The 143,214-nt window shown below is 37.7% G+C and overlaps 12 protein-coding genes and 2 non-coding genes across 16 annotated transcripts in view; 4 read left to right on the plus strand and 10 right to left on the minus strand.

Moving 5' to 3' along the window:
- Nucleotides 1–284: 284 nt before the first annotated feature.
- Nucleotides 285–10,886, plus strand: LOC145784436 (transmembrane protein 184B-like). Its single transcript, XM_082596248.1, has 9 exons — nt 285–411; nt 1,849–1,953; nt 2,524–2,692; nt 3,088–3,181; nt 3,485–3,560; nt 4,053–4,144; nt 4,386–4,555; nt 4,874–5,074; nt 9,864–10,886. The coding sequence occupies exons 1-9, from the start codon at nt 379–381 to the stop codon at nt 10,304–10,306; spliced, it is 1,383 nt and encodes a 460-aa protein (XP_082452374.1). The 5' UTR covers nt 285–378; the 3' UTR covers nt 10,307–10,886.
- Nucleotides 9,233–9,314, minus strand: Trnal-aag (transfer RNA leucine (anticodon AAG)). Its single transcript has one exon. It is a non-coding gene; the product is annotated as a tRNA-Leu (tRNA).
- A 2,769-nt stretch (nt 10,887–13,655) lies between the features above and the next one.
- On the minus strand, nt 13,656–17,187 carry LOC145784524 (uncharacterized). Its single transcript, XM_082596361.1, has 2 exons — nt 16,811–17,187; nt 13,656–16,093 (listed from the first exon to the last, which is right to left on the minus strand). Exons 1-2 carry the CDS (start codon nt 17,094–17,096, stop codon nt 14,505–14,507), a joined length of 1,875 nt encoding a protein of 624 aa, XP_082452487.1. The 5' UTR covers nt 17,097–17,187; the 3' UTR covers nt 13,656–14,504.
- A 7,350-nt stretch (nt 17,188–24,537) lies between these two features.
- Nucleotides 24,538–27,236, minus strand: LOC145784771 (uncharacterized). Its single transcript, XM_082596620.1, has 2 exons — nt 27,186–27,236; nt 24,538–25,579 (listed from the first exon to the last, which is right to left on the minus strand). Exons 1-2 carry the CDS (start codon nt 27,216–27,218, stop codon nt 24,965–24,967), a joined length of 648 nt encoding a protein of 215 aa, XP_082452746.1. The 5' UTR covers nt 27,219–27,236; the 3' UTR covers nt 24,538–24,964.
- A 5,745-nt stretch (nt 27,237–32,981) lies between these two features.
- LOC145784572 (U3 small nucleolar RNA-associated protein 6 homolog) lies at nt 32,982–40,835 on the minus strand. The gene is made up of 7 exons (XM_082596419.1): nt 40,710–40,835; nt 40,215–40,408; nt 39,653–39,776; nt 35,864–36,084; nt 35,397–35,647; nt 34,426–35,099; nt 32,982–33,380 (listed from the first exon to the last, which is right to left on the minus strand). Exons 1-7 carry the CDS (start codon nt 40,794–40,796, stop codon nt 33,060–33,062), a joined length of 1,872 nt encoding a protein of 623 aa, XP_082452545.1. The 5' UTR covers nt 40,797–40,835; the 3' UTR covers nt 32,982–33,059.
- Nucleotides 40,836–49,674: 8,839 nt separating this feature from the next.
- Nucleotides 49,675–50,295, minus strand: LOC145783976 (DNA replication complex GINS protein PSF3-like). Its single transcript, XM_082595737.1, has one exon. It carries the CDS (start codon nt 50,293–50,295, stop codon nt 49,675–49,677), a length of 621 nt encoding a protein of 206 aa, XP_082451863.1.
- Nucleotides 50,296–60,444: 10,149 nt separating this feature from the next.
- LOC145784613 (uncharacterized protein C20orf96-like) lies at nt 60,445–68,136 on the plus strand. Of its 3 annotated transcripts, none has more exons than XM_082596474.1 (9): nt 60,445–60,612; nt 60,987–61,104; nt 63,688–63,841; nt 64,146–64,363; nt 64,555–64,643; nt 64,997–65,092; nt 66,692–66,883; nt 67,350–67,471; nt 67,979–68,136. In XM_082596474.1, the coding sequence occupies exons 1-9, from the start codon at nt 60,484–60,486 to the stop codon at nt 68,037–68,039; spliced, it is 1,179 nt and encodes a 392-aa protein (XP_082452600.1). In that variant the 5' UTR covers nt 60,445–60,483; the 3' UTR covers nt 68,040–68,136. The 3 variants fall into 3 exon arrangements, with proteins under 3 accessions (XP_082452600.1, XP_082452601.1, XP_082452602.1); XM_082596475.1 differs by having other exon boundaries at nt 64,582–64,643; XM_082596476.1 differs by lacking the exons at nt 60,445–60,612; nt 60,987–61,104 and adding exons at nt 62,032–62,154; nt 62,617–62,756.
- A 2,144-nt stretch (nt 68,137–70,280) lies between these two features.
- Nucleotides 70,281–89,133, minus strand: LOC145783977 (uncharacterized). The gene is made up of 17 exons (XM_082595738.1): nt 89,095–89,133; nt 88,351–88,442; nt 87,552–87,678; nt 84,366–84,519; nt 83,311–84,155; nt 82,178–82,316; nt 81,701–81,757; nt 81,301–81,466; nt 80,764–80,912; nt 78,949–79,073; nt 78,370–78,541; nt 76,530–76,658; nt 75,940–76,067; nt 75,407–75,577; nt 74,658–74,910; nt 70,797–71,984; nt 70,281–70,480 (listed from the first exon to the last, which is right to left on the minus strand). Exons 1-16 carry the CDS (start codon nt 89,131–89,133, stop codon nt 71,047–71,049), a joined length of 3,684 nt encoding a protein of 1,227 aa, XP_082451864.1. The 3' UTR covers nt 70,281–70,480; nt 70,797–71,046.
- Nucleotides 89,134–100,066: 10,933 nt separating this feature from the next.
- On the plus strand, nt 100,067–104,812 carry LOC145784102 (BRISC and BRCA1-A complex member 1-like). The gene is made up of 5 exons (XM_082595855.1): nt 100,067–100,507; nt 102,000–102,185; nt 103,085–103,342; nt 103,819–103,905; nt 104,063–104,812. The coding sequence occupies exons 1-5, from the start codon at nt 100,145–100,147 to the stop codon at nt 104,240–104,242; spliced, it is 1,074 nt and encodes a 357-aa protein (XP_082451981.1). The 5' UTR covers nt 100,067–100,144; the 3' UTR covers nt 104,243–104,812.
- A 281-nt stretch (nt 104,813–105,093) lies between these two features.
- On the minus strand, nt 105,094–111,559 carry LOC145784101 (uncharacterized). Its single transcript, XM_082595854.1, has 10 exons — nt 111,426–111,559; nt 110,177–110,263; nt 109,878–109,951; nt 109,486–109,629; nt 107,747–107,964; nt 107,275–107,443; nt 106,937–106,991; nt 106,750–106,813; nt 106,222–106,336; nt 105,094–105,353 (listed from the first exon to the last, which is right to left on the minus strand). The coding sequence occupies exons 1-10, from the start codon at nt 111,523–111,525 to the stop codon at nt 105,222–105,224; spliced, it is 1,158 nt and encodes a 385-aa protein (XP_082451980.1). The 5' UTR covers nt 111,526–111,559; the 3' UTR covers nt 105,094–105,221.
- On the minus strand, nt 111,557–114,381 carry LOC145784100 (pre-mRNA-processing factor 19-like). The gene has a single exon (XM_082595851.1). The coding sequence runs from the start codon at nt 114,334–114,336 to the stop codon at nt 112,831–112,833; it is 1,506 nt and encodes a 501-aa protein (XP_082451977.1). The 5' UTR covers nt 114,337–114,381; the 3' UTR covers nt 111,557–112,830.
- Nucleotides 114,382–119,183: 4,802 nt separating this feature from the next.
- Nucleotides 119,184–119,310, plus strand: LOC145784935 (U6atac minor spliceosomal RNA). Its single transcript, XR_014291096.1, has one exon. It is a non-coding gene; the product is annotated as a U6atac minor spliceosomal RNA (small nuclear RNA).
- A 494-nt stretch (nt 119,311–119,804) lies between these two features.
- On the minus strand, nt 119,805–135,079 carry LOC145784581 (BTB/POZ domain-containing protein 7-like). The gene is made up of 16 exons (XM_082596429.1): nt 134,973–135,079; nt 134,446–134,575; nt 131,664–131,870; nt 130,728–131,054; nt 129,529–129,614; nt 128,828–128,962; nt 128,114–128,204; nt 127,646–127,762; nt 126,222–126,360; nt 124,825–124,958; nt 124,284–124,434; nt 123,647–123,822; nt 122,639–122,818; nt 122,102–122,366; nt 121,577–121,760; nt 119,805–121,084 (listed from the first exon to the last, which is right to left on the minus strand). The coding sequence occupies exons 1-16, from the start codon at nt 135,077–135,079 to the stop codon at nt 120,049–120,051; spliced, it is 3,465 nt and encodes a 1,154-aa protein (XP_082452555.1). The 3' UTR covers nt 119,805–120,048.
- Nucleotides 135,080–140,248: 5,169 nt separating this feature from the next.
- LOC145784261 (fermitin family homolog 2-like) overlaps nt 140,249–143,214 on the minus strand; it is an 18,368-nt gene continuing 15,402 nt past the window's right edge. Inside the window, exon 17 of the mRNA XM_082596049.1 lies at nt 140,249–143,214. This exon is cut by the window's right edge and continues 198 nt beyond it. The gene's annotated coding sequence lies outside the window, so the exon portion shown is untranslated.

Genomic DNA, 143,214 nt, shown 5'->3' on the forward strand with positions numbered 1-143,214 from the left:
CCCTACAGGGATTTTGCTCTCAGTCATGTTAGACCAGTTTCAGAATACATGCAAGCTTTACGTATTATCCCAGGTTTCGGAATGTGTACTTCTAGTTTAAATTTTAGAAATTGTACGATATGCTGTCTAGCTATGTAAAGTTTATGTACATTGTTTTTACATGAATTAGATCAATTTCTTTTTTGAATACTATTGTAAATAAACAATGTTATAGAAATTTACTTTTTCAATATTTAGCAATGTATAATACCAGAGATCTACCAGTAGGTTTCATGTTACAGTAACTGAATTGCTTTGAAAAGTTATAACTTGAATTAATTGTTATCAACTAGCATGATTTAGCTTCCATACAGCTGCAAAGTGAAATAGTTGTCAATCATGGTTTTTGATGATGAAGTAACATTAGCTAAGGTATGTGGTTATACTTTTTACTTACATTTGCCATAAAACTTGTTATTCAAAATTACAATTTAATGGTTTTTATTGTAATTTTGCTGATATCATTGTTCATTGCTGATATCAACAACAGACAAACAAAACAAGCAACTTATAGTGGGTTTAACATGTTTTATTACAAAGAGATATAACATAGCAATTAAAAAAATCAACTCAAATGTTTTCGACACATATGTGTCTGCTCATCAGGAATTATTTAAACCTGCAATATACATAAAACAAATCTGACTTTTCGACACATACGTGTCTGCTCATCAGGAATTATTTAAACCTGCAATATACATAAAACAAATCTGACTTTTCGACATGTAAATGTCAAAAACGTTTGAGTTGATTTTTTTTAATTTTGTTATATATATCTCATTGTAATAAAACATATTATTACACCCACTAAAGCTACTTTGTTTTGTTTGTCAAGGGTTCAACAAAGCAAACTCTCTACCAAAGATATATCAACAACACTTGTGGAACTTTTACACATTTGATAGCATATGCTATTAATGCCTCACTCCTAATGTTTATATAGTGATTGGAATCACCACAATAAATGATAAACTGTCTTGAACACATGAGTTTTTAAACTTTATAAATCCTAATTTAATTATTTCAACTGCTTTTGCTGTGTATTGATGTATTAAATTTAGTTTAAAATTGCTGCAGGTTAAAAATTGGCAAAATACCGGTACTGAAACTTTTATCAACTACAATGACTATAGTTATCATGCATGGTAGCTGATGACACTAAAATAGTTTCGTCATTTGAGCATGCAGCTTACTATTTTTCTTTTGCTGGCTCTTCAACAACAAAAGAAAGCTGGCATTAATAGTCTTTTAATCGGTCAATTTCTGATAATTCAACTTACATGTGCAATAGTACAAAGTGTGCGAGCAAAGTTCCATTGGACCTTGGTTTGACACAGTGATTGAAGATACAAATAATACTCATGTGGCCTTTAGCGAATCTTTTGTTGTGAATGTGACCTGAACCATTTTTGACCTGTTCAGGCCTGTTTTCTCTCATATCCTCTTCAAGCAAATGATGTACTGTATTTGCAGCAAAATCAGGTTTTTGGCATGCATTCTGGGTCATTTTTTTCTCGCTAAATTAGTATTGTATCTCATTCTGCCAAGTGCCAACCTTTCTCTTTATCTATGTTTATCATAAAAAGTCACCTTCGGAATATCAACTGCAATGCATTTACCGTATGGTACTGTAATATTAGCCATTGCATGTAATGCATTATCATCATCATTAACCAGTCATACCCACTACTTGCACATGGATTCCTCAGATTCTTTCATACTCTTCTATATCCTTTGCTGCTTTCATTCTAATGTTACCAATGTGTTCATTGTGTTCTATGTTTACTAATTTTAACATTTGTATCTTAGAATCTTACAAGAGTTCCCCCTTCACCAGTGTTTATGCAAACTCTTACTTGTCAGGCTATCTCTGGATTATTCACATGGGCTGCTATTATTGTATCATGTCATCATGTAAGCATTACATAGTCAGCTTTACCTTTTATCGATCAATACTGTACAGCACTCATATATATAGGAAATTTTCAGCTACAGTTGAAGCCTCATTACTTAGGCTATATGTCATAACTCGTAGCGTACTATATATATGCGGCATGTATTCATAGCATACTATAAGTATGTGGAGTGTATTGTATATTTGAAGCTTTTGTAATGTCACTAATATTCATAGTCATACTGTCAAGGCATAATGGATTGACCTATTCATACATTGAATGACACCATAATCCCAAGTAACAGCCAATGTTTGTCATATGCTGTAATTGGAGAATAAATTTTATGGGAACAGCCTTGAAAATTCAATCACAACTGACGTCATAAATTTTTGTCATTTTTTGTATTGTTTTGTGTCAGAATTGTTATAAATAACAAGCGCTTCTTACAGAATAATAGTTATAAAACAATCCTAAACATAGTTTTATCTTCATCTGTAGATGTTTACGCATGTGCTTGCTTAGCGAAAAATAGACCCACGTTGGCTATTGAACTATGAATACTATGACAATTAATATATTTTTTATTTAGATATATAAGCATCTCAAGTTTTACACAGTCCCGGCAGAACAACGATGGATTGTTCGAATTTTGTTTTTTGTTCCAATTTACGGTCTGGACTCTTGGATCAGTCTCATGCTGTTTGACAACCCCAATGAACTATATATCTATGTGGATACAATCAGAAACTGTTATGAAGGTTTGTTATCTTTGTATACCAGACCCAGACAACAAAATCCGTCATTGTCACATTGATTCAACATCTGCAGACGTTGAATCAATGTAGAAATGACGGATTTTTCGAATGTTAGTACAACGCAAAGTTAGTACAACCCACACATAAATGACTAAAAAGTAAACAACACTCTTGTTGCAAATAGCTCTGTCAAGATTATACGGCTGACGTTGGGGTAATTCATTGATTGATCAGCTTAATTCTGATTTCTGAACTTAAAGTGAAGAGCAGGACATTGTTTTAACATTAACACAAATAATAATTTTTAATCTTCAGATTTAATCAATTACCTACTTGCTACCATGTGGGTGATCACCCATAGAACCATTGTTCTACATTGACAGTTTTAATTTTTCTAGCATTTGTTGTCTACAACTTCCTCAGTCTCTGCTATGAAGGCTATCTGGGAGGTGAAAGTGCTATCATGGCTGTGATAAGAGGAAAACCATTCAGGTAATCTAGTTATTTATTGCTTAACATCACTTCCGCATATTTCACTTTAGAGTATTGTTGGAATGTATCGGTTAGACTGTTTCATGATGATATGTACCGGTAGCTAATTTATATATTAAACAAAAAATATTGTATTTATGAAAATAAAACTGAACGTCGAATCACTCCGGTTGTCCTATGTCCAAAAGAGGTTATTCTAATAAAAACGCTTCATATCATTCAAAACCACTTTAGTTTTTGACATAGATTTATAATATCATAAATTTCTTGTATCAGTTTCATGAAATCTCTTCTTATTTTCAGAACAAGCTGGGTAACTTGTACTTGCTGTCTTAGCAGAAAAACGTATTCAATTGGTACTCTGCGTTTTTGCAAACAGGTACTGCGTTATGACTAGATTTTAATATTACTTCATGAGTAATATAAATCATTGTAAGCTGGCTAAAAAATTCTGTGTTGCTTTCGATAAACCCCTTGCCTATTGACACAAGGTTTATATGTTTTTATAGTCTCATAGCTTTTTTTTCAACGATCAACTGTCTTCTAACTCCTGTATAGTTTCGGTTATTTTGCCGCCACATTCACGCCGTGCACTCGTTACTAAATTACCCGACTACGGTCTCCTATATTCCGTATTATTGCTGCTTTCCACTGTCATCATTATTTTCAAAGTTTTTGAAACAACCTGACCTAGAATCAAACCCAGTACATACCACCTGAAAGCGGTGATAGGCGACATCAGTTTACTACTGAACTGACTTTGGCTTTCACCATGCAGGGCATTATCAGATCTTACATATATGCGGAGAATGTTTGCACCCAATGGCTATCACACCATTGGCAAATGTCAACCTATCTTTCTTATTCACAGGCTACTCTTCAGTTTTGTATAATCAAGCCGCCATTAGCCATCATCACCCTCATCTTGCAGTCCTATGGTTTATATAAAGACGGTGACTTCAGGTATCATGCAGCCAGCGCGTAATAATTTTCAGTTTTGTTTTCTTTGAACTGAATTTGCCAACGATTTAAGCCAGTTAGGGTTTATTTTCGATTGTTAACAGCTCTTTCAAGCGTTGTATTAAGTGATGTGTTCTGTCATGTTGCTCTGAATTAACCTTCACTTTGCATTGAAAAGAATATACGCAATGGAGTATTTGATTAGCTGTACCCGTTCGATTTTATATCTATCTTCTCCTTGCAGTGTAAGCAGTGGCTATTTGTACATCACCATCATCTACAACATTTCCGTCAGTTTCGCATTGTTCGCACTCGCCCTGTTTTACTATGCAACTCAAGATATTCTCAGACCATATGACCCGGTGCTGAAGTTCGTCATTGTCAAGTCCGTTATTTTCCTGTCCTTCTGGCAAGGTAGGATGAGAGAATTCTGACCAAATACATCAAGGTTTTGTTCAAGCTTTGGCTGCATTTAAGATTATTATAGCTTGAAGTTAGACGAAGGTTCAAACGAACGAACGAAACTGAAACACTTTCAAAAAATGTCAACTCAAGAAAGGTGATACAATAACTTCTTAGACTTAATCGTTCCTGATTTACATTTTGTCTCTTCCCAGACAGCAAATCAATCGTTTTTTGCGCTGATTCAACGTAAAAAAGATTGATAATGACATGCTGCAATGACAGTAGTGCGCATGCTGAAACGTTTCATTTCCCTTTGTATAATTAAAGGTGTTCTGCTGAGTGTCTTCGAAGCGGCGGGAATCATCACACCTGTCAGCGTGGGTGGTTCTTCTAATGACATGCTCAACGTTGTCACTGTTGCGGCTGGCATACAAAACTTCATCATATGCATCGAAATGTTCTTTGCCGCTGTGTGCTTACGTTATGCTTTTCCATATCGAATTTACAAAGACAAGCAGGCTGTCAGAGGTAAATTTCTAATGCTTTAAAACGAATTCTGTATGTTAGTGTCTTCTTGCGTTACACTATTGATATAATCGCATAGCTTACAGCCAATTCGTGCACATCATGGCTGGTTTGAGAAACTATGTTTTTCAATAAAATTTCCACTTTCTTTTTTTAAAGGATGACTTGACTAGCCTACTCAATAAGCGTGCATTTGGCGATTCAAAAATTACCAGAAAGCGTCAAATTGTGTTCGGTTTGGGCATTTGAGTCATTGTGGTACTTACCATATATGTCAATGTCAGTTATACAAGCTTTGGTTGTGCGCAATATAACTTCAATTTTTTTTTGGTTTTCGTTTTTAATTCATTGCTTAGAACTGTGAAAAAGTTGATTTTCAGTAGGGGTTATCAATACAGTAGCTATGGTTGCTAGTTATCCTAGGATTTTAAATTGTCTTCTTGAACCAGCATCTGGTTAATTTGTGCACTATGCTGAAGGAACGCTACGGTTTTAGACATGCCAGACTACATAAGCCCTGGGGCGGTACACTTGCAAGGAGCAACGGGTGCCTGTTGCCCTCTTAAAGGTCTTACGTGACGGGTGACTGGGTGTTTTCATGATGTAATCTTTGTTTTACGAGTCAAGGAGCAGTGACCTGAAAATGAATTATATATGTTGTAACTCCAGCGATAAAGCTATTCCTTCTTCTTTCAACCGCATCCATCTTGTAGGTGATTAGGGCAAGTTTTGCAACTTGTTACAACTTTCCACGGCTTTCTGAATACTCAGAATTTATGCAGTACGATAGTATTAGCTGTTAGTAAAATTTTTATATTGCAACTTTTTACATGCATTTTTTTACTACAAGTTTTATCAATTATTGCGCAAAATTTAAAAAAAAATGTGGTGTAAAAACTTGTATAAAGTATTTTATATCACCGATACAGACTGGATCATCACCTAAAAGCAATTGTAGAAATGTCCCTACCAAACATCGGTCCAAAACTGTTATATATATATGTCAAAAAAATTGTTAAACTGCCAAGCAACTTTATGCACTGTGAAGTGTGAAATGAAGGTTTAAACATGCTAGACATAGACAACCTGTTATCAAAATATCACCATTTTTCTTCATGTAATGTTTGAAAACATTTAGTATATATTTTATAAATAAAATTTCTTGAGTGTATTTCTGTCGTTACTTGAAAGCTACTCGTTGTTTGCATTTCCTATTGATTTTACACGATAAGTTTATGATATACTACTCACAAGCACAAATACACTTCTGGATCAGTAATCGCAAACTTCTTTATCCACCCATGTTCAACAGTTTTCAGTAGAATTTGTCCACACACAACGGTGTTTGGTGACAATGCCCTTTTAGGCTTTTGGTCACTATGAGCAAGTCTTTTTTGTCTGGTTAAGGAATTCATCGTTGTGGTTAGGTTTATAATTGACTTCTTTCATTTTTCTATTTTGTTGGAAACACATTACTTTAAACTTAAAGTTTGATCAAGCGGCCAATTCAGATCCCAGACAGCAAAGTCCGTTTTTGTTATTTAACGTCTGCCGACGTTAAATCAATGTAAAACTAAGTTGTTGGGATATGGCCTTTACCCTAGCCTTTCGTGTCAAGACATGGTGTCAAGAAACAGACGCATTGTTGTATTCGTCAATTCCTGCTTTTCTTGTTACCGTCACAACAAATTCGTCCCGTTTGTCCCGAGGCTAACTATTTCTGATTCGCGTCATAACCATTGACTGACTTGCTCACGAACTAGCACAGGCCTGTCTCTTTATTTGCTGGCAATTTCAAAACAATAACAGTCTCAAAGCATGAATCGCTCATGTTAACTTTCATTGATTTATCGAATTTCTCACTTGTGTGGCAACCTCTGTTGCCGGTACGTTGAGTTATTTGCTCAGTCATTACAATTGGCTTCACAAAACCAGCTTGTCTGATTTTCGACCGGTTTTTAATGTGATTTAATGAGCGATGAAACCAAAATATGTTTTGCCTCGATTCTATTCAGAAGAAGGTCAACGTTGCTGTTCTAACACTTTTGTGTTTGCAACGTGTCGTATTCTTGCATAACAACATGGCTGCGAGAGAAATAATTTAGCTTCGCTGTTACTGTAAACAGATGATTGACAACGAAGCCATTGGTTTGCAAAAAAAAATCAAACAACGCAGAAACCAGAACGTGCTTTGAAAAGATGTCTGTGAAACTCGATTGCCCGTAGCTTCCTTTATTCGCTGTGTTGCAGAGAGGACTTCCGCCAGTGCCATCTCTCGCCGGCTCAAAGATACTGTCAACCCCACTGACGTCGTACACGATGCTATTCACAATTTCTTGCCTTTTTATCAGAATTATACTCATCTTAAGTATGAAAGTTGAGCCTGTTACAAGTTTATTCCAGCATGCGCTTGTACGATTGGTTGTCGTTAATTGGTTGTGGTTGCAATGATTGCTCAGGAGAATTTTGAAAAATTGAAGTTGTTTGATTCACTTCCAAATTCGTCATGGCTTGAATCCAAAGTAAACTGCCTTGTACGTTGCAGAAAAACAATTCTTGCTGCATAAACAAGACAAGTTTATAGACAAACCTCGAGTAAATTGGTAATTTGGTGACTGGGGTATGAAGCACGAACAGGTTTCAATAACTTGGCTTTAATGGAGCAATATGCATCATACAATGACTTTCAAGACGAAACTCGGCACGTGTCCTTAACAGTTGAAAGATTGTATGATGGTGCTGGTCTGACAGCCAGGCACTGTAGGGCAGGCGTCATCGATGGTGTCAAAATGTGGCACAAAACAGTCAGTGGTATATCAGATAAGTACTACGACTGTCAAATGCAGTGTGTCAGTGCTTGATTACACTACCAACAGCGAAGTTCTTTCAGTGTTGGGTTGGCACATAGATTTAGAGCAGCTCAGTACTTTCGGTGCAATACTACATCATTCAGAATTCACAATGCAGTGAGTGCTATGTCATTTTGTATGATACAAGCTCCATGAATAGTAAATAACTTCAATGCCAAGAACTAACAAGAAGCTTTGCCAGCAATGAGATACACCCCAAGTATTTTTTCTCAACGACAAAGCTATTCTCGATTGTCTTGGTCGGAATGGCCCGTTTCGGTGAGTCCGATCTCTTAACGGGGGATTTTTTCATTTTTTTTTTTAATTATCGGGTACCGTAGCCTAATTATCATTGCCGTTTTAGGGTTTGGGGTTAGGGTTAGAGGTTAGGAACTCACCGAATCGGACTCACCGAATAGTAGCAGACCCTGTCTTGGTACATCAACACTTCGGGCAGTAACATACCTAAACGCGTGGAATTAATTAACTCTCAAGGCATGATAACCGCTGTCGTCTTACGCACGTACGTGTTGGAGTTGTTAATATTTGTTTTTGTGATTGAAGAATGATCTGTTGTGAAATTTGCTTTTTGCATGCTTGACCATATATGGTGCATACATCAGAATGAATCTCAAGTAACAATCAAAAATGTTCATCGTCTGCATTTGGCGGAGAGACGAAGTACATTGCTTTTGTTTTCAATTTTCATTGCTTGACCGAATGCATTGTGGCATCATTTCATCTTGAAAGTCGCCGCCGATCCTAAGCAAATAGATTTGGTTGAATCATCCTACTAGAGTTGCGGTGGTTTTATATTTAAAGTTTACAACAATCGCTAACAATTATAGCAACTCCAAGATTTTTCTATTTGGTGGATAATCAAGAAGATTTTGTTTTGAATTGAAGGGTTGTTCAAAAGCTTGCGCTGCAAAGTGAAGTGTATCAATGGGCTCAGCGCTGATTACTGGTGTTTCCTTTGTTTATGTGATGTGGGAACCTGATTCCATATAATCATATCATTGATGCTTTCTTAATTGCTTTTAAATTGATCTATTAATAACTATGTATCGATCGCTGAAAGGATTTATTTCCTTCCATTTCATAATGATACACAGTTGTGATTTGTATGATATATTCGATTCTTTATTTTTATTCAAGCCAGAAGTTTCACGTCCACAGGTAAAGTGATCCATAATGAAACGTGATTTCCTTGCAACTGTTTTCATTAGAGTTTTTGTTGATGTGCTATATATGCAGTTTCATGAAAATCATACTCTATAGAAAAGTGTTCTATTTGAAAAAAAACAAATCATGGCAGCGGTGGGATTCGAACCCACGCCATCGAAATGACTGGTGCCTTAAACCAGCGCCTTAGACCGCTCGGCCACGCTACCGATGAATATGCATTCGGTTCCGTCTACAGTAGTGCGATCTAGTTTTGTTATTTATTGAACAATGCTTGTTGGAGACATTGTGTATTTAGTGACATTGCACAAACTTTTCTCTGTGACTGGTGATTTGAATCAGAAATGAACAACGCTGTCTTAATACGCGAAGATATTATGTACGGTGTGTCAAATGTTTATCTAAAGAAGCTGATAATTCGATGACCGAACATTTCGGATTTTCTTAAATACTTCAAACGTTAAAAAATCAATTTGTTTCTTTGTATTGTAGTTTGTGTGGGTTTTATCACATTCGCTTGAATATTAATGAAGCCCGTTTTGTGTTTGAACGTATCACAAGGTTAAAGTTGATTTGTGATATTTTGATAATTTTTTACCTAATCCTTTTAGATATTAGCAGTAAAAATTCCCGTAACAATGAGGTTTTTATTCTACATTCGACATTTAGAGGTTATTTATTTTACGCTGTCCATTGTTCTACTCCTAACATATGTTTTACTTACTTTTGCTAAATAACTCTGATACTTGTTTTACCAGGTGAAGGTTACACGATGGCGAGCATATCAAGTTCGTTTCGTGAGACTATAAACCCACGGGACGTACTCCAAGACGCAATACATAACTTTTCCAACAAATACAAAGACTACATTCAACACAGTGGCAGTGATCGGCCCGAGCAAACCGGTCACGACCAGTCAAAAGCGCTTTCCAACGAGTATTTTGACGACGACGACTTAACCGACAACGAATATCCAGATGAAAGTGGAGTCGGTTACCCGCAGCCCAGTCACGGCAAGAACTTGCTCAATGGTCCTGCACCTTCCTCTGCTTTCTACACCACACCAAGTAGAACTCCGAAGCGAGCTAGTGCTATCCGGATCACTCAGGCTGGCGCTAGTAGTTCAGCGTCCACTTATTTACTGCATGATTCAAAAAAAGGTGAAAAAATGAATTTGCTCCATTCCGATGACGAAGTGTAATATTTCTTTGCGCCTTTTGTTCGTTTATTGCAGTTTTTAAAATCGCTATTCTGACGGTAATTCACGTTTGATAAACATTGATGAAATTCAATCTATGTAGCAACAAAGAATTTACATTATGTTCACCCATGTATGTATATTTTGATGCCGAAGCTTGTTTATATTTTTGCCTGGTAGGTTGTTTGCAAAACGATACATTAAGTTTTCTAGGGTATTATTTCTCGAAGCTAATGACACCGAGCATACAATGGTACCAGCTGGTTGCAAGCTTTTTATTCTTCATATTTCGTTATACTCGTAATGGTCCCTGTAGGAATAGTACACAGTTCATTGGTACGTAGGAATAGTCAAGTCAGAGCGCTAAACAGTTTTAGAGTTGCCATTCGATTTTTAGGTACCTGCTACATATTATTCTTAGACAACTGAAGTTAAAATAATTTTATGCATATTTGTTTCGATTTTTTTTTCACGATTCGAGTAATCTCTACCCAGACAGCAAATCTGTCATTTTTTACTTTGATTTAACGTCTGCAGACGTTGAAGCGGTACCCGGACATTTTGCCGAAAGACATTTTGCTGAATGGACATTTTGCCGAAACTCCTTTTTGTGTTATATGTATCGATATTCTCCACAGTGTGTTTTAGTCTATCGTTCACAACCTTAGTCCTTTCGGCAATTTGTCCATCGGCAATTTGTCCATCGGCAAAATGTCTTACGGCAAAATGTCCTTTTGGCAAAATGTCTTTCGGCAAAATGTCTTTCGGCAAAATGTCCTTTCGGCAAAATGTTCGTGCACGCGTTGAATCCATGTAAAAAACGACTGATTTGCTGTCTGGGTAATGTGTACTGCATAGACCGGAGCATCACCACTGCAATGTTCTGCTGAACTATCTGAAAAAATGCTCACGCTCAATCTGATATGTTACAATGTCTAACTTTTATCAATGCAAAACTCCTGTTCTGTGATGAATGGTTTATGTTTTTCGAATACCAAATTATGAAGTGGTCATCCTTGCACCACTGGATCATGCACAAGCATTATTTTTTACAGGTTAAACTTTGTACGTCTATGCAACGTTGTCAGATTGTAAACAAAAGTGCTGTTTCTAGTGATTAAACATTTAAACAACCATCCCCACCAAAAAAGATCGCTGTATCGTCCCACCTTTTCTGACATTGTAGGCTTTCCACCATAGAATGTGTTCGTTTTTGTTTAATAACGAAATTACTTGTTTTCCGCAGTCTTTTAATAGCAGCTAACTGTAAGATGAAAGTATTGAACTTTTTGCGTTTTCCGAATGATTTCTTTTTGCCCTTTTTTGAGGCAGCGCTACTGATGCATACCACAAGACAAAGCTTTTTTTTTGTTTTTGGTTTCAACGGTTTTTTTTTCAACTATATATCTCCACTTTTGGAAGATCCCAGCCAGCAAAAAAAAAAAAAACAGCCAGCAAAATCCACCATTTTCACATTAATTGAACGTCTGCAGACGTAGTATAACACTTAGCTGTCAAAAGTTTGAAACTTATGTTTAACTTCATCGTCTTGACGTAATCGTTGTGTCAACCCCGTGGAAGTTTAGCACCGAGAGAGGAAATTTTTTTCCATCAATAGTTTAGTATGCAATGTTCGATCGCACGGTTCCCTGTGATAGACAACAAGACACAGTCATTCGACATGTATGCCTTTGGGGTCGTTCAAATATTATGAGACTCCCAGACAGAAAATCAGTCGTTTTTTTACATTGATTCAATGTCTGAAGAGGTTAAATCAATGCTGCAAAAATGACGGGTTTTGTTGTCATATTATTGTTATGTTGTTTTGATATTATCTAGGTTGACGACTAAGCTCATGTGGGTGAGGATGAATAAAATTAAGAAATGGCGCCATGTGGTGTTAGAATAGCCCCTTGCTCTTGTTACTCCTTTTTAATAAGATGTTGATGTTTTTGTATTGAACGCCTGGTAAGTATGTAGTTAGTGCAATGTTAATTTTTAAATCTTGATTTCATAATTTCTGTGCTGCACACAACTTACTTAATTGATCCGCAATGCTCCAAGACCGACAGGATTGGTTTGAGACACAACTTGATTCTTTTAGGTTTGTAATTTAGAATTATCAAGTTTGCTTAAAACTGAAACAGTTGTCCTGCTCATATTGACATCAGTGTGGCGTCAAAGCGATACCATATTCGAGAAACTTCCGTGCTTGTTCAGTTTTGTATCAGTTTTTGCTGCGCCTTATAGCGAATAGAAACTGTTTAATTTTGTTCCGCTTCAAGCGCTATGGCGCACATTGATCGTCTTTCAGCCAATGCTTGTATGGATGTTTGACGGCTCGCTTCGTGCAATCATCTTGAAGCGCTAACTTTTTCACATGTGCCTTCTATCGATTTTAGCATCAATATCTCAGAGAGCAGAATCCGTCAGGTTTCCATTAATCCAACGTCTGAAGACGTTGAATCCATATACAAATGACGGATTTTACCCAAGTTATTAAATCCGTGGTCGTGTTTTATTGCATTTCAATGGAAGTAACACACCAGCCAAACGTTTTTATTTTACCTTTTTTTTTGTCGTATCCAGGCTTGCACCTAGTGGTTGAAGATTTAGAGTGGACGGGAAGGCAAGGAAGCCAATCTTCGTGTCCACCTTCAGGCATGCCTTTAAGTGTCCTGCCAGAAACACAGCTGCATGCTCTTGAGCGGTGTCGAACCGGCGCCCTTTCGATTGCCGTTCCAGAGCCCTCACCACTCGGCTATGCAGCCGACATTTTTACCTTTATTTGACATAAACTCAATCTTGATATCAGTTCCTAGAAATCAGCCGAATGCACCAGCGCTTAATTTATCGCATTAAAAGCTTTAATTTGAACTCGTTTCATTATCATGTTCTTTTGTTTATGTTGATCATTGACTTCTCTGTTGGCTTATCTACACGGTGTTGTGAAATAAATGGTAGGTGCGTTTTATATGTGACTGTCGTTATGAGGTTCACCTATGAAGATGCGACAGCGCAACAAAGGTGACGAACTTGTATTGAAGATTCAGGCACTGCTATAGCACCGTCTTCATTTATAGAACACGTTTGGGTTAGCCTACCAACAGACAGTTGTAGTGGAGCTCATTTCCAACTGATATGTTAAAATCTTGATATCACGAAATCCAAGAACTAAATCTTAAAGCGTCGGAAAAGTTTCTATTTTTGATGCTAATAAGAAAAGAGAAATTTTCTTTTCTCTTCCTTTGCATTAAAATGTATACAGCTTACCTTACGTCTAACAGGTCTACGCTTAGTCAGTTAGAAGGACATTTCTGAGTTCTGTCAAACCAATGCATGCTGGTTGAGCACAGAGATTTTTTTAAACAGTTCTCCAAAAGTGAATAAAAAAATAACAATAACCTCTCCTCAAGTACATGTAGCTCCACCCTCCACACAAAGCGGAATTTGTATGACTTTTGACTCTTTTTATTTCTTTAAAAAATAATGTCTAAAAAGACATTATTAAAAGTAACTGCGGACAGTGGCCATTGTTACCCCTTCATTGTCTTTGAATCTTAATTCTTCAAAATTTAGCAGTTTTACGACAATAGCTACGCAACGGAAAGGTTCTGCGTATCATACAAGGCAGCATAACAATAACTCAGGCCAATTACAGCGTTTCATATAAAGATACATGAAGTAACATTATGAAGAAAAGACGATGAAGCAGAAAAAATATAAATGCTGGGAATCAAAATACAATACAAACGTAATTTTTTTCAACAAGTAAGTAGAGTACTAGACAAAGCATTGGTTGCTACCGTCTGCGGCATTGCGGTTACGCAAAACATTGCTACAAAAATACAGTGCACCATTTGATGTTGTATTCACTCGATGGCAAAGTGTAGCCTAATGAGTGCGTGAAAGAGTTAGGCATGCTTTGTAAAATCCGCAGTTTCTTATGCTGGTGAGAGCCAATTCCGTAGCATTCCTTCTTATGCCAAGAAAATCTGTAGGACTGTAGCTGAGAGTGGTAGCCCATTTATGTTATAAGCATCTTGTGGGTGTTGCACCATCTGCATTGCTTTAAAATCGGCCTACAAATGCCAAAGTATTGTATACTCATTTTCATTTGATATGGCGGGAAACATTTTAAGCTATACAGTAGGTAAAGTTTTAACAACGAGTGTACTGTACACACTATACAGTTGCATCGCTACATTATGCATTTGGTATTGTTGGGCTGGTGAAGTTTGGCACTGTAACCGCTTTTAGCCATTGCGACACGTAGTCCGAACATAGCTTCATCAATTTTTCGTCGCGTTTCTGCGTAAATATTGCGAAACCGAGCTCGATAAGTTTCCGCCGTTTCTCGAAAACGTCTCATCAGTTCCTCGGCTTCTTCACGATCTTTCCGCTTTTGCGACTTGTTTGCCCTTCGTGGCCACGTACCATGGTAAAAGGCTTGATCTTGATTCTCACCGTTTAATGGAGCAACTCGATCTAATGCACCAACAGGTGCATGCTGATCATCTTTCCATGCAATGGTTCTCTTTGCGGGAACCGGATCGGAATTTAGTTGAAGTGACGACTCGAAATGCACAAGTGAAGTAGCGTCAGTAGTGTCAATGTCCACTTGCTTCATATCACCCTCAACGGATAGTCGGCCTTCTTTGGTAACTGTGTTGCTTAGTTCTTGATCATGGCCCGGCAGCAGGTGTTTCGTTTCGTTTTCGATCCATTCGCTACCCTCTTCTATTGACCTTTCACCTTCGGAGGCAACACTCAAGTTGATTTTGGAGTCGCGAATGCTTTCGACGCTGAGTACTGACGTGCTCTCTTCCTCAAATGCATTTACCGAAGATAGCACCGATGATTTTTCTATTGAAGCGCTTGAAGATCTAGAGCTGCTGTCATAGTTGTGATCCATTTCAAACGAATTCCGGTAACAAGATTGCAATGGTGTCGGTATGCATGGATGGGTTTCTTTAGACGACACCGAAGACTTGTTATCATAGGTCGTGTTGTTTGCTTCTTCTGCATGCAAATCAAAGTCTATTTCCGCATCAACTGTTGCGATCGATTCTGTTTTTTCGCCAAATGAACAAAACCCGGTGTCTACCATGGACGAAGATTCCGAATCAAAATCGGTGTTTTCATTCGAACAGGTTTCAACTTTTTCCATAACATAAATAGGGTTTTCAAGTTCAGCATTTTCAAAATCGCTAGTTTCTTCAACATTCAGAGGTTCGTCAAGTGCAACCACTTCTTTACTTTTAAGATTACCAGTAATTTGCACAGGTTTGAAGTGAGTCTCTTTATGTAAACTTTGAAATGGAGCTGTATTGACTCCTGGCTTGGTTAAATTACTTGCCTCTACTGCTTGTTTTTCCTTTCGGAAAGGCCTAACATAATATAATTTCTCCATCGCATGCTCTTTATTAGCACTTTTCTGTGAAGTGTCAGCTTCTTTGACATCAGGAGGAGAAGTATTAAAGGTAGAAATTTCAGCGTCTTCTGAGTCTAATGCTTCTTCGAATATCAGACTCGGTACGCCATCTCGATTCTCAGGAATAACTGTTTCGTTAACTTCTATGTCATGGTCAGAAGTGCTGCTTGAATTAGAACGCGAGCCGATGCTTTGATGTTGTGGAAGATTCACTACTCGAAATGGCTTGTAAAATGGGGTCGGAAGAAGTACTTCTGAAAGAGGGCGTTGCCGTTTTGCATTTTCTCTCGCAAAGTTTGAACTTGGCAGACTTTCTGATGATTTCTTTCGAAATTTAACTTCAGTGAATTCTTTAGCTGAAAATGTATAAAGATAAAAATTTTGCTATGAGTATAATGTTTATTAACCACAAAAATAGCACTAACAAAACGTGATGAGATCTGTAACCTTTACTTTTCTTAAACTAGTGAAATTGACACTTAACTATTCCCTTCGATAACACTGCAAGTTGGTTTTATGAGTACCGTACCCTGCCAAACATTTAGGCCATAAGCAGAATTAAGGTTGAAATCTAGACAAATTTAATTGCAGCATTGTAATTGTTGATTTGTATCCAAAAGCTGTAATTTTGTCGCTTGAAACCCCGGAAAATTAATATGCAAAATAGGCTACAAAACTTTTATTGCAAAGATTAGAATATTAGGTTATTTTCAATATTGATTAAGGCCGAACATATTTTCTCGCTCTGGACAATTTTTTCCATAAAATTGAAAATCCTCTGCATAGCTAAAAGATGACACTCTGATAGTCTGGTTGTAGATTTGTTTTTATGTCAGTATTACAGCAAATAAACATGTCCACATTTAAATTATCACCTTTTAACTTGAAATTTAAGCATAACCAACACGACAAAAAATAAAATAAACGATGGCTTTTGTTTTACACGTTTTATAATTCCCATATATTTAACTTGTCTTTTCATTGCAAAAGCAGTTTACAAAAGTAATCAACACATTTTAATCAACAAAATACAATCAAAGTTTGTCCAAACTTTACCTATGTTCGCAGCTTACCTTTAGTTTCTGTTCCCTTTTTTTCTGTTGCTGCAGTTTCCGCTACTTCATTTTTTGTCGTCATTGCATCAGTCTCAGTGATTCGCTGCAAACCTGTCGTATCACTGAAAGTTTCAGTTGTATACTTTCTTGGGGCCTGAACGCCTTGGAATACTTTCAAGTTTGACTGAAATTCGCTCCACGATTTAGGTCTTGAAAAGTACGTTGTTCCACCCATGGAACTATCTTTCTTGGATTCAGCATTTTCGTTTGTCTTTTTTCTCCGTAAGACAACAGTTCTGTCCATATTTTCTTACACAAAGAGAAATCTGTTTTAAATTATGATAGCTATAAATTTAGCTTGTCAGCATTAATCTAATGCAGCCTATCTCACTATGGCTATATCTGGAAATGTAATACAAGTTATAAGTTGATCATTAATTTTCTGTTCCAACTTTTCTCTTTCAACTGGCATAGCCTACGCCCAGTAAGCAGTTGAGGAATTTTCATTTCACGCTGTTGCTCTTGGCATGCACTTCACATACAACGAAGCGATCAAAAGTACACAGATCAGCTCATCAGCAATGAGTTGTGTTGATGTTTGCGTCGATCACACATTTTAATCTTTAATTTATTGACCACAAAACTACAACCAGAGATGATGACTGTTAGAACGTGATTGACTTGTCTAAAAAACACCCTAAGAGCTTAACTGAGCGTTCGAAAAAAACTACTAAGCCACCAGCATTTTGTGTAAAAAAGAGGCAGGTGTCACTGGTGTACCAACATTGCAATCATACCATGTAATTCATTTTAAATTATTGTACAGTACAACCAAAACTATACAACTTTTAACCAAAAAAAGTAACGTTGTTTCCACTAACTCCATTATCTGATTTCTGATAGGTCCCATTAATGCCACATTCATAGTTTGAGGCAAAGGATAAACAGATGCAACGCCCGACCAGCCGACCTCACACGACAATTTTGAGACTCCAAGTTTCGCACCTTAATAATTTAACAAAGCTCGTTTCTCTGCCAATGTGTATGACTCACTTGAATACCTGTTCGAGTTCCATCGTTTTATTAATTTTTGAATTGAAATTGATTTGACTTCTGGAATCTAAATATCCCTTTAGTATTTTGTGCCTACGCCACTGGCCTGTGTTGCTTCTTGCGCAAGTAATAAAGATAAGTTGAGGTAGTGATGTGTTCTTACGTTTCATATGACGCAAAAATTGTAAAACAAAGTCAACAGTGGTTAAAAAAAAACTGAGCAGTGATAATGAAGCGACAATGAATAGAGATCGTCGCAATGACAAAGTTTTTCTTTTTATTCTTTGCACTGAACTTTCACGAAATATTCTTCTCACAATTTCAAAAAAGTATTCTTTACGAAACGGATGAATCCCAGATAGCAGATTTGTCTTTTACTTACAGTACATTGAATCAACATCTGCCGATTTAAATGTAAAACCAAAGTGAAAAGATTGGTTTACTAGCAGAGGGTGGACCGTGGTTGATTAGCCTAAACATTTGCATAAATGATTGCAAGTTTACGAACAACAAACGTTGAAATTTTTTGATAATTTCAGAAGTTCTTATGCGAATTGATTTGGTTAGTTCTGGCTGTTGGCAACGTTTTCACTCCAGAAGATGAAATGCTTTATTCAGTCCATTCCAGGCACATTCTTTCATCAGGTGAATAAACAAAGTTCTCTCGAAGTTTTAATAAGACTACGGTATTGATTTACAAAATAGACGGATTAAATATAGCTAAGTAAAGCGATCACCAATACTTGAGAGGTCAATTAGAATTCAAACTTCAAGGTGAAAATTTTCTGCAATGGCATAACAATAAAATAACGTGTTTGATTTCTTTTGATGTTGAAACGGCGTTGCGTTTACAAATTGGGCAATTAGCGAAAGCTTTCGAGTATAAAACCATAAAATTTCCCAGCAGGTTGTGCGACTTAAGCTATACTTTGAAAGGTAATAAAAATGTCAAAGCTATACACGGCTTAAACTTGAACACTAATACCATATTATCATTTGAGCAATCAGTCATTAATCGATTTGAGCATAACTTTTTAGCCTGTAGCGTAGCTGCAAGCAGTCTGAATTCTCGTTTCGATTTTAATCAATGATGTTTTTCTGTTATCATATTTCACGCCAACAAAATATTACACAGACTTCAATAAGTAGGATAGTAGAGCAAGTGAGAAGTAACATTTAAGTAAAAACGAAACTATAAAGCAACCCAGCAAGCAAGCTTTCATGCATGGGGAAACAAAGCACACTCGGCTTTTCTCGGTTACAGCATTCCAGAGAAATCAGTCGACCACATCATTCTGATCTACACAATAACATCCCTACATGGCGATAGACGTTTCTCTTTGCTTGCACGAAGAGTTTTTCTGTCACCAGTTGAGCGACGATGGCACAAATTAGTGGCATCAATGCAACAAAACTGCATTTGCTATTATCAAACATTAAGTTGTAACGTCAAGAACATTTGTGCAGTGATAAAGCAATGCCAACCACTGTCAGAACAAAAACAGCGACGTTTACAAAGGCCATTTGTAAAAATGGCGGAATCTAAATTATGTCGAATTGTCGAGCCACTCCGTTATTGTTGTTTTTAAGAGGCGTATAAAGTCAAGTTGCAAAGCATGTCGGACTGCCTGCAATTACTGTACCAAGAAAGAAAAAAATTGTCGTTTTAGCGTAGGTAAAATGATATTGAAATTCTGACGTTAAAATAATGCAAAAACGGCAATTTTGTATACTGAGTATTACGCGTGAAAGGTTGATTTATTGTCAAACGTGAAAATGATAGGTTGCTATCACCAAAGCTTTGGAACAAAACAATTTTTTAGAATGTGTTCCAGCTGCTCACATCACTGAGCTACGAACAAACCAGTCCAGCCCTAGACAGCAAAGCAAACATTTTTTTCATTATTCAACGTTCGCAGACGTTTAATCAATGCAAAAACAATTGATTCGCGTCTGGGTCATTGATTTAGACATAAAAAATTATCCTAAAAAAACAGCAATTGTCCTAAACCGCTTTTGAATCATTTTACATCAACTGACAGCCATTCAACGTCATTTTTCAAAGTCCAAATCGCTGCTATTTTCAAGTCACAGCATGCATAGTTTGTTGCCGCTGCAGTCAATCGGGTTTGAAGCAGATGTAAGCAACTTTCGCGTACGTTTGCAAAATTGCAAGCAATACAAACAAAAATATTTATGCTATCAGACAAGCACAGCCAAAATTGTCCTAACAACTTGTGTCTAACATTTCGTTCATAATCATCAACGCACATGTATTTTTGCATTAATTTGTTGTTAATGTCGTATTAGTTTTAATCTTATATTAAGATTAAAACAGTGCTATAACATTGTCCGAAAGGATTTACAAAACAAAAACATTTTGAAACATTGAATTCGAAACCAATCTAAAGCAAATATTTTTACGTCAAAACGAAATGTTTCAATCAAACAGTCTCATTCCAAGAATAAGATGCTTTAACAAGATTTTGCTCATAAAAAAACCTGTGTTTGAACTTTTGAAGCACCAACCAAAACCACTGCAAAGTGACTATCATTCTCATGTGGCAATGCCAACACCTCACGCTATGGCTGCTCTATTCTTGTTTAAACAAACTAACTTTATGCGGCTGCAATTTTGCTCTGTGAAGGAGTACAACAATGGCTGGTAGTCGTAAAGCTCCTATTTTACAGCTACCGACCTATCGTTTTCGCAATGCTAAAATCCCATCACATCTTAGTTGCATAATGCAATTTTTCATTGGTTCTGAGTCAGGCCTAACGTTCACAACAGAAGTTATTATACTACTTCTATCTGCATTCTGCACTGAAGAAAGTTGATTGTCCACCGACTGCTCGCTCTTTTGACATCTGTAATTTGATAATTGGAAAGAGACTACAACAATAAATAGTCATCAATAGAAATTTCATTGCTTTAAATGACCTTTCCAGACCTCTACGTTTTCGCTTTATTTTATTTAATTGCAGTAGCCTAGTTAACTGTAAATAGAAATGAACTCAATTTCGAATTGAAACAAAGTTACTCGTGCCTTGATTTGTATTACTTGATAATTAAATCTAGGTAGCAGAGTTGCCTATAACCTACTATGCCCACCAAGATTCGAAAGAATGTAGCTTACACTCACGACACCACAGAACAGAGCCTACTGACTACTGTTCTGTCTACTGAAGGAAAAGAAACAAGCTTTGAACTGTGTCAAACCTTCTGGTCAAACTATCTACATCGACAACTTTAGCGTCTCAATTGCTTGAACTACGATAACTCACTGCTTGATGGTTTGCTACAGTCTATTCTTGATATTGTCAAACCAAGACAATTTTATAGTTGTCTAAAACTCATTTGTGGTCCGTTTTTCATGGAAACACCAACAAATGTTGAGAACGAAGACACTTTGCGGTTTTCGTTTCCATCCTCCACTGACGCGTATCAATCTGTTTATTGTTCAATGCTCAGCCCTGCATGGTAGAAGGCACCTAAACAGAACTAGCTACCAAAGTCGGCGGTGCAGAAATCTCTTAACATAATATAACCCATGGTGATATAACCTCCGTCTTTGAATGCGTGAGGTGTGTCTGGATATCTTCTTTTTCATTTGTTGCGTAAGTGGAGTCTTAAAAAAGTTTGAGAGCTATCCCACAGCATATTAGGCTATATTCAAATAAATAACGTTTTTGTGAGATCGACTTTTATAATTACAAGCTGTCCTGTACTTTTTCATTTGTAACGAAAAGATATAGCAGCCTACTAAGCCTTTTCACAGAAAACCTATCAACTTGCACTGATGTAAAAAGTTAGACCTTACAAACACGATGATTAAGTAATAAAAACGTCAATCGAGTTGTTTTATATGTGACCGTTTGATACCCCTTAGGCATTCTACGACTCAAAGGAAGATGTGTGAAATAACTGTCTATGAAAAGCGTTGAATGATTTATGTCGTTTGTCACTGCTACAAATTAACCTTTTGTATTAATTTCGGTGAAAAAATTTCCCATTGTCAACACTTTTGTATATGATAATATTTGTTACTGACAAATTCAAACATATTGTTTGTTGGATTTCCGTTTGTGAAAATACCTACCTTGTTTTAAACCCAAAATTGTGCCTTTTATTTCAAATTAATGTGGTCCCAAGAAAGCGTTGTTTCGTAGCACCAATAGTAGGCTCTGAAACATTAGAAGTTTGGGCGTGTTGTTTGTGTTGCGAGATCCTGCTGTGGATTATTTTTATGAACTCGCTCAGTCAATCCGGTTAAACTGAGTCTTTTTGTGGTACAGTCAGATCTGCAAACAGACCGTGAGCAATCAGTCCCATGAATCAGTTTACAGAAGCATGGTGTAATTTCAGAAAATACTAATATAAATTAAAAACACAAGTTTAGTTTTATTACCATCAACATAATTAATGATTTTCGCAGAAGGAAAACAATTTCAGGGTGTTAGCAAGTTTCAGCAAATAATTATCATTTTTCTAACGTTGTTTTGTTTGAAAAAAAGATTTCAGAATAAGCTGTAACCTTGATGCTCAAACAGCGGCGCATCATTCCAAAAAGCCACAGTTGACCGCAAGCTTTTATCAAATTGATGAAAAAAGCAAGTGGGTAAGCCTGTAAAGCTCTACACGTCATCTGAAAAGAAACTGCGGAAGCGGATCACAATGTCGTCAGTTAAGTAAAATAAAAAACACAAGATTCACGGCAAAACGGTCCACAACACCATCTGTCTGGACTAAATATATTTGCCATTTGGTCAACTTTTTTATGGAAAAAGCGCCGCTCTAAGCATTGATTTTTCTTTAGCAATATTTACCCTAGTCGTAATCAGCCATTTTCAGGTCAGATTTGCGACATTTGGTTGGTTTTGGTACGTAAGCTAGTCAATATTTTAATCTTTAGTAAATTTACTCCTCTATAGATGAAATCTCCCCTGGTTGAGAACTCTTGCTGCTTAATAAAAGCTTGAAAATCTTGGTTTTGTGATGATAAGCAATAATTAGTCTACAAGGCAAATATAGCATATCATGCTAGTTTTTTTTAAATTGCAAACGAAAATTACTTTCTGGATGTTTGCTTCTCTGTAGACGGAACCGTCGTGTGACAAGTAGCCTAAGTTGTGTAGCAGCCTCAGTGTCACAAGTTAGGCAACCCGAAAATACCCTGGATTTTGCAAACCTATAGGCTATCTCCAAGCTTGCCACAAAGCGGCTATAAATTGTTAGAATACAAGTTCATTTTGCTTCAAAGTTTATAAGTTAACTCAGCTATTATTGCACTTTGCAGCAAGCAATGAGAAGTTTTGTTTGGAACCACAATATATTTCGAAGCTGAAAAACGAAAGACGATCTCAGAACCCACGTGTTTGCTTTTGAAATTATTTTCACACTCAGAAAACTTTATACGCCTGTTGCATGACCTGAAAAGAAGTGACGAGCAAAACTTGTTTGCAGACGATTGTTGAACACGAACAATGGCATTTTTTAGATTTTAAGTAAATTAAATCTCTCTTTAAGGTAAATAAATAAATAAATAAATAGTAAAATACTCCAAAAAATAGTCTGATAAGATAAAGGTAATCGTGTCGTGTTCAAAGCGCTCTTCTTTCAAAGCGCTCTTCTTTGAATGAAATAGCCCTGATCAGCGCATACGTCTCAATGCGAACATAAGCCTCACCAAAGCATATGCTGGATTTCCAACTTTATTGTATACAAATCGGCCACATTTTTTAAAGAATCGCAGGCTAAGGGAACGTTCAAATATTACGTAACGCTTTTTTTCCGAATTTTCGACCCCCCTCCCCCCCCCCTTCCCCTATGTAACGCCAACGTAACGCTTTTTTCAATCTCCCCTCCCCCATGTAACGCTTTTTCACTACGAATTCAGCACAAAAAACTACCATTCCGTACTCGAAAGCGTTACGTAACGTTTTGCTTGAGCCCCCTCCCCCCCGATGTGACGCTAACGTAACGCTGTGCATAAACCCCCCCTCCCCCTCGAAGGCGTTACGTAATATTTGAACGTTCCCTAATGCCTTTGGTAGATTTTTTTAAGATGTTACGTTATTTTGCGTAGACTTGGTGCATAGTTTTTAAATGCATAACTTATGGATCGTACGTGCTTCAAAAGTTATGCACCTTTTGGTGTATTTCATTTCAACTCAACTTGTTCAGTTTGTGCTTTTCAGTCCGGACTGTCGTTACATAGTGCATAGTCAGATTTATCTTACAATTTTCATTTTATGTATATTGAAGATTTAAGTAATGCCTGATGAAGACACACGTGCGTGTCGAATACGTTTGAGTTGATTTTTTTTTAAATTATGTTATATCTCTGTGTAATACAACATCCGGGACCAACATGTTAATAAAGTTGCTTCGTTTTGTTTGTCTATGGTTTAATAAAGCAAACTCTCTCTACCAAAGCTTTCTCAAAAGCAATAGGTTACTAATTTTTACGGGGAAGGATGATGATTGGACGATCGTTGGTAACGTTGGAAGGGTAGGTCGTTGGAAGGGTAGAGGACCCACTCACCGAAGCTTTATATCTACTAAGCGAAAAAATCTGCACCACGTCAGTATGTGGAAAATTCGTTCAACAGGATTTGGCTCCAATTAGCGGCTAGATCCAGTATCCGTAGATACTACAAGCGGGGACAGCTGTATGAACAAATCACTCTGGAATTTTTTTATATTTGCACATACTCAACAATATTCAGCGGGCTAGCAAAAAATCGAACATTGGTAATTCGAAAATGCATAGTTTACTTGCAATTCGTGCAGCAGAGAACTTTTATGAATACATATTTCACTTATAGCTTAGACAGGGATTTGTAAACAATATACCTAATGAGAGTATAAGTTGTTATAACGCTACCATTCAATCACATCATTATAATAACTTATTGCACAAAACATAGGCATAGCCTATTACAAATCATAAAATATTTACCAATCGTTGTTATAAAATGTCATCAAATATACGCAGTTAAAAAATAAAGCAGGTTTAAAGTAGCCTATATGTTTCAGTTAAGAATTCTATAGCAAGACGGTCGATTCGCATTTAGTCATAGATTTGCTTTACTGTTAAGCAACAAGCATTTGCTGTGTTAATAATTTTTCAATTGGACACTAGATATGGGAGGAATTCTCAACGCAGCTTTCAGAGTTTGCTCAGCAAAGATTCCAGAAAATTCACGTTGATAAAGAAAGTTTGGACTCCCCCAAAATACAGAGCTAGTCGGAGGTTGTACAAAGATTGGATAACTGATGTGAGGAGGAGGTCCTTGTATTTTGTATCGCTGAAATCCATCCAAGCATTGGCTTTCCGGATATCTTAAGATATTTTTCTCAAAATCTAGTGTGTTAGTGTCGTGCAGACGAAGGTAGTTGCCCTGCATTGGTGGAGGTTTTAACATAAGCGGACGCAGAGGGAACCTCATTAAGTGTAAATTGGCTGGAAGAGGAGGCGGAGGAACAGATACGTTAGTTCCCGGTGGAATAATCAAATGAGCCGGAAGGTGATTTAATAGCTTCAGCTTTTCAGATAACGTTGGGGTCCATTGCGGTGCTGCATTGGTTGGATTCTTTTGCTTTTCATCCATATTCTCAGTCGAGCAATCGAAAGGTGAGTTCTTAGAATTTCGGTTCCTCCTAGCTTTACGTTTCTCTCTCATATACGAATACGAATGCTTTGGGGGATGAGAACGTTGTTTTTCGACAAGCTAAAAAAAAAGAAATAATTTTTTTTTAATCCAGAAGACGGTTAAGATGCTGTGCCCATTACACAGGTCACAATGATTGTGTGTTAGCAAATTTATTGGTTACAATGTTTCAAAGTGTGGCTTTTCAAGTCTTTAAAAGAAAATATGATGCCCAGGCTGCCATACAAACATTAGACTGCAACTATATTTAGATAAATGTTAAAATAAAAATGGTTTTGTTTTTACATTTTTAGATCTCCGAAAACGTTTAGCATTTTCAAATTCATTTTGTTGCATAGTAGCCTCCGGCAAATATCTACTCTAAAGCGATTCATTTTAAACAGCTGCCAGCAGTAGACATTTTAACAGAAACACAATTTAGACTTTCTTCAAATTGTAACAACATCTAAGGTCTCTGCTTATTGAAACGAGCACCTGAGTCAACTGAAATCGAAACACATATTCGTGCCAGCCGCAACGACTGCATCAAGCTAGCAAACAAAACATCTTTGCAGCTAATTGGACGGGTCATAAATGCAAATGAAATACCACCAGACTCCGTTCGACACTTGTCCCATCAGCCTGACCCTACCCAGACAGGTGTAGGAGTGATTCAACCGTTTTCGTATGGGCGTCAAGCTTTTCCGCTTAACCATGTAGCGATGGGAGTGTATTTTTTCTTTCTGTGAATGGTGTTGAAAAACAGACCGCAGATCAGATAATCAACGATTGCACTATCTTCAATCCACCTAACGGAGTGGAGGATCTGCGTGGATTGTATGATGAAACGAAAGACTAACTGCAGCCTACCAGTGTAGACCAGGACATCGTGAACCCCGAGTGGTAAAAGAATAGACTCTCTGCTCTAAAATTTGAAACAAAGAAGAAAAAGGAAATAGTCCTATTCTGCTAAACTAAGAATGCACACTGTTTACAGCAAGCTGTTTGACTTGGACGAACACAATTGAAACGTTATTTTCTCTAGTTTTGCTTGCTGAGAATATCTATAAGTTTCATATGAATGCAATATTTCGGATTTTAATTGAAATTTTATTTTTTTGAAATTGGAATGACAAGCTAACTTCCAAAACTTTAAACATCCAACTTCAAAAATTCAATTTTAATTCGATTGCAAAGCGTACATCCTAAACAGGAAGCTTTATGCTAATAGAAAAAAATCTGTATAAAAAAAAGATCAAAAAAATTTGTCAAAACTTCTGAGAGTTAGCCTCACCTGCTTCGACACTTTTTGCATTTTAATTTTTATATATTTTTTTTCGCTTTTTTTACAATTTTTGTTTTTACGAAACTATTGGGTCAGCCAAAACTTTTTGAGATCCGCCACTGAACAGCAGTAGGTAATAATTAATTATTTGCAATTAGACTCCTTAAATTTTTAAGGTGATTAGGTCTATTATTATTTAAGTGTTTAGTGATTATGATTACTCAAAAGTTTAAAGCAATAACAATCTAAGCATCTGTTGTTTTTTGGATTAATAGAGTTTCGTTAATTCATCTGTAACGTAAGCTGCAGCACACAAAAACGAAGTCCACATTTAGACTGTAACCCAGCTAAAAAATAATTTACTTTTAGCCTGGTTGAAATGGTGCATAGCCTACTGCTTACTTTCGTTGCATCGGATAACCCAAGGTCTTCCATAACAAAAGTGGTGTTTTTATTTCTGAAAGATTTTCCATAAAATTGTATAAGTTTTACTGCAAAGTGACCTTGCGTGTTTCATCACAATGTGCATTGTATCATTACGTCATTTTAATACCAAACTGGGTAAAAACAGTGCTTTCCGAATAAATGGAGGTTTCAAGCAGGAGGTTTCAATCATTCCTGTGCCAAATTTGTAAAAACTTTTGTTGAAATAAGCGTAAGAAATTCTGTAGCCACTGAGCAAATAGCATGGGTGAAAAACATACAAGCAAAAATGTAAAGGTACTCCCCTCCCGTAAACCAGTGCTCTTCATCCTTTTTCCTTATGGTGCACCTTTAAAATTTTTGTGACAAACTCATGCACCCTATTTATTTAAAAGGTAAACCGAAGTGAATCGCGGTATGAAAATCGTCTTGCAAAGAGACTACGCTATACGAAACACGCGAACAAAATTGAGGAAGTTATATTTAATAACTTATTTGTTGTTGCATATTATAAACCAAGAACTCAAACCAAGAAATGCCCTCCCTTTCAATTGCTTCCCTCATCAATGCATGTGATTGAATTTCTTTTTAGAGATTTAATTTCACACTTATATAAAAATACTTACGCATAAAGACGTTGTTGGCACCATAGGCGTAGCCAGGGGGGGGCGAACGGGGCCATGGCCCCCCCCAAATTTTCAAAGTTTGGATTCCGAAGTTGAACCCTTTGTTGAAAATATAATATAATTTGTGTAAATTTATATTGTTTTCCAAGACATCTGGCTATTATTAACACCCCCCAGGACTTGTTTTAGACACACAGAAAGACACCAATAAATTTTGCAAATCGTAAATCGCGCAAAGTTTATGCGATTTACGCTTCTTTTAACTAATCTGTGGAAGCAATTTCAGAATCGCTTACTCTGTAGGGTTTTTGTGTAGCTGAGTTTTTTGTGTTCTCTAATTTTAGCCGCAGTTTTTGCCCGTTTGTGTGTAGATAAGAGCTACCTTTAATAAGTTAATAGCTGTTTATCTGCTAATAAGTTTCATACAAATATTACCCTGAAAGTGTTTCCAGAAAGCGTTATAATCCATTATTTAACCCTTTCCTTCCCGAATTATTTTCCCGTGGCGGGAAAATTTTTCTAAAGCTCACATGGGGGTAGTAATGACTTAAAAAAAAAAAAAATAAAAAATTTTTTTTTTGTTTGTTTATTTTATTTTGTGTTGCCGAACGGCAACGCTGGGAAGGAAAGGTTTAAGTGTAATTTTGCAAAAATTTTCCGGGGGAGCATGCCCCCGGACCTCCCTAAAATACGCGTGTCTTCGGCACGCTCTAACCCCCACCAGCTTTAGTGCTTCCCTTGCTTAACCCACCAGGATGCGCCACTGCACATCAGGTGGCGATGTCTTAAATCAAACATTTTGTCGTTCTCTTCAATTCATCAAATATTTGGCCCCCCTCAAAAAATTTTTCTGGCTACGCCACTGGTTGGCACTCTGTATTCTAGCGCGTTTGAAAGTACACTTGATAGATAGTCAGTGTATAGTGTCTCTTTAAATACTGCCATCATGCCAAAATCTGACCGGAGATCAGTCAAACCTTCGAGTTCTGTAGTAGGCCAAACTTATCATGAACAAAAGATTGTAATAAAAGAAATCATTTTTAGTAAGATAATTTTCGTACCTGACGCGTTTATGACGCAAAATAAAATGATATTCAAAAGTAGATATTAGGCCTACGTGTGACATTCCGTTCACCATTTAGTTTCCACAATTTTCTTGCAAAAACTTAGGGCATCAATAACTGAGAGCAGTTGATCTTAAAAATTCATGTTCTTTTATGTTGCGCATGTGTTAATTTTAAGGTTCACTCTCTCCCCGCTCTGCCATTACGGTATTAAAGTTTCTTGTTGTTTGATAGCCTAACGTTAATTTTATAGTTTCAAAAGTTGCCCGCGATAGTTTTTGTTTGGAAATTGAATTTTATTTTGCATGTTTGGTTGGTTACAGCAACATGGTTCTGTGTTTTGCCATGTTAGACAGGTAGTCACTACCTGACCTAGCCCCAGGGCCGGATTTAGCTGATGGGGGCCCGGGGCACTTTTAGATCGGGGCGCCCCCGTGCAAAAAAATTTTTCGCGCCGTAGGCGCGAAAACCCACCTCTACGTGACTACGTCTACAGTAACATTAGTCCAGTACTGCACAGCATTTTTCAGAACTTCAAAGGCTGAAAGAAAGAAAATATAACACAAAATCACATTTTTTTCCACGCAGGGGGCCCTTCAAAATTCGGGGGGCCCGGGGCACCTGCAACCTCTGCCCCTCTTAAATCCGGGCCTGCCTAGCCCCCTGAACAAGTCAGTCGTGTCTGATTGATGAAACGTCGGAATAAGCAGATTACATCTCATACGTCTTGTGATAGTTCAGCTTAGTTTGCACCAAAAGAACGTATAGGCAGGGATGGAGGAACCACGTGGGCCTGGGCCCACCTACTTTATTTTCGAGGTGAGCCTGGCCCACCCACTTTTGAAAACCAAATTTCTTTTAAAAGGTGGCGAAAATGGCAAATCAGAGATGGAGTTCCAAAAAAAAAGGTCTTCACTCATCTGATACACACTAGTTTGATTATCTTTGATAGCTCAATGATGAAATCCAATCTTCAAACTTTTCTGTTGAGTCCATTATTGATGTGCAGCACGTGTGGGTGTGGTTGCGTGTGACTGGTGGAGCAATCTATCAATCAATACCGTATAATTATTCTTTATGGTTAAAACAGTGATAATTATGGTTAGAACAGTATAATTATGGTTAGAACAGTGATATCATTACATATGCACGATTGCACGTGCTGTATAATGCTGCATATTATTACTCCCATGTGGGATTATAACTGTGTGTGTGTTGTTGCCTTTTTATTTGTGTGTAGCCTACGTCGCCACATTTTGTACAGCGCTATGGAGCAATTCAACAATTTTGTAAATTTTTTGACCAAATCCGGCCCAAAATGGAAAATTTTGCCTGTTGGCACGAAAGGCAATTGTGAAAACGCAATGTGTAAACCAGGGGTCGGCAACCTTTTTCTAACAGCGGGCCAAAGCCAAACTTTACAGGGTCTTGGCTGGCCGTAGCCATCAATTTTGATAGATCCAGAGGCATGATTTCAAGGCGTTGACGTAGCCTAATGCCTTCAGAATATCGGCTATAGTAATATCCTTGACGGGAATCAGCTGAACAAATTCTTAAACATCAAAAATCTTAGTTTATTGCACGCACAAATGCTGCCAGCTCAGCTGCAGGCTTATCTGTCGTGTTTGTGCTCTCATCTATTGCCATTGCGAAGAACTGTATATATACAATAACTTTTTGCTAGATGTATACGTTCTCCGATATCTCTTTTTTTCGTCGAATTACAGTTCCTGTTGAAAGACTTAGGCCTATATCTGAAAAGTAGTTTTTTTTTTCTCTGGACATATGTTTTCAATAACATCCATCTTACACCTTTTCCCAAATTCTCCTGGTGTAAACGATTTAAAATATTAGAAATGCAACAATGTTATGGAAGGTCTGGGGGACGAAGCCCCCCAGAAGTTGGATTGACTTTGATTGCTGCGCCTCTGGGCCCACCTACTTTTAAAATGGTTCCTCCATCCCTGCGTATAGGTCTATCAGGTTATTAGATTAATCAGGTTGGTGCATTTTTTATTGTTCCGTATCCGCCCCGATAGCTCAATTGGTTAGCGCGTTACTTCTAGAATGAAGTAGCTTCAAGATCGTGCGGCGCTGGTTCGACTCTCGGGGTGTGCGCTTGAGCAACGCACGTTAAGGACTGCTCTCCATTCAGCGGCATCTAATGGATGGTTTGAAACTTCACTCTGTCAACCTCGATGACCGGGCCTGCGTCAGTGATTCAAAGCCTCTACAAGTATGCGAAACTGCCAGGATTAAGCTCTGCAAGAAGCTTTCCCAGTCCGAGGATAAAGATTCAATCAATTGTTGGTCACAACCATCTATCCAAGTGGCGTAGCCAAGAGGGGGGAGGTTTGGGGGTTACAACCCCCCCTTTGGCACGCGTGGGACGTCACGATATTGAGACTGGTGCTTTCAGTCTAAAACAAATTGCCTAATTTTAAACAAAACTGCATTAAAAGAGCGAGTTTTGCCAATACCAAACATCTCAGCCAGGAATTAGCAACAAGAAAACATAGAGACTTAGCTTTATTTCCGAAAAATGCCGAAGAAAACATAATCTTATCCTTTTGCTATGCCACCAGACAGCACCATTTTACAGGAATATTCATACCCACATTTTTGTTGAAAATGCTCTCAGAATGCACCAAATTTAAAGTAATTTTTCAAAATTTTCTGGTGGAGGCCCCCCAGACCCCCCGCCGCTTGGTTGGCAAAACCCCCCCCCTTTCAAAATTACTAGCTACGCTACTGTCGGAAAACTTTGCTTTACCAATCAGGGTTACTGGCCCTGCGTCAAAGCCTTGCTGTTCATAATCATGAGAGAAACCAAGGGCTATAGCCTAATCGAAAGGGTGGCCATTCTGCCATTAACGGTATGCCTTGTGTCTTATAAAAGACAACGGCAACATGCTCTTGAGCGGTGACCCGGTGCCCTTTCGAGCCAGGGCTCTCTCCACTCGGCTGTACAGCAGGTTCTTAAAAACAGAAACAACTGTAAAAATCACTATGTTTTGGTCCTTGTAGACTGGATCACGGATCGAACTTGAATGCTGAGAATCAGAAGCGAATGAACGGATGAAAGAAGATAGCGATGTAAAGCTTAATTTTGTTTTATTGATGACATTTCTTGCAAATTACTTACTAACTTGCTGTTTTGTTCTACCTTAGTTCGATTTCTGTCGTCTGTTGTATCGCATCTGTGATCGCAGTGTTATGTATGTTATCGCAATAGGCTCAAATAAAACATGATTTCTGTGTGGGTTTTACTATTAAGCCTACGTTGAACAATTTCGATATTTGTATAAAAAAATGTTGAATATAATTAAGCAAGGCCGCTTGTTATTTTTATTCAACAACTCATTTTGTAAGAGTTTTGCACGTTCAGTTCTTGTTGTTTGAATCATACGATGTCGCTTTCTTTACCTCCGGATATGTTGTTTGTCGACACCTTATAAATGTAGCCTATAGCTAACTGTACAATGTACATGCTCAGTGATAGTTTTGACATTTGAAAGCATTATACATGTATTCTGTAATTCGGTATGACCGTGATGCAAAATAAATGCATTCATCACACTATGTTTTACTTTGCCTAATTACTTAGGTAATTTTTGTTTCCTCACTTGCTGCACTTCCGATATTAACTTTCTTCTTTCTAACTGGAGTTCCTGAATCTCTCCTCCAAGATCTTATCTCCATTCCTTTGGTTTCTTATTTCGTTTCGAAACGAAATATCATTTTTTCACAAACTTAAATATCAATTTATAAACCCAGTGACATTTAGTCTTTGACTTTTCGCCGCTATCTCGTGCTTCGTTTTCACTTCCAGCACGTAACAAAATTTTACTCATTGGATTTCAAAACGAACCTTTTACAAGAAAAAACTTACAAGACAAAGCAACAGAAAGGAAATTTGAGTAAAAAAAAACAACAAAATATGTTCCTTTCCAACCGCCTTGCTTGCACAGCTAAACCAGCTTATAAAAAGTTGCCCTTTTCCATTGTTTCAACTTCGCCTACTAGAAAAGGAACCTTTAGCGAGCTGAAAAACTCCTTTCCCATTAAAAGTGAACTCGGTTCTTGTATCAAATTTAATCACGAAACCTTCGCAGTACAGCAGCATGATCAAATAAGCTAAAAAAATGATTAAAGGCCGTAGTTCACTGTTCAAGAGCATTATTGCAACCCAGTAAAGTGAACCCAGAGATAAACCGTTCAACGAGGGACGGCTGAAGGCTTTTCTTGGCTCTCCAGTATATTTTTCCGACATCCGTTACTTTTTTGTTACCGAATTCTTGACAATACTGAATGTATTTTAACCACAGATCAGGTGATGACGCGCCGTGAGCGCGTAAGGTAAGCTCAAAACATTCCTCCACAGCGCCATCTGGCGTGAGACGGGATGCTCGAACAAGGTCAAGCATACTTTGATATTGCTCCAACGGTGGCGTGCGAACTGCACAGATTTCTTTTAAAAACACCTGCAACAAATGCGACATGTTCAATTCACACACTTCAAGTCTCCATTGTCCAACTCAGGCACAGAAAGAAAGTAGTGAAGTTAAAACGAAATAGCATTAGCAACGCTTCATTGATCAAAGCAATACATATTATTGTCCTAAAACTCCTGTACCCAGCCAGGGAGTAAAAGAGTAGATAGACAATGGAATTTTTAGTTGCAAAGCTGAGATAGCAATAATATGTAGAAACGATAGGTATTTGTTAAAGTATTGGTAGTGCACGTTTCAACGTGAGTGTGATACCCTAGACAGCAAATCAGTCGTTTTTTACAGTGATTCAACATCTGGATTTTGGGTTCATTGTTATTGGCACTCGAGGCTTTTTAAACCTTCTCGTGAAGACGAAAGTAGATGAGTTGGATCGTACTCGCTTTGTATTTAATGCTGTATCTTAAGTTCAGTTTCTTAAAAATGAAAAAAGTTGAATGACGAGTTAGGAAACTAGGCCTAATAAGAATTGGTAGGTCCGTGTTTAGTTTGACAAATGACTCAAAGCAATGATGGCAAACGCATATGAATGATAACAAAAAATTCTACTTTTCTCGTTCCACGCTCAATACTTTTTAAAATTCTCCCAGTCCTAACTGAAATGTCGCGTACAGTACAGTATTCGTACTGAATCTGCGGCTGGATATCCTACATCAGGGTCTGCTACTATTCGATGAGTCCGATTCGGTGAGTTTCGAACCTCTAACACCTAACCCTAAAACGGCAATGATAATTAGGCTACGGTACCCGATAATTCAAAAAAAAAATTGAAAAAATCACCGAATAGGGATCGGGCTCACCGAAACGAGCCATTCCACCTACATCAAGTAGCTTCACGTTACTTTGTTTCAGCCAATCATATCAACACTTTGCGAAAGCGCGGCCAATGAATTATCATTTTTTGCAATACCAGTTCAAACACATTAGAATTGCATAGATACAGCTTAAGAGAATCCTAAAAATTGCTCAATTACAAAATAGTAAGAAGACAACCAGGCACTGCACAGCTGTAACATACCTGAAAGGCTGTGAGGACTCCTAAAGAAACGGCTATCCATTTCAAGTAAAGGTTTATCATGGGGCTTGTGACTTCACTGCTGCAATCAGCGGAAATTAGCATGGCGATATTTTTGGCTAACTCAAGATCATCATTGGTTATTGCGTATTTCATCCACACCACCCAAAACTGTTTCTGTTGGGCAACCGTCATCGACTTGGTGTGTTTTGATGTGTCGTGAAAAAGTTTGTTGATTTCTGCAGGACTCGTTCGAGTCTCTTCTTCTACGCAGAGTTGAATGCAAAGGTCGATCCTCATCAAAAGAAGATTTGGTTCCAGACGGCAGCTGCAGACCTCGTTGAGAATTTCGTAAGATTTCACCACGAGGCCATTTTTTAATAAATACTGAATAAGCTTTGGATAACTTTCGATTGATATCTTCTTCTCCGAATGTGCATTAATTATTATACTGATCGCTTTCTGTAATCTGCTTTGGGAAAGTTTTTCGTCCGAAGCGCCGAGGACCTGGCTGGCTTGATTGTCCTTACCGCAGAGTGACAGCGCACAAGCAATGTACTCCCCCCACATGTCTTCACTGTTCACATCCTCAATTGCTTTGTCAAACGCTTCCCAACATTTCGAGTCGCAATACATTTTCTGCAACTCTTCGTTTTTCGCTTTGTAAGTCATTTTGCCTGTTGAACAAAATGAAGTTAAAAATATACGAAACAGACCGATTTTGTGAAGTATTTGGGGAGTGAGGTTCAGTATTTCTAAGCTGAATTGGCAAGTCAAACTACTAGATATGAAAGATTTAAAAGACCATCAAACTATCAGTTACAGTGTAAAGAGTTGACAATAACTCACTTTGTAATGTGAGAAACTGAAAGTGGTTGAGGTTTTAACCAAAAGTTTCAAAAATAAACACACAAAATTTAGAACAAAATTACGGTTTCTTATAAACGAATCATATATATGACTTGTGCTAGTACCGTAATTGGGATTAAGATGAAGCTGTGCGATAGCTGAACGGGCTGTTGGGTCACTGGGGTGAGTTTTCTCCAGATCAGCTTGAATTTCTTTAATAATGTCAGCAGCAAAAGACGACGTGCCAAGAAAGCATGTTGCGATGTTCAAAAACTTTGCATGAAAGCGAGCGTCGCTCGGAAGGGTCTTGATGGCGTTTCGGTAAACAATACGAACCGCGTCTCCGTTGATCAGCTTTCCCTCTGCGCCTTCGGTGCTGCGAATATAGGGTTTTAGAAATCTTTCACTTGCTTAGCTTTACTTCATGTCTTGCGACAAACTTTTAACAAAATCAATATCTCACCAAAATTTTTATCACAACTACCTATGTATCATATCGCAAAACTGGTTTTTACAATATGAGCTCAAGTGATCTTTGGTAGTAGGTTTTGTAAAAGGTTCAAGATTGATGAAACTTAAAACTCAAACCTACTCTTCAAGGACAGTATCTGACGGCATGAGCAACTTCATACGCCTTCGCAGCTTCTCAGCAAAGATTAGCTCAGCTCGAAAGAACTCCAGCCAAAGCTTCTTCTCCTCGCCATGTAGCTTTATAGCTTTCATAAACAACAATCTACTTTTTTCCATAGAATTGCAGCATTCAAGTTCCCACTTGGCGGCGAGGATCCACATTTGAGGCTTATGTCCATGAATCTAAATACAGTCGGAGAATGTCCAAAGTTACACACAAAAGTCTGCAATAACGTCAGGGTTGATCGGTTTAAACCGGGGCGGTTTAAACTGCCCGGTTAAAACCTGGTTTAAACCGGGCAGTTTTGACCACCTATTACTGGTCAAAACCCCTTTAGTGTATGAATCAAGTTGATTTTCAATTGAAATTGGTTAGCGCGTCACTTCTGGAAAGAAGAAGCTTCAAGATCAAGCGGCACTGGTTCGACTCTCGGGGTGTGCGCTTGAGCAACGCACGTTAAGGACTGCTCTCCACTCCATTCAGCGGCATCTAATGGATGGAATAGTTCCCCGGCAACAAGACTTCAACAATCGGAAACTTCACTCTGTCAATCTCGGTGACCAGGCCTGCGTCAGTGATTCAAAGCCTCTACAAGTATGTGAAACTGCCAGAATTAAGCTCTGCAAGAAGCTTTCCCAGTCCGAGGATAAAAATTCAATCAATCAATCAAATATTACCCTCCATGTTTAGTAATGACGTTTAACTATATTTTGTTTTGATCAACAATAACCTAAATGCTGGATTTGGAACAAAAAATATTCAACTTCTCTGTTTATTTTTGATATTTCAATCAGTTGGTTACCGTATTTTACGGACCATAAAGCGCATCCGATTATAAGGCGCACTGTCAATAAATTGCTTTGATTAGTTTTTTGTTCAGACATAAGACGCACAGGGCTATAGAATGCAACGTATTTTAAGGAGTATGGGTTACCATATAAAGCTCATTAAACAAAAATGCGTTATAAATGTAAGCAAGTCACAATAGTACAATGAGCAAAAGAAAAAATGGGCCTAGTGAATATCACAGTTTCTAGTTGCTTTTATCGTAGTTTATTGTGTAAGACGGTGGTTTATTTATATAACAATAGTATCGCAGGTCTCGAAATTCGTTTTTGTTGACGGCGGACAAACGTGTCCGGTCTGAGCAGCTATCTCGGCGGACAAATTAAGTCTTACGGCGGACACACCAGTTTTAACGTCGATCGTCATACTTAATCCCTTTATCTTGATAAGTCTTCGCCATTTGAGAACCATAGCTACGGTTTAGGCATTTTAAAATTTCAGCGAAGTCACTCTGAAAGGCTTTCATCAGACCAACGACGTGCGCTTGACGCCGTGTAGCTACTAAATATGATGATGATGATAATATGATGATTGTTAAAAATTTAAATTCTATGGACTTTTTGTGTCTGATGCAAAAAAATAATCCGCCGCATAACTGATTAACTTCCACCGAACGAGGTCGTGTGGCTTCTTGCGTCACAATGCTCTGGGCACGAGTCGGAAAACTTCTACACTAACGCGTAACGCTACTATTTTCTGATGTGCAAAGTTTCACTAGGCTTTTTTCTTTAGGTTTATTTTTGCGTGTCATGTGAGCGAAAGTGACGAAAAGAATAAACAAAACATTAGAAAAAGTACAATTATTTTTCCCCTCTCCGTGATGCGGTCGCCTCTCCAAAATAGTATCAGTATTCCACGAGACCACGGCAGGCTCGGAGTTATAATCAGCGCAGTCAAGGCCATTCAAACATATGCGCATGATTAGAGCTTCAATAACATCGATCTTCAAAGACGTGCGCCAATCTCCACGAGATCACTGCTTGTCGTTAAGATACGTGATACCGAGATATATTCCGTGTCTTTTCTCCAGACCGGCTAGTTGAGGGAAAAGCGTAAATGCGAGCTCTTCTTTAGCGATAAAATATGCGATTTCAAACAACCTCTTAATTTTGATGTTTTTTTTGTCACTCATATTGTCGATGGCCTTGATGACCGGAAATTGATGGCTTGGGGTAAACGATGTGTTGTGATCTTTGACAGAGCTAATCCTTAGATTCGTTGTTCCTTTAATATATGCGTCTATCACCACTAAAATTCCTAGTAGTAGATTCATCGCCCTCATTCTCACTTTCAGAAATTTCCCTGGGCCTCTTCATTCTTACTGTAATACCAAAACTTAAGTTTTGCGGCATCTTGCTGTAGTAGCCTATACTCTTATAATCTAACTTTGTAACCAACCTTGCCTTATCAATATTACTCGGAGATCAAAGCCAGACATTGTGACATAAGACTTGAACTAAGTTGCGCGTGATTAGTGTAAAAGTACCGGTACTCCCATCAATTCTTAGCTAAGAATTCACCTCTGTTACGCTGATTCAATGTCATCAATCGTTGAAGCAACGTAAAATTCGAAAGTTTTTCTGCTTGAATGGAAGCTAAGAGATACAGTATTAACTTTTTCTAGATGCGCGCTCGGAAAGCGATAATTTCGCATTCCCAGCGCAAATTATATTCTTGCAACAGTTGTTCGTGCTATGCAATGACGATTTGTATCGCCAGTTTCTGCGATATTTCTCGGCGGACAAATATGACCGATCTAGAGGGTACTTCCCGCGGACATCACATGCTGTGACGGCGGACATGTCCGCCGTGAATTTCGAGGCCTGGTATCGGTACTGGTTTTGAGTGTAGGCAATAAAGCACTACTTAATCCATACATTAGGCGCACCGGCTTATAAGGCGCACAATCAATTTATAAGGAAAAAAAAGGATCTAAATTGCGCCTTATGGTCCGTAAAATACGGGTATTTTAATTATTGAGAAAATTCAAATTCTAAAAATACCTAAGTTTCTGATGAACCAAAAAATGCTTGGTAGAATGATGAGCAATTTGCAAAGCCAACTGAAGTACAAGAATTAATTCCAACAATTTTTTTTATGAAAAACATTTACCATCAAATTTTGCCTGACAGGTCGGTATTGGCGGCCATGAATGAAAGTTCAGGCGGCCATGGCCACCAGCTATTTCGACGCCTGCATATCAAAATGGTCATAACTCACAACTGCTTTTATATTTCCTCAATAGCCCATAGCCCAGGTAGCCGACCTTTCATTACATACAAATATTTTTCTGGGTTTTGACCAGTTTTGACCGGTTTAAACCTAGTTTTCACCGGTTAAAACCAGGTTTAAACCGCTTAGTGGTCAAAACCAGTTTTGACCACTTAGATATCAACCCTGAATAACGTATCCACACGACAACCAGCATTTGAGGGTCTTCCATTTTCCTAGATTGGAATTTTTTTTCAACTACGTGGTTTCAGCAAATAAATTACAACTATAAAATTGCTTTCTTCAGTTAAAATCGTTGTTATAGTTAAAAACGTTTGTGCAATATATGAAGCTTGATTCTTTACGACTTACACTGGTTAGCCTTCCCTTTTGCTCCACCATGTTAAGTTTCTTGTTGGTGGTTGATTGATAACATTTACATTCTTTTTGATAATTTTAAAATTTGCTTGCGATGTTTAGTTGTTTTGCAGTGAAATGGTTCTGTGTTCTACCATGCTAGATAGGTAGTCATTTCCTGATCTAGCTCCCTGAAAAAGTCTAGCTCCTTATTGTAATTTCAACTTATATCAAAACGTGATACAACGTAATTTTGTCACACCAAGTATTGCGAAGAGCTTACAATGTACTGTACTTGGTGACTTTACTGAAGTATGCCACAGATGAGAGACTTACCTGTAAAAATTTAGTGCACAGTTTGCTCAACTGGATCCTTTTACTCCATTTGATGCAAAATGCTGCATGGGACATCCACAACTGCAAATCGGAGGGCCATCGAAATGTCATTTGTTTGAACAACCTAAACAATGTGTGTTTTTTATGTAGCGCTGTATCCATCGCAGATATCTGTTGGTCTAAATATTCGGTGTAGTCATATAAACGAGCGGTCAAGAACGCTATTTGAAAATACTTCAAGTTGAGGTAAAAAAATCCATCATTGTGAGACAGAATTGCACATCACACTTTTAAAGTTTTGTAATATAGCCATATGTTAATGTCATCAAAAATCTTTACAAGGAAGTATGCCAGTATGAATATTTGCATTATAAAAAATCATGTTATTATATCAGCTAAATCTGCAATGTTTCTGATATTAAAGGTTTGATGCGTGCGACACCATAAAGAGATTTAGTGATGTATACTACTTGGCTGTGATTATCATCAAGGAATCAAATCAGTGTGGGTGATACTGCTATTGGCGTCAGCGTCTAAAGTACATCAGCTATGAGTAGTATACCTGTGAATTCTAGATACAATTGAATATTCAATTTCATCTTTCTTGAAGAAGTACTGAATTTTTGTTCTTCGGCTGTGAATCAAAGACAATAGATCAATTTCATATTTAACGTAAGTTAAGAAATCCTGTTTTTGTTTCGTTCTTCGCACAAGCTTGTATTCAAAGTTTGAACGCTTTTTGATAATAGCTTTGATCTGTAAAATAAAAAGAAGTAGATCAAAAACTAGGAAACTTGACAAAATGTCATTATGTAATATATTTCATGAAAATATGAGAATGCGATTAACAGGTTTCATCTATACTGTAGTGTAGGCTTGATTCAGTCTCATTGGCCATTTTGGCAAACGAAGGGCGAACAATCGAACACCATACTGTAGTAACAATGCAGTGGTTTCTTCTACACCTTGAAAACTAAACTATATGAAATAACAATTATAACATGCTATGCAAAAAATTGATTTTTGGACTTGCCACATGCATATTTGCAAAACCTACCTCTTTAGGTGAAAATATTTTAACTCTTTGGAGCTGCTCCAGCTCAGGGAGCATCTCCTCGGTGTGTTTATGAACCAACTCAGCCATTATGTTGCAGACAGGCTAGACACTTAGATATTACTAAGCTAAAAAAGTGACATCAATATAAAAAGCAATGGAACACAACATAGAATGACTTTGACACTAGAGATGTACCGATACCAATATTTTGGCCGATACCGATCCCGATACCGATATCACTTTTTTAGGCCGATACCGATACTGATACCGATATTTTGGCCGATACTTTGGTGTTACAAAAAGAAGCAATTTTGGTATTTGCAAGGAATTATATCAAATGCTAAGTTTTACCTTACTTGCATAAAACTATTAAAAAAAGCTTTCAATTGGCATAATTCATTAAAGATTTAAGAATCCAATCTCAACCGCATTGTTGTGTCATAATAGTAGGTTTTAGTAATGAAAGGCCACCATAATTGAGGATTGGGGTATAAGGGAAGAAACATTACATCATAATTGGGGTTTCTGAAAAAAAAGTGTTTGCGCAAACTCTCCAAATAGGCTAATCATAATTGATAATAAGATGTAAAATGTAAACCAAGTGATTTGTGTAGTCGTACAAAAACTATTCGACAAGTAATGTGCAACTTAAGGGCTCTTGTCGTTTGGTTGAAAAACTTTTGCCAGGCCAAGACTACCCAGGTAGCAAAAACACACAATTCTGCATCGCTCTCACCCCGCCAAACACTCAAAAAACCCGTGCAACTCGGCTGCCCCTAGCAAGCCGGCTCCACCAGTCGGCGATTCAACTTCCACCCTTAGCCGCAACAAACTCACCAAGCCCAAACAATGTCGTGGCAGAATAAGTAGGCCCAAAAAGAAAACAATGGGACCACAAATCTTTTAGGCGGAGCAAGTCTTTTAGGCGCAGACAGTTAGGCGCCGGTCAAATAGGTGCGCACACTGTGGCATCTAGATATTTAGGTGCGGAGCACTGTGGCGCCCGTTCATTTAGGTGCTATTCCTAGTAAAGTCTGCAGATTGTATCAGCTTGGCAGGTAAGGCAATGCTTTTCACACAAAATGTTACCACAGAGTGAGCGCCTATCTGCCCGGCGCCTAACTGTCTGCACCTAAAAGACGTGGACCCAAGATAACAACCTCATTGCGAAGAAAGGAGCGTCCCCCCGGCCACCAGCACAAGGCTGAGCAGTGAGCACTCACCAGCACAGCGAGCTGCCGCGACCCGCCAACCACAACGGTGCAGCTTCCACACTAGCCATTTCAATTCTTGTCGATGTCAATTATTGCTACAAAACGGCTGCCGAGAAACATATAGTTGATTGGATGGTCTAAATGGCTAGCATGGAAGCTACACCGTTATGGCCAGCGAATCGCAACAGCCCGTCGCACCAGTGAGCGCCCAGCCCTGTGCCGACAGCGGGGAAGGACACTCCCCCCCACAATGAGGCCGCCATCCCAGGCGCAACAAGACCACTTATTGATTAGATCAGTGAAGATTCGCAGTCCCACCGACCCCACCCACTCCGCCACGACATTGTTCAAGCCTGGTGAGTCCACCACAACGAAAGGCGGAAACCAAACCATAAACTGACAGAACCAGCCCACCAAAACAACCAAGCCACACTGGTCCTTCAAATGTCCAGCAACGCAAAAACGATGCAAAACTACACATCCCGCCACCTGGGTAGTCTTGGCCTGGTTTTATCCTCTGCTGAAAGTAAAAAAGAAACACAAATGATAAATATTGGAGAAATCGAGTCTCCTTCACAACTTAAGAATCAAACAACGCAAAACTGCTGAAGCAAAACGTTTTGTTTGAATGAAAGAATCACTGTAAGCAAACAATGCTTGAAGTCATGGGAGTGTGAGGTATCAAAAATTTGAACAGGTTGTTATTTTTCTACTTCAATGTGACGTTAGTTACTACTTTAAAAAATCTATTATATATCTTTGCTTCTGCAGAAAATCCGCAGCAAACGCCTTTTTTTTACATGTTTAGTATCGGCCACAGTATCGGCCAAATTTTGCCGATACCGATGCCGATACCGATACTCAAAAAATGGCCGATATCACCGATACCGATGCCGATACCGATATATCGGTACATCTCTATTTGACACTAAATCTTTTTTTAATCAACAACTATCATACTGTTGTTGTTACATCATTATATGTATATAATTATGATTTCAAATCGCAGCAGTTTAAAGGTTGATATATTTTCATAAAGTTCTGCTGTAGAAGATGCAATCACCAGCATACACAACAAACATTATTGTGTCTATTTACACAAAAAGCTGCAGTTTCAAGGGTCAACGTTAGTACAAAATTTGTCGATAATAATGGGCAACTTCAGAAACAACAAGTATAAATCCAAAAATTCATATAAAAAAAATAACTTTTTCCATCATGTTTAATGTTTATAAGCAAGCAAATAAATATCATTTCCAACATTGTGGCCACGTACCAATTTCAAATCAAATATATGTGAGAACAACCACATACTATTAAATCGCAGAGTGAGTTGTTCAATGTTCATGTAATGATGCGAAATGTATGAAGCCCCAGCCAAAATAGAATTACATTGAATTTATGCTATCATATATTCTATTATTCATCTTTGCTATTTTCTAAGTCTAGCTTGTCTATACACCAGCAATCCAGCATATCGTGATGTTTCAAAAACCATTTTTCATTTTTTCAGTCTAGGTTACCATACCATTAAAAAGTACTATATAATTTGAAGAGAACACACAACACATTCATAGATATGAACCAAAGCTGTTTACTCAACTAGATAAAAAGATATTGAACAAAATCTATTATGTAAGAATAGAAGTGAAAGTTTTTCTAGCAAGGTAGGCTAATAGACATAAAAGTGTGTATCTGTAATATTCATCTATAATATAGTATATACCTGAATTAAACAATCATAAGCAACTTTAGCTGTTGGTCATATTTTAGAAGCAGCTATACTTAACAATGAAGTTTCATTGATGGATTTACAAGTTATTCAAGCAAACAAGACAGAAATAGCATACGTATATAAAACTTGATGAGTTGATTTGTGATACAAAACTTGAATGTAGAAAAAAAAAAATGTTAAAGCAGTACTTTTATTCTGACTCTCTTCAGGAGCTTGTCAGAATAAGTCAACCTTAATTTGGTGAGATATTTTAGTTGAAGTAACCAGAATAAAAGAAAGTAAATTTTGACTAATTGAAATTTTAGAAATTGGAATCGACCAAGACGTATAGGGTAAAGTCAGGGATTCATAGTATAGGCATCGCCAACTCGGCTGGATATCTGACAAGCGGAGTGTAAAAGTGTTGCCAGATATTTAAAATTTTTTTAGAAATAATATTATTTTGGCATTTTTAAAGTAGTTGTCGCCCAAAACTTGCCCGTAAATAACTATTTTAAAACTAATCTAAAACAATTTTATTATTCACTTATCAAACTATCATATTTTTTGCAAATTTAACCTATCTTTCAAAGTTTTATTTAAATTTTATACATAAATTCACATTCTTATTGCAAAGTAAAACAACTACAAACTACTTTCTCAATCTTGTGCAACTTTAAACTTCAGTTTAGTTTTAAATGGACAAGCTTTGGGCAACCAATACTCTTTAAAAATGCCAAAAAATTAGTTTTTCTAAAAATTTAAAAAATATCTGGCAACACTTTTACACTCCGCTTGTCAGATATCCAGCCGAGTTGGCAATCCCTATACCAGAGGTCGGCAACCTGCGGCTACGGAGCCACATGCGGCTCTTTCAGCCCTCTGCTCTGGCTCCCGTGACTTTAAACACTGCGAGCTTGGGCAATACAAAAAAATTTTGTTGTAAATTAATAACTGCTCTAGGCTATAGTTTAAACTAGCTTTGTTGAAAATTATGACTTACAAATCCGTTTAGTATGTTTTTTTTCACCAAGATTTAATGCTTTTATCTTGCTAAGGAAAAAACCATTTAGGACTGTTAGGAATAATGGCGGCTCCTCACGGCTTACAATGCATGTATTGTATGCGGACAGATTCTGATTTGCCCGCCCCGTCTGTGAAACGATAAAGAGCATATTGTTACGTGATTTACCGCACAATTAATGTTAGCATTATCTTATACCTGGCAGTGTCACAGTGCAGTTTGTAGTAGCCTGTAGTATTTTGTAAGCAGTTAAAAGTGTCAGATACTCTTTGTTAAATATGTAAATCGCCATTAGTTATTAATCAGTAACTTTGGCAAATTTGCCAAATTATTGCCAGTATACCAGCGTTATCTTTACTAGTAAGCCTAGTTTCCGTAGTCTAGAGCAGCATCTAACTGAAAATCTTTTATTTAGTAAAGAGTTTAGAAACGATATTACAACAAAACAGTATAGTCTTGTATCGATTAATAATTAGCAATGGAAAAGTGTAAGAAGAGAAAAGTTGCAAACGAAAAAAGAATGTTCAACCCCTCATGGACAGATTCATTTGCTTTCATTGCTAGCGAAACTTGCTTGCCGGTATGTTTGTTATGTGATGAGAAATTAGCAAACAACAAAAAATCAAACGTTGAAAGACATTTTCTGAATAAGCACAATGTCTTTGCAGAAAAATATCCTGCTGGAGATCAGCAAAAAAAAAGCAGTTTTAGAACTTCGGCGGAGATCCGATCAAAGCAAAACTTGTTTCAGTAAGTGGATGAACTCATCCAGATCAAGGACTTCTGCTAGTTTTACAGCGGCTCAAGAGATAGCCTGTCATGGAAAGCCATTTACAGATGGAGAATATTTGAAAGAGACATTCATCAAGATATCAGAAAATCTATTCTCAGACTTTAAAGACAAGAATAAAATCATTCAGAAAATCAAAGACATGCCCCTCTCAGCAAAAACTGTCAAAGACAGAACTATAAGAATGGCAGCCAACATCAGTTCTCAACAAATTTCGGATATCAATTCAGCCCCAGGATACTCTATTGCCTGTGATGGTTCAAAAGATGTCAGTAATGTTGAGCAAATATCGCTGTTTTGCAGATACGTAAATTCTACTAGATTTTAAAGGAAGAATTGATTGAAATAATACCACTAAAAGGCCAGACGCGAGAAGAAGACATCTGTGGGGCAGTTTTAGACTGTCTCAAACAAAAGAAATAAACACAACTCACTTGGTTTTGGTCGCTACTGATAGAGCACCAAATATGATAGGAACGCAGAAGGGGTTTGTGAGTTTACTTCAGAAGTCACTGGATAGAAAGCTGTTGACGTTTCACTGTATGTTACATCAGGAGGCATTGTGCGCTCCAACATTTCCCCGGGAGTGCAATGAAATGATGAATCTCGTCATTCGAGTATTAAACAAAATAATTGCACAAGGATTAAACCACCGACAGTTTCGTTCATTATTAGATGAACTTGATAGCACATATCCAGATCTGCGGCTACACAACAATGTCCGATGGCTGTCCCGAGGGGAGGTATATACTGAAAAGATTTGCTGTGAGTTTGGAACACGTAAAAACGTTTTTAAAAATCAAAGGGCTCTCTTTTCCTGAATTGGATCAGCCAGATTGGGTAGAAAAGTTGCATTTCATGGTGGATATGACATCGCACCTCAACACGTTGAACAAAAGCTTGCAAGGAAAAGGTAGCACAACCCTGCAGATGCTGGAGGAGGTTTTGGCTTTTGAGCACAAGATGACAGTGTTTGCCAGAGATTTACAAAGAGGTACACTACTTCACTTTCCCTTTCTAAAAGAGTTCAAAGAAGCACACAAGCCAGGCCTCGAAATTCACGGCGGACACGGCGGACATGTCCGCCGTCACAGCATGTGATGTCCGCGGGAAGTACCCTCTAGATCGGTCATATTTGTCCGCCGAGAAATATCGCAGAAACTAGCGATACAAATCGTCATTACATAGCACGAACAACTGTTGCAAGAATATAATTTGCGCTGGGAATGCGAAATTATCGCATTCCAAGCGCGCATCTAGAAAAAGTTAATACTGTATCTTTTAGCTTCCATTCAAGCAGAAAAACTTTCGAATTTTACGTTGCTTCAACAATTGATGACATTGAATCAGCGTAACAAAGGTGAATTCTTCGCTAAGAATCGATGGGAGTACCGGTACTTCTACACTAATCACGCGCAACTTAGTTCAAGTCTTATGTCACAATGTCTGGCTTTGATCTCCGAGTAATATTGATAAGGCAAGGTTGGTTACAAAGTTAGATTATAAGAGTAGGCTACTACAGCAAGATGCAGCAAAACTTAAGTTTTGGTATTACAGTTAGAAAGAAAAGGCCCAGGGAAAATTCTGAAAGTGAGAATGAGGGCGATAAACCTACTACTAGGAAATTTAGTGGTGATAAACGCATATATTAAAGGAACAACGAATGTAAGGATTAACTTTGTCAAAGATCACAACACATCGTTTACCCCAAGCCATCAATTTCCGCTCATCAAGGCCATCAACAATATGAGTGACAACGAAAAAAATCAAAAGAGGTTGTTTGAAATCGCATATTTCATCGCTAAAGAAGAGCTCGCATTTACGTTTTTCCCTCAACTAGCCGGTCTGGAGAAAAGACACGGAATAGATCTCGGTATCACGTATCTTAACGACAAGCACTGATCTCGTGGAGATTGGCGCACGTCTTTGAAGATCGATGCTATTGAAGCTCTCATCATGCGCATATGTTTGGATGGCCTTGATTGCGCTGATTATAACTGCGAGCCTGCCGTGGTCTCGTGGAATACTGATACTATTTTGAAAAGGCGACCGCATCATGGAGAGGGGAAAAATAATTGTGCTTTTTCTAATGTTTTGTTTATTCTTTTCGTCACTTTCGCTCACATGACACGTAAAAATAAACCTAAAGAAAAAAGCCTATAGTGAAACTTTGCACATCAGAAAATAGTAGCATTACGCGTTAGAGTTTTCCGACTCGTGCCCAGAGCATTGTGACGCAAGAAACCACACGACCTTGTTCGGCGGAAGTTAATCAGTTATGCGGCGTATCAAGCAGCTACACGGCGCTTTGACTCTTCAAGCGCAGGTCGTTGGTCTGATGAAAGCCTTTCAGAGTGACTTCGCTGAAATTTTAAAAAGCCTTCTCAACCGTAGCCATAGTTCTCAAAAATAGAAAGTTTTCGGACTCGTACCCAGAGCATTGTGACGTAAGAAGCCACACGACCTCATTCGGTGGAAGTTAATCAGTTATGCGGCGTATTATTTTGTTATTATTTATTTGCATCAGACACAAAAAGTCCATAGAATTCAAATTTTTAACAATCATCATCATCATATTTAGTAGCTACACGGCGTCAAGTGCACGTTGTTGGTCTGATGAAAGCCTTTCAGAGTAACTTCGCTGAAATTTTAAAAAGCCTAAACCGTAGCTATGGTTCTCAAATGGCGAAGATTTATCAAGATAAAGGGATTAAGTATGACGATCGACGTTAAAACTGGTGTGTCCGCCGTAAGACTTAATTTGTCCGCCGAGATAGCTGCTCAGACCGGACACGTTTGTCCGCCGTCAACAAAAACGAATTTCGAGGCCTGCAAGCTATCATCGATATGCAAACTGTGTTTCAACAACGATTCTGTGATTTTAGGAAGGAAAAAGACACGTTATCCTTCCCTATTACCCCTCTGGAAATCGATCCATTACTGCTGAATATGACTGCATTCACAGCTGTAAGTCAATCTAGTCTTGAACTTGAACTGGCCGACAAGGATGTGTGGGTATCTAAGTTCCGAAGCTTGAGAGCTGACCTTGAAGATCTTGCTCGCCAGAAGGCCACGCTTCGTCACAACCACAAATGGAGTGACCTTGAAAAGCTTCAAAAACCAGACAAGCTCGTGTTCGATACGTGGAATGCCATACCTGACTCTTACATGAACATGAAAAAATATGCATTTGGAGTTCTGTCGATATTTGGATCAACATATTTATGCGAACAAAGTTTTTCGGTCATGAATTACTAAAAAAATGAACAACGCTCACGCATAACAGATGAGAGCTTGCAGTCCCAGATGAAACTCAAAGTGTCATCTTATCAAGCTAATGTAGATGTGCTGTGCAGTGAAATTCAGGAGCAAATATCGCATTAGCTGGATGAAATAAATGATTATTTGAAAATGTATGTTTTTACCTAACCTACTGTGCCCGTAGGTAGCCTACTAAAAAGTGTTGTGTTTAATAGTCAGGCTTTGTTTGATGAAATTCTAGAATATTCGCATGTACAAAGCAAAAATTGAAAGAAATTCTACATGAAGTGTAGGCTATAATTACCTTTGGTTTTAGTGGCCAACTCGACAGTTACATGTTATGGCTCTGAATATGTCTTAATTTGAAGAAACTTGGGAACATTGGCTCTTTTAATGCTAAAGGTTGCCGACCTCTGCCCTATACTATGAATCCCTGGGTAAAGTACATGAACAGTAAAGCAAAGGTAAAGTAGTTTCACCCTATATCTTTGGTTGATGCCAATCAGCCTATGTATGATGTCAAGGTATTTTTGACCAGGGCGGAAACTTGTATACTAACTCCAAAAGTTGGAAAGTATGAAAATTATTAAGCATGTAAAATCAGAGTAAAAAGAAATTTAGAAGATGTGCAGCACCTCTGCATTCCCAAGTGTACCCATACTACAAAAGTGACATTAGAAATAAATGACAACCAATCATAAAACTATTTAATTATTTGAAAGAACTCATATTTATATAAAACAGCTTGTTGATCAATAGTTTTAACATTTGAACAATGTTTTCTAAACACACGCAAAAGGAGTTACTTCTGATGATTATTTTCAAAAATGCTCTTATCAACCGAAAAATGTAAAGACAGGTATTTTTATACAACTTTATGATAGCTCTGATGACTTATCTCAGCTTAAGACTACAGTATATAAAATACATCACAACAACTAAATATAATTGAAATCAAATGATTACACAATAGAATCATGTTTCCTTTTACGGTGCCTTGAAACTAAAGCTGATGTGGAAAGTTTGCGACTCTCCCCAAGCTCCCATTGCTGAAAACTATGTAATGACTTTTGTCCAAGCATAAATAAAGTTTTTTCAACTTCATCTAGGCGCCCTTGCCGTTCAGTGCTGCTGCATTGAAATACATTAGCCGACCAGTCCATGATTAAACAAAATCTTTCACAAAATGTCAAAATTAGACACTTTATCATAGGATGTGATTCATTATGACTCAGTTTCAACAGCTGTTGACCAAACGCATAAAAATATGGTCCCAATTTGTGTAAATCCACGACACTGGCATCAGCTTTTAATATTTCTCGATAAGTTGCTTTGAAAGGTTTTGTATAATCAAAACTAATAAAACGTTTTTGGTTGTGTCCTAAACTCAGTGCCAGCCACAAAGGCAAATCCATTTTTGTTCCAACATCAATGTTCTTTTTGTTGGAACCAGAATCAAGAAACCCGAGTCCTTTCACGGGAACAAGAAATGAGCTTGGTATTTTTTCACTAGACATTATTATATCATCAATGCTAAAATAATTTTGCTCCATTCCACCTCCAGGCGGACTGAAAGTGTTCATATCTAAGTTTAGCTATGAATACACTTTTACACAAACTCAATTCAGCATCGTACAGTAGGCCTACGGTATCTGGGATTATCTAAAAAATGATACATAAAAGAATAGTTTTAATAATAATAATAATAATGTATTCTGGTCCAGTACACATGGTACTACAGAGAAAAACATTAACATACTCGCAAATAACAATTGATAAAAAAATATAAACAATAATATTGCCATGAAATTTTATAATACTGCCATGAAAGTAACAAACATTAATTGTAAAAGCATAACCTAAACCTTTACAAATAAAACCAAAAACAGATTAAATTGTTAAAAGCATTAGATTGGTAGGTGGTAAGTACGTACGATCTACCGTACTACAATGGTGGGCAATTCACATTTGCTGCCGAATGGTTTTTGAAATAACAATACTATGATCTAGACCGGTAATATGATTATCAATCATGTAAATTGTTTTTTTGCTGAATTGGTGTTGTAATTCATTGCGTTTGCAACCCTCATTATCAGGGCCTCATATCTTCAACAAGCAAGCCCAGCAAGGGATTCACACTTCGCAGAGCTCAGCTCGAGCCTCAAGCTGTGAATTAGGAATTCGCTAGAGCGACTCCGGTCGTTTCAATTCAAGTAATTTGCCAGACGCCGCCAAATGCGTAGGCTACCACGCATCACCTCTGGTACAACTATGGTACAACCCGGCTTGATGATTTTTACATCTCTGGATAAGCTATTGATACATTCTAAACCAACAATGCTAAAAGTTTTGTTTTTATTTTTTTATTCTGATTATGATTTTTTAACTAAATTTATCACATAGAACAACCATATCCGACTCGACTAGGTTTGGTGGAGCCCTGTAGAAATTAAAAATATTAATATAAAAACACTGTTTTAGCGATGCATATTTTAAACTTTTGGTTTTGCCACCATCTTTTTCTTTTGTTGGTGTCAATTCGTGTGTTTACTTTATCGTTCTTTTCATTTTCGCGCCAGCAATGAAAAATAAAACTGAAACTGAAAAAACTGCGTTGAAAAGACAAACTTAAGGTTTCTTTTTTGAGAAGGATAGAAGGTTATGCAAATTAAAAAAAACACACGACATAACCGATTCAAATGAACAAGTTCTACATTTTTCTAGAATCTAGACCTTTGGTATGTAGGTCTAGCAGTGGCGTATCCTGGTTGGTTGAGCAAGGGAAGCAACAAAACTCGTGGGGAAATAGAGCGTGCCGAAGGCACGTGTTTTCTAGGGGGGTCCGGGGGCATGCTCCCCCGGAAAATTTTTGCAAAAATTACACTCAAATAATGAATTATACTGCTTTCTGGAAACACTTTTAGGGTAATTTTTGTATGAAATTTATTAGCAGATAAACAGCTATTAACTTATTAAAGGTAGCTCTTACACACGAACGGGCAAAGGGCAAAAATGCGACTATAATTAGAGAACACCAAAAACTCAGCTACAAAGTCAAGTCTAGCTTAGACCTCACATATCCTGTTTTATTCCAAAGTCTATCCAGCCAGAATAACAGTGTAAAGCCAACATTTGGCTCAAACGTTTGCTTACAAGGCCGATATTATAACCATAACAGTGCCTTAGATTTTCTCATTACATAGCTCACTGGCACAACATCCAACAGAGCAGAGTTGCCAAACTATGAAAAAGTCTTAAAGCTAAAATAATACAAAGAAAAGGCCAAAACAAGGAAAATATTAGACAAAAAAGGCCAAATGGATATATTTACCTGTTTCTATCAAAAATAATAAAATTTACATATATATTTTATAACTTGTAGTGGATTTTAATAAATTGTAGCAAAAATAATTCTGAAAGTAGCCCAAAAAATAGCAAGTTAGCCTATAAAAGTAGCGGATAAGTTTTGATCCGCCACATTACGAGTATTAAACAAGTATAGAACATGTATTGAACAATGTTGAATATGGTTTCATCTGGTAAGGTTACAATATTAGAGAAATACTGATTATTATGCATTTTGAAAAGTTATTTTAAAAAAACCGCGAAAAAACTAATTCGCGGGATTTGGCTAATCTGGCAACCCCGCGACTGGAAGCAATTTTTAAATCGCTTCCAGCGATTAGTTAAAAGAAACGTAAATTGCGAAAACTTTGCGCTGGTTTTTTCCTTTCTTTCAAACTTGTTTCTTCTTATTGCAAAAACGAGAGCAACGGATGCAATACGAACCTTCGCTTCCGTTGGCTTCCAACTTTTTTCAAATTAAAACCGAGTTCAAAATCATACGGGGGGGCATGACTTAAAAACCGTTCTAAATCGCATTTAGGTAAAGAAATTACGAAATCGTTTTACTGAAAAATATCAGCTTCTCTTTTTTCAATTTTGACAGGGGAAGCAATGCTTCCCTTGCTTCCATTGAGGATACGCCCCTGAGGTCTAGGATGGCCTGTTGTTGTTGTTGTCACTTGTGATGGTCAAAAATAAAAACAAATTGAACTGAAATCACTCATTTATAATTTTTTTCATTGACAATTGCAATTAAGAGCCAAGTTTGTTTTCGTTAGTCGTATTTTCGTTGGATTGCCTCTTTCGATTTACAATCCTTTGACATATTTCCCTCAGTATTAAAGATTTTATTGAAACAACAAATGCAAAGTTTTTTTTACCGTACCTAAATTAAATTTGACAGTTGATTGTTGGTAACGCCTAGAACAGGGGTGGCCATCCAGTCAGAGACTAGGAGCCTCATTTCTTACTGTGTTAGCCGCAAAGAGCCACATCATACACATTGGCAGTAGCGTAGCCAGGATTTTAGAAAGGGGGGGGGGGTTTGACGGCCGGCGGGCAAAGCCCGACGGCGTCTTTGCCAAAGGCGATACCCAGCGGCGGGGTCTGGGGGGCCTCCACCAGAAAATTTTGAAAAATTACTTTGAATTTGGTGCATTCTGAAAGCATTTTCAACAAAAATGTGGGTATAAATATTCCTGTAAAATGGTGCTGTCTGGTGGCATAGCAAAAGGATAAAATTATGTTTTCTTGGGCATTTTTCGGTAATAAAGCTAAGTCTCTGTAGCGCTAGAGAGCTCTGTCGTCTCTGACGTCACACGTACACGTCACTAGATTTGTCCAGAAGGCTCCGCCTTGAGCGCATAACTGCACGTCTCGGGAATTCAATCCAGTAATCGGGAATGCAACTTCAGTAATCAACTTCACTATGCCGAATTCCTACCTTGGTTCATCGTTATGTAGATTTGCAGTCGTGTTGCGTTGTGTGATCGTATGTAAAACTCGCAATCCCACACTAGAACCTTCTTAAAGAAGTTTAGCTCATGATTCTAAATCAGAGTTATCAGAGTTATCAGAGTTTGTTCAGTTTTGCGATATGAAAAATCAGAGTTGGTTTAATATGGAATCAGTTTGTTGAGTTTTTGTTCAATATGAAAAGTCGTTTCTTTCAATATGAAAATCAGTTGAATGCAATATCTAAAATCAGAACTTAAAACCAGTAACAAGAAATCGGTCTTGGAAATTCTAAAGCAATATATCAGTTTCGTTGTTGCTACTGTTTCTATTTTTTTGGCACTGCCAGGATGACGTTTGGATCAGTTTATTGTTAATAATGTAGCAGCGACAACATTTCGTATCCGGTTGTTGGTGGTGGAGCTTTAATGATTCTGGTGTTTTCCTTTACTTTCTGTGTTGCTGGATCGAAGATTAAAACCTATAAACAATTACGTTGTGAGCAAGCATCGATCTTCTGAGTTTGAATTAGCAACAATAGGCTACAGCAGCGTAGTCGACCTCGTGTCCTATCATTCCTTGCCGACTTCGCCCAGGAATGTTGCCATCCCACTGATGGCTGTGTATGGGTGGATATGCTGAAAGCAGCGTCCGCTACATATTTATGGTGACCGTTTGACTTCTGATGAGACGTTTGCAGCATGAAATGAAACAGGCGAGGCACAAAATGCGTATTACAACACTGACACACGGTGAACAACAAGACGGGGTCGGATCCTCTCCGCACGGCGCGAGCGCTAACAGTTCCTCTGATTCCGGGGAGCGGCTGGTCGGCTCTCGATTGGTTGAAGCAGAGGTCTCGTGCGGCGGACATCCGGCTACGATGATTTCTAATTAACACAAAAAAATGTGGGAAGTTACAATGACAAACACAATCTAATCACTACGGTTATCACTAATCAATCACAGGTGAACACTGACGATGCAGATAATGTTTATGTGCAGTACACGAAGTTTAAGTTGTGAAAATTGATGAAGCATGCCAGAGGGCACAGAGCGCACTCTCTCTACGACACGGAGGGGCAGTCCGGACAACGGCCGTGCGAAGCAGTCGCACAACCTGCCACACACCGCGACGCGAGAGCAAAGCGTCATGACAGCAGGATGGGTATTCTAACCAAACGGGAAGGGGAAAAAACGGACACACGTTTAAATGAAACCGGACCAGGACTGTAGTGCCAGCAGACAAACCAGGGGGAGCGACGAGGCAAGGAGTGCCCAGCCTCACGACAACCTGCAAACATAGGAACTGAAAGATGGATAGACTGAATTCAGCCACTGAATTGTCATCCTCCTGCTCGATGGCTAGTTTGAGTAAGTCAATACCCGGAAGGTCTTCGAATGATCGGCCAAAACGCGATATACATAGTCGCTGAGGAATGAAGCATCTGTAAGCTAAAACGTTAAAAAGACAAAAAACTACGCATATGTGATTGAAACTGCAGGTTGTAAGAATGCTTTTAGCTGATTGGCAAACGATTTCTTAAAAGGCAAGCAAATTCCTAATCAAATTCCTAATCATACTTCAGGAAGCCCGAAGCATACTTGCCAAACTACATGAATTGGTTGACTTACAGAGTAACATTACATAGCCTATATGCAACAGAACGATGATATCAAGGCGGTAACAAGCGTTAAGAAAGGTTGAAAAGACCTAAGGTGAAAACGCAGGGCGCTACATCTCTATGTTTTCTTGTTGCTAATTCCTAAAAAACACAAATACAATATGAATGAAAGAGCCGCATAATACCGGGCAAAGAGCCGCATGCGGCTCGCGAGCCGCGGGTTGGCCAGGCCTGGCCTAGAACATCACACGCCCAGGGCGAAAGAGAAAATTGAATTGAGTCCTGTCTTTGTCATGAGTTACCACGGGGGTGGGGGGAGACAGGTTATACCTGGGACTGGTATATAAGTCCCCCCACCCCCCTTGGTAACCATGACAAAGACAGGACTCAATTCAATTTTCTCTTTCGCCCTGGGCATGTGATGTTCTAGTCTTTTCCTTGATTGTTTGCATAAAGTGAGTTCGCAATTTTATTTCAAATTTATGATTTTCGTTTCGCATGTTTTATGTCATATGGTTCGCATGGTGTGAAATCATTAATTTACAGTAGGCTATTATTATCATGACAACACTATTTGTTCAACACCATTCTTTCGGGTAGCCACTTTAACAAGTCGAACTTCTGCCACTGAAATTGACTACAGTGCAACCGCCAACCAATCAGAACGTGTTATAAGAGGCTACTGTCCAATTGTGACCCTTCTAGCACTCATCCAGAGAGTTAATGCTTGTTTTGAACTTTATTTGGTAATTACAGAAGAAAAAGAGCAATAGCAGTGGTGAGAATCGAACACGCGTCAATGAAATGACTACTTTCTAGCCCGAACCCTAACCCCTAAGCCAACCAGCTGACAAAAAATCCATCACTTAATTTGCTTTCTATGATCTTCTTTTCGCCGTTTTTTACGTCACTTAAACCGTAGCTTATGATTGGTTGGCGGTTTCATTCTAATCAATTTCAGTGGCAGAATTTCGACTTGTTAAAGTGGCTACCATTCTTTCGATCCTTTTATTGCTGCCAATAATATAAAAGCTATATTTTCTGGTACCCGGTACAGTAGTTTTGAAAAGTAAAGGTGGTCCCATAATTGATTCAAGTGTTGGGTATGAGAAGATAAGGTTCTCATTGTACTAAGCCTTCGGCACTAAGGAGAGTAGTGTATCCAGTTTTTTTTTCTCTTGGACGTCTTTCCTGCAGCAATTATGCCCACCCAATTTCTTATACCCTAGATAGAGGTGAATGGTGTTTTCAACAACCGATTTAGCCGGGAGTCGAACAAGGTTTGCATAATTGGATAACCGACGCCTTATCCGTTGCGCCATACCACCGGTGTTTTCAACTGATTAAAAATACTTTATTTCGATCGTATTTTATGCGTAAATATAGAAGCCAACTATGGAATAAATTTTTGTGTTCTAGTAAGATTCATCGTCTTCGAGTGGCGTATTTTATATGGACTTCATCGTCACATCAACATTAGTGAGCTTCAAATCTCTGCTGGTACAACTCCATTTGAGACCTTGATAAGAAAGGCTCTTTTGCCTTGATCAAACGCAGCGAAATCTCAGCTAATAGTTTAATTTCGTCACTCATAAAATCGGATTCTTTTTTAATGTCATCGTTTTATGAACATCACAACCAAACAGTGTAACTCTTATAACCTTATTCTAAATGTGTCTATTTGTTTATACTGGCATAGTTTTTGTCTTATAGTGCGTGTTGCATGCAAGTGAATTTTTTGAATTGTTCTCTTCGCTTCATATGGATTGCATGTTCTGAAATAAACGTTTGATAATAGTACAATTAATGGTATGGAAACACTGCAATTCTCTTGGCAACTGCAAACTATGTTTTGCTGAGTGTGTGCCTAGGTCAAAGCCCAGTACTGTCTATTTGCTTTGTCGCCTTAAACTCCCAAAACTACAGCTTTGTTTCGAAATGAACTGGTAGTATATCTCATTATTCCTTCAATGGCTTTTCATGATTATCATTATCACAGTAAATTTGTTGAAATAAAGCAAGAACTTGACTAACCTGGTAGCCTATTATGTGTTTTGTGATTTAGTACATTTGAATAAATTAGAAAATATCTGTTAAAAGGCCAACAGACACAGGAATGTATGTTTTATGATTTGTATCAAGTCGAGAAAAATAATGGCATAGTTAATTGAAAATGAAATGTATTCTCGATTAGAAGCAGCAGAAAAATAAATCAGAAATAAATGTAGCATATTGAGTTTTCCCGCGCTTTTTCAAAGTGAACAGCAAAGTTTTTGCTCTCCAGGTCTAAATATATAAGTTGGAATCAAGAAAAATTTAGGCCTGGAGAATAGCTAGATTTGTACAACTTGAGAAAGGAATTTAATTGTGGTCATTTTAGTCGAAAAATTAATTTTCAAAATCGATAAAGAACTCGCAGGGAAGGGACAATTCAAAGAAACCTTGATTTAGCCTAGCTAGTAGCTACAGCATAAAGGCCTACCAGTGAATTTGGCAGCCATTTTGTTATTTGCATATTCTGAGTTGGATCGCTCGTAGATAGCCACTTTTATTATTGAATTTTGAAGACAAAGTAAAGAGAAGTCACAAGAAATGTTTTTGGCCTTTTTATATTCCACTCAACCGTAGTCAACCTTCATTTTCACTCAACCAAGTTTAGACCCTACCCAGGCTTGGTGCTGCAATCATCGACTCAAAAGAATGTTGTTTATGGTTAGGCTACCAAATCAAATTTTTAAAGAATTGAATATGGACTGTTCATGTTACAACCTCGTTTTTGTTTAATTTTGTTTTGTTGGCCAAGTTCTGCACAATTTTGAATTTATAGGAATGTAATCAGCTCGGTCTGACTGATTTTATAATTTTTGCCTAATTTTTATATTTTATGACGCAACAATAATATTTTTGAAAATTTGACCTTTCGAGCTGTTCCTTCTCTTGTTTTTTCTATTTTTGTTTCCCCATGTTACAGTAGGCCTAATTGATGTCATTGATGTCTTAATTAGGCTACTTGATCCATTAACTGCAACAGACCACATTTTGTTTTCAAAGCTGCATATGTTTAATTGTGTTGCATTTTAACCTAATTCATTTGTTTTAATACCACCGTTTTAAACTGAAATTAAATGATTAAAGTTTGTCTGAATAAAAAGTAGTACATCAATTACAGATAGGCTAATTAGGCTAATATTCACTAATCACCTTATATTTTATTGCGCTCAATTGTATCTCTGTTTTTTTCTACAAGTCGCGTGGTCACGCTGAACCAGTTTCCTTAATTTTTTATTTTGCCAGGGGGGGGGGTCTTCTGTGACATCACAATTCATTTTTTAACTTGTCTATGAAGACTCAAAATAAAAAGTTCAGGAAAGTTGTAATTTTTTTAATTTCTTTTCAGTTTTATTTTAATTGCTGGCACTAACACGTATTGAACGGCAAACTAACAAAAGGGAAACTGGAAAAATATCTAAACGTAATTTACCGATGCTTGACATTTGTCACATTAAGAACAGGGAAGCATCTGACTGGATGACTGATGGTCTTTCGCTGCTTCCTGTCTGTTGTGGTACCTAGATGACTATGGTGCTATTCTATTCATTTTGTGTATAATTGTACCGTGCTATTGTTGCAACAGACAAAATAAAAGTTCTCTCTCTCTCTCTATTGATAATAGCTCAGTTGTGTAATAGATTGAGTTTTGCTTTCATTGCTTACTTTACAAAGCAGTTACTAACGACCTGTTTTAGTTAACCTGATGCTGCGAGTTCACAGTGGTAGTAGTGGTTTTTGCATTAGATTTCAAAACACAGTTCCTTAGTCACGTGCAATGATAAATGTCATAGTATAATGAATGTCATAGCACACGAGTCGGGAACTGTGTTCCGAAAGCTAATACAAACCGCTACTACCACTTTGAACTTGCAGCATCAGGTTAAAAAAAGTTGTTGGTATCTATATTGTAAAGATAGCTCAGTTGATTAAGCACCTAATTTCCAAAAGAAAAAAAACTGCAAGATCAAGTGGCACTGGTCCGACTCTCGGGGTGTGCCTGTTGAGCAACGTATCTCAAGGATATCTCTCCATTTGTTGACACCGAGTGGATGAAATAACTTACAGGCAACATCATTTCAACTATTGGAAGCTTCACTTTGTCAAGCTGGTTGATTGCCTGTGTCAGTGGTTCAAAGCCTCTACAAGTAGGCTACATGAAACTGTTAGAATTAAGCTATCAAAAAATCTTTCTTAGTTTGGGGATAAACATTCAATCAATGAACCATAATTGTCACAGAATAATAGTTTTCTACAATCCCTGGTTTTCTAGCCTACATTTCTTTAAAATGTGAGCATAGAATTGAAACAGCTAATTATATATACAGTCAAATTGAAAAATTGCTATACTTGGCACATATAATTTGAAAAAATGGACGCACTAGGGCAGTTGCCATTTCATTGATAAAATAAACAACAGCATCTTGTAAATCTGGTAGCCCTGGCCCCTGGTACAAAGAAATCTATTAAAATAATATCAGGTTATTGTATTTATACATGTTTTAGTTTGTTGATGTAGTTAGCCCTGGTAATTACCATAGTAGGCTATAGCAGAGTTAAAACAAGTTTGTGTTTATATAGAGCAGCAGTTCTCAACCCGGACTCTGCAGATCCCCAAGGCTTCCGCAAAGCATTTTCAGGGGTTCCGTGAAAGTTTCTGAATTCGCAGCATGATCGATAATAAATTACGACATTCAAAAATTTATAATTCACAGTTTTGCCATGGCTGTGACTACAACAAAATTTGATTACAAAGAAAAAAGGAAGACATTTTTTTATAAACGTCACAAATGTTGTATTAACTTTCAATACAATTTATAGAAAAAATTTTAAATTATGATATAAATTGCTGACTTTTTGTCCTGTGTGCCAACATATACATAAACATAAGTTTATGTTGTTGTATCGCATCTGTGATCGCAGTGTACTGTATGTTATTGCAATGGGCGCAAATAAAAACACGATTATTATTATATAGGCTTCTTATAGTCTTTACATAACTTTGTCAAGGAACATCTATGTCATCAATCATCATAAGTGTGTCGCTTCAAAACTTATAAAACATTTATTTCTATTAGGAGATGTGATATACTAAAATTTCAGATACAATTCTTTTGAAGGTCCGCCACTGCTTCGAAGGCACTAAATGAGGTTCACCAAAACCAAAAGGTTGAGATTTAAGAACCACTGCTATAGAACATTTTACGAAAAAGACTATGTATATTTTTGTGATTTTTATTTGTGCAGGTAGTAGGTTAGTTTTGTAGCTTGTTGCTGTGTTTTACATATTGAACAATTATGCAAAAATCTGAACCTGTACAAGTAGGTTGGGGAAGGGCAGCAGCGGCTCGATTTGCAAAATCACAGGAAGAAATAAAAGCTGATATTTTAAAAAGTTTAGAAGGAAAACTTTCTATTGAATTTCAGGTAAGTTTATGTTTTTGAGTGGCATAAGATTTTTAACATTCAGTCAAAAAAAGATTGACTTTTAATGAGATTTTGTATTTATACTGGAAGTCTTTAGACCTCGTGTAAATGGAATGTTATACTGATTGAAACTTTCACCGCTATATCAACAGAAGCTATGTTGATGTGGCTAGAAAAATGCAATTTGCTTACTGTTCTGGTGAGTACTGAGCCTCAAACCACAAAAGTTAGTGCTCAATCAACTGCTAAGAATGTTGTTGATAACTGTGTGGCAGAATTGGAGTTAGAATGATGAAGTCTTAGCTAAGAACGGTTTACATATTGGTAGTCATTTGTGGCATGGCCAGTGTAAATCATTATTAATACATTTACAGCAATACTCCGAATGGCAAAGAGTCTCTGTTGAAGAATCTTCTCCATCACAACTAAGCACAAAAACATATTTGAAACCAAAGTCAGCATCAAGTGCAACCAGCAGCAAATCAGAGTCTGGTAAGTTAGTCAAATTATTTGGTGACCCTTCTTGGTAGATTTTTTAGTTTTGTGGAATTTATAAACAAACAATTTACGATTAAATGAAGTATTTTGTACTTTTTTAATGTTTGTTACTATGTTATTCCAATTCTTGCAAACTATGATTCTTGGGCAACAAAAATCTGGAAACTGCATACAGTAGCCTACAATGCACGATAATTCATCTAATCACTTTTATTTGTAACTTATGATTGAAAAATAATCGCAATAAGATGAAGGCATTTATTATGTTTTTTAATTATTTGTTGAATGATGGCAAATAGTGATAATAAAAAAAATGTTCTTTTATTAAGGCATCACATGTGACATGCACTGATGCACCATGTCCATTTTACCTCGTGAACACAAGTGCCATTTTAAAAGCATATAAAGTTTTCAGTCCAGAATTTTTTATTGAAATTATGCATTGTATGCTGTTCAGTTCATCACAACATGTTGCTTTGTTTGGAATGTTTTTTTCCAAACACTGTTTGTTGGATCAAACCATTTAATCCGTATTTTATCCTTTTGGCTGTATAAATTTGGTAAAATTGGAAAAATGTCACTGTAACATGCTGTACAAACGTAATTAACATGATGTTACAGCAGATTGGATCTGACTCCAGCTTGTTCCATACTTCAACTTCAGCAAGAGTAAAGTAATTCTTCAATAAGTTCCTTATTTCAGTAAGACACACATTTGGTGGATGTTTCCTCCAGCAGCAGATGCACTGCATGATACAAACTAACAGCCGCTATTTTGAGACATAACTTATTTAGAAGTAATAATAATTTAAATAAAAGAGATAGTTGCAACGAAAGTGCTTTGAAGCTGTGAATCAATTAAATCATTTGTAAATTTGTTATGCAATTTTTACTTGCAGTTGCAGTACATTTCTGTGAGGCCAAAAAGCTGCATCATTCCAAAGACAGATTGTTTTCAAACGTATACTGCAGTCAAAAAGTTTTGAAATACGAAGAGCTTATGATTGAGCGCAGTCATTAGTGCAGAACCTGAAGTTCACATAAGTATGCCCAGTACAGTTCCGAAAGAGTGCTACAGTTGTTAAAAACAGGGTCACTGGACATCAGCTTTTATTCTTTATACCTTGTAGTGGCCTAGCTCACAGTCACAAGAATTTTAAGATTTGTTGTGTGACATAGATAGCCTATGTATAAGTTATTGCATTTCAGTGAAAATTAATCTTATGCAAGAAGCTAAAGTCTATTCTACTCGAATACAAAGGTTTTGTTAAACAGTATGTACGGTAGGATGAAGTATCTAGTGTTTTATCGCACTTTCTGGTAACTTGTTTATGGAAAGGTATTTTTTTAGAAAAGCTATTTGAAATAGTTTGTAAAAAATCATGACTTGGTTACTTTAATTGTTCTCAGTGTTATTACAGTAACTTTTGTGCAGTCAACTTAGTTTGCATTTCTTTGTTTTTCAAAAGTAATAGAAATTTATTGGAAGGAAGAGTTGTATTTTAGAATTTATAACTGTCCAGTGTCCGGTACCATTTTTGGAACACTCGCCAAACAAGAAAATGTCACAGCAGGCTGTCTGAGCTTAGTAAGAAAAATGTTGTCAGGGGCCTCCTCAAAAAGATCATTCACATTTGTAGAGGAATGTAAGTGGATGGTGTATATAATTGGCAACTTTGTTGTAAAAAGTGTTTACTAGATAGACAGCCAAGTTACAAGTGATTGTGCTTAAATTGTGGGCTAAGATAAGGATTAGTACTATTTACTGTAATTTGATGACAGGCAGCACTAGACCAGGAATCTGCAAGGTTATTGGGTGCTGTCAGTCTTTTCTAAAATATGTATGTACTGTATTGTTCATGTATTAGTACTCGTTTCTCTCTTGTAACACTCATAGTTTTATGCCAGACAAGATTTGCTGACATAGGCTGATATTTTAAAAAATACCAAAAGTTTGCTGTGTCAGCATATCGTTTTTAAAGAATTAAATTTCATTAGAGCATGCTCTTCACTGTTCTTCTGTAACTGCACACACTTCTTTTTTCCTCTTGTAAGTTATTCGCAAATTTTTATTTGTGGGCACTCTACACTTTCGTACGACCAAGGATATGTCACACAGTAGCTGATTAGGCGAAAAAATGGTGCTACTACAGCTTCGTTTCCAAATTGTGATACATAATTTTGGAACCGAATCGCTTACCTGCAAGACAATATTTTTAATTTTGATAGGTCTAAGAGCTGTGTTACTCAGAAAATATCGGAACATTTACACTAATTTGCTGTGGGCTATTAATTTACCTTTTTTGGGTGCATAACCAAGTAGGCTATACTCTAGGTGCGCTGCTGGTGTGGTAGGGATGTAACGAAAATGCATCACGTGTTCTTTGGAAGGAATATTTTTTAGTAATTATGTATGTTACCACTGGATAATGTTCAAAATGATATTGCTTAGTTGTGTTGATTTGCGTTCATTTGAGATATGCTTTTATATAGGTATACAATGCTGTTTTAGTTCTACAGAGTGCATTAAAATTTAATGCTATTCAACAATTGCGTCTTATTGGCACAATTTTTCAGTGGCAACCAGATCTACATGTTCCTCCTTGTGCCTGCATCCTTGGAACAAGAAAGATTCTCCTCCTGACCACACAGCAGAAGCAAAGAAAAATTCAAATATTTTGCTTTTGAAGACCAAAATTGCTGCGAAGAAACGTTCTATAGTTGAATATTTGTAAGTATTTACTTGACCACTCAAGAAACGAAGCTCTCTTCAGTGCAAAATAGACTACAAATGGTTTTAAAAATGCGTTTTTCAATTTTTGTATAGCCAAGAGTGTTCCATACAGATTAACATGTTTTGCGCTTGCAACTTATTATCTAGCCTACTTGTTAAAAAAATGTCCAGATTTTTAGTGAAGGCCGAATTAAGCCGAAAATGCTCGACTCTTCCGATTCTTTCTAACTATATATAAACATGTTGTTATTATTATTGTGTATGATGACAGTTTGATAGTAGCCTATTCTCCCAATTTTAGAAAACTGAAAGCGCAATTGAAAGCAACAAATTTGAACATCAAGGATGAAATCAACGGAACAGAAGGAGAGACTCATCGTTCTGTGACTCAGTTGTTGGAAAGGTTCGAAAAATACAGCACCGCGTCGAAGGTATTATCTCTAAAGCACGTGCACGATGCGAACGCTGCTCACGTGGATTATGAAGAAACAAAGGAGATGATTGAGAAAGATATAGAAAGTAAATTACTCCATTGGTCAATCAATCAATGGTTTATTTGTCAGTAACAGGAACATAGTACATGTTTGAAATAGCTGCTTTACTTGTAATCGTAGATGAAAAAAGTGTCTTAACTTTTTCATGCTTTCAAATAAAAAGTTTATTGGATTGTGTCAATGTTCCGCATTATCTTAAGCATTCTGTATACACAGTGAAACTAATGAGCAATGTCACCGCAGAGTTAGAAGCAGCTCTTCAAGTAGTGAACAGCCGATTGAAAGTCTTCTCAGAAGACTTACAGGTAAATTTATTCGCAAACTCTTGTTTGTCTAATTTCCACACCGCTTCAGCAATACTTTGGCCTATGATGTATGCGAATAAAGTTGTGAAATGTAGTCTTCAACGGTGGATTATTTCAGTAAAACACGGTACTTCTATTTATCCTAAATGGTATTTACGTACACGTGTAGAAATTCAGTTTCAATATATCGCTATGTTTTAAAAATTATTCTATGCCTGACGACCAGCCTCATTTAATGCATGATATCAAAAGTTGTTTTATTGGTAAACTGGTTGTTCAGAGATGCAGTTTGCAGTAGCCTACTGAACAACTTTTTGCCATATGCGTTACAATTTTTCACTCGCTTGTTCCAGATGTTGAGAACGTACAAAGACAAAGAATACCCGGTGAAAGCTTTGAGCATATCAAGGCTTCAATCAGACGTGCAAGACCTCAATGAAGATCAGAAGGTAAGTAGAACAAAATTTGAAGAAAATTACGAAAAAGCATCGCTTAAAAGTTATTTTCAAAATAACGTAGCCGTCCTGTTGCAATGGCTAGAAAAACTGCATGTCCAAAAACGTTCTCTTTTATTCAGAATGTATTAACTTGGAAAAGCATACTGTTGCAACCAACCGACCAGATTTAAGAACTAGCTTCCTACCCCATCTTGATACCATAGTAAGAAGATATGTTAAAGAACCTGATGACCCGATTCTCGATTGAAGGCTTTTGAAGATTAGATTTTTAATTTATAAATTCATAGCCGCTAAACCGTCAATCAGTTGCCAATTTGATGGCTATCGGCGAAGTTTTATCTGGTTTGGTTTTGAATCTTTATCCTCGGACTGACAAAGCCTTGATAGGTTATTCTTGGTAGTTTCGCGTACTTGTAGAGGCTCTTGACGCAGGGCTGGTTGCCGAGTAAGAGTAAAGTTACCAATTGTTGAAGTGTTGTTGCCGGGGAATTATTCCATCCATTATCTGCCGGATTAGATGGATGGTTATTGCTTAGATGCGAAACAAACCTACAAAAAAAGCATGCCGTGTGTATCCAACGAGAATGTTCGAAAGGCTTCAGAAGGCATAGAAGGTGGTCGAGTCGGTACCCGGTCAATTGGTCGAAAGACATTTGGTCGACAGTCATTTGGTCGACAGGACGTTTGGTCGACAGACATTTGGTCGACAAGACATTTGGTCGACAGGACATTTGGTCGACAGGACGTTTGGTCGACAGACATTTGGTCGACAGACATTTGGTCGACAAGACATTTGGTCGACAGGACATTTGGTCGACAGAACGATTCATTTTAGGGTTAACTAACCCTAACCTATCCCTAACCCTAACCTAACCTTAACCCTAACCTAACTCTAACCCAAATGTCCTGTCGACCAAATGTCTTGTCGACCAAATGTCTGTCGACCAAATGTCTTGTCGACCAAATGTCTGTCGACCAAATGTCTTGTCGACCAAATGTCTTGTCGACCAAATGTCCTGTCGACCAAATGTCTGTCGACCAATTGTCTGTCGACCAATTGTCTGTCGACCAAACGTCCTGTCGACCAAATGTCTGTCGACCAATTGACTGTCGACCAAATGTCTTTCGACCAATCGACCGGCCACCGTCGAGTCTGCACTCTCTCATTTAAACAAATATACGAATAACAATGTGTTTTCAACGTTCCGGTTGCTAATTTTCTGTTTAAAATAAAACTCAACGACGGTTTGTGGGCTTAAAAGTTCCGCAATGAACCGGAAGTAGCGAAAACTTCTGGTTCCAACAAGTAAAGCTTAAAAACTAGAAGCTCCGGACTCTAAATTCTGTTTTTTTCACTTCTGTTTTCTGAAGAAAAGTTCCAAATTGAAAATTAAAAGTTCTGAATTAAAAACCAGGTTCCAGGATCAAAGGCATCGGTTCCGGATCGGCTGGAACTAAATCCTTTGAGTTATCTTTACTCAGACAGAAGATACCCACTCGATCAAAATTATTTAAAATTAACAATATTTTCAAGTCGATCTTAATAGAAAACAAAACAACATGATTACATGACGAACCTTTTTGCAACAGAACGAAGAAAATGCACTTGGAAAGATCATTACGGGCGACAGAACACAAATGTCGAACAGTCGCGAAAGCAGGGCACAGGCGCTTGTCTCTGATGCCGCTCAAACTGCATACGAAGACATATCCTCGACAGCTCTAAAGCAAATCGCACAGTGCAACATTGTACTTGCTCACGAGATTGAAATCAACAAACGTGTATGTTGCTTTTGCCTTTACGTGATATCAATTACCATCTTGAAGTTCAAAGCATGTGAACGATTTGGAGAATAGAGTAAGACCTTGTTAATCCGACTTACTTCACGCCGTCCAATAGCTAAATATCGGTTTAGCGAGGTCGTAGGCTGCTTTATTAAAAAGTTTATGGGCGAGGTTGTCTGCTTATTCTAAGGTCAAACGAATTGTATTGGCTTTGTTGACCTACATTTTGTCGTAACAATGTTATTATTTAGATTTATTTCATGCAAGCCTCCACAGAATTCAGTCTTATTATCATTATCAGCATTGAAAGAAACCCGTTTTATCTAATTTATATCGGATAGAGGAAAATTCCTAATGTCAAGGTTCCTATGAACGGAGTCTGACCAGATTTGCCAGCGGATGAGGATATTCGCTTTTGAACAGCAATCCTCATAACTTCTCATCGTCAGCTGTAAATTTTTAGGAGATTTGTACGCTTAAGGAAGAAATCTCGGCACTTTCTGAAGAAGTCGCCCAACTCTCGTCCATGGAAACGACGTGTATGAAGAAGTACGTGTTCCCAGAAGCGTATTTAAAGAAAGTAAAGTGAGTTCATCAATAGGTTACTTTCTTAAAACATTAAGTCAAAATTGTTTGAAGCTATACTGTAGCCTATTTGTACCTGATTTGGTTGTTTTTTTTTCGTCACGACTGGATGTTGTTTTGTATATTTGCTTGTCAACTTGTTTTGTGATTCGTCAGTTTATCGAAAGACATTTTACAGAATAACGGTTCATGGAAAATTACTTTAGTTCCACAATTTCCCGAAACTAGTTCATTTGACTGCTTTGCGGCGATTAACAACAAACATCTTACTGGCATCGTTTATTCCATGAAATTTTCGAAGCATCCTCTCTGATACAGTACCTGTAGGCCTACCCAGGGCCTTCAAGAAAAACTAGGAATGGTCGGGAAACAATACGAAAAAAGGGCACTAGCAAAATAATTTTAAGCAAAAACAATTTATTATGCGTTGCATGTTCGTCTCAATAAACTTAGCCTACTTTTATTGGCGTGAAAGTGAATCAGCAATTCAAAGTACATCTGTTTCAGATGCGACCCGGATGAAGAGGTTGTATTGGACATTCCCATGCAGGAATTTCTTCCCATCTAAAATCCCGCTACACCTGCCCAGTATTTACGCCAGCTAAAGAAATAGCCGCCGATAGCACTGTGTTAGCTCATGCGTTCGTATAATGCCGCAAATAAAATCCTAAACTTTTCTGTTGTTTATCAAACTCAAATAAGCGGCCAGTTTTATTTTCGTCGATTCATCGGACACGTGCTGCAGCAGCTAACATGTCTTGAGTACAACTAAACCCACAGAGGTGGGCATCTGCTACTTTGAAAGTAGCGCACTACCGCCGGTGCCGGATTAACCAAGTGTGGGGCCTGTAGCAGATTGATTTGATGTACAGATGATGACCGGGAAGTAACTGAATATTTTGTAGATTTGATCTACATTCTACAACAACAAAAATAACAAAAGTCTAATGCAATGTTTTATTTGCAAGGAGAAATATCAAATATTTGACATAAGAAAACTGGACTGAAGAAAATTCCAAGTCTGGCTAGTTAGATTGCTGAAAGATGAAGACTTCCGTTTCTTCGTTTTCTCAATGTTGAGAGAAAAAATTTTCTCCGCTTACAGGACAGTAAACGGTAGTTTTCTTATGTCAAATATTACTGGTAATTTCCTTCTTATCAGAAATATCAAACTTCAACAATATCATTCAAAGGTCTTTTCGACGTATTTTGATCTCTGCAAATTTGGCAATTATTTCAGACGAGTTCAGTGACTTCAGAACGTCGTCATTTTCAATATTCAAAAGAGTTAAATAGTGTAGCCGCTCTTGCCCCATCGTGTTTCGCAGATAGTTTTTAATCAACTTCAATTTTGAAAATGATCTCTCTCCAGTAGCCTACAATTAGTTACCATCATACATAGATAAATGCGTAACAAATTGTCAATGTTAGGAAACGTGGTGGTCAATATTGTTTTCTTTAATCAAAGTGAAATAGATAAGTTCAGGAGAGGAGCAATCAATAGCCATGTGCTTTACGAAGTCTGAAAACTGAGATAAATGATCTTTCAATCCGTCTTCCAAATCCTAGGAATATGCTTCTAAAAGTCTGTCAGCACTTTCTTGGATCTGCGCAGATGGGTCATGCAGATTTCGCAAAAAAAACTATAAACCGTGTGTTCAATTGGGTGTATGCCTTGCGACGTTGCTACAGCGCAGATTATAGGCTGTCCAATACTGCAAGATAAACTTCCACCCGGAATCTGTCTTTAGGTGATTGATTTATCTATTGCATCTGGAACTGAACGGCGCCTTCGATTTCGGACAATTCTTCTTGCGCTTGTTGGTCGGTAATCTGGCACTTGAGTCAGTTTCTGCGCCTCAGACTCAAACTTAGAGAATTGTTCTCAGAAAGTTTGTTGGGATCCTGGCAAAGAGGCACACAACGCTGAAGCAATGTTGAAAATTTGTTGCTTTGCTTGAAGAGAGGCTTGAGTTGCCTGGAAGCGATCGAGTAAGTCGACAATTGTTCTCAGAAAGTTTGTTGGGATCCTGGCAAAGAGGCACACAACGCTGAAGCAATGTTGAAAATTTGTTGCTTTGCTTGAAGAGAGGCTTGAGTTGCCTGGAAGCGATCGAGCTGTCGACATTCTGCCTTTTGCTCTTGGTCATTCGCAAGTTTCTCGAGAGCCTCCTTTATAAAAGGAAAACGTTCTTTAATAACCTTAATGGCATTAGCTCTTGCGGACCATCGTGCTGCAGAGTGGCATCTCAAAACATCTAGGACCAGCATCGTGGGTTCGTGGCACTCGATCAAGCAGTTACCTCCAGCGGAAATTACCGGTTTTTAAAGTTTACAATAATTAGGAAGGGACATGACGTTGGGACTAGTAATTTAATCCTACAACTATAATATTCTCCTATGCCATTCCAGTTTGCAAGCCAAAAATTACTTACCAATTATGTTCGACATGTTTTTGTAAAAAAATGCTTTGTTCACCAAGCTCGGGGCCTTGTGAAGCGCGGGGCCCGTAGCAGCTTCTACATCTGCTACTATGTTAATCCGGCGCTGGCTACCGCTACAACATTTCAAAAGAGCGGTGCTACCGCTACACGGACAAAACAAACGCGAGCTAATAGACAAATAAATAGGGCCTGCTGAAACTGCCCACCTGCTGAAAAACAACACATACTCTATTACATTGTTATGACAGACGATTGCAAATGAAGATGACATCAAATATGAAACCTAAATATGTTATAGCCTATATATAGGTGGTGGAGAACTTGAATGGACCTTTTCAACACATATTTGAATGGTGAGACGATAATCCTCACGCGTGTTATATTTAAATCTGCGCAATTCACAAAATGACAACACTGTAAAAGAGATAAATAGAGTTCAGTCGCCTACACCACAATGACAACCGATTCTCGTCATAAAAGTGCAATAAAAAATCTCAAAAAGTATGTACATTGTAGATTAGCATTGAACAATGCTACGCATTCGTTGGAGCCAAATACACGCGACCTGTTTGTTTGTTTGTTTGTTTATCTTTATCCTGCATTGCGGGAAAGCGGACTTGAGCGCTATGCATCGGTGTACGCCTTCCGACATACACCTGACCTACGCTGCAGCCGACAGCAATGTCTGTTTCCGGTTGTCTACTCTACTTATGACTTAAATTTGGTACTACCCATTACTCGAAAATCGATCACTAGGTAGAGGCAATTATCGTAAAGTTTCTTGCCCAGAGAAACAACAGCAAGTGCGAGTGGCTGGAGTCGAACATGCAGGCTCTCGACTGCGAGCCCAACGCGCTAACCACTCGGCCACAGCTGCCGACCTGTACGTTTCGCATGCAATTTAAGCTATGTTAGATGTGTGAGCTCATCACTGATACAATAGGCCTACTACCCTGGCATGTAGGTTGTACACGTGCAGATGCATGGCTAATACGGACACGTCATTATGATCATCGTCAGCGATTACAGTTGCATAAAAACGTAAACTACACTGCAGTAAAAAACTAAAGTAATTTTACAAGTTGTTTGCACGCACTTATGCCTACTAATAAAACAAGTTAAATAAACGCATTAGGTTGGTGGTGAGCTTGATAATTTCTTCGACTCAAAATATTCGGTCAAACTAGCAACGTTTTCTTTCGCCATGCAAGATTTTCTTTTGCTTGGTCTTGTGATTCCCAATGACAAGAAGTCGTCATTGTTGCTAATGTCACTGTAGCCAGTGCTTCCACTAGAATTTGACTTCCTACTTCGCATGGAAGACCTATCTCGACCGCTGCTTCTTATGGTTATTGCTGGAACTCGTGATGTCTTCAACATTTCATCAGGAACTTCTCTTTTTATCGCTTTTTTAGAATCTTGTGAAGGCATGCTTTCTTCTTTGTGCAAGGGTAGCACAGGTGGGTTGTTTGGCATGGAAGTTTCATTTTCAGGTGTTTTCCGAACATTTGTGACTGGGTGGATGTCAACTTCAGATGCGCTTGAAGCTTCGTACTCTTCGTCTTCCTCACTTATGGAGGAATCTGATTCTTTTGTGTCCTCCGGAAGCGGTTGTTGGAGGTTTTTATGGGAATCTTCACATTGGTCATGTCCAACCTCTTCTAGCCCTCTTTCGTGATCACTACTTTCATCAGAGTGTCCGTCTTCTGGAAGATCGTTATCTTGAACGGCGAAGTCTTTATTTCTAGCCTCTTGTGAACCGGTATCTTCAGAAACATTGTTTTTCCCGTCATCTGTTAAACTATCTTGGTGTTGTTCTGAACCTTCTTCATGAAAAGAAGTGTACTCTCCAACTATCAACGTGGGATCTGGGATGACATTTTTTGCGCTTATATCGTCGCTTTTAAGGGTGTTTATTAGTTCGAAGTGTTCTTCTTTGTCGCGGCTGTCATCCGTTTCAGCTTCAGATTTCAAGCAACTAGCATTATTTTCTTCAGAAGTAGGTTTCACATCGTGCGATTCGCTCTCCGCAGAGAATTCAACTTCTTTTTCTGTACTTGTTCCAGATGCTGGAGAATAGAAATATAAGTTTCAGTTAAGAAATGAGTTTTCTCTACATAACATTCTACGTAAGATGTTCTTTACAAACAGTGTATCAGGTCCCCGGAGTAAGCAACAGCTAAATATCATAACCATATAGAAATTTTCTTCCCAAACAATATGTGAGTTTGGCTGAGGGCAGGACGCTTTAAAAAAACATTAGGAAGGTGTTATTTCCTAAGAACATTCAGCTTATTTTCAATTAATGCAAAAATAATTTATCAATGATATTAGGATTAAAACGACTTTCTAATGCCGCAATAACAAAACACATGGAAAGACTTCAACGATATTGTTGTTGTAATCAGCCTCAACCGAAAATGTGTTGTGTTGTAGTCCAAGCCTCCCGCTCATATACCAGCCGTCAATGTGACGACGACACCCCTCGGCACAGTGGTGGCGAGGGCCCCGAGGGGTGATCGGAGCACAAAGTCTTCACATGCGAGTGATGTTTATCGCGATGGTATTAGAAACGTAGCACCTTTTCAACAGAACGAACTGAATCCAAAAAGAACAGAATACTGTAGTAACTGTAACCAAAGTGCCACCACTTCATCACCCGACAAACAGCAAAGGTCGACCGTCAAACAACCACAGAGCTTGATTACAAGTAGCCTAGAGCCCTGGACTGCTTAAAATCTCCGAGCACAACGCGGACCGAATGATGTGATGCGGTGCATTATGAGAAGGTACCGCAATATAACGCAAATGTACGTATACATTTCAATACTATAGCGGAAGAAGGTGAGGCTGATTACAACTATTGTTGCAGCAGACCACAGAACTGTGGGGCCAATGCCCTGGGCCAATGTTACAATATAAACTTTAAAACTTGGGAAGCAAAAGTATAAAACAATTCATTCTAACAACAATCTGACACAAGCACTTGAACGAAACTGCACTCCAAGCTAATTCAACTACAAAGCGAAAAACCAAAGCTCTACACAAAGATACTGCACATACAGCACTGCAAACTTGTTGACAACACAGCACTGATACCAACAGCCGAATATTCAAACTAGTCTTACGGAAATCAATTTATTATAAACTTTAATAGGCCTACACATCCATATGCGGTGTATAACGCACATAAGCAATGCAACAAAATAGCCAATAAAAATTCCTTCAAAATAATTTATCGGCAGAAAGATAGTAGTGGAAGAGCTAAAAGTGTAAGTTTTTCATTTAAATAAGGCTGTCAAAAGCGGTAAGTTAGGCCTACTTGGGCTATACGAAAGAACCAAGTCACAGTTAACCAAAAATCGTTACAGGAAAACGAGTCTGAATCTAAAGTCAACTGATACTGAAAACCAACTGTCGCGTTTGCATCTATTCGTTTCATCATAGTATGTGATAAGTCACTTTGAAGACCTACAATTCAAGAAGGTGCTGGAATTTTTGAGAACTGATCTCAAAAGCTGGAAGAGAACAGAGAAAGAAACGCTAACAGTACCTCTGCTCTCCCGAGGGATTTCAAATACTGCCGAACTTTTAAAGCTGTAGGATAGGAGTATAGGACTTGGTAGCTATCTGAGATGTCATTGTTAGCGTCCATGCAAAAGACAATCATTTTTATGATAACGTTTTGTGAGAAATTTGTTTTGAAATTAGTAACTTGCTTCATTTAGGCGCTTGAATGAAACCGCGGAGTGAATATACCGCCAACCTGAGGTGGTAAAAAGATAAAGACGTGATCCCAAAGGCTCGGACAAAAACAAGCAAAAATTTCATGAAATAAAAACGAGGAAGCCTATAACTATTGTCGAACAACGTCGCTGAAAAGATTCCATGCAACTGCAACAGTGCTATTCTACCGCATGATAGCAATTTTGTATCTATCCCTGAAGGTTCGTTTATTACATTAGATCTAATAGTCGATACGGTAAAGACTTTATGGACTTTCCGTCTTTGTTGGCAAGCGTGTATGTTTTGTTGGAAAGGTGAAAGATTCGCCAATTCACTGTAAATGTGAGCAGTTGCAGTGATAAGGACTTTTAATTAACCTAACTACGACAGTGACTAAAACCGCAATACATTATATATCCGGAACGCACTACCAACTACAATTGAACGACCGATTGATTTCACAGAATCAAATAACAAGAACCACTGCAATTTGGTAAAGGTTTCCGTGATGTAACGAAGCTTTCATGCAAAAGGAGAGCTTATTTCAATGAAAATAAGCTACATACACACAACACGATCCGCTGTTCCAAAACCTTGCAAGCATGTAGTTGGACCATGCTGACAATAATCGACGTTAAAGCATGCATGTCAATTTATCACGGCCTTCAAGGTGGACTTACCTGAGTATCTGTGAAAATAATACACTTATAAATACCGTAGATACCAAGTTAGATATGCAAAGTTATTCAGATGTTCGTCGGCTACTGTGAGAGAGATACCGTACGGGGAAGATCAAGTAACACTAACTTGCTACCCTCTTCTTTTCTAAAATACTTATGCACCATCTAAGAACCATCAACAAGTCATTAATATTAAAAAGAAATTTAGTGCTGAAAATTTAAGTGACTTAAAGCTTACAAAACGAGACAAGCGACATTTCAGAGATAAAGCCATTGGTATTGACCGAGTGGTATTGACGACCCAACTAACAGAGACACCCCTTTTAGTAAACTTACTGGTATCGCTTTCTGAACTGTCAACCCTCTGTTTGACTTCAGGTACCGAATCCACGGCTGGTATATCCTCAGACTGGCTTGGTGTGGCGCTGACGTCAATGATCGGCTTCGGAGAGATATTCCGTCGTTGAAAACAAAAATAAAATGAAGACGCGGGAAACTGAGTCAGCAGATCCATTTTGACAAGCTGGGGACATTCGTTTGGTTCCAAGGGATGCGCAACGTTGTTTACTACCACATGAAGGCAGTAGTTCTGTAAAAAGTCAATAAAAATTTATGACTTAGAGTTAAAATATCATTCCTGCCGAGCTTCCGGTACCACTTCCACACTGTCCAAACGATAGAAACTAAAATAAAGGTTCAGCAAATGTTTCGAAAACTACTGTAAACTGTTATCTTTGCTAAAGTTCAGAAATATTTCAGTGCTAAAATTCAGTCGTATCACATGAAATAGTGTCGGATTTTTACACGTTCCAGTGTTCAGGACAAAAGTAAAGAAGTCAAGAAAAGAGCGTTCTCGAATACGAAAGATCGCAGTATCAATCCCGTACGTGAGAAACCGACAGAGCCAAACACAAAGGTAAACCAAACAAATCGGCATCACCTGGTCTTGCTTTATATTTTTCGTTACGCACGAGACCAGCGGCCTCACTTTAGTTGTGTTTGCCTTCTCCCGACACAACCATCTTTTCTAACCGCACCATTGCAGGCAAAGTAAAAAGCCTGTGCACAACCAACTGCAAGCTAACCTCAGGTAAAGAAACTTTAAACTTCTTGGCAATCATCTGACAGAGGTTTCGAGAGGTCATAGCTGGAGGCACGTGAAGAGTTTTGTGCATTACAATTTCTTGGTCCGCGTCTTTAGTTTGTGGATTGCTTGGGTTCGGCTCGGACGGTGATATGCCAACTTTTAAAAATCCCTGAAATAACATACATTCGTTTATAAACACGAGCCATTCCATAGTTCTGGATTTTGCTAGAAAAGGCTTTCAAAGTTAAATCAGTTTCAAATTAAATCCCAGAGCAAATATTGCAGAAAGATATGTAGTTGTGGATTTTATTAATTATATAGTAGAAAAAAATTTAAAGGCATTCGCCATTTACTTTCACAAACAGCTTGGTTTATCAATGCAGGTGTGAAATTAACACTACACCCTTAGCATGATGTCTTCACGCACTGGTGGTTTTCATACATCTTTTCAACAACAAAAATGAAATGAAATTAACCAAAATCTTTTTTACGGATTTGTACATGGCGGCAAGTCGTTAAAACTTGGCTTACTTGCAAGTCGGAAATGTTTGGCAAGGCCGCTTCTTTCCGCTTGATGCTGACAACGACCTGGATGGCGCTTATTAGTGTTGTGAGGTAGTACCCACCCTCACCAAGGAGTAAAGAGGGGTCGAGCAAACCTATGAACAAGTTATTTTCTTACACTTTTATTGTAATATCTGTTGTTGGACATAAGAACATTATTGAAGCATGAAAAAGTAATTCTTTGCTTGTCACAAAATTCTACTTGTTCATTCATTCTTGGTTTAGTCGGTGTCAAATCCGCACCTCAACATTTGTGTGATTGGAGGCTCACCAGTCACAATGAGGCAAACGCGGCAAGACTTGTGACAACTTAGTCGGTCAGCCATCGATCACGTAAAAGTGCAACGTATAAGCTAGGATCTTCTCATAAATGAATGATCAACATCATCTTGTCGAAAAAAAGAATAAGATTTCCTGATGCTCGGGCCGAAAGCAAACTTATCTGACAAGAAACATCCCATGGGCCAACTACAATGTTGGTTCAAACATTGCTTTAACACAAACGTTTTCCATACTGAAGCTAACTTCCGATCAGGAACATTGTTTTTCCGACTTACCATCAATGTACTGGGTTTCTATGTCAGCTGCAATGAAGTCACATTGCACTATGGCGTACACCAACAAAGGTAGAAAGTCATCAGCGCCGATCTTACGAGCGCTGTGATCATCTGTGTTGAGGTCTTTAGCTGCAAGAAAACAAAAAATATTTTGAGCAACAGACACCAATACGTCCCAGAGAGCAAATTGATGGTTGATTTGCTGTCTGGATACATATATCATCTTCTGCAAGTTTAGTTTGTTCACATGTTTCGTGGTTGACTTTCCCGTGTCTTACAGGTAATCAACCGATATTTGTTTTATTTTTACATCATTTCAACGTCTGGTAACGTTAAAACGATGATGAGTTAAACAAAACAGCTTTTGCTGGCTGGGTAAGAACGATTCCTCTTACATTGGATGTCGGGAAACGGAAACGTGTCGACCAAACTGCCAAACAAACATATGAGATCATAAAATCAAACAGAATATACTAGTAGTAGTAGTCCAATTTTAATCCGTTGATGTCCCCGTTACAGAGGGTGGCCGGATTCACCTCCAAGTGCCGCAATCGCCTTCACACCCTGTCTCCACATCGATCTGTCTAACGCGTCCTCTCTTGTCAACCCCACCTTGCTGCTTTCCTTCTCAACTTGCCTTTTTCCACGTTTTCTTGGGTGTTCTTTGTTTTCTACTACCCTCTACACTTGCAACTGCAGCGCTCTACTTGCTACACTTGCAACTGCAGCGCTCTTCTCAAAACATCATCTTCATCCCTTCTCAAAACATGCCCATACCACCTCACTCCATTCGCTTTCGCCAACTTATCCACATTCTCATTCAACCCAAGCAAGTTCATCAGTTATTCGGTATTCCTTTTGTCCATCAGCTTCACACCACGCATTGCTCTCACAATCGCTTTCTTAGTTCTTCTTAAAATCGCCAATTCGTTTTCCCGTAAGCACCATGTCTCACTTCCGTACAGCATTGCAGATCTCACACAACTAATAAAAATCCTTCCTCTCATTTTCAACGGAAATTTTCTACCACATAACAGCTTTCGACACTCTTTGAATTTCACCCAACTAAGCCTTACTCTTGCAGTCACTGCCGCTTCACAACCACCACTGGCATTCAATCTATCTCCTAGATAGCAAAAGGCATTCATTGATTCAACTTCGTCATTCAGCTTTTCAACAGCACCAATCATTCCTTCTTTAATCTTCTTGCATCTTTCACATTCAAAACCATCTCCGGAAATGCATATCACTCTTTTCATCTTTGCACATCTTCCACGCACCCACTTCCTGCATTTCGTACATATAACAGAACTTACCATCACTCCTCTTCCACATACGCCACATGGGTTAATTTTGCTCATTGTAATTTCCCCTTCCGTTCCACTTATTCAATCTGTCTTTTAATGTTGACACGCATACCTTTACATTGAAGGGACTCCTTCCACTTCTCAAATTTATCTCTCAGACTTTCCATTGTATCACGCAACAAAACCAAATCATCCGCGTACAGTATCTCCATCAATGAATCTTCTCTTATGACTTTAGGGTAGAGCTGGATGGCATTTTATAAAAGTAAAATAAATCACTTAACGTCACGTATCAGCAATGCAACTCTTAAAAATTTCACATGCGTTACATGTAAGTTACATTATATTTTATCGGCAATTCGATAATGTAATGAATCAATAATAACACTTGCTCAATCTGAAATTAATAACATCTTAGTTTTTAGAAGTGTTTTTATGTGTTGTGAAACCAGTTGCTTGCTATCGAAACACGTTTCTTAATTGCTTGAAATACTTCCAAGCTAATGGTATGATAACAAAAAAGTCATACTTACTGCTTTGATATATTTTGGTTACGGCTGCAAGTAGCTCTTTTAGTTTGAAGTACGGTGAATATGTCCTCTGCAATTGAACAAAATGTCCTTTGATTACTTCCAATGCCGCAGGATCAGGAGGAATTAAACTGTTCCTAATTCCAAGCTCCTTCAGAGTTTTCTTTTTCGCCATCTAAAACAAAAATAATTTTCTGTTAAATATCCGATTTTTTCGTAATACAAAATTACAAGTTTACATAACAATTTAACACTACAGAAGAATATGGATTAAATTTTCAAAACACTTTTAACTTGACAGAAGAACATTGAAACAACATTGAACTCTATCTCACAGGAGATCTGTAGGTCAAATAGTTATTGATGATACAAGTTGTTTATAATATGTTGGATGTTTCAAAAACAGGCTATCGTTAATAAGCATATTTTTTTTTCAGCGGGATGCACTTTTTAAATATGGAACAGAAAACAAAACTGGTAGAATTTTAACAACTCAACTTTGCATAAATCAATCAGTGAGGAAACAGCATAGAATATAGATTACGTTGTCGTGTATGTTCTGTGAAAAGAATATCAACTCACGCTTATAGCTTCTTGCATAATGGCAAGCCGACCAGACTTGCTGTAATCCACAACAAGGCAACGATAGACCATGTCGTGCAGAGGGTAGAGCACCAACCGGTCCAGAGCATCATCCACAGCTCCTTCTAACAAAACAAATGACAACAACCTTTAAGAAACGCTGACGAAGACTTTCAAAAAGTTTTAGACGCCTACACACTCTGCCCACTCTAGAGCCACCTCCGCACTGCTACCACGCAGTTGGCTGAGCGTGAAACATGTTAAAGAGAACGAAGCGTGAGCGGCATGTTGTCATCATAGTCGACTGTTTTAAAAATTTGAACAAGCAAGTTTCTAATCGCAAAACGGCCAAGTAATGATAACAATCGATTCCTTCAAGGCTAAAATATTTTTTTGTAATCGTAAAATAGGCAAGTAATCGTAACCGTTTGCATTGCAATTGTAGCCTAATCACCAAAGTTTGTAATCATAATTTAATCGAGTGTTGTAAAATTTGAAGAAATCGTAAGTAAAATCGTAAAATGTACAAGTTATGGCAACTTTAACGTTTCAAGTAATTTTATCGTAATCGTAGAATAGGTGAGTGATCGTTATCGATTGCATTAATCACAGCCCATGATTGGCGGTTTGCTGGTGTTGCATCCGTACAAAATTGTTCAACTTGATATCTTATTCCGGTCTCTAAACACGTCTTGACGTTTGCGTTTTGTCGCTTCTAATTCTCTTAAACCTCTGCTATTGTTGGCATGCATTGTTTTCACTGTGACGGTCAGAAACAAAATAAACTAAACTGAACTATTCAACCGAGAGTTAAGGATACAAGGAAATCAACAATGAATGCCTGTCAATAATTTTACTTTGCTCTGCCATGATGAAAAATTGATAATACTGTATTGTTTTGATAAATTGATAGTATTGCTTAGCAAGCCAAATTCTATCGATTTCTTTTTTAAGAATCTTGTTTCAAAAATAGCTTTACTTTGCTCTGCGATGGTTATGAATTGATGACATTTTTTTAAAGAAGGTGACTTTTTTTTTAACTGCAAGCATAGCTAAATAAAAAGCGTGCTACAGATGAGCTACACTTGTTCAAGGTTCACCGTAAGTCGTAAGCAGAAAGTATTTCAAAACTGGTTTTAAACTGAATGCAGTTAAATCACACAGTTTTTTTTGTGCAAGTACTTCAACAAAATTTTGGTAGCTTATAGATTACTGTGACAATTACTAACCCGTGTGCAACACCAAGAATTTTCTACAAACGACCTTTAAGAGGTTTCGGTTTAAACAGAAAAAAATTCCGCAAGATCATCGGAAAGTCCATGGACAGTCCTATATAGTTTTTTTTTTTTAGAATAACGTTTTACGCAATTTTGAAGTAACATTATGTTACAAGAAACTATGGCAAATACAACAAAAAGCAAGTTGAATATTGTATTCTTTTACATAGCCTACGTTATAGAGTCAACGCGGCAAGCACGCATAGTGTCTGCATAACATAGCACTATGCTGCCCTATCAACCCCGGTGCCATTTGCTTTTCTCAGCATTGACAATAGATGACCAAAGTTTGCAAATCTTACATAAATACCGGTGTGAAAGATCAATTGCTAAACAACATGCTCATGCTTTAATGGAAACTCACGGGCCTACCAAATGCCTTAATCGGCCAACAAAAAAAAAGTTTTTTCAACGAAACAACCATGCCTGCACATCAGCCTTTTTTACTCTGCAACGTCTGTAGACGTTGAATCGATGTCAAAAATGACTGATGTGCTGACTGGAAAGCAATGACACAAAAAGAAAGCCTTCAACTTACCTACGTCTACAATAGAACTTTTGTTGATTATTTTTTGAATTCTTTTCGCCAGTCCAATGTGAGGATTAGATATTAAGTAAACCTTTATGTCAGTGAGAAAACTCCGAATATCGTGTAGCAACACAAGAGGACGCTTTTCTTTGTTTTTTCTGTTGAATATTATACATCATCGTTACTGTATTTACGTTAAAGAATATAATTTAAAAAAAAAAACGTCAATAGTAAAGCTTAATGCAATATCACTTGAACTGTCTTACTCTATACATCATCAACAATTTTACTAAACAAGAAATTAAAAAGGAAGGTTGTTGAAAGGATAATTTGGGCCCAGTACGAATGAGATGCTTGAGGCCAAATCAAGGCAGTTTTAAGAAAAACGCACCACGTTTTAACAATACGTGGATGTTTCTTCAAGTTTTCGGGTCCATTGAGGAGGTTAAGGGCCCCTAAACTTATCCTGGGCAGGGTCCAAGAGTAACCCTAGATCTCCCTGTCAACCCTACTGTCAAAATGTCTTCGGGAAAATGAGCATCTTACAAGGTTTGTTCTAGAAATTGAGTGACTGCGTATCCAAGTGCGTTATTGACGTTCGTTCCCAGCTTCTGCAAGTAAGCTCGAACTTTGGAACTTTGTGTGCGACGTAACTTTGGTGCTGGAGGAAGCAGAGAGGACAGGACGACAAAGCCGTCTTTTTGTGAGGGACCTGGCGAAAAGATTGCGTTTTTAAATGCACTGATACACCAACAGAGTTTACACAATGATTTCTAGCCATGACATACCAAAAACTACTAAATAGATCTTACAAAAAATATGGAAAAGATTTTACAACAAGTTGTTTTAACACTAAACTTTTTCCATGTCAAATAGAAATACCAAAGCTGCATAATCACAAAAGCGTATTCCATCTGTACCATTCTTAATAGAACAATTTTCTCACTTATTATGGCTGGTTTCAAAGTGGGCTTGGCGTCTGTAATAGTATTCGGAGGGGCGTCTGAAAAGATGACAATTTCGTCACAATTTCGTCACACAACTACAATTAATATCACAAGCAAAAGATCTGAGCATTAACTGCACTCACATAAAAGAGTTATGGCACAGAGAGTAAAACATGCAATGAATATACACAAACAAATATTTCAGTATCAAGAAAAGACTTAAATTCAATCCGTGTGTGGCATACACCGTTCAATATTCTACTCCAGGGCTTCCCAAACTGTGGGTCGCGACCCAGGGTCGCAAATCGTAATTTTAGGATCGCCAGACAAATTAAAAGTGAGCTTACAGTGGGTAGTTCACATGGTATACTGCCCAACAAGGGGTCACATAGAAAATCATTTTCTGAAATGGTGTAGCACAATAAAAATAAGTTTGAGAAGCCCTGCCACGTTACAAGCACAGCACAAACATCTACCAGAGCTTTCCGAGCTCGAAACATCGGCATCATTGGGCGTGCTGTACATGCTTTCGTCTTCATCTTCCATACCAAAGCTTGTGGTTTGCTGAGACGGGGTACATGAACGGGAATCGGTATTTATAGGCTTCACGCGTCTCTATAAACATATTTTTGTAATTTGCTACTAAAAACGGCTCAGCGAAACATGTCACAAAGCAGAGCTAAATAAATCTTAACAAGCGATAGAATCTGAAAACTTCGTGACAAAAAAGCATTGGCAATATCAAGGCTATGTAGGCATACAGCATGTCACTCAAGTCAGTGACGTAGTCAGCATGAATTCTTGACACGATTTCAGCTAAAGTCCATCAGAAACCTAAAACACGCAACACACAGTGAAGCTGCCTTGTGCAATGCATACGAGCAGTAACAGAGTAATACAGGTCTCTTGCACGACTCCCACTTTTCTTATCAATAAATTAATTTTCTCAACCACCATCAACAAGAATTTAAATGTAAACCAGCAGATTCCAGTCCAACGAGCAAAATAACTGTTTAATTCAACGTCTGCAGACGTTGAGTCAATGTAACAGGGACAAATTTTGCTACCCAGGAAGCATGGGTTCTATCTAAGGGGGGGGGGGGGGTGAGGGGGTTGATCACCCCCCTACTCATTGGAGTGGTTGGAATGACTAAGACGAGTTGAAAGTTGTTGTTGAAATGACTATGACGATTTTAGCCCACTGTCCAAAAGTCACCCCTCCGAATTTTAAAAGTGAATAGAGCCCCTGCAAGATAGTCTTTTGACAGCAGGACGTAGTGGTTCAGAAGAAAGCTCAAAGAAGATTGACGATGGACTCATGGCGCCCTCTCGCATCGCTTCTTCACAAAAGTAGTGGTGTTCTCAAGAAAGAAATTGTTCATATAAATAAAAATTAAAAAATTATAAACGGCTTCAAGAGCCATTTCAAAACGAAATCAATGTCTGATTTATTCATATTCATCGTTTGTCACTCAGTCAGACGCAAAAAAACGAAACTTGGTTATTTGTAGCTGGAGAACTTGTTGCTGCTCATTAAAAGCCGTTTTGTTTTTAAACTTCAACTCTCATAATTTATTTTAAGTTTACGTATATTTGACGTCAAAATTACCTGCACTTTAGGATTTCTGGTGAGTACTTCAACTTCTTGACAAGGACTGTCAACATCTGACGAACTTGCAACATCGGATTGTTTATGCTTGAGCGTGAATTCACGCATGAGAGCATTTGCCTTTCTTGTGCCAGTCCATCGTAGCGTTTTGTTACGTTTTAACGGTCCAGAAGGAGCTATGTGCTTATTTTTGGCATTTGCTAGTTCCTCGGTTTTCGCTGCAGAGTTATCTCCACCCTCGGTCATTACTACTTCCGTGATGACGTCAGCCATCGTCATTGCTTCTGGGTCAGATGGCGGGTTTTCAGTGGAGATTTGCGAATCAATGGAAGTCGTAGAACCAAAAGCTTTAGTTGGGTCTGATGTAGAAACGTCGGCTAATGGAGGTGTGACCTTTGCAGGAGACTTGTCCTGATTGGTGGAATTGGAACCTGTCGGAGTGTGAGATGTATCCTTGCGTTGGTCGTCAATTGTGGTTTCATTTGACCTGTTTCTTTTTCTTGGAACTGGAACTGGGTGAACTACTTGTGTTGCATTCTGTTCATTCACAATCGAGATCTCAATATTTTCAGCTAGGATACGAGAATTTCTCGGCGATTTTATTGGAGGAATTTTGTGACTTTTCTTTATGGAAGACACAGTTTGATTCTCAACAACACCTTTTGTGTGATTTTCTTCTTGGGAGGGTGGTGAATGTTTCTGGTCTGGAGGATTTTTCGCAGGAGTACCACTTGTGTCATTTTCGTTAATTTCATGCAAACTTGCTTGGGAAGATTTCCTTGACGAAGATGTGGACTCTTCATGGAAGGATAAAGAGTCTGAATGGGAATGTCGACGAGCAGCCGCTGCAACATAAAACATTTTGAATTAATGGTGGAGTGCTCTTGCTCATACAACCAATGGCAAACATGGCTGTATGAGCAATGAGCATACAATGAAATGTCACTTTTTGGAGCAGTATTGCAAGGTTTTACATCCCATGGTGTTGAAAAAGTAACACAAGCACCACAACACCTCATTATCAACGAAGAGCATCTACTGCACGTAACACTTACCGGAAATTTTTGAAAATATTCCATGAGGTCGATTAACATTCTTCTTCTTTGAGGGTTTGCCACCGCGTTCTTTCCGGTGTCTTCCTTCATCTTCCTCTGCATGCTTACTTCTGCCGTTCAGCTGATCCAAAGGAATGAGAGTATGACGTTTGACCTGCCTCATATTGATTGTAATAGAAACTTAAATAGAAATATTGATTATTGCATTAATCACACCGTTATTTGAATTTGAATAATTTTCATTATAGCCTACAAATAAGTGAGTAATTCGTGTTGTAAATGGTATAGCTGCACTTCAGTAAACAATTTGCCATGCAAACAGTTGCAAAGTCAAAATTACTTGTGTGTCACCCAGTATCATACGCTTGCCTAACCTGTGTCTCATAGAAAGACGACTTTACTTTTAAAATTACATATTATCTTTTTTCAATAAGTTATGAGATGACCAATAAAGAGTTTGTATGGATTGTTTTGAAAACGAGCTGAATTAAAATAACCTTTGCATAACAGTCTGAAAGTGTTATATGAGGCAGTAGCGTAGCCAGGAATTTTGAAAGGGGGGTTTTGACGACCCAGCGGTGGGGGTCTGGGGGGCCTCCTCCCGTAAATTTTGAAAATTTGCTTTGAATTTGGTGCATTCTGAGAGCATTTTCAACAAAAATTTGGGTATGAACATTCTTGTAAAATGATGCTGTCCGGTGGCATAGCAAAAGGATAAGATTCTTCGACATTTTTCGGAAATAAAGCTAAGTCTCTATGTTTTCTTGTTGCTAGTTCCTGGCTGAGATGTTTGAATGTTTGGTATTGGCAAAACTCGCTCTTTTAATGCAATTTTGTTTAAAATTAGGCAATTTTTTTTTTGACTGAAAGCATCATTCTCAATATAGTGACGTCACACGCGTGCCAAAGGGGAGGGGGGTTGTAACCTCCAACCCCCCCTTGGCTACGCCACTGATATGAGGTGTTCTACTGGGTTCTACTGTTCTACTGAAAAAGTCAGTCGTGTCTGATTGACGAAACGTCGGAATAAAAGGATATTGTCACTGTATACATCTGGTGATAGTTTAGCTTAATTTGCACCAGTACAACACCCCATATTATTTAATTAAATGCCTGGTGAACAGCCTCATTCCATTTTCAGTGTGAAACTGTAATATAAATAGTTGTAAGCCAAGCGACGCAAAAAGTTTCGGTACATAACGGTATAAGGAGTCACTTTAAAATTGTATAAATAAAACTTGGGGTGTGAGTTTTTTGATGTAGTTTTACAAAACAAATCAAAAATAACCTCTTCAAATGTCACGTGACTCTCCTGGAGAGTGAAAGTAATTTTGCGGATTGCGGTATATCTGTTGTAAACGAGCTTCATAAAACGTGCACAAAAATGAACTCCAGCTTTTCAATTTTAACGTACACGATACCACGTTTAAATCTTTTTTACATAACATGCATAGCACGTCGTTATATTAACGTCTGTGAGTGTTTGGAAAATTTGATCTGGCTTGCAAAGCGATCACACCCCAGGAGAGTGTCAAAATGGCTTGATGCACCACATAGATTGACAAGCATCATGATGATACTTGAACAGCCCAAAAGCCGATGTGAACCAATTAATATAGTAAATAGATATACATAATGTACAACTGTGAATAATTGTAACAGCCTACAGTCTATGGAAATTGCATGAGTTGTGTTTTATCACAATATCGTGGATTGCGTTGTCATTACTGGTAGCTACGTTTAGTTTACGGAAACACCCGGTTAAGTTAATTCTCCCAATATGTCACTGTTAACATTCTCTCAATACGGTGGGTGTGGCTTTCAAGCATTGCACAATAACACTAACCCTGCTCTTTCGGAGCCCTGGAATCGAACAGATAATTGTTGAAAGCCTGTTTGACAATCTACCTGTTCGTGGCAAAACATCTCACAGAATTTTGTGTATAATTTGCATTTGTATCAATCAAATGCTTTTTTTATCAATTTTCAACCGACGTCCCAACAGAAACTGCAATGTGTTTGGCACACGTCGGCGCTTTCAAACAACCTCTACTTCACATCACGCTAACTGCAGACGACAGTGACAACTCTTTTCATGACGTGATTCGGGCCTACGTAAGCAAAAACAACAGCGGATGACACAAGGCTCGGATAACGTCACGGATGTTTAAGTAGCATAATCATATTGATTGCAAATTTGATTGTGGTTTCAAGAAGCTGCCATATACAAAAAAAGCAGAACCCTTTTTTGTAACAGCACATGTACCAAGCGATTTTGGCTAATGTATACTATGTTTTATCATCCTTATGCAAAGACGCCATTACCAAAATAAAGAATTTAATTCCATATGAGGAAAAGAAATATTTTATCTTTTATTCACAAACAGTTTACAGCAAGTGCATATAAAAATCACAGTTTGGTAAATGCGGTAACGCAATAACACAACCAAGCAGAACAAATTTAAAACCACAAACCAAATCGCAGTACCACAGTTTATAGATTCTATAGAAGGAAATGACTACGTGATGTCACATTTCCGTTGCGATGAGATAAAAGAAAACAATTTTGATAGTTAATAGTACACTCTTATACTAAGCTTCAAATGTGCGTTGTAGCACTTTGTTGTTTACACTTGTTGAAGGTAATTTAAGTGTTGTTGAAGGTAAGTTAGCTTTCATTTTCAATTTTTACTGTGCATCTGCGTAATGGATACAAGCACTCGTTTAGTCTTAATCCTCGAACAAGTCTGTTACGACTGACTTCTCTTCCTGACTAAGTTTTGGCTTTGAATATTCGGTTTAGTCCGATTGTGAACCTTTTCCCGTCTCGTTTACCTCTTGGCAACTTCCAAACGATTAGTTTTTTCTCACCAGAAAGTTTCGAATTAAAAAATGAGCATTTATGCTTTAGTAAATCTATTCCCAGATGGTGCACTTAGCTCCAGAGGAAAACACGTACTACAGTCTACATGCAACACAACACGAGTATAGCCATAGTTAAAATCAAGAATTTACTGTCGTGATGAGATAGATTACACAATATAAACACTTGAAAAAGAATAAGATTCGATGTCCAAATAGGTTTAGCAGTTTGCGTATAGTATTACTTTAGCAGTTTGTATTTAAGTTTTTGATGTCTTGCTATAAAACCGCAATTCACTAGCTTGACCACGCTTCACATATTACCTGCTTCGGTGTCGCATCTTTGTAGACCATGCTGTAGACTGGATTGTAAAAAAACAATGGCTTCGCATACTTTTTTCCAAAGTCATCCATAGTATTTTCACTCTCCGTTGACAACATAGAACTTGATCTAATTATATCAATCTCAGCGGTTACGATTTATGGTTATTTTAAACACATAAAACATCTGCATACGTTGAGCCATCTGCACCGTATAGTAATGTTGAAAACATATTTAAACTGCTCGATGGTTTGCTCAAAATAGCAGGCTGGCTACTGATTTCTCATCACAAACTTGCTCGTATAAGGTCTCGTTGCAATGCAATAACAGAGCTGTGTATAATAAGCACAAAGAATGAAAGATACCCGCTGCTATTGCCAGACTATGGATGAATCACGTATTGTTTAGTAACTTCCTTTATATACTGAATTGTGCAACAGCATTAAGTTGAGTGGCAGCTTAACCACACAACAAAAAAGCTGCAGAAGAGAGCATTCCGTCTTTTTATAGACAGCTTGACTCGTATGGTGGTGACTTCAAACTACAAGACACCAAACAATACACTGAAGTGAGAGGCGTGAAATAAAGTCAATCACTATCCATGACTGTTCGTAATAAGCAAAAAGTTTCGATTTTTAAACTCTTAAAAAGTTGAACGAAGATAAAACATGCAAATTTTTATCATTTAGTTGCGAAAAGTCATTTTTAAAATTGTTTTTGCACCAAATGCAAATTTTTTTGTTGGTGAGGCAGACAAAAACTGCTGTACTCTGTGTAACCATTCTTCACCCCAATCTGTACCTTCCATTGTCTTTGAAGTTTTGATTATCTTCCCAATGAGTTGCTAGATCTTCTAAAGTTGAACCGACTTCACTTCCGAAGTTGTCAAGTAACTAAAAGTAACATGTTAAATTTTATTTACGATGCATCTATTCGTTCCTTCCAAGACAGTAAATCAACTGTTTTTCAAATTGATTTAGCGTCTGCAGACGTTGAATCAATGTATAAAATGGTCGATTTACCGTCTAGGTTGATCTATATCTGAATATCATACACACAACCTACAAAATAATGTATAAGCTTTTCTGCTGCCTTTTTTCTGCCATACACAAAGAATAATTTTGAAGTCACTTAAACAAGCTTGCCATACGTCGTCATAAGTATACTGGAGGCTTCAAATAAATCCCTTCCCTCGAGAATGTATAGTTAGCATTGTATAGTCTCATTCTTTCTGTGTAGAATGAGAACGCAAGTCTCACAAGAATATGTAAACGATACTGGCACACGAAATAAAACACTTAAAGTACTGTGGCAACACATCTTCAGAAATCGGAATAAACAGCTTTTGTAAAACACTCAATAAATGCAAAATTATACTCATAGCGTACATTAATTCAAGTATATCTATAGATGCAGTACGCAGCACTTTGTCTTCAGAGTACATTTAATCTTAAGTTGTTTGGCAAGTTGTATAACTTATTAAATACAGAGCATAACAATTTTTTCAGAACTTAGCAAGCACACTGGAAGCAAATAAGTTCTTACTGAATAATATCCGCCTGAGCCTTCACTCTTCTGATCCATTCTTACAAATGAGGCTGGTAAGCAGTTTCAAAACTTTCAGACATCCATCAATCGTTCTATTTATAACTCCTGCATGAATGCGTATAAATTGATGAAGTGTCAGTCAAGCTGCCAATGTAAAGACAAGAAAACGCTAGATTTTACGTCTTTTTTAACAAGCAAGCTGGCAGATCTTTCTCTGACTGAAAACGAAAGCCTCAAGTGCTGTTCTGTATTCAAAGGAGTAGGTTTTACAAACGCTTATCTGTTAAACAAGTAAAATCAGCCTACATCCGCAAAAAATAAATTCACACTAAACTGCTACTCTATCAACGAAAGAAGGATAAGCGCAAAGCGCATGCATAGATGAAAGCAGGTTGTCCACAGGAAATGTGACATGACACCATCGCTCAAGTGAATTCTGCCATGCTAGACATCATTCAGACTTTTATGAAAATTGTTTATGCACAAGCACAACACGTCAAAATTATGCGCTTGCGAGCTAAAAACGCAAAGAAAATTTTGGAGCACGAATGAATTTAATCATCACCCTTTCTTACCTTAAAGTTAACAGATAATGTACATCAAGATAGTATTTAAAAAAATACAATCTGAAATCAGGTGCTGTATAATTAAAAATGTCGCAACCTCACTCCAAGTTTCATAAAAGACCTGATAATGATAGAAACGTCGCCATAGAAAGATGTACGCACATGCTTCTTGATGAAACATTACTTTTGAGTTTCTTTTTCCATCACATCTGTCTGCATAAAACGGAAGTTACAGATTTAGGGCATTTAATTCCACAGTTCAAACAGTGTCTTGCTGAATTTCCAGAAAAACTGTAGATATAAAAACACAGCAGCTTGAGATTGTTTACTAAAGATAAATAAGTTGTTTAAAATTACAGTATCAACAAAGCAATTGACAAATGTAGAACAAGTATCGTGGTTTTCGAAAATAAACATCGTAGAATTTTTGTTCAAGCTAGTCCCAGACATCAAAATCGGTCATTTTTACGTTGATTCAGCGTCTGCAGACGTTAAATCAATGTAAAAATGACAGATTTTGTCGACTGGGGTGTCTTAAAGCCAATTCAATTGAATTACTGTAATCTGGTAGATTTAGAAGCTGACAAATGTAACTTCTGCATTTTACTGATGCAAAACTCCTAGAGTCTAGGAGTTTGAGACTTTTCAACATACGGTACGGAAAGTTTGGCAATATAGGTCACCACAGAGCCATAATGGGTTGAGCGAACCACATGAGTAAATTACTTGGTGAACTTTAGTATTCGATAATTATTAACAATACCTGTAATAATGATAATTATGTTTTATTTTGCGCCCATTGCGACAACAGAAGAGACAGTACACTATGAATCATGTGTGCAACATAACACGTAACTAGAAGCAACGAAGATACATGTAGGGGAAGGTGGGGCAGGACGGGACACTTAACTTTAATCGATGTTTTGCAGAATTCCTTTTTATCAATATCGGTAACTTTGGTATCATGTTATTTCTATTGCACACTACTACCAACCAGCAAGATACAAAGACTCAGTTAGTATCGCATGACCTTATAATTAACAAAAACAAAAAAAATTAATCTGTCCCATCTTGCCCCACACCTGGGGCAGGACGGGACGCGTATTGTTCATATTATGAGGAATCACCTGTAAAACCACAAATCTACTGGTAATACCTTGTAATTTCAAAAATGACTTGCATTTACAGAACACGTAATTACATCAGGGCAAAATGACAGACTACTTTTTTCCATAAAAATCACATACAAAATTGCCATGCCCATTATAAGCAGAACAGATGTCCCATCCTGCCCCAAGCAGCTCTGTCCCGTTTTGCCCCAATGACTGACATTTTGAAATTTTCTGTTTGTTTATTATATATGCAACTCACATCTAAAAAGTCAGATACCCCAAAAAGCACTTTTATTACTGTATCTCCAGACCACGTATCATCTTCCAAATTTTTCTGAAATCATGCTAAAATGTGAAAAGTTTTGATAAGATTTCTTATAGCAACTAGCCTTTAATCAGTTATCTTGTTGCCACGACCACGTTTTTTCTCTGAACATCTCTTTTTTTTGCAAGTCATCGAGAATCATGGTGTCCTTTAACATCTAAATGGGTAGAGGACGCTAAAGCTAATACTTTTAAAAATATCCACGGTGTCCCGTCCTGCCCCACGTCCCATCTTGCCCCACCTTCCCCTAGTCATCTTCTCTGTTCCCAATATTTTGCTATGCCTTAAGTGTTTTGCCGAGACATCCACGTTAGTCCGGTTGCCAAATCCAATTTTTTGGCTGAACCTGGAAATTTTATGCAAAGTTTTTTTTTTTATTGATTTTGGTAGCCTAGAGTCTACTCTTTCAGAATCTGCCGGGTGCACTCCGCGCACCCTTGAGCGTTTTGAGAAATTCAAGATGGCGTCCAAAATGGCTGCCGTTTCAGATAACTCCCTATAACTCAGTTAGTATTTGACCTAGGATGATAATTTTGGTGTCTAACCATATGTTTTGAGGGGCAAAGAATACATTGAAACTATTTATTTGACTGGTTGGGGATTGCATCATGTAGAAATGCAATAATGCCGCCAATAGGGCTGCCATATTACAAATTTCAAACAAAAACAAACAAATTCACTTGTATTTGGTCTAGAATGATAATTTTGGTGCCTATCCATATGTTTAGTTGACAAGGAATCCATTTAAGGGATTAAAACATTTGCATATAAATTATATCACAGCAAAATCCAAAATGGCTGCTGATATATTTGCCAAATACTTACTGTAAATTTCCTTATCTCGAACTCCCACTATGCTACGTAATCACTTTGCTTTCTGACTGATAATCGCGAACTTGCGTCTCAGCAGGCTTGTAAGAAATATCGTAAAATAAGTATAAAGAAATAAGTATAAGAAAAGTAAGTAGAGAAGTAAGAAAGTGTTCTTATAACGAGGTATTACGCTTTAAGCGTTCAGCTGTGAAAGCTGCAACAATGGAGCGATCCTGTCTTGGCATATCTGATGCATCAAACGGTTTGGTACAAGTAGTTGTCGATACTTTTGATGCTGAAATCTCGTCGTAAAATGGAAAACTTTCCACCCACTCGTTAGCTGTTCTGGTTACACATCCTGAATCACCATCTGATGCCGATCGATACCATAGAGAGACAATCCCACGAATTTCAAAGGAGGAGATGTCGGAGGCAATAGAATGTGATGTCACTATACAGAGATACAACGGTTCCAAGAAACCAAAAATGCCAGAGAGTGTTGCTGTTAGAACAGTTCTCTCACTCAAGTTACTTGCGCAACAGGCTACTCTAAAACAAAGAGCGGACGAAACTGACTTCGCCTTCTTTCAGGATGTTCAGAAACAGAATTGTCCCGAGTACAATGGCTACAACACAGCTCTTACACGCAATCAAGGCCAAACAGAACAACCTAAGACGGCATACCTGCCTTTGATTGATCCTGTGCCATCCCACCCAGACACAATAATGACAACAATGGTGGAAGCTCAAAAGGTGACACATAATGCTGACCAAAAGTTTGTGTTATTTACCTGTGACTTACAACTATATAAAGTTGCATTACATGTGAAGTGGGCTTACCCAGAAAGGTTTTCAGATGTCATCCCGCGCTTGGGTGGTATGCACTTTTTGATGAGTTTCATAGACTGCATCGGGGCTCTGATCGGCTGTTGGATCTTGAGGCATGCAAACAAATGTTTCCTATTTCTTTGCCGCTGGTCATGTGCATTATGCAAGGTATAGGATGTGCTACCTAAGGGCAATGGAAGCCCTCCCAGAAGAGATACTAGTCCGGTTCATGAAAGGGGAGCATGTGATGAGGCACCTGCGCGGACTATGGAATGGCCTATGGAGCGATATGTTTATAGAAACTACTTTCATGAGATATGGCCATGCCCCAAATGGCATCATAGGAATAACCTTCAAGCCGGATACGCTCAAGATCTGGGCATTGAGTCTTCATACATGTAGTACTGTGGAGGCTGCTCTGGGCGAAATGCTTGGAGATTCTGGAGACCAGGGAAATGGGCATAAGGAAGAAAAGAAGGCACGGATAAAGAATGACAACAAGGAACGAGAAGCCATAAGGACGAAGCTTCAAAAATGTATGGGTCCACTTGATCCCAAGAAACATCCAGAGGATCTAGTGAACATTGCAACTGGTCAACATGGAACCCCGGCAGTGAATGTGCAGGAGGCTGTGCAGAAAGGATTCAAACAGATGTGAGAAAGTAGTTTCTATAAACATATCGCTCCATAGGCCATTCCATAGTCCGCGCAGGTGCCTCATCACATGCTCCCCTTTCATGAACCGGACTAGTATCTCTTCTGGGAGGGCTTCCATTGCCCTTAGGTAGCACATCCTATACCTTGCATAATGCACATGACCAGCGGCAAAGAAATAGGAAACATTTGTTTGCATGCCTCAAGATCCAACAGCCGATCAGAGCCCCGATGCAGTCTATGAAACTCATCAAAACGTGCATACCACCCAAGCGCGGGATGACATCTGAAAACCTTTCTGGGTAAGCCCACTTCACATGTAATGCAACTTTATATAGTTGTAAGTCACAGGTAAATAACACAAACTTTTGGTCAGCATTATGTGTCACCTTTTGAGCTTCCACCATTGTTGTCATTATTGTATCTGGGTGGGATGGCACAGGATCAATCAAAGGCAGGTATGCCGTCTTAGGTTGTTCTGTTTGGCCTTGATTGCGTGTAAGAGCTGTGTTGTAGCCATTGTACTCGGGACAATTCTGTTTCTGAACATCCTGAAAGAAGGCGAAGTCAGTTTCGTCCGCTCTTTGTTTTAGAGTAGCCTGTTGCGCAAGTAACTTGAGTGAGAGAACTGTTCTAACAGCAACACTCTCTGGCATTTTTGGTTTCTTGGAACCGTTGTATCTCTGTATAGTGACATCACATTCTATTGCCTCCGACATCTCCTCCTTTGAAATTCGTGGGATTGTCTCTCTATGGTATCGATCGGCATCAGATAGTGATTCAGGATGTGTAACCAGAACAGCTAACGAGTGGGTGGAAAGTTTTCCATTTTGCGACGAGATTTCAGCATCAAAAGTATCGACAACTACTTGTACCAAACCGTTTGATGCATCAGATATGCCAAGACAGGATCGCTCCATTGTTGCAGCTTTCACAGCTGAACGCTTAAAGCGTAATACCTCGTTATAAGAACACTTTCTTACTTCTCTACTTACTTTTCTTATACTTATTTCTTTATACTTATTTTACGATATTTCTTACAAGCCTGCTGAGACGCAAGTTCGCGATTATCAGTCAGAAAGCAAAGTGATTACGTAGCATAGTGGGAGTTCGAGATAAGGAAATTTACAGTAAGTATTTGGCAAATATATCAGCAGCCATTTTGGATTTTGCTGTGATATAATTTATATGCAAATGTTTTAATCCCTTAAATGGATTCCTTGTCAACTAAACATATGGATAGGCACCAAAATTATCATTCTAGACCAAATACAAGTGAATTTGTTTGTTTTTGTTTGAAATTTGTAATATGGCAGCCCTATTGGCGGCATTATTGCATTTCTACATGATGCAATCCCCAACCAGTCAAATAAATAGTTTCAATGTATTCTTTGCCCCTCAAAACATATGGTTAGACACCAAAATTATCATCCTAGGTCAAATACTAACTGAGTTATAGGGAGTTATCTGAAACGGCAGCCATTTTGGACGCCATCTTGAATTTCTCAAAACGCTCAAGGGTGCGCGGAGTGCACCCGGCAGATTCTGAAAGAGTAGACTCTAGGCTACCAAAATCAATAAAAAAAAAAACTTTGCATAAAATTTCCAGGTTCAGTCATACTTCTGCCGGACTACGTGCTTTGGAGCGGTGTAGAACCGATGGCGTTTTGAACGTCTCGCAACAATCACTTGAATCACTTCGTTTAGGCTACATGATGTTTTGACCACTTTACGAGTTTTCTCTGGCCCTGTACCAACAGCGAGACCCAATAGGATGATAGAAAGATTAGCACGGCAGCCATTGAGGTATCACCCATCAGCGCGACATCCATAAGCGGGTTTCTATTCGATTTGAGACGCAAACGCGTAAACCCCTGATACAAAGTATTAAAATCTACCCCAACCACTTAGCAATACTGTGAAAACCCGAGCAATGTCGTCACTGTTAAGCAATCATTATGCTAATACAACATCGAAAAAAGATCTACACAATTTTATCATCACAAAATATCATAACAAATTTATGAAGTATTGCAACACATACGAAAGAATTCTGGTCCTTTCGCAATTTGATAGATAACAAAATACTCATACCAAAATAATTTTATATAATTTGCCCTGCTTTGCTTTTTTTGCTTGGCATTGAACAACTTTTTGTGGTGTTGATAGTATTTATTTTTAACAATCTAAATATGGAGACAAGTTCTAAGGTCAGTGGACTGACAGACGCACGAATAAATGGGTGAAAAATAAGATCGGAATCTGGGAAAGTAAAGGTATGCTGACGAACATCAAAGAAAAGAAGCTCCATAAATATGGTTATTAGTAAAGAAGGGGAGATTGTTTGGTTTTGGCTACTATCGAAGGTTGTGGAAAAGATAAACCTGCAAAAAAACAGAATGGATCGACAATGTTCTCAATTGAAGAGGTGAACTTAATCGGGTGAGAAAAGCTGCTCTGAAGATAAATAGGCTACGTACGGCCTTCCTTAGGGCTATGGCCTGCCGAACTGTACTCATGGTTTCTTACTTTCAGTAGTACACAGTTTATTTTTTCTGCAGTGCAAGTAACATTGTTAGATCTGCATTCAAGTAAAACATCAAAATTGGTGCTGTATGATATCATGAGAAATCAGTATATGAAAAAAAATAATGATTGTGAACTCTGGAAATTACGTCTGAACTCTGAAGTAATAAAATTTGTTAAAAAGCAGACAGGATTCATACACAAAACCTTCAATCAGATAGGTCACATATAGGAGATGTGTAAGATCACATATGAGAGGTACCCAAAATTATGAAACACTACAGAAAAATACTGGGATTAATCTATATAGACAAATTTGCGATTTGTTCTGTACTTGACACGTCTTGGCTTGACATGTAGCATCAAGAACAATCCACACTATCAGACACTATGACACTTTGCTGCAGTAAAATGAATAAAGTACTATAATTTTAAAAAAAAATAACTTCCTGAGACAAGGCTCAAGTCAGGCAAGAGCTTCGTCCAAGTTAACCCATTGGAGCACACAAACGTGGCGACTACTTGATTAGAGCAGTGGTTGTCCGATTTTGATAAAACACAACTTCCTGCTATCCTAAGTCCTTCCGAAAGCCCCCAACAAGGCGAGTAGTTGCAGAGCGACACTGCAAAAAACAATCTCACCTCAACGCGGTGCAGACGTGGAAACGCTGAAACATATTTCCAGTACCGTAAGCTATTAAAAAAGGCCCTGTTGAAGCTAGCAAGGCCAATCACCCGTTAATGTTTTTCTTAAAAGTTTTTCTTAAAAGTAGGCTATCTTGATTCGGAGGCCCGAGGATTACATTGATACAGAGTCCGCACTCCGCATTATCCTCTTAACGGCTGTGAGTAAGTGTGCAGACCGAATCGAGATGACGGAAGCTAGGCCTATCACCCACTTTTATCTTGTCAACGCTATTTTGCACCTAATTGGGGTGAAATGAATTTATTCTTATAAGATAAATAAACATAAATAAACAATAATATTATTACTCTCTTCTCCGTTTGCAACAAAGTGGCAGCTGCAAGATTAGCTGAGGCTGTATGATTTTGATTGTAGTTTTGTTTGTCACCTCCCAGTGGCGGACAAGGGGGGCACTTATTGCACACTTTCCCTTTAAAATCGCAAAAAAGCATGCAGTTTCAGTTTTTACAAAACAAATTTGCTCGCTCAACCCCGGCATATCAACTTAACTAGGCTAAGGGTAGCCATTTAGGCTATTGAACGCAGCAGCGTAGCCTACACAGGGGGAGGGCGGGGGAGGGAGTTGAAAGTAAAAAAAATCGAGCTTGATGTCTGATTTTTCTATTGTTTTAAAAATTGCCATCATGATATAAGTTGAAGGGGTAAAATCTTAAACATTAAGCAAAGAAAAACGTAACCGGTAAGAAAAAAGCTAATGTGGATTACAAAAACGAGAGAATCAGAAGACCACTTTATGTTGGTCTCTCTTTACTCTGTTTGTTCTCTCGTTTTTGTGAACCACAACCTTTTTGTTGTTACAGCTTGTGCTTTTCTTTGTTAAATCTATGATCATATTTAAGATTTCACCCGTCAAGAGAGCAAAAATGTTGTTTCTAAAGTTATAAGGGAGCAAAATAATTGAGAAGCACTAAAATAGACAATGCAGAGCAACAAGTAGGCTAGCCGTTTATCAATTTCCGGATCAATTTCATCAAAATCGTAGGCTATCCTCTTTTTGGTGGCAAGAGTATGGTAGCCGTGATTTTATCATTATATGGCATTATTCATCACGTAAGTTGAGGATAATTTTTTCTCTATAAAATAGACCGTTCTCTCAGCCAACAGATGAAGCGTGACGTGGAAAACAGAGCACTTCACGAGCTGAGTTCATAGTGGTAAAGCACGGTTTTTGAACGTTTTGGTTGTTGTTTTGATCATACAATCGCTCATTTTAGTGGAACATTTTGTACTGAAAGTAGCCTACTTTATTGATAGAGTAGGCTACGGTATTACAAATAAGTTGTCTATTTTCAGAAAAAATAAATATACCGCAGGGCCGTAGGCCATGGGCCTAACTACCCCGCCGGAATACCGCTATAGCCTACTGCACGGGCCACTGAACGAAAGGACCTCGCGTTGATAAATTATATTTTTAAATATTTCAGTTAACAACTAAAGAAGCTAAACAACTAGGCTACTGTAAACAACTAAATAAGCCTGTAAGATTTAGCCGAAAATCTGCCCAGATAGCTCAGTTGGTTAGCGCATGACTTCATGAACGAAGAAGCTTCAAGATCAAACGGTGCTGGTTTGACTCTCAGGGTGTGCACTTGAACAACGCAGGTTAAAGACTGCTCTCCGTTCAGCGGCACATAATGGATGGAATAATTCCTCGGCAGCAACACTTTAACAATCGAAAACTTCACTTCGTCAGTCTCGATTACCGGGCTTGCGTCAGTGACTCAAAGCCTCTACATGTATGCGAAACTGCCAGGATTAAGCTCTTCAAGAAGCTTTCCAGTCCGAGGATAAAGATTCAATGAACCAGCTTTGGTCTTATCTTTCATAAAATTAAAAAAATTTTACTTGTTCCAGTGTTGCCAGGTTGTTTTATGAGTTTCAGCCCAACTATCAAAATTCTAAAATTCTAAAAGTTGAAAGTGATTTTAAAAAGCGAATGTTGTCTGAAAGTTGGTTCATCAATCAAAAGCTTCATGTAATAAATCGCACTGATGGCATCTCTTTTCCTGCTATCTACAAAAAACTATTGTTAGTGCTTATTTGACGTTTTTTAAATTGGTTTCATGCTGATTGTAAAACTGTGCAGTAACCCGGGTGACTTTGTTCACCGGGGTGACTTTGATCTGGATGGGATGACTTTGATCAGACACTGTTTTAGCTTTGTAATCACCAATTTGAGTAACTGGACTTTGCTCAAATTCCAAGGATGGGGTCTGAAACCTAAAACAGTGTCTGATCAAAGTCTTCCCATCCAGATCAAAGTCACCCCGGTGAACAAAGTCACCCCGGTTGACGGTTAGTGCGTACTAAACTCGATTCATGACTCATGCCGTTCACTCTCCTATCTTGTTGTTATTTAAGTTTCTTGTTGATCGTTGACAATTAATTCTCCCCTTTTTTTCTAACTTATTTTAAACTTTGCTCGCGATAAGTTTTTTTCCAAAAGTTGAATTTTCATTTTGCATGTTTAGTTGTTTTCAGCAATATGTCCTGTGTTTTGCCATGCTAGACAGGTAGTCACTACCTGGTCTAGCCCCCTGAAAAAGTCAGTCGTGTCTGATTGACGAAACGTCAGAATAAAAGCAGATTGTCACTGTATAATATGCATCTTTTGATAGTTAAGCTTAATTTGCACCAGTAGAACATCTCATATTATTTACCAAAATTTAGTTGACATTTTGCATGTTGCCAATCAATCAATCAATGTTTTATTTGTTGTATTTGCCAGTGGCAAAAAGGTAGTACAAAATTACATAAAATATAGTCAGACTGTGTTTATCAACTACTTACAACTCAAGACAAGCAGCTTACGTTTGCAGTTTAGACTGCCATCAAACGCAAACAAGTTTGCCTTGAATCTAATTCAAAGTTGCACGATGTATTGTTGAGGTTTGTATTAAGGAAGTGGCTATTTTTCTACACTTAATGCCATGGTTACAATCAGGTGTTGCCAGAGTTAGGATTAAAGTTAAGAAGGGTTAAGGTAAGGGTTAGAGTTAGGAATAGGATTGATTAGGGTTTTGCTCTTTGCCCAGGACTAAAAAAAAATTCCAAAATACAAGTTTTTGTGTTAAACAACTTTAAACTGTTCTCAAATTAGGGCAAAATTCCTTATCTGGCAACACTATTGAGGCAATTATTACACTATATAGTGTAAATATAGCCACAGCCTTGTATTAAAGACTGCCATACTTCACAAGGTTTTGTTTTGACACTTTGCCTTAACCAACAGTCCATCATCTTATCGACTGCGGAATCCTTAGGCGTAAGAACCTATGGTAAACTCCAAGACCTGTAAAATTAGGTTACCTGACTAATTGTCATCAGTGGTGATAGCTTTACGTGATCATGTAAGAAGGCACTTAGCCTACAAGGTTAAAGTCCTGAAATTTCTGTTTTTCTATGTTAAATTTTTAATATCACACTGTGTTGTAGAGTTAAATTTTTTTTATAAGGTATAGTAAAGATAATACCATTACATTCACTGGGTACACATTCACTGTTGGTATTATTAAACATGGAACGGCAACCATGTGAACATGATTGTGATGATGATCAAAAGAAAGAAATTGATTTTCCTCCTGAAAGTGCAAAACTTGAAGATGTTGGAGCAAGTTCTGCATCAGTCAAAAAGCCAACAGAACATGACAAAGAAAATAATGCTCTTGCTGAAAGTTCTTCAAATTCATCTGAACTCAGTGGAAATGAGATCATTCAACCAAAAACACTTGGTCAGGAAATTGACCGAGAAAAAGATGGAGACAAAGAAGAGTTTAAAGAAAGTGTACCACCCAAAGCAAGGGTGGTACTGCAACGACTGTCATCATCTACTAACAAGGAATCACATGCACTTCCAAAAGTGAATTGTCAAGAAAAAGTTGTATGTATTTTAAGGCTTTTTTTGTACAAATCAGAGTTATAACCATCGAGTTCTAGTGTATTGTTTAAAATGTGTGTTGTATTGTTTACTTTTTGTCTGCCATTTTAAGCAGAGGGTTATAAAGGATGTCACCTATGTGGTGTGACTCCAGAAAAGATTCAAGAAAAAATATATCAAGATTTAGTAATTTTTTTACCTGTCTATTTTTGGCAGTCAATGTTTAGCATTATTTTATTTGAAGCTGTTGTCATTTTTTGTATAAAAATTTCTGAATCAAATAAATCAAACGTTTTCATTGTTTTCAGGATTTTCAATTCATATATTTATCAATTTCCAAAAAAAATTATTTGCTATAATTTTTAGTCTCAATTTGAGAAAAATTTAGTAGTGAATGTGCCAGTGGCGTAGCCAGGAAAAAAATTGGAGGGGGGGCAAATATTTGATAAATTGAAGAGAACGACAAAGTGTTTGATTTAAGACATCGCCACCTGATGTGCAGTGGCGTATCCTGGTGGCTTGAGCAAGGGAAGCAATAAAACTGGTTGGGGTTAGAGCATGCCGAAGGCACGCGTATTCTAGGGGGGTCCAGGGGCATGCTCCCCCGGAAAATTTTTGAAAAATTACAATTAAATGATGGATTATAGCGTTTTCTGGAAACACTTTTAGGGTAATATTTGTATGAAATATATTAGCAGATAAACACCTATTAACTTTTTAAAGGTAGCTCTTACACAGAAACGGGCAAAATCTGTGGCTAAAATTAGAGAACACCAAAAACTCAGCTACACAAAAACCCAACAGAGTAAGCCATTCTGAAATTGCTTCCACAAATTAGTTAAAAGAAACGTAAATCAAGTAAATTTTGCGCGATTTACGATTTTCAAAATTTATTGGTATCTTACTGTGTGTCTAAAACAAGTCCTTGGGGGTGTTAATAGCCAGATGTCTTGGAAAACGTTATAAATTTCTACAAATTTTATTATATTTTCAACAAACTTTGAAAATTTGGGGGGCCATGGCCCCTTTTTCCCCCCTGGCTACGCCTATGGTATGTGCTGGCATTGCTGGACCAATAGACTTTGTAACTAGAGTTTATGCTTTGCACTCTTTTTTGTCCACACCCAGACAATCAGATATACTGCCAAAGTAAAGCATAGCAGCTTATAATTTATTACTTCTCTAAAGAATGTGTACCGTATCACAAAATGAATGTCACTCCATTTCCATTTTGAAAACATAATTATGCATGTTATTAATGCCAGGAGATTATCTATCGTAACAGACACTAGTGAGTACTCAGCCGTGTGCTGACACCCAGGAAGAACTCTCCTTTCCACACAGGCACTATATCATATATATATGTATTTGTTATCATAAAAGTATTGTGTAAAAAGATATTATTCTGTGTACCAGTAACTACTATAATGTGTATTCTAAAAGTATTGTGAAAACAAAGATGTGCAACAAGAGATACTTCCTGCTTGTATTACAGATATTTTGCGTTGACCATTCATCTGCAATGTTTCAAAATCGATTCAAGCAAACCGTTCATTCCATCAAGCAAACTAATGTCTTTCACGTTGTAACAGGAGCAATTAAACAGTTTATTATGACAAAGTCATTCATCAACAAAAAGCATGAATTCTCTTTGTTTATGCTTGGAGACGATGCGCAACTGGTAACTATGCTAATTTATATTTGTTCTTGATACTATTCAGGCTACTACTGTAGAATCTACCTAAATCGACATTGGCTAACTCGACGTTTTGCCTATCTCAACACTTTTTTCATGTTCCTGGCAAAACACATATATAAATGCCTTTGGACATACCCAGCCTGGTTTGCTCTCTGAATATAATAACTTGACACCATTTGACGCTCTCGTCCAATGAATTTCGCATAATATAATTGATGATTGTAGTGCCTGAGTGAATGTCGCTCTGTTCTTCCAAGGTACCGATTGGTTTGCGACGTTTCTTTATCTTTTGTTTTAAGCAGTCTTTGACTGCCTTTCAGATGTGATATTTAAGGTGTTGCACAAGATAATCAGGTGCGGTTTTACCGCGGTGTTCGGTGCGGTAACTTTTGAGTTACGGTTTGTTTTTTACAGTGTACTGTATATTCTTCTTATGGCTGCATTTAAAGCTCTTTCCAAATTCGTTCTTTCTTGCTTAGATAGCAGACGTTTGTAAACTTAAATTTAGTTTGAGTGGAAAACTTACGAGACTGTTGAACGACGGTTTTTGTTCATTCTCGTTCAGAATCAGGAGTCGAGTTAAGCGGATTCTATTGTATATGTAACTAGCCAATGTGATTTTGGCAAAGTTTCTCTACTTCTTTTCTCATTTGTTGATTTTTGGGATGTTTATTTGTACAAAAAGCTTACCAGAGCATACCGTACTTGAAGCTTTGTACAGTAGTAGAAACAGTTATAAATCATTTCTGTGTTGGCCCAATTTATAATATCCTTTTACAGATAACATAAATAAGACATACAGGAGGTAGATCCGGCCACCCTCGGTAAAGGGGACATCACCGGATTAAAACTGGCTTACTACTACTACCGGTACGCTGCAGATCACAGACTTCAACCAGCAAGGGGACGATGTTCTCTTCATGCTGCAAGACATTGCAAATAACTCGCAGTCAACAACGGAACCAGCCAATGTGGCCGAAGAAAAGAGCTTTGACCTTTCCTGCCTATTCAACGCGATTGACAAGCACGTTGAACTGCCATCCCCGAGGCAACCCTCTCTCGTGCCACCTTACGTTGTTCGTGTCATTCTTATTTATGGAAGATCCAACGGTACAATAAACTTTCTTAAAGGCCAAGAGGTTTGTGCGAAACTCGTATTTTAGTTTAAAATTGTTGTTTATGTTGTTACTGTACAAACAATGGATCGATATCTTCAAGCTGCGGACGTACAGTAAAAATTTCATTAAGTAACTGTTCAAATCAACTCAGACAGAATCCTCTTACAAAAATAAAGTAGTAAGAAAATTAAAATATTACAAAAATCATTAAAAGTAGGGAAAATATGGTCGCGATTAATGGCACATTGCTTTTAAGACAAGAGAGAAATATGATGATGTTAATCAACCAAAGTAATAATTTTTGTTGTTAATTAGTGAATACAGACACGGCACTTAGAGCTAACTCTAAAGGCTATGGCACAGATAATGCCTTAACTCCAGAATCTGTAACACTACCTTTTTTTTTATATGATCTGCACTCTGCCGGTTTTAAATTGCATTGCTTGAAACGTACCTGTAGGAAAAATTATACGATTTACAAGTAAAACTTGTTGCAGAGTTACAGCAAATTGTCACAGAACCCCTACTTTTTTGTGGATTGCATTTATATTCACCAAGAGCCGGATGAAAACAATGACGTAACTGTGAGTATGGATTTCACCATAACGCAATGATCAGTAGCTCTACAGTACAATAATTCAAACTTGCAAATTTACCGTGAATAAACTTACTGTACTTTTCTGTCTTTAGGGGAGGCGATCGCTGATTTCCAAGCATATAAACACAATTTTACTTTTATAGGATATATTTTCACGGTTGTGCGAGCTTGATGCCAATGGATCTTCTTACGTGTTAGAGGTTGGGATTGATGGGAGCATGTCCGGTTTGTACAATGCGCTTGCCAAGCTTACCGGTCATCCGCTGCAAAGACAGCGGCAACTCAGCAACACAAACTTGGATATATCTGCCGCACTCGAGTGATGTCAATGCATTTCATCAGTGTTTTGTTTTTTGCACGCATGCTCCCGCGGGTTGTGGAAGCCCAGCCGGAGGAGCGCTGGGTGATTTCCTTCCTATCGAAGTGCTGCACAAGTTTAGATTGTGCACTGAAAACATTCGTTCTTTTTCGTCACAATCACTCAAGATTGTTCGATGTGCGCACCATGCGACAATGAGCAAAGTGGGGTTTCTGCGCACCTGTGTTTTAGTCTTTGTTTGATTACAAAATTGTTTATCTTTTTTGTCTGTTATACTATGCTGTACATAGTTTCTTCAGGTTTACAGGCATGCTTCGATGCTGACGCAGTGACGTTATTACATGGGCGAGCAAATCAGTCCAACATTGATTCAACGTTTGTAACAATGGACTGATTTGCTAGCTGGAATATTTCCAAGAGATCAATTATATTCTACTCAATAGTGAAATTATCTGTTAAATTTAACAAAGTTGTTGTGTTTCCTAGTTTCAAACACCAGTGAGTAAAAAGAAAATTATACTTATTGGTTTGTTGAAACCCGAAAGAAGTCATTAAAATGAATTTCGCACACTTATTGACACGTCCTGCTGGTGATTTTAAGTCTACTCAGTGATTTTAAGGGGCTAGTTTTACATCTTGGGGTGGCTTTCTCGACCAGGAGTTAATCAAATACCATGTGAAATAATTTCCTTGCTTTTATTCACAGCCTGTATCACGAAATGCTAAGCTATTTGAATAACCTCCGTGATGTTTCGAGTAATCAGTGTTTTCTGCGCACGTGCCAACAGTTACTGAAGCGCGTAGTTGAACAAGACACATATTGTCTTGCAAAACTGTAAAGTGACCACACAAATATGAAAACTACGTATCTAAAATATATTTCAAACCAAAATTGAGTTTACGCATTTGAACAAAATAAAAATATGAGATCTGGAATGCCAACATGGTCTCAACGCAGAATCCAATCCATCACAATAAAGACATCAATATACGTCAAAAGCTGAAGGAATCGGTAGGCCGTTCTCAAGCGCATGACGCACTTCCCAGCGGAGAGCCGATCTCTTCTTGCTCGTAGGCACTACGTAGCTATTGGGGACGTAGACGCGCGGTGGCTTCTGAACAGAGAATAAAATTGTGTCATCACACACAGGCAAGAAGTTACCTTTACCATTGTCAAGAAAATCTTTAATGTGCAAGCATAGCCGTATGGGAATAAAAATTTTTGGGAGGCAGATCAAAGGTTTTCCCAAATCTACATATCGAAAGAGCTATCTGTATGAGCTTGATGAAATGAGTGTCTAAATGAACATGCTGATTTGGATAGATTCATAAAAGGATGAAACAAATTCTGGTAAAATCGTATTTTGTTGGTGCCCAAATTAATGATTTCAACAGTTTCATAGATGAATTAATCAGATTTAGGTAATTTCAAATTTTTGGTGCCCAAATTAACAAGTTGATTTGGACAGTTCCACAGATGGGTTTGTCAGGTAATTTCATATTTTGTTGGGGCCCAAATTAATATATTGATTTGAACAGTTTCATAAAAGGACCAAGGAGGCAGTTTATAGCTTTTCATGCAACATATTTTGCCCAAATATTTGTACATTTTTGCCCGAATACAAGACGTTTTTTTGACAACAGGGGGGCGGCTGCTCCCCATGGCTCGTACAACTATGTGTGCAAGCAACTTTAATTCAGTGTCACTGCACAATTTCTACAAGGCTTGGTTTTAATTACCATTTTACTTTAGAAACTTACTATTTTTACACACCAATTTTTAGATCTATTGTATGACAGTTCTATGATGTACACCTATTACCTAGCATTCTTTGAACCTCGCAATATGGCTGTCCTGTTTTTAAGTTTATGGCTCATATCGTACAAAAACAGTGATACATTTATGGAACTTAAGGTGAAAACTAGTGAATAAAAGAATAATTGAGGGAAAAAAATCTTTCGACATGTCCAATGGGAGCTTACCGGGGCTAGCTCTTCCTTGTACATCATTTGTGCTTTGACTTCCCACCTCAGGGACTTGTGTGTCTTCTCTCCGGGAGCCTTTACATTGTTCCAGAAATCCTGGTACTGACGATGCCTTGGAAAAGATAAAAATATTGACTACTGCAGCACACCAACAAGATGTTTCATTGAAGATAGAACTTTTATAAATTCATATCCTACTCCATTGCCCAAGTCCATGTTTCTGTATGAGAGGGTGTTGTCAGAATTGTGACACAGGTCGGCAGTGACGACAAACGTTATTTGAACAGTCTCTAACATAGCATTTTGTGTTTCATTGGCGACCTTTCAAACCGAGCATAAACAGACGATCGCTTACCACGGGGAGACTATCAGCATGGCGATTAATCTGCTTCCCGTCTTGTATAGGTTTAGCCATCACAGAGGATTTTTATTTTGAAACATTTGTCTTTAACGACTTAAGTTAAAACAAAGGACAACTGGACTTGTCTTTAAAACTGGCTGATCAAAGCACCAATTTTAACATACCTATTCACAGGGTCGGTCTTCTTAAGATTGCGGGTGTGTGGATTGCTTGTGTTAGGTCGAATGTCTGAAAGCAATCACGTTCAGTTTGCAAACAAGTCACAGTGTCTTGTATGTGCCAAAAAATCAATCACATTGATTTAACGTCTGCAAATGATTAGCTGAACAGGGATAAAATAATCATTCTTACATGACGGAGGTTGGTCAGAATTCGCAAACGTCTCAAAGTTGGGGTCTTTTCTCCACTGAAACATAAAACTACATGAGACAAACAAACATACTTTCTTGTCTTCTTTACCAAGTAAAAAAGCAAAACTATAAAAAAAACTACCTGTATAAACTGAACTCATGTAGAATATGATCATAAAAGCAGTTTAGTTTCGGAAATGGTTTGCAAACATTCTTAATTACTTATTTACTTTCTGCTTTAATGGGCTCTATCCTTTTTACACCATTTTTTATACATTCACTAAACATTCCAACGTTTTGCTCCTAAATTAATAAGTTTAGAACTACGAGACATTCTACCGTTGGTCGAGTAGAGTGCGGCCTCGGTGGCAACTGCTGCCTCTGTGTAGCTCTTGCAAGGCGAGAGTCAGAATCATCAACGGAAACATCATGAATTCGATATAACCCTCTGCTGGAATCTTCCACGAGCGATTCGTCGTAGACACGGGGTGTCCCATCACTTTGTTTTCTAGCATGAAGCAAAATATGTTCACAAATTGCATAGGAAACCATTTTATTGAGCGCTTTCTTGTGACTTAATCTTTGATAGAAAAAAACATGGATGCGATTACAATTACATTATAAAAGCAAGAGGTGCGTGTATGCAGGGCATCAAATGTTAACAGTTTCGTTAGCACGATCATGCCGGTGAATGCTGTAAGATAATACCAAGTTTATAGCCAAAGGTGCGTTCCAGTCTAACAAATGATTCGAAGGCACAATGTAAAACAAAAAACACGTACAGTACTTATTCTTGCACTAGAACTCTTACCGGAGAACTTTTCTTCTTCTCACGACCTTGCTTGGAAGATGAGAGCCCGTCGTAGTGGATGTAATGCTTTCACTGTCCGATTCGTCTTCCAATGCAGATGAGTTTTCATTGCCGCTAACTATAGAGTGTTCAAAGTCGGTCTTCTTTTCCCACAGTGGTAGTTCACTAACACGTTGGTAGCTTTGAGGAGACATGGCCTTCCCAATGTTACGGCTTGGCTGAAATACATAAGAGTTTAATCCACAATACAGCCATATATACTTATACAGTCATGTTTTCAGCAAGTGCACTTAGCGCTTTAAGAGTTGAAACATTAGCATGCTACTTTCTCTGCAAGTGAGCGCCTTAAAGGCGTCACAAAATATGACGCCATGCTCCCTTTAAAATGGCTAAATAACATCGGATAAGATGCAAAAACTCGCAAGTACCCCAAGAAAATGAACAAAGATCGGTCATTGCAATAAATCCAAATTCAAAAGTGACTTGAGGTTATTCGATCAAAAGTTGTGAAACTTCGTTATACTACGGCTACAAATAAATGTTCAATGTGTGAAGTTTGCATGAAAATCAAAGATCGTGTAAAATGAGCATGAAAACGTAACCGCAAGTGCTACACTTATGCCCGTTCGCGCACGGATGCAACCATGGGGGACAATCTCTCCCCTCCAAAAAATGTTTTAATACTATTACAACCAGGGTTGAGAAAAACCCGGGTTTTTTTAAAAAAGACCAACCCGCCCAGGTTTTTTCAAAAAAAAAACGTTTTTTTGGGTTTTATTGGGTTTTTTTAAAAAAGATGCAAAAAAAGGTAGATTCATGCTTATTTCACCTCAAAACTACTTTTTACGAATGAAGTGCCTTTCACTCACAGTACATGCTTGCATAACTCAATAAAATAATGCACTAGGGCTGTTGTTGCTTGAATGTTGCATCATCCAATAATTTCAAGATCAAGTTGGATGTTGCATCATCCACTGATTTCTATACCAAGTTGATGCTACCGTGGTAGAAATCACATTATTGCATCATTTGCTTTAGATTTGAAGGCAAGGAGCATTTATGCCATCATGTTTAAATATTTTTTATCATTTATATATATAGTAATGACTAATGGATGAGCAATTGCGTGGCCAATGGCCATTTAGGCAAATGCTCTGAAACAGCCATGCGTTAGAATCCAGAATCTGTAATTGGTAAATAGTCTCCTAAATTGCATTTCACATCATATATATAGACTACAATAGAGTAGTACTTTCACCAGTTTAACTATAAGCCTTAAGGCCTTCTTGCATTATATATAAATGAGTTTTAGTGTAGTATACACAAAGTGGCATTACTTGATTTTTGTGCACTGTACAATATCCACTGCGTTTTCAGTTTATTTTTGGAAATTTACTTCACAATCACATCCTTAAGTCCTAATTTAAAGTTTGTTTTATGTGCCTTGTAGTGTTTTTGTTCATTTTTTTAATTTTCTATTAAAAACTGGACAAATATGATGCTCTGGGTTTTTTTATGTTTTTTTTTGGTTTTTTTAAGTGTTTTTTTTGGGTCGGGTAAAATACCGACAACCCTGATTACAACGTTTTAGTACCATTGTAGTTCATGTTGAATGACATTTGCCCCCCCAACAGTTGCTTTTACCCACCTAAAATTGTCTTTCCAGCTACGTCACTGCGTTGGTGTACAATGATTCAGTGTGTGCAGTACACAACATGACTGTGTAATTGTGTACTAACCTCAGTGGTGGCTGATTTGAAAGCATCTGGAAATGATTCAACGTCACTTCGAAATCCAAAATTATTCACTTCAGGTTGTGCCATGCTGGATGAGTCGGTTTGAACAAAACCACGTGACTCAGCGAACTCTTGCCGTGGTGAGCACTAGAAACATTCGACCAGTTGTTATGGTAACTGTATGTTAAGGTAGGATCAACAAGCCTAATAACATTCTCAACATAAGCACGGGAATAAGTGATGCAAGTGAAAATGACTTTCAAAGCTGTTTTGCATCATGATAATCTTTTCAATTAAACAGCAACGGTTAGTCTATATTGGCCCAATATACGACATAGATGTGAATGCATTGATATATTTTATGGTTGTCGAATTATCGATGTGTTCAAAATTACCTTTCTGTGGGGTTGGAAACGAGACAACCCGGGTTGCCGGGAGTGGTTTATCTTGTCAGACGTTTCACTATAATCTGAAATGAACAGAGCTCTGTGAAGTTCACTGAACAAAAATAACGTATTACTAGTCAGAGACAAATAGAAAGAACTGTCTCAATTTGTTGATGCAAATAGTAGCATGCCACAGAGAACACTCTGATATGTTACGCTTTGGATATCGTTTTACTTTAATTTTGAAGTTAGAGCATATTTAAAGTTCTCTTTATGCCATCACCGAAGAAACAAGTAAATTTAGTTACCAGAATTTGAGCTTGGAGAAGAAACACCAGTGAACCACGAAGAACTTCCGCTTGTTGATCGATCATGTTCAATCAGTTTGTGCAAATCTAGTAAAAGTAGTGTCAGCAATCAGTATGGTTTGCTGCCTAAGTCTATAATGACCAGAATTTTAGTCACGTGACGTGAATGGCTATAAACGAATGTAACAGCATTTGATCAATGTTCAAAAAGTTATCAGTTTAATGACTCTGAGTATCGTCAGCACATGATTATGTCTTAGAAAGTTACTTTTGATTGAATTAAAAGAGTTAATCAAATACAGTCAACCCCGCTTAATCGGCCCACGTTTAATAGGACCACCCGCTTATTTGGACCATTTTGCACTGGTCCCGAATCCAAATCCATTTTTCTGTACAATTTTCCCCGCTTAAACGGACCACCCTCCGCCCTAAAATAGGCCTTTATGGTTAACGTTTTTTACTTTTTGTACATTTTTCTGCGAGGTGACGCGTCAAGAGTTGTTGATTGGCAACGTGCTACGTTCTCGCTAAGCCATTTTAAAGTGAAGTAGGCTACAGATAAACAAACGCTTGTTGTCACGTCATAAGGTCAATTATTGTCATCTAATCAGAATTGCAGTAATTGTGATGCAGCACCGAATACTGTACTGTACAGAAGAATGAATGAATGCTTTTAGTGCTTGAATAAAAATGGCAGCAATAACTCGCGTAGATCGAACACTTAAAGAAAAAATAGAGATTCTTAACAAAATCAAAAACCAGCCTTCAGGAACGTCAGAGAGGAAGTTAGCCGAGATTGTATTTTGTTTTGATTGTTGATGGTGTTTTGGTTGTGTTTATAGCCGCAATTGTAAAATGCTTAAACTATTTTCAAAAACGATGAAAAAAATAACGAAATTCGTTCTCCCCGTTTAATGGGACCACCCGCTTAATCGGACCAATTTACCTTGGTCCCGATGTGGTCCGATTAAGCGGGGTTGACTGTATATACTTAAAAGAGATGAAGATTTCCTTTCTTGACTACCCATCCATTTGTACCACAATTTTTACTACCAGACATGAGTCCAGGATGTAATTTAAAAAAAAAAGGCTAGATAACATTGCAGGTCTAAAGTGATTCTTAAACACAAGCTCTTCTTTGAAACAGAGCAGTGTTTCTCAAGAAATAAGTATAAAGCCAAGCCATGCATATTGCATAAACACAATGTGTGACTGAAAAAAAAGCCAAGTGTGAACTTTGAAATCTTACCTTTTCGAAATTGTTTCATTCTCTCTTCACCAACATTAAAGTAACCCAGAGCTGCCAGTTGTCTTTTAATTTCATCTTCAGAAAATTCCAAGGATTCCATGATTAGCAGTACAGATTTAAACTACTTGCTATCTAAAGGCAGTTTTAATTGTTTACAATATGTACACATATCACATTGCAAATAAAATCAAAGGTGTTTACGGTACATTCCACTCCAGCTAGTCACACAATGAATGCACTTTTGCTTACCGAAAGTCAGAATATGACTAAACCAAAAACTTGTATGATTTATCGTCAAGTGAAATCAATTTATGATGACTGCAACCAGCTGCTTTCCAATATAGAAAATTGAAATGGTTTAAAACTGACATAAACATTCAGCAGAAAACATGCAGACTGCATTGTTAGACAAATGATTGCTGTGACAGAAAAATCAATTTGTACATCATAATTACTAACCATAAAGTACAAAGTTATCATTCATCAACAATATAATCAATGTGCTGATTTATGTCAAAAGACAGTTCTTAATACAGAATACTGTAATGTTGAAAATCAAACATCTAAAACCTTTTAAAAAGCTCGGAATGGCTCGTTTCGGTGAGTCCGATTCAGTGAGTCCGATCCCTATTCGATGATTTTATTTTATTTTTAAATTATCGGGTACCGTAGCTTAATTATTATTGCCGTTTTAGGGTTAGGGGTTAGAGGTTAGGAACTCACCGAATAGTAGCAGACCCTAAAAAGTTGATTAATTTTGGTGTTTCAAAATACAGTCTTTGCAAAGTAAAACAAATTGAATGCACAAATATTCTTACTGATGGTATGATATTATACAATCATGTAGGAAATGACTTTTATTACGAGTATTAAGACATTTTCAAAAAGGCAGTCATTTTGAAAAGCAGCACTGGGCAGTATAAGAAACATCACTTTTTATGGATAAGCAATGGGAAGGTTTCCAAATATAAGACATGTTGAACAATCTACAATGCAGTAAATTTTGTACAATACCAGTACTGACCAAAAGAGTGACATTCCATAGCATATTATCTATATCAGAGGAGCAATATGTGCAGTGTTGGGTCTTGTTACGTTTATCAAATTACATTGATTCAACAATTATGTAATCCAGTGTGATGAATTTTTAACATGCGAAGAAAAGAATCAAACCAAAAAGCTTTGCGCCGCACTGTCTTAAATAACAATTTTACCAAAACAATGACCATGATACAAAATTGTTTTCATAAATTATTAGTGCTATACCAAGTGAGGCATTGACTAATCTACCTTGAAGCAAGTTTTGCTTTCAGTTTTAACTTGAAGTGAAAAAGACACAAAAGATTGTTAATTTCTGCTTTTAAAATGTTTTCTTCAATTTCACAACAATGCGTAGAAATCAAGTTCACATTATTCCATAAAACTTGAGTGATCTGTCCATCCCTGCTGATGCAAGAAATCGGGCATTCTTTCCAAACCGAACACCAGTAGCAACTGCAGAATGCTCAGTAAACGCTTTGAGTTCTTGCCATTGCTTGCACAAGTATACACGGACATCTGTTCCTGCGACTGCCAAATATGTTCCTGATTGGTCAAAAGTGAGAGATTTCACATCATATCGGTCATCCATTGACAGAGTTTTGAAGTTCTTTAATTTTCGCAAATCCCAAAGTTTAACAGATGAGTCATCAGCAGCTGTGGCCAGGTAGTAGCCGTTCTCAGAGAAAGCGATATCCGTGATAGGACCAGAGTGACCTGGGAAGTTTGCTACATTTGTACGCTCCTTCAAATCCCAAATCTTAATTTGGCTGTCAACAGTTCCAGTGCCAAAAATTAAACCATCAGGGTGAAACTGTGCGCATGTAAGGGCACTTCCGATGGCATCATCAGTCACACGACACAAAGTACGGCCAGTGCGAATATCACTAAATGCCCAGTGCTGATCTTCACTGCACGAAAGCAAGTAATCGCCGAGGGCATGTAAACTAATACCAGTGACAGCTTCTTTATGAGTACGAATGACAGTTGAGCAGTGACCATTTTGTACAGACCACACTCTCACTGTAGAATCAGGAGAGCAAGTGAAAGCGATATCTTCTGTAGGATGATAAAGCACATGAGTGATTTTCTTGGTATGCCCCTTCAGGGTACTAATCACTTGTTCAGACTCCTTATCAAAAACCACAGCTGTTTTATCAGCACCTCCTGTTATTACTCTATCTGTATTTGATGCGCACAAATCAAGACATAGAATTCCAGGAATTGATGCAGAATGAAGACCAGTGTGGGATGCAACTGGTCTATAATTGCGAATATCATCAGATCCAATCAAGTCTTCAGGCATACGCTTTCCACGCTTCTTTCTTTCTGTAGTTAAAACACTTGCTTTGTCTTGCAATTTCTGTATCACATCTTCCGTTAAACCGATCGGCTCACCATCGTCTTCTTTATCTACTTGTATCTGCTGAGGAACAGGAGCAGCTTGTTGGTGCAAAGTTGATTGTGGCTTCAATGTTGCCAAAGCTTCTCTGGCTGCAGTTGCTTCCTTTGTCAACCTTGCAATGACACGACAAGCTGCATCATGCTGATAAAGAGCATGAGACAATTCTTGCCTTGTGGTATGCAGTTGCTGACGAAGAGTGAACGTTGTCAACATGCAAGCGTCCCATTCATCTTGAAGGGATTTCAATATGGCCGGTATACTTGTGGCAGAGGGTGGCTTAGGTCTCACAATGGGATTGGCTCGAATGTCAATAACAGTTTCCATGGAAAGTGGCTCGTTATTGGTAGGATCGACACCATTGGCCTGCACATATTTTTCCAACAATCTTTTCTCAAAAACACAACCAGACACAGGTGAAATGCATGGTGAATCTGGTACTTCTCCAGATAGAGAACAAACAAGAGACATTGTTGTAAAAGATCTTATAAGATTACTAGGTTTTAACTGATAAATAAACACCCTGCAAGCAAAAATTGAGAATTACGATGTACATACAAAAAATATTGTACAACTTTGACACAACACAATGTCTAATAAAAAAAATATAACTTTGGACAATGCTAACTTCTAGATCCTACTACACTTAATTCATTCTAATAGGCTAAAAATTGGTTGACAATGACCAAAGCTTCAATTTTCATAAAAATCAGTAAACGAGCTATCAGTAGACATTCAAGAGCAGTTAAATTCAAATTAAGACACGTACGTTGGAATGGTTTTACAAACGATGTGTTGTTTGTGTTAAACAACTCTCGCAATTCAAACAAACTGGATTTTCGACTTAACGAATTCAACCACGCAGTGATATTACAACGCACAACTACCGTACTTCTTTGACCAGTTCGAATAATTTTTTCTACCAGAAACAAGTTCACTGAAGCGTGAAAATAATTTATTTCAAGGAAACTTCATAAAGCATGGCGATCGACGATCATATAACATGACTGGATTTCTGTCAAAATGTTACAGTGCTAAAAAATGTTATGATGAACGCAATTGAAATTTGGCAAAACAAAATTTTTTTCCTTCCATTATTCTGTTTTTGAAACCAATCAAGCCTTTGAAGTAATAAATATCTCTCTCATTTGTTTGTATTCCTGTATTTCAATTCAATTCAATTCAATTCAATTTATTTTTCTTTGTCAGAACGCAAAAGAAATGATATTGTAAAAAAGAAATACAGTAACAAAACCAACAAAAGGAAAAGGTGGCAAAACCTTAATGGTTTAAGACGTGCATAAAAAGATCTAATATTGCGGTATTTGCATCGATAAGTATAGTTAAGCACGGCCACCAAACCTGATACTGTAAAACAAGTAGCCTAGATGAATTAGTTAAGAATCAGTCGCCTCCTCGTTGCTGAAACAATTGAAGCGCCAATTCTTAAAGCAATGAGAACACGACTGAACCTAACAACATCACAAAAACAAACTAACACACACATATTGTAATTAGGTAATGGACTATCAAAACATGGATTATTTACAGATTTTATACAGAAATAAAGTGTTCGCAGCAACGATATTAAGTAGCCTATAGATTGCAGAACAAATACACAATATGGCAGCTCATTATCAAGATAAAATAGTTAAAAAAGCTTTGTTTTTTAAATTAATTTCTTGCACATGTAAAAGCATAAGAAGCATGATGGTAGCCTATATATAGCAGCGTGTTTTTGGTATTGCCAGTAAGAGTTGAATCATCTTTTATAGCATCAGTGAGGGATGGAGTGTTTTTGGTATCGCTAATGAGAGGTGGAGACTCTTTGGTAGTGCCGATGAAGGATGTAGTAGTGTCTGAGTTGTTTCAAGTATCTTTTCCAACCAACCTAAACAATAATCTTACAAAAAGTCAATCCATTCTCTGAACGAACATAATAGCTTATAATAATTAGGGGGTAGTTACAGTTAGATGCAAGCTTGTAGTAAATATAGTAATATTGTAGGATAAATTTACAAAAGTGGCATTTGGCAAGGCATGCTATACCAGGATTTGGTGCAACAATCAGTAACACAGTCAGAATTAAAGAGTTACAGCGTAGGTTGATTTTCAGAACGCAAGTGCTTTTTCAGGTTACTGCAAAATATTGAAAAGGTTTCAGTTTCGGTGATGGTTTTCGGGAGATTGTTCCACACTTTAACTCCACTAAACTGAATGGATTGTTGAGTCAGTTTTTTGGAGAAGTAGGGGAGGAAAAAGTGATTGTTGCTTCTGGTTGATATTGAGTGCAAATTGTTATTAAGTTGAAATAGAGAATTAAAGCACTGGGGTAAGTGATTGTGTTTGAGTTTGAACATAAATTTTGCAGTTTCTATTGTGTATAGTTCGTCAATTGTGAAGAAATTATGGGATTTAGAGTGATTTGATTCATGCTTTGCAATCATTTTGATAAATTTGTTGCAAATGTTTTGAAGTTTATTTAAAACAGTTACATGACCATGCTTCCATACACTTATGCAATACCGGAGATTGCTTTCAATTAAGGAATGGTAAAGGCAAATCAGATTGTTGGTGTTTAAGTAGGACTTAACCTTGCAGATCACTCCAAAGTTTTTGCGAAGTTTTTGCAGTAAGGATAGCATGTGGGGTTTCCATGATAAGTCTTCGCTCAACAGTATGCCCAGAAAACTAATAGTGTTGACACGTTCAATGGGTTGATTGCATATAGACAGTGTGTAAGGGAGGTTTGAAAGTTTATTGGTGTTATTGAATAACATGTATTTTGTTTTTTTTACATTTAGTGATAGCTTATTTGCTGCTAACCAATTTGTTACTCCTGTCATTTCCTCATTCGCCATTTCGAAAAGTTTGTCATAATTTTTACTGCAAAAGAATAAATTGGTATCGTCAGCAAACATTATAGATTCAGAGTGTACTAAACATCTCGAAAAATCATTAACATAGATTAAAAATAATAGTGGTCCAAGGATCGATCCTTGTGGTATTCCATAACATATTTCTCGTTTAGCAGACATTGAGTGAGATACTTCTACAACTTGAAATCTGTTTTGTAAGTAACTTCTGAACCAGTCATGGGCTATTCCCCTAATACCAAAATAGTAAAGTTTGTTTAGCAGAATGTGGTGATCGATAGTATCAAATGCTTTGGACAGGTCCAAAAATATACCTAGTGTTGTTTCTTTTCTTTCAATTGCATTTGAAATTTTATCAACAAGGTGTAATGCTGCATGACTTGTTGAGTGATTTTGTCTGAAACCAAACTGCTGACCATAGAAGAAGTTATTGCCTTCTAGAAAATTGTATATTCTATTGTACATTATTTTCTCAAGTACTTTTGAAATTGATGGTAATAAACTGATTGGTCGATAATTACTGCAGTCTTCTGCTTTCCCTTTTTTAAATACAGGTATTACTTTTGATGTTTTGAATGATGATATGAATTTGCCATTGGTTAAGGATAGGTTAAATATATGTGCAAGTGCAGTAAGTATATTGTCTGGGGAAGCTTTTATAATTTTTGTTGGTATTTCATCAATGCCACAACTTAGTTTGGATTGAAAGGAAGAGAGAATTTGCTTAATTTCAAGAGTGGTGGTGGGCTGTAAAAAAATTGATTTACTAATAGGATTGGAAAAGTAATCTGAAAATTGTGAAGTTGTGTTTGGGATTTTATCAACTAGCTTTGATGCAATTGAAGAAAAATATTCATTAAAGTAGTCAGCTTTATCTTTGTTGTGAACTAAGATTTTATCTCCAGCAACCAGACGGGACCATTTATTGCACTTGCTTTTCCCTAATAGCTGATTTAAAACACTCCAGGTGCTTTTAAGATCATTTTTGTGTTTTAACAGAGTAATTTTGAAATGATTTTGCTTTTTGAGTTTCAGTGATCTAACATAAAAGTTTCTCAGAGCATTGTACCGGGATTTATTTATTTCAGATGATTTTCTAATATATTTTTTATATGCAAGTTTTTTTTTTCTATGAAGTTCACAGAGTTCAGCATCATACCAACATTGGGTTTTCATGTGTTTTACTGATTTGACAGGAAAACAAATTTTCAAAGTTTAGATTCCAAAGTTGAGCCCTTTGTTGAAAATATAATAAAATTTGTAGAAACATGTAACGTTTTCCAAAAGATTTGGCTATTAACACCCCCAAGGACTTGTTTTAGACACACAGAAAGACACCAATAAATTTTGCAAATCGTAAATCGCGCAAATTTACGCGATCTACGTTTCTTTTTACTAATTTGTTGAAGCAATTTCAGAAGGGCTTACTTCGTTGGGTTTTTGTGTAGGTGAGTTTTTGGTGTTCTCTAATTTTAGCCGCAGTTTTTGCCTGTTCGTGTGTAAGAGCTACCTTTAATAAGTTAATAGCTGTTTATCTGCTAATAAATTTCATACAAATATTACCTTAAAAGTGTTTCCAGAAAGCGCTATAATCCATTATTTGAGTATAATTTTGCAAAAATTTTCCGGGGGAGCATGCCCCCGGACCCCCCTAGAATACGCGTGCCTTCGGCACGCGCTAACCATTCACCAGCTTTATTGCTTCCCTTGCTCAACCCACCAGAATACGCCACTACGCATCAGGTGGCGATGGCTCAAATCAAACACTTTGTCGTTCTCTTCAATTCATTAAATATTTGGCCCCCCCCCAATTTTTTTTCCTGGCTACGCCACTGGCACCAAAATGAACTTTCTGATAGTTCTTTCACGTCTTTTTTTACTCGTTCTTAAATTTTTGGTAACAGCAATTTGCTGACTGTTCTTTTGCTCATGCCATCTTTTTTTCATTATTCTAAACATACCGTAGTTCGAACGTTTCTGGAGTTCTTTTGTTTAATTATCAAACCCCTTTTTTATTTGGGGCACACTTTTTGACTAACTGAGATCACTTGCTAGCCAAACTTCAAAGATCTGAGAATTAAAAGTTTTATTCTTAAATTTTAGAAAGTTACAGTTATTTGTGAAGACTAGTGAAGTTGATTTCACATGAGAATACTAAATTAAGCTAATGATATGCGATTTGAGCAAAGAGAAAATTTTAGCCAAAACCCGCCATAACAGTAAAAAAACTTCGATCTTTAGGGTGGGCGCGTGATCAAGTGCTTCCATGGATCCGCTCCTGCCCGTTAGAAGTGTTGCAAGCTATTTGTGCAACAACCTACCTATTCACGATAGTCTACCACCACTAAGTTTTGAAACTTATTGGAAAGCTTGTTTTGTTACCACAAACAGAAAAACTTTTTTCACGAAACGTATATGTAGCGATAAAGACCAATAAACAACGTGTTGAAAAAAAGGAGAGCCGGTTAGCACTCCCCTTGATAAGGACGGATATGACTGGCTGAAAGGCCTTTCAATACACATAATGGATAAGGCACTGTCACTTTGTGGCATCTATCCATGTTTTCGTCGGAAACCAGGCTATCAAAGAAATCTTGTATTGTATAGACGTTTCATGACGTTCTTTAAACGTGGTTCTTTTAACGCGGTTTGTAATAATTGATAATAATGGAAATAGTTTGATTATATAAGATTATGCAACAAAGCCCGCCATTTCTTCATTAAATTAAGATTTGCAGACTTTGAATCAATGCAAAAATGATGGATTTGTCTTTGAATTCAGAAATCCTCTTCGGAAGCTTCATGTGACAGTTTCGTCATCGTTGGCTATATTTTTAGTGCAGTGATTTGGCAGTAAATGCATGGTTTTGGATTCATAGAAAATATGGTAGCCTATGTGGAAATTTCTATCCATGGCATGACTTGTTTGCAGCTCACCAATTTAGGACCGAAATCCATGCTAAAATTCAGCCATATTTCTCAAGGTCTTCTTCAAATAAGCTCGAAGTCTCGAAGAAACGATAACTTTTCAAATGAAAAAACAATCACATTACCACGCGTTTTGACCAAAATATATTCATAATTTGCACGCAAAAAACAGGGAACTGATCGTGCTTAAGAAAAATGGAACATGGTTTTTAGAGTTGCAAAATCTAAATCACCGGTGTTAGCTCGTGCTAAAAAATAGTGCGTAACCCAGTAGGTTAGGCCAGAAATATCAAAAATAAATATATTTAATTAAAAGTCAGTCAAACATTAATAAAACAAGAAAAAACTACTGAGCACCTTTACAAAAAGAAAAACACTATCATAATGACGAATGTTTATCGTTTAAAAAAGTGTCGGTGGTTGATGGAGGTGAATCAGAATGCGCTGTGGCAGAGCCATTATTATGGGATTCAAGGGAATTTGTGGAGTTGCAGTCGTTCTGCTGACAAGAGCCTTTGATACATATGTCTGGAGGCTGAATAGGAGCAGCCGATGAACTTTGTGAGTGCAATCCTTCGAGGACAAGGTTTGGAAACGAATTGCTCATGCTGGAAGTTCTTCGTGAAGCAGCGGAGTCATTTTGCACTGTGGATGATGTGGCGTCGGTGGTAGAAGAATGAGAATCGGTCGCAACTGTATTGTTAGTTTTGCGTTTCGGTCTTCGCATACTTAAGTAATGAGCGTATGAAGAGCCACGTGGTCTTCTTGCAAAAGTCCCTGACGTAAGGTTCGATTTGTTTTCAGACACTGTGAAATCACCTTCGGGAAGGTTCTGATCTGGATCGCGCGGCCGGGACTCGGCAACAAGTCGGCAGGGTACCGAGCCACAGGAATCGCTGCTGCTGCAGCTTAATCGCGAGTGAAATCGTTTCAGAGTCGAGTCAGCAGACGCGGCTACGTCAGGCACAACACAGTGACGGGTCGGGGTCTGAATGGAAGAGTCACTTCCCCAAAACGAGCTTCCGGGTTGATTGCGGTCTCTAACGTGCAAATCTCTGTATGGAAAAGGCCACTCGGTGCCGCTGTCGTCGCTTAAGGACAGATCACTGCTGCTGCTGTTTACTGACTGCCAAGTTGGCTTCACGTCCGGAACAGAAGCCAACTGTTTGCTTACAGTGGACGCTTTTTTATGAAACAGTTTTTGTAGGCGCTTTGGAGCAGCTGCGATCAAAGGGTTGCTCGTAGTCGTTTTCACTAGGACTTGATTTGATTTCGTGTCGACAGAGGGCAGCGCGCACAGCTCATCGGGATCGTAATAAAGATGAGGTCGTTTGAGAACATCTGAAGAAACGTCTGGCAAGTTGTGCTCACGAACTACAAGCAGCCGAATGTAGCCTTCTGCTCGGCAGAGATTGCTGCAACAAGAAAATCGACCGTAAAAGTTTTGACCAAATGTGCTCAACTTGCATGATGATAAAAATGATTTAACAAAGCGAGCTTGGAATAAGATAATGATGGAAAAAGTGAGAACAGACCAAAGAAGACATGGGAAGACAAAATGAAGAATAATCGGACAAAAACAAACTTAAAAATTGAAGAGAGAAGTGGAGAAGTCGCTGCAGACGACTGGTCGACCGTGATGAAGATCAAGTTTGTTTGAAGCAAAGTAAACAGAGAACAAAGGAATGGAGTGCATATAATTAAAGTAAAAATATTTAAAAACTTTTTTAATGAAACCCTTTTTAAAAAAATCTAGAATAGCCCACACGTAAAATACTCTTCAAATTGTAAATACATTGATCATACTTAGTAGCAATTAGACCACAACATAGAAAAGGGTCATGTGAAGACATTAGCTTTAAAATAAGGACGTTCTATGAAGATTGAAGAATCCAAATATATCTTACCACAGAAGTCCAGTCTGAATGTTCCCTTCAATTTCAGTCATAGAATTTCGTTTCGAAATGCAGCAGCAGTGAGGAACAGTTATTGACGTAGAATGACAGGAGTTCAATATCCTGCGGATCCACGCAGTGTGACGCAGTTGTCGCTCTCTTGCAAGTAACTTGCTCGCCCATGCGGCGGTTGGCACTGTGCAGATGTAAAGCAGGATAAAGAAAAAAAGAAATCCAAGCATAATGTTGATATCTTGAAAGTAGATTATTGCGGAGTTTTGTTAGAGTCTAAATCAAAACAAACTAATCACTTGGAACAGAATTTAAGCACACACATTTTACAAAAAAAAAATTAGTGTTTCGAAGAGGAGAAAAGTAAATTATGGCAACCAATTCAGCAATTAACGGGTAAGAAAATTTGAAAATTAATGGTCGGGAAGTAATTAAAAAAGTGATCCGTCATAATAAACGCAATGACCATCGATTTCATTGTTGAAGTTGTTTTGATGATGAAGGAGCAAAATGTTGTCATATTACCTGGATAGCGATTGTCGATGTACTTCAGCCTGCGAGTGGCAAGAGAAGTAACTCCGATGGATGAGAGACGGCAAAGGTCACACGATGGGGCGCGGGTGGAGGAGATCTGGGAAGGACGGTGGATCTGGTTGACCATGTACAAGGCATCAGGGACAGTCGATGGGACGACACTGGCTTCGGATATTGTCGTCTGCAGTGATCGCTTCACGGACTTCAAGTTAACATTTCCAGTGGATTCTTGAGATAAGCGCTCTTCCAATATCGCCTGCACAAAAAGTAACAATAACAGTTAAAACCTGGCACAAAGAGTTATGTGCATAATTTATGATTGCACTCTGTCTAATTGAGTGAAAAAATGTGAATCCACACTTGTGAAATAAACAACGATCATGTTGCTAAAAGCGAAAATTAATTTATTATGAAGTGAAAAAAGTGTTCCTAACAACCTATGTCATTACATCTACCCTTAGTTTGTTAGAAAAACTGTGTACTGCTGTCATCAGTGTGAATTGAAGCCACATTGAGGTGATTCTGTACCTTGGCTTCAGAGTAGTAAGGTGCGAACAGACGTGGTGGGCAAAACCCGAGCCCAGCCCGACATCGCAACCAGAAAAACTCATTTTCGCTGTCGTTGGTTGATCCTGAATGATGGTGCCACTCCAGCAAGTGTTCGGGCGGGCAGCTTATCACACCACGCTTGATGCCGCTAGCGAGAACCTAATAAAAATGTTGAGTTTTTAAAGAATGGACCAAGCGAAAGCACTTGAGTTGGCATTCATCAAACGTCTATCCACTACTTCCTCATCAAACCTTATCGACGATTCAACAGCATGAAACACCAATCTGCATACAATGCGGATTCTACGTCAAGTTTTTCACAGATGAAAATGAACGTATGTGGTTGTTTCTGGGCAATACACTGCCTTTGCACTACACACAATATATTGCCTTTTTACTATCTACGAATTTACTATGACCTAGTTATAAAAGTTTTACAATTTCAGATGCAATTTTTCCTGACCTGAACTCAGTGCTGCGTAAAAACCATTTAAATTTGTTATTGTTGTAAATTAAGCAAATTGCTTCGCCGGTGATCATTTGTTTATGGTAAGTTTGAAGACGTGAAGATATACTTCGCTGCTTGGTCAAACTCAACAACCTATTGCAGTCAATACGCGGTTTTGGAAAAATGGAAAAAGATTAATGAAAAGTACAGATTTGGGGTAAAATTCTTTCAAAAACAACTACTATTTTTCTGACTCAGCGTTTTTCCAGTGTGCAAAGTGCAACGTTTGTTCGACCAACCACAGATAGGTCAACAAAAGTTTTGCCTGTTGTTGCACATGAAACAGCAAACAACACTTTCACAATGATGAACTTTTAACAGAGGTAAGGACAAAGCCCCTGAAATTGTAAACGAGCTTCCACCATTGGCCGTTGCTTAACTTAATCTTCACTTGGCATTAAAAAACGAGAATTTTTAGTGAGTTGAAGAGCAATTTTAACAAAGTTATGATGACGATTGCTATGTTGATTGAACCCAACCTCGTGATTGGCTGGTAGGACGTGACGCAGCCGAACGTGAGACAGCAGAGCCGCTGTGATTTCGTGAAGCTCTTCAGTGTTGCCTGCCATGAGCAGCTCGCGACGACGAGTCGACGAAACGCGGAAATTTCGGGTCGCCTGGTTGAGGAGGACGTGACTTCGTACAAGGTTCGGCTCTGCAACAGAAGGGAAATCGGTTGGTTTTGAATCTTTATCCTCTGACTGGCAAAGCCTTGATAGGTCATTCCTAGTAGCTTCGCATACTTGTAGAGGCTTTTGACAAAGGGCCAGTTACCGAGACTGACAAATTGAAGTTTCCGATTGTTGAAGTGTTGTTGCCGGGAAATTATTCCATCCATTAAGTGCCGCTGAATGGAGAACAGTCTTTAGAGTGCGTCATCAAGCGCACACCCTGAGAGTCGAACCAGCGCCGCTTGATCTTGATGCTTTTTTGTTCACAAACTCACCAACTGAGCTATCGGGGCGAACGGGACAAAATGATTTCACAAAAAAAAAACTATTTCAACAAACTCTTAAGAAAATTACAATACATAGTAGTTATTCGACATATAAAAGAAACTGCTTTGCAAAAATCGTTAGTAACAAGCGAAGATCATAACCAATCCTCCTCTATTACCTCTCAGCTCTATTTTTCTCAACAATTCATGCTCTCCCCATTTGAGAACTGCTCGCAAAATTTCAAGTTCGGATGCGTTCACAAAGTCTGATTGGATGATTTCAGCCAATTCCGATGACGTAAGAGAAAACAAGACGGCATGAGCCAATAGCTGAAATGAGCGGATTTTAAAGTCGACGACATACAAGATGACAGATATTAGTAGCACGTCAAAGTGAAACTTATTCAATGCGTTTGAAATAGCCTACTATTGGACTAAAACCGTTAGAGTTATTTTTCAAGAAAAATTTTAAAAACGTGCTGCCTTCTTCAAAATAACATAGATGCCTGCTGAATAGTCTCACTCCATTTTTTCAGCGTTACTTCAATGCGACAACGTACAGAATTCGAAATTACTGCAATCAATGCTATGTTTATATTAAGTTATGGCAGTCTGCGTAAGGCACAAATCAACCATTTTGTACATCGATTGAACGTTTTCAGACGTTAAATCGATGTGAAAATCGGTTGACTTCACTTGCGGTCTGGGATGATGTCAAACCTGAAGAAAGTTCTCCCTTGCATAGCGAATGATCTGGCGACGAAGCCACTGCGACCCATGAGGTTGTGACGACCATTGGAGCATCTCGATGAAGTTGGACACGTTCAATTTGTCGATGAGAGCGTTTTCACAGCCTATCAACGTTGCAATTGCATAAATAATGATCTAATCACCATCAAACGTTACATGCTGGTATTTATCAGTAAAAGGTAAAGGTGAGTCCCATACTTGATACAAGAACCGAGGGATGAAAAGATAAGGTTCTCATTATACTAAGCAGGATGGCCAGTTCCTTTCTCTCGGCCGCCTTTCCTTCAGAAACTACGCCCACCCAATTTATTAGGGTCTGCTACTATTCGGTGAGTCCGATTCGGTGAGTCCGATTCGGTGAGTTCCTAACCTTTAACCCTAACCCCAAACCCCTAACCCTAAAACGGCAATGATAATTGGGCTACGGTACCCGACAATTAAAAAAAAAAATTGAAAAAATCCCCCGTTAAGGGATCGGACTCACCGAATCGGACTCACCGAAACGGGCCATTCCGATTTATTACACCCTGGGTAAAGGTGAGCGGTGTTTTTCAAGAATCAGTTTAAGACGGGAGTCGAACCAGGATTGCATGATTAGAAAGCGAGCGCCTTATCCGCTGTGCCATCCCAGTATTTATCAGTACCAAACAAAAAAATTCCTCATTTGCTAGGCCAAGTTATACTACCCAGCAAGCAAAGCTTTAAGTACGGCGATGTTAAAACAATGCAAAAACGTAAAATTTTGATTGATGGGTAGAAACAAGCAGCAAACTTTTAGCCCCTGTACCTCTAAAACGTGAGACTGCTGGTTGGGAAAAGCACCAAAAATGTTTGTTAATGCAATGTGCAAATAGAAGACGCGCCCAAATTGAAGGAATTTAGTGGTTTGAATTAAATGCAAATAGGGTGTGATTGTTGATTTAGAGATTCAGCGACTAGGCGTAATTGCTACTGCGCACTTTGTTTGCGGCTCCCATCAACCCAGAACAGATATCAATCACAGTAAACAAGCATCTTTCATTTGATGGTTTCCAACAGAAAGTACTACACATAATTATTGCAAGAAAGTGGTTGCCACTTGAGTGTTTCAATAAGACTTGGCAAAGTTTCCTAATCACCAGATGCAGCAATGACACGATGCTATTAACTTGCGCTTCCTTTGCGCCATCCTATGCACCAAACGAGTCGTAAACAAAATTTGAGCTTTCGCAAACGCCAAGCAAAGCTTTTGAGTGATAGAAATAACCGAGAGCCTTCGTAGCTATTGGTAAAATTTGTACGTAACGTAATACGGCAAGGTTACTGGTAAATTTTGATGGCTGTAGGTTGTTGGTGTAGAAAAGTAATAAATACATCACAAACTTTACCTTGGATCAAACTTGAGAAGTCAAGAAAATGTCCAATGCATAAAAGTTCCATGAGATCTCTCACTTCGGCCGAGAGGGATTCCATAGCCACCCTGTGCGATATCAATGGCACACTCTTTGTGATTCGTTGAAGGTCGACCTGGAAAGATTTTAGATTAAATAAGGATCAATCACGCTTTGTATAATGTATATTCATTTATAAAATGTCACCATGGAATATTTTACAATTTATATACGTCCGCAGACGTTGAATCAATGTAAAAACCGGTTGACTTGCTGTGTGGGTAACTACAGTACGTCAAGAGGCGCTAAAAACCCTTATTACATTTTTGGTGGCAACGCGAAGCATACGTCATAAGATATTACAACAAGAGGAAATGATTATCACGATGCCAGAGTGGCAGACCATGAGCCATAACTGGGACGCTGGAAATGTTATCCGTGCCACAAGTGACATTAGAGCGAAGTGTCTGGATTTGTAGAAATTGAGCGGCAACGCCGGGTGTGGATTAATAAGAAGCATTTCGCAAGCAAAATTCAAGTTGCTAGCATCGGCACATAGAATTAAAAAATGGCCATCATTGGGAACAGAATGATAAATCAAGAAGTCACCAGAAAAGCGCAAGTTTCAGATAAAATGGTAACAGAAAAAATCTAACTTATTTTACTATGGCCAAAAAAGTTATACATAATAATATGTAACTTGTACTAGTTATTAATTTTCATGAAACATCTTAATATAATATTACATGTCACATATCTACGATTCTACGTAGTAAGTTAGTTACTTATTGTAGCTTACATCTGCTGGTAGAAAACATCACTGTACGTATCTTCAACACTTTGGTGTTAATGATGAAGTTAGGTTAATGCGAACATTTTTCTGTTGCTTTTTGCTGTTTTTGTAAACATATTTATATAGTGCACGGCTACCTAAAGATACGGCCTGATTTGCCACATTTTGCAGAAATTGCCAGATTTTTCTAACTTTGGGCAAATGTTTAAATAATTTTTTCTGAAAATTATATTTTTACGCTTTCTTTACAGTTTTCCCCAGATGACACAATTGGTTTTAACATCATCAGATGTTGAAAAACAAAGAAAATTTGATTTCGAAGATTTTAGTCAGCCCATTAATTTTTTAATAACAGTCTGATTCAGCTTTTTTCAACTTACTTTTTCTCATTTTCTACTTCTTCCCCAAGACAACAAAAAGCTTTTATATCATTAGGAGACAACAAAAAGTAAAAAAATTTCAGAAAATGTCAGTCAAACACTAGCAGTAGCTGTAATCAAAATCTGCAAAATGTGACAAACCAGGCCGCATCTCCAGGTGGCCATGTATAGTGTAAGTTTATTGACCTGCAATTTTTTCATAACTTTTCAATTTATGGCAACACTACCTGACGTCTTCCAAACCTTACCTCATCTGTGTACATAGCGTACAAGACAACGGAAAAATATCTTGGAGAAAAGACCTTCCAGTCGAGTTCGATGGTCATGAAAGGTGACGATTTGTCGGCAGTTGAATCTCCTCGTTCCTGTCATTGGATTATTAGGATTATATCGACTCATGAAGAACTGACAGCTTCTTGGCGATGTGAAGAATCCATACAAGGGGGGATTGGGGGAAACAAGCTTGCCTATGTTGCAAGGCAAACTATGCCGATCGCATGCACTCATTTCTTCAGCATTTAGTAAGTGCAATGAGGTTTGGATTTAGACATGGAGGTTTTTGCTTGTTTTTTCCCCATGAATTATGAACAAACAAAGCATAAAAATCACTTTTTACATAAACTACATAGAAATTTAAGTGTTTGAGGTTAAGACAAAATGTATTTTGAGTCTGTGTCATTTGTCCAAGTCAAGTAAACGAAATTTCATCGACCTACTTTGAGCCGTTGAATGACGTTTCGAAAAAACTTGGACCTGGCAGCAACAACAAAACTGTGACAATGGCAGCATAGCCCTGGCTGACGTGATCTAAAAAAACAACAAAAAAACTTAACGTTTGATTAAAAGCAATTGAACAATTTCTACCAAAATAGAAACAAAAACTTTGTTTACGTTCATCATCATCAAGTTCCTTCCTCCTGATGATGGTTGGAGGTAATGAAGTGGTAAATTTGTCAGAATACGGTACGAGACATTTAATTAATTGTAATTTTACACTCATGTCTAACAGTTTCAATCTTCATTTGACGTTTCGGCACAGTTGAAGTACATCAATCAACTGTTAAGTAAATGATTTGGCAACCCTGATAACTTCTGCACAGCGATAGCTCCAGTGCCGTTATACTGGATAAGCATAATCTGTATTGTCTCATTTTGCGATGCTGATTATTATTAAACTTTTAAAGAGAAAGCTACAAAATCAGTTCGAAGTGTGAATGCTTTATGCATTTCGAGATTCTGGTGCGTTTCGGAAGTATAACAAAACAAGGTAGCTTGAAATTCGAAACAAAACTCTTCAGTAAGAAAATTATTTCTAAACGAAAACAAAATAAGGAATCGCGGGTCGACACAAAATGACCGTGCTACGCATTGAAAACATGGCGATGAAATAGGCCTACTCATTTCACCAGAAATGATTTGCATCTTCTCACCTGAGATGGGAAGAAACAACAGACAACAAAGAGGAAACGGCAAATACCAACTTAACATCTCCAGTGACGTTGGCAGATAAAAGCAAATCCTTCATGTCGTTTCGAAATTCTTCGACAAATTTATTTTCAATATTACTGCAAAAGAAACGCGCGTTAATTTATTATAATGACTAAGCAAAAATTTGCTTCTGTCAAACTAACTGGCACATAATCACTTGACGTCAGGCAAAGCAGAAGGCAAACAGAATTTTTTTTATAAACTGAGCAATACACAATGATAAACTGCACTATAAAGTGTTCACACAAAACACAGTGAATGCTTGGTCAGTGTCCGTGAATGAAAAAAATCAAAAGTGACACTTCCTATATGTGTGAAAAAACATAACTTGAAAACATTTCATGATGTGGTTAGATGAAACGGAAATAAGTATACAACGACAAACTATTGTTTTCCAAGTACTTTGTACGATTCAAAAAGATTAAATAAGCTGACTTTAAATAAGTTCATATTGTCAAAAGGTCTTTGTCTATCAAACCAAACTTCCTTTCAATGCTATCGGCAAAAGTAAAGACAGCCAGTCAATTGTCAGCACGCTTTCTAAGTGAGCAGCTATGATAGCACAAAAGTCAATGTTATTTTTAGATTATGATAACAGATAAAGCAATCAGTAGCGATTTTCTCCTAGCAATAGATTACATACCCCTTATCAACGTTGAAATTATTAAAAGCGGGTTGACTGGTTGGTGGCTTGCCATTCTTCTTGTCATTTGCAGTGTGACTTAAAACCTACATTGATGCAAAAATATATATAAAGGTTATTAATATCTTTTCAAGTATTACCGATTTATTGCTTTTGCATAATTTTCAGGACCTTTTGATGATAGCCCTTTTAAAGTGAAACAGGCTGTAGAGATTTTAGAGAGTAATAACTATATTTGATGCAATTCGCTCTGCTTGGCTTTTTGCTTGGCATTGAGCACTTTTTGTAGTATTAATAGTATAATATTTATTGTTTAAAGGTTATTATAGGTATATTTGAGCAATAATTAATTTAACAATTGTAACTTGTAACGCATCATTAAAAGTATTTGTTGTCGAGCCCAAGGAAGTATTACTGTACTCTCCAACCAATGTGGCTACATAGCCGAGTGGTGAGAGCCATAGTTCGGCGTTCGAAAGGGCGCCGATTCGACACCGCTCAAGAGCATGTGGCTGCGTCTTTGGAAAGACACTTAAAAGCACGCCGTCGTGTGCAGAGTGGCGCCCCTTCGACTATAGCCCTTGATTTCTCTCATGTTTGCAAATTAAGCTACAATACTCTAGAGAGAAATGACGGCGGCCCTTCTTAGGGCTATGCTGAAATGAACTAACCAATACGGTTATTTGTTTATAGTAATATTATATTTTTATTTGCTTACAGTATACGTAGCAGAGGTGTATAGAAACAGGATGCGGACCTTACTGTTTTTTAACGGATCGGGATCCTAAATTTTCAAGATATTTCTTATTAAATTTTGAATAAACTCCTGTCAACATTTTGAAAACCCAGAGAAAGTTTTGAACTATGGCGTTTGTGTGTGTCGTCATAAGCCATTTCTGGTGTTACTCTGCGTAAAGCGCATTATAATATACATGTCATGTCTTTGCCTTGCAAATGCCATGCCTCAAATTTTTTGCAAACATTTTTTAGCAAAAATATTAAAATGTCAACTTGTCATGTAGTGAAATAGTTTTTAATGAATTTTCAAAAGTAAAGTTAATTCGGGTCTGTTTCGGATCCCGATCTCCAAAGGCAAATGTCAGATCGCATTAAGATTCTAAAAACCTTGGAATTGTACACCTCTGATAAGTAGATGATATCGGGATAAAAAAAATACTGAAAGATATACAGTCACTCACATCCAACTGGTCAGTCGATTTGTTTTCAGATTTTCCATTGTCTTTAATTATCTCATCAGTATGTGATGTCAAAAGAAGGCTTTGTTCTGCATGTGGAACATCAAAGTTCTGAATGATTAAAGGCTTTTCGCCATAAATGTGGCATAAGAAATTGTCCAAAAAAAATTCCGGCAGTGATTCTTTTGCGAAGAAAGTCAATTGGTGGGCAGCTTTGTCGTAAAAAAATGAAAAATGAACCGGTAAGTTCTCCAGTACACCGTAAGGTTCTGACGATAATTCCACTAAGTCGTCTGTGTCAACTTTGCATCGTGGGTCGGAGAGGTTGCTCTGTCACAACAAAATATATTTATTAACAGTCTCATAAATACTTGAACAGGTTACGAAGATACGTTTGCATCTACTGTATAATATTTATTAAATTCAATTATTGATATTGCAATATTAATATTAATGTAGTACCGCAAGGTTATATGATGGACTATATCCACAGAAATTCTATTCATCCCCAAACTGAGAAAAATTACTACAGTATAATAATATGAGAAAATATACAAAACTGCACGAAATCTTTCACTTGTTACATTTATACAGCAAAGGTGAAGCAGGATGTTGCAATGAAACATTAGTGATCTTCATACCACGTTTTAATAAGTAAATTTCAATAATGCATAGTTGCATACATGTGCAGTTGTGCACGTTTGCACATGCTGCATGATTGCATGTGTAATGTTACGTTTTTTAATGCTTGTCACTGAATATAGCAAGTAGTAGTAATGAACACCAGGGTGACCACTGACCAGCTTTCCATACTACTTATAAATTACCTATTATTGTAAGAAACTTCATGCCATGTTAGATATTTACAATTCTAAACATAGCATTTGAAATGTTTAAAATACAAACAAAATAAAATGACACAGCCACTTTAATACCTACCATTATTGTCTTTACTGGGGAAAGTAGTATGCAAGTTCGTTTTGAAAACAGCACGGAATGCACTTTCACATTAGGTCTATAAACCTTTGATAAACTGGTTCTTTTTTCAATCCCATGACACACATGCAAATCACATAAGTATTTTTCTTTCTGTATTTTAAGGAGATCTTCTGATACAGTGGATCCATTGGGACGAGCCAAGTCCGCCTGATTAAAAAAAAATATAAATCAAGCACACATAAAAAAAAGAAGGTAAAGCACAGTAAATTGAAATGGAGTAAACGTAGCAAAAAGGAAATGAAAAATAGGGTAAGATTGCATTTCAACAATTGCGGAGCAAACCACCAGTCAAATCCTGATTCAGCAGTCAGAATCCCTCCAAAACAAGGTAAATAACAGGATAGCCTATCAAACATGTTCACATAAATACACTGTATGTTTAAGTTACCAACTCAACATTCCTTTAATAAAAATGAATTATATACTACAAAATACTAAAATAAATATGGCATACTAGGAAATGTTTATTATCTGCATATAGAACATATTCATTAAAGCTTTCCATCACAATATGATTTCAAGCATTCATTAAGTTTCAATCAATTTACAATGAAACTTTGTTGTGATCGCCTTCCTCTAGCGTGAATTTAAGAGTGGGAAAATTTATCAAAAATTATTAGAATACTTGCAATTGCAGACTTAAAACTTGTATGTGCTGCAGTGCAAACATTTGTTGCTTCTCAAGCATGGTTTGCAGCATGTTTGTTTTGATGGTGTGGACAGTAGGCTACTCTTAAAGTTTTAGGTATTTTTATTCAGTTGTTGACAAACAACCTGCCCTACAGACCAATCACCTAGGGTACCGGTAGCCATAGATTGTGTAAAATACAAGAGGTAAACGCAAATAGCATTCTTTAATTTTGGGGCATTTTAATTGACAAGGGCATTTTAAATTTTGTTGAAAACAAGAAACATGCCTGTCTTAAATCAGGCCTTAAAACTTGTGTTTTTTTTCGGCAGCCATCGTGGCCTACCGAGAGCTCTTTCTCGGCGGCCAAATCTGCGTGCTTGGAGGTCAAAATACAAATAACGATACCACAAGTAAACAGAATTAAACTTGCCAAAATGCAAAAATGATCACTTAGCGTTGTTGAAGTCTGAGCAACGTCCTGCAATAGAATCGTTGTAGGCCTACCACGCAATAACTGCTTTATCGCGATTGTAATCCGCTATTGCGGGACCATCTGACGATACTAAATTGTTTCAACTGCTCTCAGCTCAGTAAATTGTTTCAACTGCATACCGCCTTTCATAAAACCTGACCATTTATTCCGTTTAATATAATGTCACCATTGAGCATGTGAAGTCACTAACACACAGCAGGAACATTTCTCAACTATGAAGACACATGTTTTCCCCTCGGATGTCAATTAACTTAGTTCTCCTTTTTAACAACGATTCAATGTCCGGCAACATTGAATTGATATAAAAACGATAATATTGCCAGCCGATGTAAATTAGCACCTCAGATTAACACTTTGTTAAAATAAACATCGGGAATTGCAAACAAGACTTACAGTTACAGCGCTGATGATCGCAGCTGGATATATTCCATATATACAATAGCAAAACAATGAAAACTATTAATACTACAAAAAGTGCTCAATGCCAAGTAAAAAGGCAAAGCAGAGCGAATTAAATCAAATATAGTTATTACTATCTGAAGCCTTTACAAATTGTTTCACCTAACGGATCATCAGAAGGTCTGAAAAAACATGCAAACAGTAAAGAATCGATAATTCTGAAAAGATATTAAATATTACAACTGTAATTTAATCTGCCAAAAAAATCTCTAAACCTGTTATTACAACTGTAATTTAATCTGCAAAAAAAACCTCTAAACCTGAATTCCTGAAAAGATATTAAATATTATAACCTTATATTATATTATATATATATATTAGGAGGCTGTCCTTAGTAATTCTGGAGTTTTTTTTCTGCAGATTGGATTACGGTTATAATATTTAATATCTTTTCAGGAATTCAGGTTTAGAGGTTTTTTTTGCAGATTAAATTACAGTTGTAATAACAGGTTTAGAGATTTATTTGGCAGATTAAATTACAGTTGTAATATTTAATATCTTTTCAGAATTATCGATTCTTTACTGTTTACATGTTTTTTCAGACCTTCTGATGATCCGTTAGGTGAAACAATTTGTAAAGGCTTCAGATAGTAATAACTATATTTGATTTATACAATAGCAAATGTTCCCGTGCAATACAACAGTGGTGATTATGACGCGCTGACCTAATTTTGCGTCACTCTTTGATACGGTACTACATATTATCGACATTCAATCCACGATCATTGCGAAACTAAATAAATGGCTAGAAGAAACCGGCGGCCAATCTTGGCCGACTGAAGAGGTAGCACCACCGGTCATTCAAGCACTACTTAGCGGCCATGGCAGCCGGCTGCTTTAAGGCTTGTTAAATAGTGTAGGCTATTATTAATAGTGTTTTAAAACACAATGAATAATAATGGTATGGTACACGTATATGAAACGGTACAATTATAAAAAAGATACATATATATGTGTTGTGTATTGAACTTTTGTTACTTAATGTATTTTTCCAGTGATGCTATCCATAAAATTGGTTACTTAATGAAAACTATGCACCTCCTCTTCTTGCGATAATGTTTTCTGCATCTCAGCAATCACATTATAACAAAGTTTCATCACTGAAAGATAACAAGCTATAAAAAATAGAAATATCATACTGCATCTGAGAGTTCTTTAAGCATTGCAGTAAGTTCATATTGTGCAACCATACATCGCAAATCACTGGCAGTCCATGTGCTTGTTAATGAGCGAATATGTCTTCCATGAATCGAAAGCTTTGATGCAAGCCTAATAGTAAAATACATATGTCACCTGCTACAAGCATCTTTAAAGTCATTATCATAATCATTAATCAGGATTATTTATTTTTATGACAATTGTTGCAATGTTAATCAAATGAATCACTAAAATCAAAAACATTGTTTTGTTTTCTTGCCACACTGACATTTCACATAGCATGATAATCTTAAGAGCAAATAACATATATATATAATATTTTCAGGCACAGTATGTTTAAAGTACAATATGGTCGGTGGTCGCGGTGCAGCAATTTCAGAATGAAGTATTCATGGAACAACAGTGGTAAAAATACAACACTAAACACAACACATAAAAATATATATATGTAATATCAATACTAGAACGGAGCACAAAAGGCTACATAGTTGTCATTTTCATATGATACCTTTTATAAATCCTTGGAAAACTTAACTTCTTCTTTAAACTTGATAGTCCAGATTTTGTTTTCCTCTCATGATGGACAGTGTGATGTTTCTTGGTAGGTCCAGTCATATCAAATACAGTACGAGTAATGCAATGTTTTAGAGGCAAAGATGTAGTAAAGCATACATGTAGTCCAAAAATTCTAGGTGCATAATAATAATTTTGTTTTATTTTGCACCAGTTGCGACAACAAACAATATCATACACTGAGGTTACAGAATAGGGTGGAGTGAAAAATTTTTTTTCTCTCAAATTAAAAAAGAGGGGTTCTAAAAACTTGTCATTTGACCCAAAATCACCATTAAAATTGATTTTAGGGTGTGGCACTTTTAATTGGCCGTGCCACCCGACCCTAGGGGTCGCGACGAGGTTAAATTTCATGAAATCCGCATAACTTTACAACCGTACATGCTAGAAACTTGAAATTGGTCTTAAAAGATTCAGAACATGTTTCTATCTGCTCTAAAAGCAATTTTAACCATAAATGCAACAGAAAATGATTTAAATGAAAAAAACTGATATTTTATCATTACGCTCTCAACCATAATAAGTATGTACTGTGTGCATTGTGGAATCGTCCATTTTAGAATCTATTACATAGAGGAACAACATAATAGACTATATTTCAAAATCCATTCACAATCACAATCAATCCTGGAAGAGCACTATGTCATTGTTGGAGTACCAGGCGAGTATTATTTGACCCATGTCACACCTGAGGATGGGAAAGGAAGAACAACTGCAAATACCGTCAATGATGCCATAAAGTACACTGAACTGGGCGACAAACTTGTAGTTGTAGGAACTGATGGCACGGCAGCAATGACCAGATCATACAATGGCTTAATCAGAGCATTGGAAGAGAAGGTAGAACATCCATTGCAGTGGGTGATACTGATATGCCTTCTACACTGCAATGAACTGCCATTGCGACATGTGCTTGTAGCTATAGATGGGACAACACATAATACTTTCCAAGGAAAGATTGGATCAAAACTAAGTGGTTGTGTTTCGGATTGGCCAATTCAAAAATTCAAACTTGGCAATCCTGAGAAGAACGGAAAGGTCAATGGTGAGAGCAATGTGTGAGGTGAAAACGAGAAGGGAAAAAAGGACTGAAGAATTGTTGGATATGCTGGAGATGAGAAAGACCATAGACCAACTGGCAAGGGCAAATGGAGTAAGATGGTATTGACATGTGATAAGGAGGGAGGAAGGAAGTTTTCTTAGAAAGGCACTAGATCTAAAGGTGGATGGGAAGAGGAAACGCGGTCGTCCAAGAAGAACGTGGAAACAACAAGTGAAGGATGAATTTAAAAAAGTCGGACTGAAGGAGGACGATGCAAGGGTCAGGGTGATATGGAGAAAAGGGATTAAAACAATTGCTGCGCGGAAACAATCGGCCACCCCCACTAGTTGGGAACAAACCAACGATGGATTATGATGAAACCAATTTCCAACCAGAACTTTCCATTACTGCCCAATAAGGTTGTCGCTAACCTCAGCATAGACCAGCATTATGCTTACAGGATTTGTTGGAAAACTCTCCTTGGTCATGTGGATGATGATTTAGCAATGTTGGAAATAGGGCCAATTTTCCACTCGAGGTGGCTCACACTTGCATGCAGAATCCTGCGGTATTATACTTCAATATCAAAGCCGTCCGCAAACCGGCATACTTTGGCTGAATTTTGCTTAAAGGTATATATACTTCCACATGGTTTCAAATCAAGCACAAAGATAAAATATCTGATAGGCCAAAGACTCTGTTCGATCTTGTCCAGAGTTGAATCGTCCAGTTCCCGTCCAAAAAAGTGAGGGGAATTTTGTTAAAAGTTGTGCAAAGAAATGCATTCTTTGCACATCCGGAGAATATTCTGGTGAGACGACAGTGAAGAAATTTGGAGAATTGCTGTGAACAAAATATTGGCGATGAGAGGATGTTTACAGCAACATGGAGTCAACATTTCACCAAATGACAACTTTGAAGGAGGTGACCTGGAACAATCAGATGAGAAGACTGGTACAAATGTTAGTTCCAGTGTGCGTTGGTTTCTTGTTCCTAAAATCAACATCAAGGCGAAGGAGTATTACAAGCTTATCAATCTAAATGACCCTGGGATTTGTGAACCTCCACTGATCAAAGCTCTAAGTCGATCCACACTTGAGGAGATTTGAGATAGTCCATTGCGACTTCAGCATCCTTGCCACAATCAAAGAGTTGAACGGCACATTAAGTTGGTGACAGATGCATCATCCTCTGTAGCAAGGTATGACAGGCGTGACAGTTTGATCAGATAGAAAATTAAATCTAGACGTCTGATGAAACGCTTTGACACAGAGAAACAATTGCTTCATGAACATTGAACAGGCATAGAATACTGAGCAGTGGCCATACAGAGTTACTTATTGTTGCTGTACCTTTGAGTTTCATACAATTTGGGTAGAGAGGTAACTCTTTTAAACCATAAATAGACATAACTCAGCAACAACATTACATTTAACATTATAAAAAACAAAAAGCGAACGTTTTCGGCCAGTCATACAGCCCTTTGCAAGCCTATAAGAAAAATACATTTTAAAAGAAATGCTAAAGAATCATACAGTATCACAGCAAAAATATGGTCAAATCTAAACATTTGAGAAACTGCCTCGCTCACACAAATTGATAACTTAAAATTACACAGCACAACGGGTCAAGTATTTGAGAGGTAAAATTAATTAATTGTTCAGAAAATTTTCTTTTCGCTTTTTGTTTTTTACAATGTTAAATGTAGTGTTGTTGCTGAGTTATGTCTGTTTATGGCTTTGAATTTCAGTTCATCAACATGCCTGAAGTGTCAAATGGCTGTGTTCTATATTCTTGACTGGGCTACACATTTATTTACAACGTTAGGTCAAGAAATTTGTTTAATTCCCACTCTCCTATTTCTAAAAGTGCTTTTTTTTGCATGTATTTCATCGACTCACAATGCTTGATGCTTGTTTAATACAAATATCAGTTTTCTTTTGATAAAACGTTTTCTGTTGCACTTAGGGTAAAAATTGCTCTTAGAGCAGATAGAAACATGTTCTGAATCTTTTAAGACCAATTTCAAGTTTCTAGCATGTACGGTTGTAAAGTTATGCGGATTTCATGAAGTTTGACCTCGTCGCGACCCCTAGGGTCGGGTGGCACGGCCAATTAAAAGTGCCACACCCCAAAATCAATTTTAATGGTGATTTTGGGTCAAACGACAAGTTTTTAGAACCCCTCTTTTTTGATTTGAAAGAAAAAAATTTTTTCACTCCACCCTATTACAGAATACAGATGCATCACAATAAACAAATGAAAGCAATGAAGGGAAATATGGCTATCAAGTCAGCTGCTCCCTTTCTTTTAACATTGACATGCTATTAAATGTCTGGGTCTGCTACTATTTGGTGAGTCCGATTCAGTGAGTTCCTAACCTCTAACTCCTAACCCGAACCCCTAACCCTAAAATGGCAATGATAATTAGGCTACGGTACCCGATATTTAAAAAAAAAAATTGAAAAAATCACCGAATAGGGATCGGACTCACCGAAACGGGCCATTTCGAAATGTCTTGCTGAAACACAGCCGGGTGCTCTGAAGCAGAGTTGAATTATTTTTTCTTTGGAGCATTGCGTATGGTGCCGGTATGGTAATGTTCTCACCACTCAACTACGCAGCTGACAATGAAGGCATGAGTTATTATTCTTCAAACTTAAATATGCTGCTGTAACTATTACGAGTTACTTTCAGGACAAACATAGCTTAAAATTTTCTCTGCCAGTCCAATTCAACGTAGATGCATGACTTTACTCTGGAGAGGATTAGGCTATCTTTTCTTTGAAAATTTTCTTGCCTTGCCTCCAGCTACCTCCTAGCTTAACTTCTCAAAACGGTTAAGGTCCGGTAGAATAGATCCACGCCAGGCACTGAACCTATCTAGTATCTAATCTGCCAAGTGACACCTCAACCTATGCTATGAGCTGCAGTTTTAGCTCAAAAGACTTCAAATTCAATGTACAAAACCAGCTTTCCTATCAAATCGCCATTTTTATTTAATATGTAGCGCCACCTACTGTATTTTGTTTTGGAACAACTCTGCGGTCTTTTTCAGTAATCTCTCGAAAAAGCACAAAAACAAAAATGACACAGCACGCAAAATTATACTTTACATTTTACAACAAAACAAATGATTCAATGAAAGGACAGTGCATCTTTCAATTAAATGCATATGGAAACTACGTAAACTACATATCAAAACTACGCTTATGACAGAAGCAGCTGAAGTTAATGGATCTCTACAGCATGATGCACACACAACATGATTCAGCAACAAAAATTATCAAAAAATGATGTTGCACTTATCCATTAGAGATTAGGCCATTAGCATGCCATAATCATTAAATAATGAAAAGATTGTTTCACAGTTGAGAAATTTTGTATTGAAGCCTATAGCCTAGCTAACGTCAATAATTCATTATATTCTTTGTAGCTAATATTTGGAACCTTCAATATTGCTTTGAAGTAACGCACTGCCATGAATGTACGAACTCTACAACATTTCATTTTTACCTTTGATTCCATCGGATGAGATAATTTTATCCAAAAGGAGTTTTCTTTGGTAGATTCAGTTTTTTCCGTCATAAAAAGCATCAAGTTAAAACCTATAACCAATGGCTTTAACTTTCAAGAAAACTCCAGGTGAAATGAATGATCCTAACCTAACGGATCCTAGACTGTTCCAGCAAATCAAAGTAAGATTGCATTGTTTGCGGGTCTGGTTGTTTCGAATGCATGTAGAAACTTTGATTGAACAATCACTGATACAGGCCCGGTCACCAAGATTGAGAGTGAAGTTCCAGCTTGTTTTCGAAGTGTTGTTGTCTGTGCTAGAGCTATCTTTGAAATGTGATACTCAAGAGCACACTTAAAAAGTCGTACCATCGTCGTTTGGTTTTAAACTTTCATTATAAAGGCTAACGGGGCAGATAACCGAGTATCCCTCTTCCTATTTTATTTCATAGAAGCCTAACTTTCATCCCGAAACATCAGAGTCGACCAGTTGTCTGCAGCCACTCCTTTACTTTTTTCTATCGTTGCCATCTTCAATTTTTAAGTTTCTCTTTGTCAAATTATCCTTCACATCTCTGCCCATGGCCTATTTGGTCTTTCCTTTTTCTCAGCAACAAGCCTAATTTAATAAGCTAATAAAAATAAGGAAACAGTTGAATGCAAAATCACGTTTATTAGAAATTAATCTGTTAACAAACCGGGATCTTTCTACATTTAATTTGACAAATAAAAATGATCACATTCATATAGCCTACAGTAAGTGAAAACTCAATCTTCTTCGTGTTAGTGTGAAAACAAAAAAGGAAAAAAGAAAATAGTAGGCTGATAACAGATAAGTTTCAAATTTTCGAGATGTTAAAACATTGACAATTTAAGTAGATTTCGCTTTACACTTTACAGGAAGAAACAAGGTTTTTGGATGTTTTAAATATAAATTGTCTTGTAGTTTGTAGAAACGATGATAAGGTTTCAAAATCTTTAAACAACGATGCTTTCGTTAAATTAGTAGGCTGGTGGTGTATTAGTTTTTGCAACGACAAAAATAGTGTTGTTATTTTGAAAGAGTCAGACGGCTTCAACCGTCGCAGCACGGGGTGAAATGGAGCACTTATAGTAGTTATAGTTACAGCGGTGACATTTTGACGAGAAAATGCAAAGAAATAGCTTAAATATCATTCGGCTTCGTAATTATATGTTTAAATTTAAAGATTTGACATAAAAAGAATGGTTACCGCCTAGAGAACTAAATCTGGCGAGACCAAACCTTTGAGAATGAAAAGAACTCGTTGCGATTGACAGCGTTCCCACGACCCTATCAATGGCATATTAATTCAACAAGAAGCTACATTGAAGTTGTACAACATGTCACCAATTCAAAGAAAGTCGTTAATCTGAAAACCAGTTAACAAAATTGCAAATGTTTCTCGAAAGTTCCGCAGTGGTTTTAAACGAAAAGTAAAATAAGGTAAATAATTCGACAAGATACAAAAAATGTTTTCTATCGATTTAAACTTGATAACTTTGTTAGAAATATGCATCTGAGAAGTCCCAAAGCAAGTGTCACGCAGTAGTCCAAGACATTTTGAGACTGCGGAGTGTCGCAAGCTTTGATCAATTTTGATTTTCTGTAGCAAATTTCCTGATTTTAATTTTATGTGAGTCTTCTTTGTTCACTGCTGCTACCAGGGCCGTTGAAAGGATAATTTGAGCTGGGTACCAAGAGATCCTCGGGTCCACAATTTAGACACCTCTAGAAAAACGCACAATATCCAAAAAATAGGGGTGGTTTCTTCAAGCTCCCGGGGCCACTAGTATTATCCCGGGTCCGGGTCTAAAAGTACCTCTTTGTCAACACCACTGGCTGCTTTAAAATAAGCGAACTGTCACTCGAGGATGAAAAAAAAATTGCGTATTTTAGTATCCGACCCAGCATCGCATTGAATCAGTCCGTAAATTTTGTTTACAATGAATCTTTTTCTAAGAACAGTGCGGATTAAAAACTGCCGCTTTACGACATATTACAAACGCAATGCCGTGAGCAGTCTTCACTGTAAATCGCACTTGGAAATTAGGAATCAATAAATATTCCATACCGACAAAACAGACTTTACCTTTTTACAAAACACAACCATGTTGGGAATGCATCGTAGATAGACGCTTTTCTTTTTGCGTGGATGTTTGATTGAATAGTTTGCATTGTTTTCCATCATTGCGGTATATTGGGTCAACTAAATTCAAACAGAAAGTTTATGTGTGTTTTACCGACTCAATATGTGCTTGTTGGAGATGCTTATAAGCATGTGACGTCAAGATAACTTACACTTACAATCTTACATGGGAATATACATTGCAGAAAAATCTTGGCAAATTTCATAGTACCAAGAAAAAATTGTTGTCAAATTTTTGTAAAACAGACAAGTTTGGCTCGTTGCGTATCCATCTTATGAGATTGAGAGTAAGAAGTGAGTGAAACTCCCACGAAAACGCACTGTTAGGTTGGTTCTCGATACACAAATGATTTCTAAACAATTAATTCAACTCATAAAAACAAAGAAAATTCAACATGAAATCGCTACTGAGTTACTTTTCAAAATAAACAATGCAATACAAACTGTTCACTGAGAGAAAGAAATACGATTTTGAGTAGACAAAAAAGGTAGTAGAAACACGATTGAAAAACATCATACGTTGGGTTCTAGACATGTTATTATCAACAGAACAGTTGTATCTCGTAGCAAACCGAAAATAAAATTTTCGTTGGTTCTCTGATTGAAATAAAGACATTTCATAGCAACAATATAAATAGGTGAAGCGATGAAAGCCCGATAACAAGAATCATACTGGTGTGGAGCAAACAGGCTTGAAGTAGATCAAAAGGTTTTCGTTTGTAAGATACAATGGCAGTTATGTGCCCGTATGCTTATTTAGCATTTTCACAATTACAATATCTTTGTTAATAACAAAATACAAAAAAGACGCACTAACAAATGCTTTTATAATGTTACATGGGTATCACGAAAAAGTTTGCGCAATCAAAAGCAAACAATTCCATGCACAAAATGAAAAGTTGTTATTTGTCAGGTTTTTCCATTATCTTTGAGCCAGTGGTTCCCGAAGCGGGAGAGGGGGCAAATTTAGTGGTGGTTGGCAAAAGTCTATCTCGATATTGGTTTGTCTGTTTTTCTGTGGTTACTTCACAGTTCACTGAAAGCGATGCAAATACGTGCCATGATGGTTGAGTTCTTTCACGGAGCGACAGAATCCGGTTGAAAAGACACAATCGTAATTCCGGTTTGGGTTATGACTGGAAAAACTTTAAAAATCCCTCTTCTAAGCAAATGCTATTTTCAGTCAGTTTGCTGTTGTTGGATACCAAGTGGGAAATTTGTCGCAACTACACATGACAAAGGCGCTTGACAATATACAATACGAAGACAATGAGTAAAAATAAAAGAAAAACAAAAGATAATTTAACTGTTAACAAGCATCGGCAACTCCGTTGGTAAGCAATGTACGACAAAGAAAAAATAATTTCAAACAAATGACATTAAAAGCGACGGTGGCGCTTTAAAGTACATGAGATAAACTCTCCGTCTGCTTGGATGCGATGACTGAGCCG

The sequence above is a fragment of the Aplidium turbinatum genome, chromosome 15 (genome assembly GCF_918807975.1).
Source record: "Aplidium turbinatum chromosome 15, kaAplTurb1.1, whole genome shotgun sequence".
NCBI lineage: Eukaryota > Metazoa > Chordata > Ascidiacea > Aplousobranchia > Polyclinidae > Aplidium > Aplidium turbinatum.

Coding starts and splice junctions, on each gene's coding strand:
- LOC145784436 (XM_082596248.1), top strand. CDS start 379: ATGGTTTTTGATGATGAAGTAACATTAGCTAAG. Junction 3,182..3,484: donor ATAAGAGGAAAACCATTCAG/GTAATCTAGTTA, acceptor TCTTATTTTCAG/AACAAGCTGGGTAACTTGTA. Junction 3,561..4,052: donor CTCTGCGTTTTTGCAAACAG/GTACTGCGTTAT, acceptor TCTTATTCACAG/GCTACTCTTCAGTTTTGTAT.
- LOC145784524 (XM_082596361.1), bottom strand. CDS start 17,096: ATGGACAGAACTGTTGTCTTACGGAGAAAAAAGACAAACGAAAATGCT. Junction 16,094..16,810: donor AAAGGGAACAGAAACTAAAG/GTAAGCTGCGAA, acceptor ATACATTTTCAG/CTAAAGAATTCACTGAAGTT.
- LOC145784771 (XM_082596620.1), bottom strand. CDS start 27,218: ATGGAAGACCTTGGGTTATCCGATGCAACGAAA. Junction 25,580..27,185: donor GGTTATCCGATGCAACGAAA/GTAAGCAGTAGG, acceptor CTTTTTTTTTAG/CTTGTCGAAAAACAACGTTC.
- LOC145784572 (XM_082596419.1), bottom strand. CDS start 40,796: ATGGCTGAGTTGGTTCATAAACACACCGAGGAGATGCTCCCTGAGCTG. Junction 40,409..40,709: donor AAATATTTTCACCTAAAGAG/GTAGGTTTTGCA, acceptor TTTATTTTACAG/ATCAAAGCTATTATCAAAAA. Junction 39,777..40,214: donor ATTGTATCTAGAATTCACAG/GTATACTACTCA, acceptor CACATTGTTTAG/GTTGTTCAAACAAATGACAT.
- LOC145783976 (XM_082595737.1), bottom strand. CDS start 50,295: ATGAACACTTTCAGTCCGCCTGGAGGTGGAATGGAGCAAAATTATTTT.
- LOC145784613 (XM_082596474.1), top strand. CDS start 60,484: ATGCAAAAATCTGAACCTGTACAAGTAGGTTGGGGAAGGGCAGCAGCG. Junction 60,613..60,986: donor AACTTTCTATTGAATTTCAG/GTAAGTTTATGT, acceptor ATACATTTACAG/CAATACTCCGAATGGCAAAG. Junction 66,884..67,349: donor AGATTGAAATCAACAAACGT/GTATGTTGCTTT, acceptor GTAAATTTTTAG/GAGATTTGTACGCTTAAGGA.
- LOC145783977 (XM_082595738.1), bottom strand. CDS start 89,133: ATGGATCAGAAGAGTGAAGGCTCAGGCGGATATTATTCA. Junction 82,317..83,310: donor CCAGAAATCCTAAAGTGCAG/GTAATTTTGACG, acceptor ATATGTTTATAG/AGACGCGTGAAGCCTATAAA. Junction 75,578..75,939: donor CAAACATTTCCGACTTGCAA/GTAAGCCAAGTT, acceptor ATGTTATTTCAG/GGATTTTTAAAAGTTGGCAT.
- LOC145784102 (XM_082595855.1), top strand. CDS start 100,145: ATGGAACGGCAACCATGTGAACATGATTGTGATGATGATCAAAAGAAA. Junction 102,186..103,084: donor TTGGAGACGATGCGCAACTG/GTAACTATGCTA, acceptor GGTACGCTGCAG/ATCACAGACTTCAACCAGCA. Junction 103,906..104,062: donor ATGAAAACAATGACGTAACT/GTGAGTATGGAT, acceptor TTACTTTTATAG/GATATATTTTCACGGTTGTG.
- LOC145784101 (XM_082595854.1), bottom strand. CDS start 111,525: ATGGAATCCTTGGAATTTTCTGAAGATGAAATTAAAAGACAACTGGCA. Junction 109,952..110,176: donor TTCTCCAAGCTCAAATTCTG/GTAACTAAATTT, acceptor TGTTCATTTCAG/ATTATAGTGAAACGTCTGAC. Junction 107,444..107,746: donor AGAAGAAGAAAAGTTCTCCG/GTAAGAGTTCTA, acceptor GCTTCATGCTAG/AAAACAAAGTGATGGGACAC.
- LOC145784100 (XM_082595851.1), bottom strand. CDS start 114,336: ATGTCTCTTGTTTGTTCTCTATCTGGAGAAGTACCAGATTCACCATGC.
- LOC145784581 (XM_082596429.1), bottom strand. CDS start 135,079: ATGACTGGACCTACCAAGAAACATCACACTGTCCATCATGAGAGGAAA. Junction 128,205..128,827: donor GTTGTTTCTTCCCATCTCAG/GTGAGAAGATGC, acceptor TTGTTTTTTTAG/ATCACGTCAGCCAGGGCTAT. Junction 124,959..126,221: donor CTTCTCAAGTTTGATCCAAG/GTAAAGTTTGTG, acceptor CAACGTTGATAG/GCTGTGAAAACGCTCTCATC.